The sequence below is a fragment of the Carcharodon carcharias genome, chromosome 18 (assembly GCF_017639515.1).
Source record: "Carcharodon carcharias isolate sCarCar2 chromosome 18, sCarCar2.pri, whole genome shotgun sequence".
In the NCBI taxonomy this organism is placed as follows: Eukaryota; Metazoa; Chordata; class Chondrichthyes; order Lamniformes; family Lamnidae; genus Carcharodon; species Carcharodon carcharias.
This window is the reverse complement of record NC_054484.1, coordinates 84,418,734-84,562,912: the sequence shown is the minus strand read 5'-3', so window position 1 is coordinate 84,562,912 and position 144,179 is coordinate 84,418,734. Positions and strand designations below refer to the sequence as shown.

General features: G+C 43.2%; 2 protein-coding genes across 4 annotated transcripts; one reads left to right on the top strand and one right to left on the bottom strand.

The window, feature by feature from the left end:
* The first annotated feature begins 48,058 nt into the window (after positions 1-48,058).
* zrsr2 (zinc finger (CCCH type), RNA-binding motif and serine/arginine rich 2) lies at positions 48,059-87,014 on the top strand. 2 transcript variants are annotated; one of them, XM_041210767.1, is made up of 12 exons: positions 48,059-48,146; positions 48,367-48,446; positions 57,999-58,071; positions 58,840-58,948; positions 60,409-60,495; positions 62,783-62,821; positions 69,965-70,080; positions 72,943-73,156; positions 75,335-75,390; positions 76,177-76,286; positions 83,516-84,437; positions 86,792-87,014. In XM_041210767.1, the coding sequence occupies exons 1-11, from the start codon at positions 48,109-48,111 to the stop codon at positions 84,433-84,435; spliced, it is 1,842 nt and encodes a 613-aa protein (XP_041066701.1). In that variant the 5' UTR covers positions 48,059-48,108; the 3' UTR covers positions 84,436-84,437; positions 86,792-87,014. The 2 variants fall into 2 exon arrangements, with proteins under 2 accessions (XP_041066701.1, XP_041066700.1); XM_041210766.1 differs by having other exon boundaries at positions 69,962-70,080.
* A 2,672-nt stretch (positions 87,015-89,686) lies between these two features.
* Positions 89,687-139,106, bottom strand: LOC121290376 (AP-1 complex subunit sigma-2). Of its 2 annotated transcripts, XR_005945789.1 has the most exons (6): positions 139,026-139,106; positions 130,662-130,840; positions 124,839-124,947; positions 121,856-121,993; positions 110,561-110,661; positions 89,687-91,128 (listed from the first exon to the last, which is right to left on the bottom strand). XR_005945789.1 is itself a non-coding variant. In XM_041210768.1 (5 exons), exons 1-5 carry the CDS (start codon positions 139,083-139,085, stop codon positions 91,081-91,083), a joined length of 534 nt encoding a protein of 177 aa, XP_041066702.1. In that variant the 5' UTR covers positions 139,086-139,099; the 3' UTR covers positions 89,687-91,080. The 2 variants fall into 2 exon arrangements, 1 of the variants encoding a protein (XP_041066702.1); XM_041210768.1 differs by lacking the exon at positions 110,561-110,661 and having other exon boundaries at positions 139,026-139,099.
* Positions 139,107-144,179: the final 5,073 nt, after the last annotated feature.

Below are 144,179 nucleotides of genomic sequence, written 5' to 3'. Positions count from 1 at the left end.
TCAAAAGATGTCACAGACAAAAGAACAAAGAGGTGTTGAAGGTGGTGATATTATCTAAACAAATGTGCTAATTAAGAATGGATGGCAGGACACTCAAGGTACAGCTCTAGTGGGGATGGGGTGGAAAGGCTAACAGGGCATAAAAGATATAGATTTAAAAATAATGGAAATAGGTGGGAAAAGAAGAATCTATATAAATTATTGGAAAAAACAAAAGGACGGGGGAAGAAACGGAAAGGGGGTGGGGATGGAGGAGGGAGTTCAAGATCTAAAGTTGTTGAATTCAATATTCAGTCTGGAAGGCTGTAAAATGCCTAGTTGGAAGATGAGGTGCTATTCCTCCAGTTTGCGTTGGGCTTCACTGGAACAATGCAGCAAGCTAAGGACAGACATGTGGACAAGAGAGCAGGGTGGAGTGTGAAAATGGCAAGCAACAGGGAGGTTTGGGTCTTTCTTGCGGACAGACCGCAGGTGTTCTGCAAAGCGGTCGCCCAGTTTACGTTTGGTCTCTCCAATGTAGAGGAGACCGCATTGGGAGCAATGAATGCAGTAGACTAAGTTAGGGGAAATGCAAATGAAATGCTGCTTCACTTGAAAGGAGTGTTTGGGCCCTTGGACGGTGAGGAGAGAGGAAGTGAGGGGCAGGTGTTGCATCTTTTGCGTGGGCATGGGGAGGTGCCATAGGTGGAGGTTGAGGAGTAGGGGGTGATGGAGGAATGGACAAGGGTGTCCCGGAGGGAACGATCCCTACGGAATGTCACCAGACAGGGTGAAGGGAAGATTTGTTTGGTGGTGGCATCATGCTGGAGTTGGCGGAAATGGCGGAGGATGATGCTTTGAATGCGGAGGCTGGTGGGGTGATAAGTGAGGACAAGGGGGACCCTATCCTGTTTCTGGGAGGGAGGAGAAGGCGTGAGGGTGGATGCGCGGGAGATGGGCCGGACATGGTTGAGGGCCCTGTCAACGACCGTGGGTGGAAAACCTCGGTTAAAGAAGAACAGCACCTCATCTTCCGACTAGGCACTTTATATCCTTCCGGACTGAATATTGAATTCAACAACTTTAGATCTTGAACTCCCTCCTCCATCCCCACCCCCTTTCCTTTTCTTCCCCCTTCCTTTTGTTTTTTCCAATAATTTATATAGATTTTTCTTTTCCCACCCATTTCCATTATTTTTAAATCTATATCTTTTATGTCCTGTTAGTCTTTCCACCCCACCCCCACTAGAGCTGTACCTTGAGTGTCCTGCCATCCATTCTTAATTAGCACATTTGTTTAGATAATATCATCACCTTCAACACCTCTTTGTTCTTTTGTCTGTGACATCTTTTGATTTTCTGCTCCTATCACTGCTTGCTTGTCCCTACAACCACACACCACCACCCCCCCCCCCGACTTCTCTCACCCCACTCCCCCCACCTTAAACCAGTTTATATTTCACCTCTCTCCTAATACTCACTCAGTCCTGTTGAAAGGTCATGAGGACTCAAAACATCAACTCTTTTCTTCTCCGCTGATGCTGTCAGACCTGCTGAGTTTTTCCAGGTAATTCTGTTTCTGTTTTGGATTTCCAGCATCTGCAGTTTTTTGTTTTTATAATGATGTTAAGTAGTTATTTTGCACATTTGCAGCAACAGGAGGAGACCATTCCACATTTCAAGCCTCTTCTGCAATTCAGCTAGATTATGGGGGGATCTTTCTCCCCATCTGGGGAGGTTGTGCGGGGGTGGGTATGGATTCGATCAATGCCCCTGATCAGCCGGGCACCACCATTTTCCTTGGGAGGGCCAATTAAGGCCCACCCAGCGTGACGTGCACCTGGAAGCACTGGACAAGGGTGTCCCGGAGGGAACGATCCCTACGGAATGTCACCAGACAGGGTGTGGGCGGGGGGTGGGTTGCCTGAGTCGGGAAAGAGCGCAGAAATCTCCCTGAGGCATGGAGGTGCCTCAGGGAGATTTGTTTTAAGGTTAAACAGTCTAATAAAGTGTTGTAAAAATTTTTATAATATGTCCCCTCATGTGAAACTGTCACATCAGCTGGGACATGTGCATTAATTTTAATTAAAAAATTTCTGAAACTTTTAAATCATTCATGAAACCTCATGCTGCCCATGGATGAGGTTCCATGAAAAATGCAAAGGCCGCCTGGGCTCAGCTGATTGCCTTAATTGCTTCTTAATAGGTCTTAATAGGCCTTTGACAGTTCGGCGAGAACGCAGCCAACTCGTCTGTGCACCCACCACACTGAAAATCTAAGTGATGTCCGGTGACATCAGGATGCATGCCCAATGTCACCCTGTGTCATTTTACGCCTCGGCGAGCGAGCCCCACCCCCATTTGCCGAGCCAAAGATTCAGCCCTAAAGCTAATTTGTATATTACAAATATATTGACACTATACCACTTGGTTCCTTACTCCTTAACGCCTTACCTAACATAAACCTATCAATAATTTTCACAATCTTCAATTGACATTGCAAAGTAACAACTGTTCCTGTTGGGTAGACGTAAGACAGGAGTTAAACTGGCACTATTTGCCTGGATAATGGAGGTGACAATGTTTGCCAAATGTTGGGATGGTGTATAGTTTGATTTTAAAAATTGCAGATGCACAAATCACCAAAAGTAGCAACACAGGTTAATAAAGTCATAAAAAAGCAAAGTACTGAGTTCCATTTCTAGAAGAATGGACTTGAAAAGTAGAACATTTATGTTAAACTTCTACAGAACCTTGGTTTGGCCACACTTAGAGTGACTCTTAAAATGTCCACTAAACAAAGGCAATTGGGGATGGACAATAAATGCTGGCCTAACCAGTGACGCCTGCATCCCATGAACAAATAAAAAAAAGGAAAGTTAGACAGACTAGGCTTGTATTCACTGGAGTTTAGAAGAGTAAGAGGCGACTTGATTGAAATATATAAGATCCTGAGGGGTCTTGACAGGGCAGATGTGGAGAGGATGTCCCCTCTTGTGGGAGAATCTAGAACTAGGGGTCACTGTTTAAAAATAATGAGTCGCCCTTTTAAAACAGAGGTGAAATTTTTTCACTCAGAGGGTCCTGAGTCTTTGGAACTCTCTTCCTGAAAAGGTGGTGGAAGCAGAGTCTTTGAATATTTTTAAGGCAGAGGTGGATAGATTCTTAATAAGCGAGGGGATGATAGGTCATCAGAGGTAGGTGGGATGCAGATTTAAGATTACTATCAGATCAGCCATCATCTTATTAAATGGAGCAGGCTCGAGGAGCTGTTACGTCTCCTTGACCATGTGTCCGTATAAAGGAACAGTATTTGCCTGGAAAGTGCAAGTGACATTACTTCCTGAACGTTGGGTGGCACACAGTTTAGTAGAAACATTGCACTGGATTGTACCAATGAGAAAAAAGTGACAGAAAAGGATGCTGGACAGGAACAGCGAGGATTGGTTAATAAATTGAAAGGAAAGCTACTGCCAGTTTTGGAATGCAGCAGTGTTAATGGAAGCTTGTTTGATATTTGTTTCTGGGCCAAAATCTGCCCCACCCCAGATGGAACTCAAACCCACAATCCCTGGCTTAGGAGGCCAGTGCCTTATCCATTAGGCCACTGGGGCTGTGAAAAGTAGAAGCTTGGAGCTTTCAACATGTCTGTTTGTCTCTGTGGAATCAGTGTCAAATTTAATGTCTTTTGTGGATTGACCCTTCCTTTTCACACACAACTGCATTGTGTCAATTCCAAAGGTCCCAGTAATGACATGACAGGATCTGACTCGCTGTTGTCTCTCAGCAATGAGGACAGTTGATTACTGGGGAAAATGTTGATTGTATAAAACCCGAGTGTCTTCACACAGGTTTCCTTGCATGCTCTGGCTCAAAGTTTCAAAACAGCACCCTGAATGAAGCTATTCGATTTCTGTATATTTCAGCAATGAGGACAACGAGCATGGTTTTCACAGAACGCAGATTATTTGAAACCAAGTTCATCTCAGATGGGACTTAAACCCACAATCATTGATCCCAGAAACGAATCTGTTAGATCACTGCAACCACATGACTGTGTTATCGGACTTGATGTACTTGGTCATTGCTCTACATTCTCACTGAATTCCACCTGACATTGTGGCTACACACTTTACAATTTTACCCATTCCACATACTTTAACAATGATTGGTAACAGTTATGAACACAGCTGATTTCCTGGAGCTCCATACTGAATGATATATTTTAGCTTCTTCGAAATGTCACTGTCTCTCACTAGAAAGGAAGTTAACAAAGCTTTCCTTACATGCTGCCTGTCACTTTGAAAACCACCACCATATTTTTTAGGTTTTTCTTGCTGGATATGTGCTATAATTTATAATGGGCTGTAATCTAGAGCAACAAGTGTTAGCCGGCTTGGGACTGCATCAGAGATTCGTCAGCATTCATGAGGGAGCAAAAACACAGGGTAATGGTGCCAGTCACCATTAAATACATCCTTGTGTCTCTACCATGTCACTAGATGAAATCATGCAATGCACAAAGAGGGCCTCAAGAAGTCTAAATTATTTCAGGGACACAGTACTCAATAGGCTTGCCTAATACTGACCCTCAGACACCACTCAGTACATCTCCCATCACTGACTCTCAGACACTCCATTCAGTACATCTAACATTGACCCTCAGACAGTCTGCTCAGTACCTCTCCTAACACCGATCTCTGGATCTGCCCACGTACAGTAACACTGACTCTGAGACACTCCATTCAGTTCATCTCCTAACATTGATCCCTGGATCTGCTCACCAGCACCTCTCCTAATACTGACCCTCAGACACTCCACTCAGTAGATCTTGTAACATTGACCCTCAGACACTCCATGAGTACATCTCCTCACACTGACCCTCAGCCACTCCACTCAATACATCTCCTCACACTGACCCTCAGACACTCTCCAGCTCTATCTCTACACTAATTACTAGAGGTGGCCCTGCTACTCTCCTATTGGTTACTCTAGATAATGTGACCTTCCTTAACATGTATTATTCTTAAAGGTATATTACACATGAAATAAAACAGTAATTACTACAACATCCTAACAATGATCCTCAGACACTCCATCAGTACACCTCCTAATGCTGACCCTCAGACAGTCTTATCAGTCTATATCCTAACACTGATCCTCAGACATTCCATCAGTACATCTCTTAACACTGACCCTCAGACACTCCTAACTGTACATCGCCTAACCCAAACCCTCAGACACTCTACTCAGTAGATCTCGCAACACTGCCCCTCAGCCACTCCACTCAATACATCTCCTCACACTGACCCTCAGACACTCTCCAGCTCTATCTCTACACTAACTACTAGAGGTGGCCCTGCTACTCTCCTATTGGTTACTCCAGATAATGTGACCTTCCTTAACATGTATTATTCTTAAAGGTATACTACACATGAAATAAAACAGTAATTACTACAATATCCTATCATTGACCCTCAGACACTCCATCAGTACACCTGCTAATGCTGACCCTCAGACACTCTTATCAGTCTATATCCTAACACTGATCCTCAGACATTCCATCAGTACATCTCCTAACATTGGCCCTCAGACATTCCACTCACTACATCTCTTAATACTTACTCTCAGACACTCCACTCAGTACATATATGTTGTAAAGGTGGCCGGTTTGCTACTATTGCTGATAGAGTTGATCTGCAGACACTTCTTGGTGGAAAGATTAAGTTTATTTACAATGTACTCAGCAGCAACTAGACATGTGCTTTCAACTCCAACTCTATTTCTACACAAACTGCTAGAGGTTGCCTGCGCTACTCTCCTATCGGTTTCTACAGATCATGTGATCTTCCTTAAGCTATTTTGTTCTTAAAGGTATATTACACACTAAATAAAACCATAATTATTACATTCCTTCCTCTATATCTAGGCATTACATATTATATATACAAGTACACATTTTTCAAGTGGTTTTCTGGTACATGTGGAACGTCGCAGCTCCACAACTTCAGATTCTTTGTCAGGAACCTCTTTTTCCGGAGTTGCCTGAACATCAGGTGCTTCAGTGGGAACTTGCAGTTCTGTATCCTCAACTCTCACAGGAACATCAGACATCTCAAACCTAGGTTGTCTGCTCTCAAAGGAAACGCAGACCTGGTCATGATCACTGGTGGAACCAAATCTTGTCGGTGCAGACTCGATGGGCTGAAGGGCCTCTTCTGCACTATGTGATTCTGTGATTCTGTAATTCTGGTGATTAGTATCACTCTTCCTTAAATGGTCCACGTGTTTCCCGAAGATCAGACCTTCCATCTCCAAGTGATATGTTAGAGGTCCAGTCACCGCCCTATTTCACCCGGTAACCACTTTGGTCCTTCTCTGAAGTTCTTCATGTATACCGGCTCTCACACAGTAAATTTCCTCTCGTGATGATGTCAGTCATGCCTAGTTTTCTGGCTTCCCTGACTCTTTTCCACCTTCCCCTCTAAATTCAGCATTATTAAGCTCAATCTCGTCCTGAGACAGTGTTTCAACAATAACTCCACAGATGTGACACCTGTTGTTGTGTGAGGGGTAGTCCTATAATGAAAAAGAAAGCGTGCTAGCTTGGTTGCCAAGGAATTGCAAGTTAGATTTTTCATGCCTGCCTTGAATGTTTGAACAGCCCTTTTGGCCAGTCTATTTGAGGAAGGGTGGTACGGTGCACTTTTCACATGAATGATACCGTTGAGGCTAATAAAGCATTGAAACTCAGCACTCGTAAATGCCATGCCATTGTTGGACTATTCCTGGCAGTCCGTGAATGGCAAAACTTTGATGTAGTTTCTCAATTGTAGCAACGACGTTGATGACTTCACCTCATATATGTCCAATCATTTCGAATGGACATCAACAGTGAACAGAAACATTGTTCCCAGGAAAGGTCCAACGTAGTCAATGTGTAACTGCACCCAGGGTCTATCCTGGGCAACTGCAGGGAGCCCATTTGGTGCTGGAAGAGTTAATGAGAAGTTGATTGTATGCCTCGGCTTAAGAGAAAAATACTATAACTTTGAGAAGAATACAGACTTACCTGACCACAGTTGCAGGAACAGCCTTGAGGCATTCCATTTTGTTTTTCTCAGGCCGAATGTAATCAGGGTTGTGATAAGCAACTGCGTAACCAAACATCTGTTGTGAGGAAAATGGAAAGTTACTGGAACATGGATCGGTTAGTTAAGTTATGCAAATAAACTTTTGCAAAACTTACTGATTGGCTGTAAAAATGCTTTTAACAAGTCTGCGTGTATTCTGCTACGAGACTGTACAGTAGCTCTCATTGTGCTGTCTCCCTTGTGCGCAAGTAATAAATGGGCTTTCTACATACGAAATGATGCCTCGGTGTGATTAATCTCCGACAATATGTGTCCAATCATTTCGAATGGACATCAACAATGAACAGAAACATTGTTCCCAGGAAAGATCCAACGTAGTCAGTGTGTAACCGCACCTAGGGTCTACCTGGCCACTCCCATGGGTGTAATGGAGCTGTCACTGGAAACTTTTGCAATTGTACACATTGCACACAGTGCTTTACTAAACTCTCTATTTCGCCATCCATCCCATGCTCCCATAAATTGCAACATGCTATGGTCTTCATTTGGGAAATTCCTGGGTGGGCACTGTGTTGTTCAATTAAAAGTGGTTCCCTTCCTTTTGGAGGAGCTATCATTCGTGCTCCCCACAATAAGATGCCATCCTGGCTGGTTATTTCATGTCTTCTGTTGAAGTACAGTTTCACTTCATTAGAAATGGGCTCCTGTGACCAACCGTGCAGCACTTGTTCTCATACCTGAGATAGGACTGGGTCCTGACTTGTCCAGTCTCTGATCTGTCGAGCACATATTGTAAAGCAAGTTCCTGTGGAACTGGGATGGGCTCATCATTCTCTTGTAAAGGCAAACAAAGGGCATCAGTGTTTGCAATTTGATTTCCAGGCCTATGTATGAAAGTGTATTGGTATGCTGCCAGAATTAAAGCCCTATTAGTATTTCTGTATCTTCTTTCTACTTGCCTTCTACTTTCTAGCACAGACTTTAATCTTGGCCTTCTTGTTGACTTCACTGTTGGCCAGACTTGTCTCAGATGCCAGCTCAACTTGTCTGAGCTCAGTGGTTGAGTCTCCCAAAATTTCATTGCCTGTCTGCTTATTGGAAAATTCTGTGACTTTTGCTTCCAAAGCCTCTTTGGCTTCATTTAGCTGATTCTTCAGCTCTTCCATGTCTTTTTTGTATTTGTTTGCTGCCTCCTGGAAAATTGAACATTGTTATGTTTTCTGTGCCAATTCATTCAGTTTGATCAAAGAAGTGCTGAATTCTCTATTTCTCTTCATACTTTTCCAGAGGTACAAACTTCAACCTGAGGGAATTTGCAGTGTGTGAAGGTCTTTCAACAGGTTTTCTTTTTCCCTGCAAAGGCTGTTCACCTCGTCTTGAACTCTGTCACCTAGCATGGTCTCTTTGAGTTTCTTCTGCTGTTCTTCCAGGTTTTGGCTTAAGAGAGCCTGCATTTCTTCAGGTTGTTGTGTCTTTACACATTCCTTTTTTAAAGCAGGAATGCTTCCAGTTTCCTTTTGGAATCTCTGTGGCCAATCAAGATTGATTTCCCTTACCCAATTTTGCCCTAGAAGGCTTGGTTCTCTGTCTCCCAATACCAACACTGGTAGCATTGCCGATTGGCTTCCATAACAGTTTTTCTGCTTATGCCTTTTACTTGAATGTCTTCACCCATATATGTTTTGAGCTTGGCACCTATTTTTGTGGCATCCGCAAACTTGGTGATGGTAATTCACTTCCCTCATCCAAGTCATTAATATATATAGTAAATAATTGTGGCTCCAGCACTAGTTACAGGTTGCCATCCTGAAATGCCCCCCTTATCCCAACTCTCTGTCTTCTATTAGTTAGCCAATCCTCTATCCATGCTAATACATTACCCCCAACACCAAGGGCTCTTATCTTATCAAGTAGCCTCATATGCTGTGCCTTATCGAATGCCTTTTGTAAATCCAAATATATTACATCTACTGGTTCCCCTTTATCTATCCTGCTTTTTACCTCCTCAAAGAATTCTGATAAATTTGTCAGGCATGATTTCCCCTTCATGAAGCCATGCTGACTCTGCTTGATTAGATTATGTATTTCTAAAAGTTCTGCTATTACATCCTTTATAATAGACTCCAATATTTTCCCAATGACAGATGTTAAGCTAACTGACCTATAGTTACCTGTTTTTTGTCTCCCTCCCTTTTTGAATTAGGGTTTTACATTGGCAGTTTTCCAATCCAGAATGGAAGGATTCTTGGAAGATTACCGCCAATGCATCCACTATCTCTGTAGCTACTTCCTTTAATATCCTAGGATGCAACCCATCAGGTCCAGGTGACTTACTGGCCTTTAGCCCCATTAGTTTCCCTAGTACTTTTTCTCTCGTAATAGTTATTGTATTTATTTCCTCCCCCACTTTTGCCCCTTGATTATTTGGTATTTTTGGAATGCTATTAGTGTCCTCTAATGTGAAGACTGATGCAAAGTATTTATTCAGCTCCTCTGTCATTTCATGGTTCCTCATTATTATTTCCCCAGCCTCATTCTCTAAGGGGCCTATGTTCACTTTGGCCTTTCTCTTTCTTTATATGTATTTAAAGAAGCTCTTTATTGTCTGTTTTTATATTACTTGCTAATTTACCCTGAAAGTTTATTTTCTCCCTATTTTTGGTCATCTTTTGTTAAAACTATCCAAATTCTCTGGCTTACCACTAATCTTGCCACATTGTATGTTTTTTTCTGTCAATTTGATACAATCTTTAACTTTCTTGATTAGCCATGGTTGCTTTATCCCCTTCCTAGAATCCTTTTTCCTCACTGTGATATATCTTTGCTGTGAGTCATGAACTATTTTCTCAAATGCTTGCCATTGTTCATCAAATTTCTTTTCTGCTAAACTCCTTTTGCAGTCCACTCCAGCCAACTCTGCCCTCATTCCTTTGCAATTTAAGTTTAGCACAGTTGTTTCTGACTCTAGTTTCTCACTCTCAAACAGAATGCTAAAGTCTACCATGTTATGGTTGCTGTTTTCTAGCAGATCTTTTACTCTGAGATCATTTATTAAGCTGCCACGTTACACATTACCAGATCCAAAACAGCCTGGTCTCTCTTTGGATCCACAACATATTGTTCTAGGAAACTGTCCCGCATACCCACTAAGAATTCTTGCTCGTGGCTATCTCTGCCAATTTGATTTTCCCAATCTACATGAAGATTAAAGTCACCCATGATTAATGTACTGCCTTTTTTACATGCACTTATTATCTCCTCATTTATTCTCCATCCTACAGTATAGCTACTGTTAGGGAGCCTGTAGACTACTCCACCAGTGTCTTCTTCCCCTTGTTATTTCTTACCTCCACTTATATGGATTTTACATCTTCCGATCCAAGATCATTTCTTGCTGTTGTACTTATTTCATCTCGTACTAACAAAGCTACCCCACCACCCTTTCCTTCCTGCCTATTCTTTCGAAAAGTCACATACCCTTAAATATCCCAGCTTTGATCTGCCATTAATTCATTTATTTTGTTCGGAATACGATGTGCATTTAAGCAAAGAGCCAATAATTTTGCCTTTTTAAACCATGTTTTTCCCCTTCTGACCCTATTTGCTGTTTTTTTTTATGTTTGTACACTCTGTCCCTTCCTGTCACACAATCCAGGTTTCATTACCTAAATAGCTACCCAACAATGCTGCCATATCCTTTTGCTTTGTAAATCTATGTATCCCCTTTCCAGAACTCTTGCCACTCCCCCCCCCCCACCCCCCCTTTACCTTTACACACATTCACCTCTCTCATACACAGAGCTCTGAAGAAGTCATACGGATTCAAAATGTTAACTTTGTATCTCTCACTACAGATACAGTCAGATCTGATGAGTTCTTCCAGCATTTTCTATCTTATATTCTATTATTCTACAACTTACTGAGCAAAAAAAAGCCACAACAATAAATTGATAATTTTTAAAAATGAGTTTTTAATAAATAAAGATGACCATTAGAGTGTAAAAGTGTAAGAATGTGTGTCCAGCTCACTCCCAGGCTCAGGAAGCTCATTTACTCACCTCACCCACTATGAGAGTGGGTGAGTGTGCATGTCAGTGTGAGGGGGTGAGGGTGAATGTGAACCCTGAGACTGGAGTGAGACAGATACACACTCTCCCCTCCCTCTCGCACCCACCTGCCCCCTCCCCCCTCCCCCCTGCCTCCACATACATATACATACCTTCGCGCGCACACACACACTCACATCCACATGCGCGCGCACACACACCCCTGTCACTCACACTCACCCTTCTCACTCATACTCACTCCTATCACTCACACACACTCCCCTCTCTCTCTAACACACACACTCCCCTCTCTCTCACACACACACTCCCCTCTCTCTCTCACACACACACTCCCCTCTCTCTCTTTCACACACACACTCCCCTCTCTCTCTCACACACACTCCCCTCTCTCTCTCACAGACACACACACACACCACTCTAACACACACACTCCCCTCTCTCTCTCACAGACACACACACAGACACACTCCCCTCTCTCTCTCACAGGCACACTCTCCTCTCTCTTACACACACACACACTCCCCTCTCTCTCTCTCAGACACACACACACTCCCCTCTCTCACACACACACTCACCCCTGTCACTCTCACACACACACATACACACACACACTCACTCCCCTCTCTCTCTCACACACAACTCTCCTCTCTCTCTCACACACATACTCCCCTCTCTCTGTCTCACTCACACACTCCCCTCCTTCTCACACACACATTCCCCTCTCTCTCACACACACACTCCCCTCTCTCTCACACACACACACTCCCCTCTCTCTCTCTCACACACACACTCACCCCTGTCACTCTCACACACACACATACACACATACACACACACACTCCCCTCTCTCTCTCACACAACTCCCCTCTCTCTCTCTCTCACACACACACTCCCCTCTCTCTCACAGACACACACACACTCACCACTCTCTCTAACACACACACTCCCCTCTCTCTCTCACACACACACACACACACACACACACACTCCCCTCTCTCTCACACACACACTCCCCTCTCTCTCTCACACACACACATTCCCCTCTCTCTCTCACACACACACACACTCCCCTCTCTCTCATAGGCACACACACATACTCCCCTCTCTATCTCACACACACACTCCCCTCTATCTCACACACACACTACCTTCTCTCTCTCTCACACACACACTCCCCTCTCTCTCTCACACACAACTCTCCTCTCTCTCTCTCTCACACACTCCCCTCTCTCGCACAGACACACACTCACCACGCTCTCTAATACACACACTCCCCTCTCTCTCTCACAGACACATACACTCAACACTCTCTCTAATACACACACTCCTCTCTCTCTCTCTCACACACACACTCCCCCTCTCTCTCACACACACAACTCTCCTCTCTCACTCTCTCACACACACTCCCTTCTCTGTCACACACACACACACTCACACCTATCACTCAGACACACACTCCCTTCTCTTTCTCACACACACCCCTCTCTCTCACAGACAGACACACACCACTCTCTCTAATACACACACTCCCCTCTCTCTCTCATACACACACACTCCCCCCTCTCTCTCAAACACACACTCCCCTCTCACACGCACACAGTCTCCTCTCTCTCTAACACACACACTCCCCTCTCTCTCACAGACACACACACACTCCCCTCTCTCTCATAGGCACACACACATACTCCCCTCTCTCTCTCACACACACACTCCCCTCTCTCTCACACACACACTACCTTCTCTCTCTCTCACACACACACTCCCCTCTCTCTCTCTCTCATGCACACACACCCCTCTCTCACACACACACTGCCTTCTCTCTCTCTCACACACACACTCCCCTCTCCCTCTCTCATACACACACACTCCCCTCTCTCTCTCACACACACTCCCCCCTCTCTCTCACACACACACACACACACTCCTCTCTCTCTCTAACACACACACTCCCCTCTCTCTCTCACACAACTCCCCTCTCTCTCACAGACACACATACACACACACACTCCCCTCTCTGTCACACACACACACTCCCCTCTCTCTCACACACGCACACACTCCCCTCTCTCTCTCACACACAACTCTCCTCTCTCTCTCTCTCACACACTCCCCTCTCTCTCACAGACACACACACTCACCACTCTCTCTAATACACACACTCCTCTCTCTCTCACACACACAACTCTCCTCTCTCACTCTCTCACACACACTCCCTTCTCTGTCACACACACACACTCACACCTATCACTCAGACACACACTCCCTTCTCTTTCTCACACACACCCCTCTCTCTCACAGACAGACACACACCACTCTCTCTAATACACACACTCCCCTCTCTCTCTCACACACACACACTCCCCCCTCTCTCTCAAACACACACTCCCCTCTCACACACACACAGTCTCCTCTCTCTCTAACACACACACTCCCCTCTCTCTCACAGACACACACACTCACCACTCTCTCTAATACACACACTCCCCTCTCTCTCTCACACAAACACACTCCCCTCTCTCTCTCTCACACACACACTCCCCTCTCTCTCTCTAACACACACACTCCCCTCTCTCTCACAGACACACACACACTCATCACTCTCTCTAACACACACACTCCCCTCTCTCTCTCATAGACACACACACACACACACACACACATACTCCCCTCTCTCTCATACACACACACTCCCCTCTCTCACACACACACTCCCTTCTCTCTCTCACACACACACACTCCCCTCTCTCTCTCACACACACACACTCCCCTCTCTCTCTAACACACACACTCCCCTCTCTCTCACAGACACACACACACTCACCACTCTCTCTAACACACACACTCCCCTCTCTCTCTCATAGACACACACACACCCACACACATACTCCCCTCTCTCTGTCACACACACACTCCCCTCTCTCTCACAGACACACACACACTCACCACTCTCTCTAACACACACACTCCTCTCTCTCTCTCTCATAGACACACACACACACACATTCTCCCCTCTCTCTCACACACACACTCCCCTCTCTCTCTCACACACACAACTCTCCTCTCTCTCTCTCACACACACTCCCCTCTCTCTCACACACACACACACTCACCACTCTCTCTAATACACACACTCCCCTCTCTCTCTCTCACACGCACACACTCCCCCTCTCTCTCACACACACACTCCCCTCTCTCTCACACACACACAATCCCCTCTCTCTCTAACACACACACTCCCCTCTCTCTCACAGACACACACACACTCACCACTCTCTCTAACACACACACTCCTCTCTCTCTCTCATAGACACACACACACACACATTCTCCCCTCTCTCTCACACACACACTCCCGTCTCTCTCTCACACACACAACTCTCCTCTCTCTCTCTCACACACACTCCCCTCTCTCACACACACACACACACTCACCACTCTCTCTAATACACACACTCCTCTCTCTCTCTCATACACACACACTCCCCTCTCTCTCTCTCACACACACTCCCCTCTCTCTCTCACACACACACACACACACTCCTCTCTCTCACACACACACACTCCCCTCTCTCTCTCACACACACAACTCTACTCTCTCTCTCTCTCACACACACTACCCTCTCTCTCACAGACACACACACGCTCACCACTCTCTCTAATACACACACTCCCCTCTCTCTCTCACACACACACACTCACCCCTGTCACTCACCCATCCATCTTCACTCACTCACTAAATCGGGGGAAGGGTAGTTACGATGAGAGTGGAAGAGAGGCCTGGAGCGAGGACTGAGGCCTATCCACACCCAAATGTGGGTCCCTGACAAGGGGAGCACCATGAGACAGTGGAAAGCACCGCAAACTGGGGCAAGTATCGAGAGCTGTGGGAAAGGAGTAGGAGATAGGGGAAAGTGGCTGGAGCCAGGGGAAAGTGGCCGGAGGGGGATGGTGGTGTTTGGGAATGGTAGGGGGGAAAGTAGCAGGAGGTCGGGAGTGGGGGAAGTGGCTGGAGCCGGGGGAAAGTGGCCAGAGCTGGACGGGGGGGTGTTGAATGCGGTGAGAGCTGGGGGAAAGCAGCCGGGGGGATGGTGGGGAGGGTGGGGGGGGGGAAGTGCTGTGGCCAGAGCCTGGGGGAGGACGGTGAGAGCAGCAGGAAAGTGTGGAAAATGGAGGCTGCACGCCCCAGAGTCTCTCTCACTATCTCCACATACTCGCAGTTGTCGGTGTTAGTTGCTCCTCCAATCACAGCCTGTTTCTCTCCCATGTTTGCAGCTGATAGTCTCACCCAATTTTCAACCCCACTGACAATCATTCTGGGGGCCACAATCCGACCCGTGGGTTGTGGGTTGGCCAACCCTGCTTTAACGGGATGCTGTGTTAGTATAAGAGAGAGAAGGACATGTCCTCCCAGCTCCGCATCCCCCACAGCCTCTGCTATCTGCCTGCCCAGAATGGTGAGGGCATCCTACAAACACTGAGGGAAATTCCTCTCATTAAGAACAACTTTTTGATACAAGAGTGTAAACTAACTTAAAACTAGCTGGCTTACATGACATTTTCATACATGTATCTGGCAGCAAGCAAGATAGTAATGGACTGAGATTTATTGCAAAAATCCTAGGATATTTTGTGTATCCATTCATAGACAGTTACAAGGGAAAATGATATTGAAGCGAAGAAAAGGGGTGTGGATAATTTGGCAGCACCAGCTGTGCACTATTGGATAACCTACTAATTACCTGCGATCCTATCCATGGCATCAAAGACTTGCCAGCAAGGAACTGTTTCAATTTGCTGCAGCACTTTAAATGCAGCAGCAAAACTAATATTAAATAATAATTTACATCTAATTAAAACAAAAACATTTTACAAAAAGAAACTCTGTGCGATGTAAAACATGTGAACTAGGATTGGTGAGGCTGTTGTATTGAGTTGGATCAGTGCAAGATCCTGAAAAAGCAGAGATTCTTCATCCACGTTCTCCTTTGGGAAGATTTCTGTGAAAGGACGGCTGATAAGAAAACCTCATTTTCACAGAGACCTGGCCCCAAGTGGCACATGTGCCACTTATATATGAGTCAACCCTCCTGGGGAAATCTATGATTAGTTGTGAGGAAGTGATGTTGAAGAAGTTCTCATAATTCAGGCTGCCTTCCTGGGAATACTCTTCAATTGTTGCACGAAGATTCAGTGAGCCCATATACGGGACCACCGAGTGCAATGTTAAGGAACAGGACCTGCGGATATCCTCACTCTGTGAGGCGTCAAAACAAACTGACCAGGCTCAGTCAGACCTCTTCTGTAAAGGAAGCCCTCGAAGGTCCATTGGTCCACATTTGACCATATTACCAAACATGGCAAATGCAGCAGCACGAACCTGAGCAGATTTCATTTCAAATAAAGATCTGATTCCTTATGATATATCAGTACAATAGGATTTAACAGCATTGGCACAGAGCTGGTCCAAGAGCTTTCAGGGGGCTAATGTTACCTCAATCATAAGGACCTCTGCGTGGTATTCCTCGCCCTGCAGTCATTGCAGTTGTTACGGACAGGGGAGAGATGTGGAATAATTTCCCCTTTTTCCCACTTCTCTAATGACCACAACAGGGTATATTTCTGAGAAGGAGTGTTTTAACCTCTCCATTGTTGCAACTTTTAAGAACAAACACAAAACAGGTTTTCTTGTAAATTTAAAACCAAAAGAAAGGATAAACATTTATTTATCACAAAGACTGAAAATATAAACATGGAACAAACACCAACTCCCCAAACACACAGATACACACACACATACACACACACATACACACACACATATACACACACACACACACACACACACACACACACACACACACACACACACACACAGAGGAAAAGAAGATTTCTAGAGATATAACATGCACTTAGATTACTGGAAGGATAAAGCAAAAGCAGGTTACTTCATTTCAGTCCTTGAGAAGATGTTTGAAAATGTTACAGGCCTGAAGGTTCCTTGAAGGCAAATGCAGGTTGAAATTTTCTGGTTTTTCAATCTAAATTGTGATTGAGTTTCTGTAATGAAGAAATTGCTTACAGGTATAATAAATTAGTCCCTTTTCACTGCCTGAAATGACTTCTGTACAGAGTCCTTCCCTTTTCTGGACCAGGATCTCTTCTCTCGGGTCTTCTTAGTTTCAATTAACTGACCTCTTGCCGTTCAAAAAAAAAATGTCAGTTATAGAATGTTTTAAAAAATGTCAGTTATAAAACATCTTTCATCACAAACTGTCTCCCTGTCATGTGACCATGTTGCCAGTTTTCCATTGTCCACACATCCACATTCTGGCCATGAATTTCATATGATGTGATCATAACAGTTAACAGGTCCGAAGAATGTTACTCTGTCACACTAACTGGAATATTGACAAGGCCTCTAACACACAGCACCTGACAGCCAGATTTGAATCAAATAATCAGCTGATGTGTTGTTGCATGTATGTCAGTAGATGTTAGCAACATCCAGGTTGTTGATAATTGAACATCGTATACATTCAGTGAAGAGTGCAGCCACAGTGGCTCTCTGAACATCCTGTGCAGTTAACAGGACAGCTCCGTGATTCCCCACAATTTCAATGAGCTGAACTGAATAAGCCCATCAGTTCAGCCAGCAGAACAAGCCCCTTGTGCTAGGAGTTTGGGTCCAGCATCAGATCCCAACTTCCCTTCTCATGGATGAAATTTACAATCTCCTTGCTGTGCACTCGATTCAGCATGTCCCTCAGGGTGTTCACAGAGGACAGGCAAACATCTTGGTGTTTTCACGCTGGTGTCTGTGATTGCTTTTCTGACTGTTTTAATTCACTGGAAGGACTAAAATCATGAAGCAAGTTTACATAGACACAGGGACTCAGATCACTTAGAGCAGAGAGCAAGTCAGAATATAAAGCGGTCACAGACTCTGCAGATTCCGGCCTAAGACGATCTCATATAGAGCACACAAAATAGCCAAGGTTCAGAACTTTCAGCCTCTCACTGAATGGCTCCTTTCATTCATTGACACTGATGCTCTCAAGTGCTGGATGAATAGTTTCAAGGTGGAAATAGCCAGTTGAGTCTTCTTCGCTACTGATTTCCAGATGATGCTGGTGGATTCATCCACAGGTACAGGGAACCTGAGGAGACAATGCACAAAGGCTTGGCAGCTGCTGGGAAGTGAGGAGAGTGAAGGTTTCTGCAACTACATGTGTCCCTTCCCTTTGTTTGACTGTCTGCATTTGCAGTGCCTTGGGGTCTCTGAGAGCTGATACTCCAGTACAGGGCCATGTCACTGAGCAAATACCTCGCATGGTCATAACAGCTGCATGGGAACATCTGGGTTGGTTGTCAACTAGGCCTCTGATAAACATTAGGAACACCTTTTCTAGCTGGTCACTGGGCAAGAGTTGTGTGAGTTCAGAGCATCCTTGAAAGAGGATGGAGCTGCCAGTGCTCGCCAATTGTTGGCTGATTTCTTTCACAGTTTCTCCCTGCTCACTTTGCCCTTGAACACTCAAATCCTCATCACATGCCCTCTTCTTTATTAGTATAAACTGTCCATGGCCTCCTGCTGTACAGGAATAACGGGATCAGAGCATTGTGTCAGCAGCTGACCAACTGAATACCCCAACACAACTGGGGCACCATATTTCCAGCATTGAGCTCCTGCCAGCAGAATTTCAACAGCTGAATGGTGGTGAATTGCAATTTGGATTGGAGTCTGCAACAGGCATGTTGGCTTAGCTTTGATGAGTTGTTGCATGTACTTCAATAGGTCCCTCCTCTGTCTGGAATTCAAGGGCAAACTCTAACTACTTGACTGCATTGCTCTGGCTGTCAGTGTCTAGCTTTTTACTAGGCCCGGTGTCAGAGTCGGGTCTGGAATTCTTCCTTTAGTCTCTGTCCGAATGATTGGTCACTTAAAATGGGCAGAATGTGCTATTCTGGATGAAACATGTTTTGGTGGGGCATTGAATGCCAGATACCCAATGCAAAGAATCAGTGTGCTCCTGGCATTGTCCGTCTGATGATCACATTCATCCTCAGGAAAATGGGGCAACCTCTGGTCTTTTAAAAGATGTTACAAGCAGGTGAACTGATTCCTCTTTTTGCCCCATTCCTGGGTTAGTTATAACAGAGTTTGAATTTAAAAAGGTGATATTGCAAATTCAATATATATATTTAACTTTGTGTAGCTCTGTCTAAGAAATAAATCAGCCAGGTTTCTCAAGTTAAAAAGTAAGGGCTAGTTTTATTGAAAAGACTCACTCAGGCAAAGATGCAAAAATTATTAACAAAATGATTAAAATGTACAAATATGTCCCATTACCCACTAATGTAAAAACACAACACACGCTCCAACCCCAAGTGGGCATTGAAGAAAAAAAACTCTACAAAGTATCAGATCCTAAAACTCTGCTAAGTAAAAATCAAAGTCAGGAAATAATAGCCATGGATTGTCTGGATGCTTGTCACTTTCCACAGCAGCTGCTGGAACTTGGGTTTCTCATTGCAGCAGTTGTGGCTTTTTTATTCTCTTTCTCATGGAGACACTGGTGTTGATTTGGAATCCTCCATTTTAGGAATTCTCAGTTTACAGCAATGGGGTCTTCTGGTGGGTTTTCAAATCAGCTCAGCTTGATAAGAGAGGTTTCAGAGAAAGAGAGTTGGATTGAGGCTATTGGCCCTGTCACAGTATGTCTGACTGTTAGTTCAAAAACAGCATATTTTACACTCAAGAGCTAGATCACCTGACCTGTCTCTGAGTGCTCTGTAGACCATGTCTCCATAAAGCAGTTTGCATCCTTTGCAAATGCAACAACGTAGCTGCTGTTAGCTAGTGTCCTTTCCTTAGCAAAAGTATTCTTTTCAAAAAGTTCAATATATCTAGCCGATGATATTATGAATATTTTATTTCACATATCTTGGGTTTAGAGGGGATGTGAGGAAGATTATTTTCACCCAGAGGGTGGTGGGAATCTGGAACTCACTGCCTGAAAGGGTGGTAGAGGCAGAAACCCTCATAACATTTAAGAAGTATTTGGATGTGCCCTTGCAATGACATCGCATACAAGGCTATGCGCCTAATGCTGGAAAATGGGATTAGAATAGTTAGGTACTTGTTTGACTGGGCTGAAGGGCCTTTTTCTCTGCTGTAGACCTCTATGACTTTATGACTCTCTCCTCATGACACCTCCATCACACAGACTTGTAGACACATTTCAATACAAGATGTTAAAAAAAATTATTTAAAGAAAAAACACATGCACATGCATCAACTCTTTAAGTCTGGCAGCATCGGCGGAGAAGAAAAAAGTTGACGTTTCGGGTCCTCATGAACCTTCAACAGAACTGAGTAAAATTAGGAGAGGCATCCGCCCTCACGACTTCTTCTCCCTTCCAGAAACATGATAGGGTCCCCCTTGTCCTCACTTATCACCCCACCAGCCTCCACATTCAAAGGATTATCCTCCGCCATTTCGGCCAACTCCAGCATGATGCCACCACCAAACACATCTTTCCTTCACCCCCCCTAGCGGCATTCCATAGGGATCATTCCCTCCGGGACACTCTGGTCCAATCCTCCATCATTCCCTACTCCTCAACCCCCACCTACGGCACCTCCCCATGCATACGCAAAAGATGCAACACCTGCCCCTTTACTTCCTCTCTCCTCACCATCCAAGGGCCCAAACACTCCTTTCAAGTGAAGCACTTGCATTTCCCCCAACTTAGTCTACTGCATTCGTTGCTCCCAATGCGGTCTCCTCTACATTGGAGAGACCAAACGCAAACTGGGCAATGGCTTTGCAGAACACCTGCGGTCTGTCTGCAAGAATGACCCAAACCTCCCTGTCACTTGCCATTTTAACACTTCACCCTGCCCTCTTGCCCACATGTCTGTCCTTGGCTTGCTGCATTGTTCCAGTGAAGCCCATCGCAAACTAAAGGAACAGCACCTCATCTTCCGACGAGGCACTTTACAGCCTTCCAGACTGAATATTGAATTCAACAACTTTAGATCTTGAACTATCTCCTCCATCCCCACCCCCTTTCCGTTTCTTCCCCCTCCCTTTTGTTTTTTCCAATAATTTATATAGATTTATCTTTTCCCACCTATTTCCATTATTTTTAAATCTTTACATTTTTAAATCTATACCTTTTATGCCCTGTTAGTCTTATTCCACCCCACTCCCACTAGAGCTGTACCTTGAGTGCCCTGCCCTCCATTCTCAACTAGCACATTTGTTTAGATAATATCACCACCTTCAACACCTCTTTGTTCTTTTGTCTGTGACATCTTTTGATTATCTGCTCCTATCACTGCTTGCTTGTCCCTACAACCACCCACCCCCCCCCAACTACTCTCCACCGCCACCTTAAATCAGCTTATATTTCACCCCTCTCCTAATTTTACTCAGTTCTGTTGAAGGGTCATGAGGACTCGAAACGTCAACTTTTTTCTTCTCCGCCGATGGTGCCAGACCTGCTGAGTTTTTCCAGATAATTCTGTTTTTGTTTTGGATTTCCAGCGACTGCAGTTTTTTGTTTTTAACTGTTTAAGTCTAACTGATACAGCTATGCTCTTTAACGATCTTGGTACCCAAGCAATTCTGAGTGTTAAATTCTGGACAAAATATCAGCTATCATTGTTTCTTTCTCCAATGTAGGTAATCCTTAAATGAATAGGGCTGTATAGAAAACTCCACCAAAATAGCTTGGCATTTTGTGTTTTGACTGTTTCCACAAAGGTTAGGGAGTAGTGGTCAGTATATACTAAGGTCTCCCTGTATCCGTGGCAGACATATACTTCAAAGTGTTTAAGAGCCAATAATAGTCCCAGGGTTTCCTTATCCACTGTGTAATACCTTGGTGTTGTTTTAATTTTTGGAGACCCCACTGGCATCTTTGTGCCTAACTCATCTTGGTGAAGGACAACATCTACCCTGAGTCACTAGCATCAATAGCTACCATGGAAGTCTTATTGAAGTTTGGGGTGGCCAGCACCAGTTTGTTGTTTAGATGGCTTTCAGTCTCTCAAAAGCTGATTGGCACTCCCCTGACCACACAATTTAGCAGACTGCTTTGTCCTGGGTGATGTCAACCTTCTCAAGTGTTGTTGGAGCTGCACTAATCCAGGCAAGTGCAGAGTATTCCATCACACTCCTGACTTGTGCCTTGTAGATGGCTTTGGGGATTTAGGAGATGGGTTACTTTCTGTAGAATTCCCAGCCTCTGACCTATTTTTCTAGTCACAGTATTTATAAGGCTAGTCCAGTTCAGTTTCTGGTCAAGAATAACCCCCGGGCTGTTAATAGTAGGGGATTCAGTGATGGTAATGCCACTGAATGTTATGGTGAGATGGTTGGCTTCTCTCTTGTTAGAGTTGGTAATTGCCTGGCACTTGTGTGGCACGAATGGTATTTGCCACTTATCAGCCCAAGCCTGGAAGTTGTCCAGGTCTTGCTGCATTTGGGCACGGACTGCTTCAATATCTGACGAGTCACGAATGGTGCTGAACATTGTGCAATCATCTGACCTTATGATGGAGAGAAGGTCATTGATGAAGCAGCTGAAAATGGTTGGGCCTAGGATACTACCCTGAGGAGTACCTACAGTGATGACCTGGGACTGAGATGATTGACCTCCATATACCACAACCATCTTCTTTTGTGCTAGGTATGACTCCAACCAGTGAGAGATTTTCCCAGTTTCCCCTTGACCTCTGTTTTTCTAGGGCTCCTTGATGCCACTCTCAGTCAAATGCTGCCTTGATGGCAAGTGCCTCTGGAGATCAGCTGTTTTGACCATATTTGAATCAAGCTGGAATGAGGTCAAGAGCTGAGTGGACTTAGTGGAACCCAAACTGAGCGTCAGTGAGCAGGTTATTTCTGAGTAAGTGCAGTCTGATAGCATTATTGATGACCTCTTCCATCACTTTGCTGATGATCAGGAATAGACTGATGGGGTGGTAATTGGTTGGGTTGTATTTGTCCTGCTTTTCATGGGCAGGACATGCCTGGCAATTTTCACATTGCTGGGTAGATGCCAGTGTTGTAGATGTATTGGAATAGGTTGGTTAAGGGCACAGCTAATTTTGGAGCACAAGTCTTCAGTACTATTGCCGGAATATTGTCAGGGTCCATAGCCTTTGCAGTATCCAGTGCCTTCAGCTGTTTCTTGATATCATGTGGAGTGAATCAAATTGGCTAAAAACTGTTATCTGGTGATGCTGGGGACCTCTGAATGAGGCTGAGATGGATCACCCACTCAGCACTCCTGGCTGAAGATTGTTGCAAAAGATTCAGCCTTATCTGTTGCACTGATGTGCTGGGCTCCCCCATCATTGAGGATGGGGATATTTGTGGAGCCTCCTCCTCCAGTGAATTCATTGCCCACCACCAGTCACAACTGGATTTGGCAGGACTGCAGAGCTTAGAACTGATCTGTTTGTTGTGGGATTGCTTAGCTCTGTCTATCACTTGCTGCTTATGCTGTTTGGCATGCAAGTAGTCCTGTGTTATAGCTTCAGCAGGTTGACACCTCATTTTTAGGTATGCCTGATGCTGCTTTTGGCATGCCCTCCTGCACTCTTCATTGAACTAGGGTTGATCCCCTGGCTTAGTGGCAATGGTAGGGTGGGGGAAAATACTGGACCATGAGATTACAAATTGTGGTTGTATATAATTCTACAGCTGCTGATGGCCAACAGCGCCTCATGGATGCCCAGTTTTCAGTGCTAGATATGTTTGAAATCTATTCCATTTAGCATGGTGGTACAACATGATGGAGGGTATCCTCAATGTGAAGACGGGACTTCGTCTCCACAAGGACTGTGCAATGGTCACCCTTACCGATACTGTTATGGACAGATGCATCTATGATATGTAGATTGGTGAGGGAGAGGTCAAGTATGTTTTTCCCTCTTGTTGGTTCCCTCACCACCTGTCGCGGACCCAGATTAGCAACCCAGTCACTCTTGGTAATGGACATTGAAGTCCCCCGCCCAGAGTATATTCTGTGCCCTTGTCGTTCTCAGTGCTTTCTCCAAGTGATTTTCAACATGGAGAAGTACCAATTTATCAGCTGGGGGGTTGGGTGGGGGGAGTAGTGCAGCACATGGTGATCACCAGGAGGTTTCCTTGCCCATGTTTGACCTGATGTCATGAGACTTCATGGAGTCCAGAGAAAATGTTGAAAACTCCCAGAGCAACTCCCTCTTGATTGTATACTGCTGTGCCGCCACCTCAGCTGGGTCTGTCCTGTCAGTGGGATGGTGATGATTGTGTCTGGGACATTATCTGTAAGGTATGACTCTGTGTGTATGACTATGTCAGGCTGTTGCTTGGCTAGTCTGTGAATAGCTTTCTCAATTGTGACACAAACTCCCAGATGTCCCTAAGGAGGACTTTTCATGGTCAACAGGGCTGGGTTTGCCATTGTCATTTTCGGTGCTTCAGTTGGTACCAGGTAATCTGTTTGGTTTCCTTCCTTTTGGTAGACTTTGTGGTGGTTTAATATTACTGAGTGGCTTGCTAGGCCATTTGAGTCAACCATATTGCTGTTTATCTGGAATGACATGTAGGCCAGGCCAGGTAAGGACAGCAGATTTCCTTCCCAGATGGGTTTTTATGACAATCCATTCATAGTCACTATTAGCTAGGCGATCTTATAATTCCAGATTTTTTTCATTAATAGAATTTAAATTTTACCAGATACCATGGTGCAGTTTGAATCCATGTCCCCAGAGCACTAGCCTGGACCTCTGGATTACTAGTCTGGAGACATTACCACCAGGCTACGACCTCCCCCTGACTCACTACATGCCATAGTTAAGTTATTTGTGATTTTGCAAACTCGTTCTTTGCAAGGTTTATCACTAAATCAGCTGACTGCAATCTTCTAAAAAGACTTTCAGCTGTTCCAAGTGTACACACCATGCATTATTGTTCACTAGCAGGTCATCAAGGTACACTACACAGAGGCTTGGCATAAATAGCCAAGTGGTTATGGTACTAGGTTTATAACCCCAAGATCAAGAGTTCAAATCTCACAATGGCAAACTATGAAACAATGTAACTTCATCTGAAACAGGTGGAAATGTGTTTGTACTCAAAAGAGTTACAAAATGTACAGACTTTACTCAAAAGAGTTACACTATGCAGTTCATTAGTCTTTGGAGTGTGGCCAGAGCATTTCCTAGCCTGAACAGCATAACTCAGCATTGGAAAAAGCTGGGGTGACAAAGGCCAAGATTTCTTTAGCCCGCGGTGTTAAGGGGACATGCCAAGATCTCTTCAGCAGATCAATTTTTGTTATAAACATGGCACTTCCTAGCCTGTCAGTACAGTCCTCCAAGTGAGGGATTGGGTAGGAGTCCACCCTGGTCACTACAATAACTGTTTTGGAGTCAATGCGGAGAACTAGCATGACTGGAACTCCAGCTATTTTGACTGGGTTCAATCAGGTTGTCTTCCAACATGCACTGAATTTCTGCTTTCACCTGTGCCTAGAAACCTAGGTGATAATGGATCTATTTTATGGGAAAGGTCTCCCCTACATCTACGCTATGTATGGTGAGGGTTGTGTGCCTTTGTTTGTCCCTATAGACTCCTTCAAATGTGGTTAGGAGCCCTGTCTAGTCTCCTATCTGTTCTGTGTTTAAATAGGAGAGCACAGTGTCTAATCTCCCTAATAGTTTGGTATTAGCTAACCAGACAGTAAGGGCTTTCAGCGGTTCACCTTGTAAGGGTACTAACACGAACAAGGTACCCTGGCTAAAATGTTCATGTCTTGACATGCTTGTCTGCCTGTCTTTTCATGACTGGCTGTAAAGTTTTGCGGTGCTCCTGGGACACATTACAGGCACTTCCGGAACACAGGTAAGTAATCAAACGTAGAAGATTCATCTCTTGCTCTAAGAACTTTTCCTTGACTAATTTCTTATCTCGTGTTCATACACTAATTCAAAGGGACTAAAGCCAGTGGACTCATTGGGTGAATTCCGGATGGCAAACAGGAGAAATCCCAGCTCTTTGTCCCAGTTATGGGAGGTATTCATTTCAGCATGCTCTGGTCATCATCTTGAGGGTCTGATGGTACTGTTCTAAAGCCCTTTGTGACTGTGGGTGGTAGGCTGAGGACTTCAGCTGTGTGATACCCAGATTACTCATGCCTTTCTGGAAAATTTTGGACATAAAGTTGGTGCTCTGATCTGACTGGATCTTAGCTAGTAATCTTTGAGAACTCCATAAATTGTGTCTCCATAAAACAGCTTGTGTCCTTTGCAATTGTAACATGGTAGCTGCTTTAAGCCAGTGTGCTTTGCTTAGCAAAAGTGTTCCTTTCAAAGACTTCAAGTATATATATATATATATATATATATATGTGTCCAGCCAATAACATTATAAATTAACATTTTGTATAACGCATTTTCATAACAAAGAGGTTGAAATTTCTGTAATCCACCTTGCTATTAAAGGGGCTTCAAAGTTAGTAATCAAATGGAAACCAATTCCAACAGTCAAACCATCTCTCATAAATATCTTTTTATTCTGAGCACTCTGTACCATTTGTTGAATCTCATTCTTTATACCTACACTCTCTGATTGATGTAGCACCATCCCAAGACGTTTGTATAGAAACCTCTTCTGTTGCCAATAACTGTGGGAGATTGTCATTTGTCACAATTCACTGGGACATAGAGCTCTTCATTCAAGGTCCTCAGTGGACCCTCCAACTGTGTTCTCAAACTTTGACTCCCCATATGGATGGCAGTAACAAGAATAAGACACAAACTCTGAATGAGCAAATTGTTCAGATTGAACTTGATACAGAGCCAGGATTCCAGCAATTAATCTTGGCAGATCTTCCTCTAGGTTGTCTTTGGTCATCAGAGAGGACGTGTAGCCCAGAGCTTCCTCTATTTTGATATTTAATGGAGGCTCCTCTTTCTCAAGCCAGTTGTTGAAGAGCAGGTCAGAGGTTCACTCTGTCTGGTTCTAATCTGGTGAATTTAAAAAGTAAATTATGTAAACAAACAGTTTCTGCATCTCCACAGATTCAGATCAATTTATAAAATGATTTTGCGAACCAAATGGTTTAGATACCCACAGATCCTGAAAGGTTTATAAACTGAGTGGTGTTAATAAATGATTTGGATCTTTACAGATGTTGAAGACATTGGTAAGATTTAAACAAACTTGTCCCTTATTTGTTGAGAGCTTTTCAGAATCTGGACTTCATTTACTGGTGATAAGAACTTCCCTCAGGGTTGCCATGGTTTTCGCTGTGATGTAATGTGACATACCCTCCTCCATTATCATGTGGAGGGATGGTGTAGCTCCTGGGTTGAGATCCATATAAGGACTGCAAGCTGTTTGAAACCTGAGATACATTAGGTGCAATTTTAATCTAAACTGCCCATCAGGAAATTGACGGGATCTGGTATATTGTTTTACACCCCAACCCAATCTCACTCTCCATTTAAGTCATCATCTAGAGCATAAACACTGACATAGACCCAGTGGGCCAAACAACCCATTTCTATGCCTTAGGTTCTGTGTAATTCTATTTAAAATGGTAATTCATTTTCACACATACTGGACACTGAGGTGATCCATTTTATAAAAATAATGAAATGGAGGAAAGAATGGTGAACTGTGAACACAAAGCTAACTAAAGGGGCAGTAAGCTGATAGGGTTATGCAATGTTGACTTAATAGCACGGTTCTAAAGAGTGCACAGGGACAGAGAGACCGGAGGGTTCATGTGCATAAATCTTTGAAGGTGGCAAGACATTTGAGAGGCAGCAGGAAAAATTATAGTCTCTTGGTCCTCATAAATAGAGACATTGAGTAAAAAAGCAGGGAAATTATGCTGACACTTTACAAATCTCTGGTTAGGTCACAACTAGATTATTTTGGTCAGTCCTGGTCACCACACTTTCAGAAAGATGATAAGGTCCTTAAGAGGAGATTTGCAAGATTGCTTCCATGGTTGAGGGATCTTAACTATAAGGTAAAGTTGAGAAGCTGGGATTGTTTTCCTCGGAGCAAAAGAGATTGATGAAAGATTTAACAGAGGTGTACAAGATTATTAAACATTTAGATATGTTGCAAAACAAAAACAAAAGTACTCAGCAGGTCTGACAGCATCTGCGGAGAGGAACACAGTTAACGTTTTGAGTCCGTATGACTCTTCAACAGAACTAAGGAAAAATAGAAAAGAGGTGAAATATAAGCTGGTTTGGGGGGGTGGGATGGGACAAGTAGAGCTGGATAGAGGACCAGTGATAGGTGGAGATAACCAAAAGATGTCACAGACAAAAGGACAAAGAGGTGTTGAAGGTGGTGATATTATCTAAGGAATGTGCTAATTAAGTGTAGAAAGCAGGACAAGCAAAGTACAGATGGCTCTAGTGGGGGTGGGGTGGGGGGGAGCAATCGAAATAGGCTAAAAGGTAGAGATAAAACAATGGATGGAAATACATTTAAAAATAATGGAAATAGGTGGGAAAAGAAAAATCTATATAAATTATTGGAAAAAAGAGGGATTGGAAAGGGGTGGGGATAGAGGAGAGAGTTCATGATCTAAAATTGTTGAACTTGATATTCTCCGGAAGGCTGTAAAGTGCCTAGTCGGAAGATGAGGTGCTGCTCCTCCAGTTTGCGTTGAGCTTCACTGGAACAATGCAGCAGGCCAAGGACAGACATGTGGGCATGAGAACAAGGTGGAGTGTTGAAATGGCAAGCAACAGGGAGGTCTGGGTCATGCTTGCGGACAGACCGAAGGTGTTCCGCAAAGCAGTCACCCAGTCTGTGTTTGGTCTCTCCAATGTAGAGGAAACTGCATTGGGAGCAGCAAATACAGTAGACTAAATTGAGGGAAGTGCAAGTGAAATGCTGCTTCACTTGAAAGGAGTGTTTGGGCCCTTGGACAGTGAGGAGAGGGGAAGTAAAGGGGCAGGTGTTGCACCTTCTGCGGTTGCATGGGAAGGTGCCGTGGGAGGGGGTTGAGGTGTATGGGGTGCTGCAGGAGTGGACCAGGGTGTCCTGGAGGGAACGATCCCTGCGGAATGCCGCCACTGGGGGGGGCGGGGTTGTGGGGTGAAGGGAAGATCTGTATGGCAGTGGCATCATGCTGGAGTTGGTGGAAATGGCGGAGGATGATCCTTTGAATGCGAAGGCTGGTGGAGTGATAAGTGAGGACAAGGGGGACCCTATCATGTTTCTGGGAGGGAGGAGAAGGCGTGAGGGCGGATGCGCGGGGGATGGGCCGGACACGGTTGAGGGCCCTGTCAACCACTGTGGGTGGAAAACCTGGGTCAAGGAAGAAGGAAGGCATGTCAAGGGAACTGTTTTTGAAAATGGCATCATCAGAACAGATGCGACGGAGGCGAAGAAACTGAGAGAATGGGATGGAGTCCTTACAGGAAACAGGGTGTGAGGAGCTGTAGTCGAGGTAGCTGTGGGAGTCTGTGGGCTTGTAATGAATATTGGTGGACAGTCTATCATCAGAAATTGAGACAAAGAGGTCAAGGAAGGGAAGGGAAGTGTCAGAGATGGACCATGTGAAAATGATGGAAGGGTGGAAATTGGAAGCAAAATTAATAAATTTTTCCAGGTCCAGACGAGAGCTTGAAGCAGCACCGAAGCAATAATCGATGTACCGGAGAAAGAGTTGTGGGAGGGGGCCAGATTAGGACTGGAACAAGGAATGTTCCACATACCCCATAAAGAGACAGGCATAACTGGGGCCCATGCGGGTACCCATAGCTACAACTTGTTGGACTGTTCCCATTAGCTGATTGTATAAGGACTTGGGGACACAGTTTTAAGGATGGCTAGAGATGCAGGGGGACAGTGAGGAAGAATTCTTTTAGGCTGCACATTGTTATGACCTGGAACTTGCTGCCTACCAGGGTGTTGGAAATGGAGACAATAATTTGAAAATCGATGGATACTTTAAGGAAATAAGCATGTAGGACTACAGGGAAAGAGCAGAAAATGAGACTGGATTACTCAAAAGAGAGCCAGCATGGAGTCAATGGGCTAAATGGCATTCTCTGTACTGTAATGACACTGTGATGCTGTGACTCTATGAGGAAATATTTTTCTATGCAGTGATTGGTTAGTATCTGGAATGCAATGCCAAAGAGTGTGGTCAAGGCAGATTCTATCATGCCTTTCAAAAGAGATTTGCATAAGCACCTGAAGTGAAAAATATTGCTTCGCTGTAAGAATATTGCAGAGCTACTTTGAAAAGGGGTGGAGTGCGACTAGCTATAGTGTTCCTGCAGCAAATCAGCATGACTCAACAGGCCCCAAGTGCTCCTCTTGTGCTGTAACTATTCTATCATTCTATAATTACCATAAGATCTTGCCATCCTTTTCAGTTTCTGACAGTAGCAAGTGTTATGTGGAATGCAGGTAATGACAACTTCAGCGAAAATTCAAAGGAATCCATTGTGTTAATGGCAGGTGATCATATATACTCTCCAGGCAGAAACTGATGAGATTGGATGGGGTACCACAGATTCTGGAGAAGTCGGGTCGAGATTGACAGTGAGTGAGGAATGGCATGTGGTGAGTAGGGAATGGGTTGTGGAGAATGGCTTGTATTGAGTCAGGAATGGGCTGTAGTGATAGGGAGATGGGTTGTGATGAGTCAGGAATGGGTTGTGGTGAGCAGGGAATGTGTTGTGGCGAGTGGGAAATAGGTTGTGGTGAGTGGCAAATGTGTGGTGGTGAGTGGGGAATGGGCTGTGTGAGCAGCGAATGTGTGGTGGTGAGCGATGACTTGTTTGGGGTGAGCGAGGAATGGGCTGTGGTTAGTGAGGAATGGGTTCTGGTGATTGGGGAATGGGAAATGGTGAATGGGTTGTGGTGAGTGGGGAATGGGTTGTGGTGAGTGGGGAATGGGATGTGGTGAGTGGGGAATGGGATGTGGTGAGTGAGGAATGGGATTTGGTGAGTGGGGAATGGGATGTGGTGAGTGGGGAATGGGATGTGGTGAGTGGGAAATGGGTAGTGGTGAGTGAAGAATGGGATTTGGTGAGTGGGGAATGGGATGTGGTGAGTGAAGAATGGGTTGTGGCGAGTGAAGAATGGGTTGTGGCGAGTGGAGAATGGGTTGTTGTGACTGGGGATTAGGATGTGTTGAGTGGGGAATGGGATGTGGTGAGTTGGGAATGGGATGTAGTGAATGGGGAATAGGTAATGGTGAGTGGGAAATTGGATGTGGTGAGTGGAGAATGGGTTGTGGTGAATGAGGAATGGGTCTTGGTGTGTGGAGACTGGGTTGTTGTGAGTGGGGAATGGGCTTTGGTGAGTGGGGAATGGGTTGCAGCAAGTGGGGAATGGGTTATGGTGAATGGGAAATGAGACGCGGTGAAAGGGAAATTGGTTTGAGTGAGTGAGGAATGTGTTGTGGTGAGTGCCGAATCATTGGGGGTGAGTGGGGAATGGGTTGCAGTGAGTGAGGAATGGGCCTTGGTGAGCGAGGAATGGGATGTGGCGAGTGGCGAATGCGATGCTGTGGGAGGGAATGGGGTTGTGATGAGTCAGGAATGGGATGTGGTGCATGGGAAATGGGTTGTCATGAGTGAGAAATCGGTAATGGTGAGTGAAGAATGGTTGTGGCATGTGGGATTGGGTTGCAGTGATGAGGAATCATTTGTGGTGAGTGGGGAATGTGTTCTGGTGAGTGAGGAATTGGTTGTGGTGAGTGGGGAATGGGTTGTGGTAAGTGGGGAAAGGGTTATTGTTAGTGAGGAATCAGATCTGGTGAGTGGGGAATAGGCTGTGGCGAGTGGGGAATGAGCTTTGATGAGTGGAGAATAGGTTGTGGTAAGTGGGGAATGCGTTAAGGCAAATGAGGAATGGGTTGTGATGAGTAGGAAACGGGGTGCTGTGAATGGGGAATGGGTTTGGGTGAGTGAGGAGTGTGTTGTGGTGAGTTGGGAATCATTTGTGGTGAGTGGGGAATGTGTTGTGGTAATTAGAGAATTGGCTGTGGTGAATGGGCTGTAGTGAGAGGGAAATGGGTTGTGCTGAGTCAGGAATGGGTAGTGGTGAGTTGGGTATGGGTTGTGGTGAGTCGGGAATGGGATGCGGTGAGTGGGGAATGAGTTGTGGTGAGCGGAAAATGTGTTGTGGTGGTTGGGAATGGGTTATGTTCAGTGAGGAATGGGCTGCGCTGAGTGGGGACTGGATTGTGGCGAGTGGCGGATGGGTTGTCGTGAGCGGGGGATGGGTCGGGATGAGTGGGGGATGGGTTGGGGCGAGCGGGGGATGCGTTGTGGGAAATGGAGGAACGTATTCAGTTGAGTGAGGATTCGGTTGTGAGTGGGGCATGGGTTTTGGTGAGCAGGGAATGGGTTGCGTTGAGTGGGGAATAGTTTGTGGTCAATGTGGAATGGGATATGGCGAGTTGGGAATGGGATGTGGTGGGTAGGGAATGGCTTGTTGCTACTGAGAAAGTGGTTGTGGCAAGTGGGGATTTGATTGTGGTGAGTGGGGATTGGATTGTGGTGAGCGGGGAATGGGCTGTTGTTAGTCAGGAAAGTGGTTGTGGCAAGTAGGGATTTGGTTGTGATGAGTGGGGAATGGGTTGTGGCAAGTGGGGAATGGGTTGTGGGAAATGGAGGAATGTATTCAGTTGAGTGAGGATTCGGTTGTGGCGAGCGGAGAATGGGTTTTGGTGAGCGAGGAACAGGTTGTGGTCAGTTGGGAATGAGTTCTGGTGAGTGGGGAATGGGATGTGGTGAGTGAGAAATTGGTTGTGGTCATTGTGTAATGTGTTGGGGTGAATGGGGAATGGGATACAGTGAGTGGGGAATGGGAAGTGGTGAATGGAGATTGGGTTGTGGTTAATGGAGATTGGGTTGTGGCAAGTCGGGAATAGGTAGTGAGTGAGGAATGTGTTGCCGTGAGTGGAGAATGCATTGTGGCAATTGGGGAATGGGATACGGCGAGTGGGGAATGGGTTGTGGAGAGTGGGGAATGCATTGTGGCAATTGGGGAATGGGATACGGCGAGTGGGGAATGGGTTGTGGAGAGTGGGGAATGCATTGTGGCAATTGGGGAATGGTATAAAGCGAGCGGAGAATGGGTTGTGGAGAGTGGGGAATGGGATATGGCGAGTGGGGAATGGGTTGTGGCGAGTGGGGACTGGGTGGTGAGTAGCCAGCCCGTTAAGTGCACGTTGTACCAATGAGCAGTTTTGCTCCTACTTGCTTTAGTAATACACCTGTCAGTCAGTTACAAAACATTCCTTTGGCCCTACATCACGTTAATTTCCACCCTAAACTGCTTTCTCATACTCTCCGAGAGTTGGAGTGGGGAAGGGATTTTATCTGCCAAGAATGATTGGATCTGGCCAGATAAGAATCAAAGAAAATTGATGCTTGACCAAAACCTGGCTCCAATGTGCCCACTTCTGAGTTTCACTGAGACCCACGTGAATAATTTGCCCCCAGAGTCATTAGGACAAGGAGGCCAACGATTAACATAAGAACATGAGAAATAGAATCAGGAGTTGGCCGTTTGTCCCCTCAAGCCTGCTTCACCATTCAGTAAGATCATGGCCGCTCTTCCATCTCCCTTATCACACTATTCCCATACCCTTGGGTTCCACTTTGTATCCAAAAAAGTATTGGCCACAGTCTTGAACATACTCAATGGCTGAGCATCTACAGCTGTCTGAGGCAGAGAATTCCAAAGATCCACCACCCTGTGAGTGAAGAATTTTCTGCTCAACTCAGTTCTAAATGGCTGACCCTTTATTCTGAGACAGTAACCCCTAGCTCTAGACTAGCATTTAACATGATAATTACATAGAAATGAGGGAATTTTACATTCATTTTAACACTCCTCTATAGTGAAATGAAGGTGAGATTGAGCTGTACAACATGGGACCTATCAAATTCAGGTAACCCAAACTCACTGAATACTCAGTGCTTACTGCTTGGCAGTTCCCTCTGCCAAACACCTTGCAGAGATTTTGGGTTGATTTTTAACATTGAGACTCGCTCACAGTGGGGAGAGACCGGCAGTAGATCGTGAGCCCAAAAGACCTGAGTATGCTTTGCTGTAGATTTTTAACTCAGCCACAGCATTATCATCCTATCTCCATGACTCCTGAGTGGTTGAGTGTGATGATGAGCAACACATGACTGTCAAAGAATTTCTATTTAAAGTGACCCTGGCAGGGGTTACAATTCATCCATTCTCTAACCATCAGCAACACAGACAGCAACTTTCGTACTGGAAAACTGACGTGGGATGGTTGCAGCCCCTTGGTTCTTGGACACATTTCTCGAGGTAATGCAGCAGGTAATAAGGACCCGCAGGGATGCATCATTCCAGGCGGATGGGAGCAAGAAGTCAGCATCTCAGTAAACAGGCATGTCTGGAAATCACAAAGGTGATAGCGGGGATGTGGTCTCATTATCCTGGATACAATGCTGAAAGAACTCTGATGAAGTGTCATTGACCTGAAACATTAACGCTGTTTCTCTCTCCACAGATGCTGCCTAACCTGATGATCATTTCAGCATTTTCTGTTTTTATTTCAAATTTCCAACATCTGCAGTAATTTGTATCGCACAGTTCAAAGTAAAACATTTCACTGACGGTTTTTTCCAAATGAGGTTAAGTAGCAAACATCAGAAATCGAAAACAAAAACAAAATTACCTGGAAAAACTCAGCAGGTGTGGTAGCATCGGCAGAGAAGAAAAGAGTTGACGTTTTGAGTCCTCATGACACTTCGACAGAACTAGGTGAATAAGGAAGGGGTGAAGTATAAGCTGATTTAAGGTTGGGCGGTGGGGGGGGTGGGTTGGGTGGAGGGAGAGAAGTGGAGGGGGGTGGTGTGGTTGAAGGGACAAACAAGCAGTGATAGAAGCAGATTATCAAAAGATGTCACAAACAACAGAACAAAAGAACACATAGGTGATAAAGTTGGTGATATTATCGAAACGAATGTGCTAATTAAGAATGGATGGTAGGGCACTCAAGGTATAGCTCTAGTGGGGGTGGGGGGAGCATAAAAGATTTAAAAATATTTAAAAATAATGGAAATAGGTGGGAAAAGAAAAATCTATATAATTTATTGGAAAAAACAAAAGGAAGGGGGAAACAGAAAGGGGGTGGGGATGGAGGAGGGAGGTCAAGACCTAAAGTTGTTAAATCCAATATTCAGTCTGGAAGGCTGTAAAGTGCCTAGTCGGAAGATGAGGTGTTGTTCCTCCAGTTTGCGTTGGGCTTCACTGGAACAATGCAGCAAGCCAAGGACATGTGGGCAAGAGAGCAGGGTGGAGTGTTAAAATGGCAAGCGAAAGGGAGGTTTGGGTCATTCTTGCGGACAGACCGCTGGTGTTCTGCAAAGCGGTCGCCCAGTTTACGTTTGGTTTCTCCAATGTAGAGGAGACAGCATTGGGAGCAACGAATGCAGTAGACTAAGTTGGGGGAAATGCAAGTGAAATGCTGCTTCACTTGAAAGGAGTGTTTGGGCCCTTGGACGGTGAGGAGAGAGGAAGTGAAGGGGCAGGTGTTGCATCTTTTGCGTGGGCATGGGGTGGTGCCATGGGAGGGGGTTGAGGAGTAGGGGGTGATGGAGGAGCGGACCAGGGTATCCCAGAGGGAACGATCCCTACGGAATGCCGATAGGGGGGTTGAAGGGAAAATGTGTTTGGTAGTGGCATCATACTGGAGTTGGCGGAAATGGTGGAGGATGATCCTTTGAATGCGGAGGCTGGTGGGGTGATAAGTGAGGACAAGGGGGACCCTATCATGTTTCTGGGAGGGAGGAGAAGTCGTGAGGGCAGATGCGCGGGGGATGGGCCGGACACGGTTGAGGGCCATGTCAACGACCGTGGGAGGAAAACCTCAGTTAAGGAAGAAGGAGGACATGTCAGAGGAACTGTTTTTGAAGGTAGCATCATCGGAACAGATGCGACGGAGGCGAAGGAACTGAGAGAATGGGATGGAGTCCTTACAGGAAGCGGGGTGTGAGGAGCTGTAGTCGAGGTAGCTGTGGGAGTCGGTAGGCTTGTAATGGATATTGGTGGACAGTCTATCAGTGATAGAAGAAGATCATCAAAAGATGTCACAGACAACAGAACAAAAGAACACATAGGTGTCGAAGTTGGTGATATTATCGAAACGAATGTGCTAATTAAGAATGGATGGTAGGGCACTCAAGGTATAGCTCTAGTGGGGTTGGAGGGAGCATAAAAGATTTAAAAATATTTAAAAATAATGGAAATAGGTGGGAAAAGAAAAATCCATATAATTTATTGGAAAAAAAAACAAAAGGAAGGGGGAAGAAACAGAAAGGGGGTGGGGATGGAGGAGGGAGGTCAAGACTTAAGTTGTTGAATCCAATATTCAGTCCGGAAGGCTGTAAAGTGCCTAGTCGGAAGATGAGGTGTTGTTCCTCCAGTTTGCGTTGGGCTTCACTGGAACAATGCAGCAAGCTAAGGACAGACATGTGGGCAAGAGAGCAGGGTGGAGTGTTGAAATGGCAAGTGACAGGGAGGTTTGGGTCATTCTTGCGGACAGACCGCAGGTGTTCTGCAAAGCGGTCGCCCAGTTTACGTTTGGTCTCTCCAATGTAGAGGAGACCGCATTGGGAGCAACGAATGCAGTAGACTAAGTTGGGGGAAATGCAAGTGAAATGCTGCTTCACTTGAAAGGAGTGTTTGGGCCCTTGGACGGTGAGGAGAGAGGAAGTGAAGGGGCAGGTGTTACATCTTTTGCGTGGGCATGGGGTGGTGCCATAGGTGGGGGTTGAGGAGTAGGGGGTGATGGAGGAGTGGACCAGGGTGTCCCGGAGGGAGCGATCCCTACGGAATGCCGATGGGGGGGTGAAGGGAAGATGTGTTTGGTGGTGGCATCATGCTGGAGTTGGCGGAAATGGCGGAGGATGATCCTTTGAATGCGGAGGCTGGTGGAGTGATAAGTGAGGACGAGGAGGACCCTATCATGTTTCTGGGAGGGAGGAGAAGGCGTGAGGGCGGATGCGCGGGAGATGGGCCGGACACGGTTGAGGGCCCTGTCAACGACCATGGGTGGAAAACCTCAGTTAAGGAAGAAGGAGGACATGTCAGAGGAATTGTTTTTGAAGGTAGCATCATTGGAACAGATGCGACGGAGGCGAAGGAACTGAGAGAATGGGATGGAGTCCTTACAGGAAGCGGGGTGTGAGGAGCTGTAGTCAAGGTAGCTGTGGGAGTCGGTAGGTTTGTAATGGATATTGGTGGACAGTCTATCACCAGAGATTGAGACAGCGAGGTCAAGGAAGGGAAGGGAAGTGTCAGAGATGGACCACGTGAAAATGATGGAGGGGTGGAGATTGGACGCAAAATTAATAAATTTTTCCAAGTCCCGATGAGAGCAAGAAGCAGCACCGAAGTAATCATCGATGTACCGGAGAAAGGGTTGTGGAAGGGGGCCGGAGTAGGACTGGAACAAGGAATGTTCCACATACCCCATAAAGAGACAGGCATAGCTGGGGCCCATGTGGGTACCCATAGCCACACCTTTTATTTGGAGGAAGTGAGAGGAGTTGAAGGAGAAATTGTTCAGTGTGAGAACAAGTTCAGCCAGACGGAGGAGAGTAGTGGTGGATGGGGATTGTTCGGGCCTCTGTTCGAGGAAGAAGCTAAGGGCCCTCAGAACATCCTGGTGGGGGATGGAGGTGTAGAGGGATTGGATGTCCATGGTGAAGAGGAAGCGGTTGGGGCCAGGGAACTGGAAATTGTTGATGTGACATAAGGTGTCAGAGGAATCATGGATGTAGGTGGGAAGGGACTGGACAAGGGGAGAGAGAAGGGAGTCAAGATAACAAGAAATGAGTTCCGTGGGGCAGGAGCAAGCTGACACGATCGGTCTACCGGGACAGTTCTGTTTGTGGATTTTGGGTAGGAGGTAGAAGCGGGCCGTCCGAGGTTGGGCGACTATCAGGTTGGAAGCTGTGGGAGGAAGATCCCCAGAGGAGATGAGGTCAGTGACAGTCCTGGAAACAATGGCTTGATGTTCAGTGGTGGGGTCATGGTCCAGGGAGAGGTAGGAGGAAGTGTCTGCGAGTTGACGCTCAGCCTCCACGATGTAGAGGTCAGTGCGCCAGACAACAATAGCACCACCCTTGTCAGCGGGTTTGATGACGATGTCAGGGTTGGACCTGAGAGAATGGAGTGCAGTAAGTTCAGCGAGAGAGAGATTAGAATGGGTGAGAGGAGCAGAGAAATTGAGACGACTAATGTTGCGCCGACAGTTCTCAATGAAAAGATCAAGAGAAGGTAAGAATCCAGAGGGAGGGGTCCAGGTGGAGGGAGAATATTGGAGGTGGGTGAAAGAATCCGTTGAACGGGGAGAGGACTCCTGCCCAAAGAAGTGAGCCTGGAGACGAAGACGGCGGAAGAAGAGTTCAGCATCGTGCCGAGCCCGAAATTCATTAAGGTGAGGGCGTAGGGGTATGAAAATAAGTCCTTTGCTGAGCACTGAACGTTCAGCATCAGAAAGGGGAAGGTCAGGGGGTATAGTGAATACACGGCTGGGGCTGGGATTGGAAGATGGGGTGGGATACGGAGGGACAGGCAGGGGTGGAGGGTCTTAGATGGGTGTTGGTGTCGATGAGTTGTTGGAGCTTGCGTTCCTTAGCACTTGAGAGAAAGAGAAAAAGGTTCTTGTTGAGGCGTCGGATGAGACGAAGAATAAAATGAAACTGGGGGCACGCGCAGCTTTGAAAAAGGGTACGGCGGTGCTGCTGGAGGGAGAGGTCGAGTGTGTTCATATGGCGGCGCATGGCACTGAGTGTGGATCTCAGGATGCGACAGGAACAGCAGTCCGAGTAACGTTTTATGTCCCGGAAATACCTGTAATCCTGGGTGGGTTCGAAACATGAGGGGTGGAATTTCAGTTGAAATCCACGTGGGGTAATTCGGAGATGGAGATAGTCACTGAGAAAGGAGATATGACTGTGAAAGTGGGTTTTAGTAAACACCTTGTCAAGCACCAGGAGAGAAATGGAAAGCAATGAAGGTGAACAAGGCAAAAGATAAATACGGAAATCTTGTCGCAGAGACGAACAGAACTTCTTCAAGGAGGTAGGCAATTCTTGAAGTGCAGTGGCAGTCAATTAAACACAGAGATAAAAACAAAAAACTGCGGATGCTGGAAATCCAAAAAAAACCAGAATTACCTGGAAAAACTCAGCAGGTGTGGCAGCATCGGTGGAGAAGAAAAGAGTTGACGTTTCGAGTCCTCATGACCCTTCGACAGAACTAGGTGAATAAGGAAGGGGTGAAATATAAGCTGGTTTAAGGTTGGGCGGTGGGGGGGCTGGGTTGGGTGGAGGGAGAGAAGTGGAGGGGGGTGGTGTGGTTGAAGGGACAAACAAGCAGTGATAGAAGCAGATCATCAAAAGATGTCACAGACAACAGAACAAAAGAACACATAGGTGTCGAAGTTGGTGATATTATCGAAACGAATGTGCTAATTAAGAATGGATGGTAGGGCACTCAAGGTATAGCTCTAGTGGGGGTGGGGGGAGCATAAAAGATTTAAAAATATTTAAAAATAATGGAAATAGGTTGGAAAAGAAAAATCTATATAATTTATTGGAAAAAAACAAAAGGAAGGGGGAAGAAACAGAAAGGGGGTGGGGATGGAGGAGGGAGGTCAAGACCTAAAGTTGTTGAATTCAATATTCAGTCTGGAAGGTTGTAAAGTGCCTAGTCGGAAAATGAAGTGTTGTTCCCCCAGTTTGCATTGGGCTTCACTGGAACAATGCAGCAAGCTAAGGACAGACATGTGGGCAAGAGGGCAGGGTGGAGTGTTGAAATGGCAAGCGACTCCATCCCATTCTCTCAGTTCCTTCGCCTCCGTCGCATCTGTTCCAATGATGCTACCTTCAAAAACAGTTCCTCTGACATGTCCTCCTTCTTCCTTAACTGAGGTTTTTCACCCATGGTCGTTGACAGGGCCCTCAACCGTGTCTGGTCCATCTCCCGCGCATTTGCTCTCACGCCATCTCCTCCCTCCCAGAAACATGATAGGGTCCCTCTTGTCCTCACTTATCACCCCACCAGCCTCTGCATTCAAAGGATCATCCTCCGCCATTTCCGCCAACTCCAGCATGATGCCACCACCAAACACATCTTCCCTTCACCCCCACTGTTGGCATTCCGTAGGGATCGTTTCCTCCGGGACACCCTGGTCCACTCCTCCATCACCCCCTACTCCTCAACCCCCACCCATGGCACCACCCCATGCCCACGCAAAAGATGTAACACCTGCCCCTTCACATCCTCTCTCCTCAACGTCCAAGGGCCCAAACACTCCTTTCAAGTGAAGCAGCATTTCACTTGCATTTCCCCCAACTTAGTCTACTGCATTCGTTGCTCCCAATGCTGTCTCCTCTACATTGGAGAGACCAAACGCAAACTGGGCGACCGCTTTGCAGAACACCTGCGGTCTGTCCGCAAGAATGACCCAAACCTCCCTTTCGCTTGCCATTTCAACACTCCACCCTGCTCTCTTGCCCACATGTCCTTGGCTTGCTGCATTGTTCCAGTGAAGCCCAACGCAAACTGGAGGAACAACACCTCATCTTCCGACTAGGCACTTTACAGCCTTCCGGACTGAATATTGAATTCAACAACTTTAGGTCTTGACCTCCCTCCTCCATCCCCACCCCCTTTCTGTTTCTTCCCCCTTCCTTTTGTTTTTTTCCAATAAATTATATAGATTTTTCTTTTCCCACCTATTTCCATTATTTTTAAATATTCCTAAATCTTTTATGCTCCCCCCACCCCCACTAGAGCTATACCTTGAATGCCCTACCATCCATTCTTAATTAGCATATTCGGTTAGATAATATCACCAACTTCGACACCTATGTGTTCTTTTGTTCTGTTGCCTGTGACATCTTTTGATGATCTGCTTCTATCACTGCTTGTTTGTCCCTACAACCACACCAACCCCCTCCACTTCTCTCCCCCCACCCAACCCACGCCCCCCCCCCCCCACCACCTTAAACCAGCTTATATTTCACCCCTTCCTTATTCACCTAGTTCTGTCCAAGGGTCATGAGGACTCGAAATGTCAACTCTTTTCTTCTCCGCCGATGCTGCCAGACCTGCTGAGTTTTTCCAGGTAATTCTGTTTTTGTTTTGGATTTCCAGCATCTGCAGTTTTTTGTTTTTATCAGAAATTGAAAGTTGCTTTAAGGGAAAAAGGATAAGGAAAGGGGATATTGAAAGAATCTTTCCCTTTCCTGATGTTAAAAGACTGCAATGTTGTAGTGCTTTCTCTTTAAGAAGCTGGTGTCAATAAGAGCTCAAAAGCTGTGGGAAGCTCCACCCTCCAGCTCTTTTTGTTATATGAATGTTGAATGTATTGTTTGACTGTGAAAGCTAAAGTTTACTTTAGTTCTACTTTGCTCCAGTTTTACTACAGTCATTTGGGAAGCTGGCTGAAGAAAGAGCAGCAAAAAAACAATCAAATTTTTTCTCTTCTATGAACATATGAAATAAGAGCAGAAGTAGGCTATTTGGGCCCTTGAGCCTGCTCTGCCATTCAATACGATCATGGCTGATCTGTTTGTGTTTCAAGTTCTCCATTCCCATCTACCCCGATAACCTTTGATTCCCTTGCCTAACAAGAATCTAAATGCTTCTGCCTTAAAAATATTCGGTGACCCCACTTCCACTGCCTTCTGAGGCAGAGAGCTCCAAGGTCGCACAACCCTCAGAGAAAATTTCTCACCTCTGTCCTTTAAGGGTGACCTCTAATTTTAAAACAGTGCCCCCTTGTTCTGGACTCACCTACAAGAGGAAACACCCTTTCTACGTCCACCTTGTCAAGACCATTCAAGATCTTGTATACTTTAATCAAGTCACCCTTCACTCTTCTAAACTCCAGTGGAGAAAAGCCCAGCTTGTCCAACCAATCCTAATAAGACAACCCGCTCATTCCAAGTATCAATCCAGTAAACCTCTTCTGAACTGCCTCTAACACATTTACATCCTTCCTTAAATAAGGAGACTAAAATTGCACACAGTATTCAAGGTGTGGTCTCACCAATGTCATGTATAACTAAAGCATAACATACTTACTTTTATGTTCAATTCCTTGCATAATAAAGGAAAACATTCCATTAGCCTTCTTGATTACTTGCTAAACCTGCATACTAACCTGTACTAGAACACCTAGATCCCTTTGCAGCTCGGAATTCTGCAGCTGTTCTCCGTTTAAGAACTGCTCTGCTTTTTTATTCTTCCTGCCAAAGTGAACAACTTCACATTTTCCCACATTATACTCCATCTGCCAGATTTTTGCCCACTTACTCAACCTATGTCCATTTGCAAACTCCCTTTGTCTTCTTTACAACATACTTTCCTACAAATTTTGCGACCATGTCTTCACTCCCCTCATCAAAGCCATTGATGTAAATTGTAAAACGTTGAGGACCCTGTTGGACTCTACTCGTCACATACTGCCAATCAGACAAAGACTCATTTATGCGTACTCTCTGTTTTTTGCTAGCCAGCCAATCTTCTATCTATGCTAATACATTACCCCATACACCATGAGCTTTTATTTCTGCAATAACCTTTGATTTGGCACCTTATCAAATGCCTTCTGGAAATCCAAGTACAGTATGTCTACAGGGTCCCCTTTATTCACAGTGCATGTTAATCCTTCAAAATACTCCAATAAATTGATTAAACAGTGCCCAGTTATAACCTCTTTAATGATCTATTCTAGCACCTTCCCCACAATAGATGTCAAACTAACTGGTCCATAGTTTCTTGTTTTCTGCTTCCCTTCCTTCTTGAGTAGAGGGGTTATATTTGCCACTTTCCAGTCTGATGGAAGCGTTCCAGAATCTACAGAATTTTGGAAAATTATCACCAATGCATCTACTACCTCATTAGCCACCTCTTTTAAGACCCTAGGATGAAGTCCATCTCAACCTGAAAACTTATCAGCCCACAGCTCCATCAGATTGTTCAGTACCACTTCCTGAGTGATGGTCATTTCACCAAGTTCCTCTCTCCCTTCCACCTCCTGATTTACAGCTATTACCGGAATGTTTTTTGTATCCTTTATAATGAAGACAGAAGCAAAATAAATGTTCATTTCATCCACCTTTTCCTTATTATCTGCTATTAACTCCCCATTCTCACTCTCTAGAGGACCAATACTCACTTTCTTTATTCTTTCTCTTTTTAAATACCTTGTAGAAACTCTTGCTATCCATTTTCACATTTCTAGCTAGCTTCCTCTCATACTCTAAGTTCTTTCCCCTGATTAACCTTTGAGCCAGTCTTTGCTTTTCTTTATATTCTGACCAATCATCTGACCTGCCACTCAACTTTGTGCAGTTATATGCTTTTTCCTTAAATTTGACGCTTTCCCTAACTTCTTGGTTAACCACGGATGATATGTCCTCCCTTTAGAATTTTTCCTCAAGGTGAACTTATTCTGAATATTCTGAAATATCCCCTTAAATGTTTGCCACTGCTTCTCTATTGATCTATCCCCTAGCCTAGTATCCCAGTTCACGTCAGCTAGTTCAGCTTTCATGCCCACATAATTTCCCTTATTTAAGTTTAAAATAGTACCTTAGTCTTTGTCTAATGTCTTAGACCCAATCTTCTCCCTTTCAAACTGGATGTAAAATTCAATCATGTTGTGGTTGCTGCTACCTAGGGGTGCCTTCATTCTGAAGTCATTAATTAATCCTGTCACATTACACAATACCAAGTCTAATATAACCTGCTCTTTGGTTGTTTCCAGAACGTGCTGCTCTAAGAGACCATTTCAAAGGCATTCAATGAACTCCTCAGCCAGGCTACTACTACCAATCTGATTTTTCCAGTTCATATGTAGATTAAAATTGCCCATGATTATTGTCGTCCCTTTATCACAAGCATCCAATATTTCTTCTTGTATATTTTGTTCTACATTGTGGTTAGTTATGGGGCCTGTAGATCACTCCCACTAGTGACTCTTTCCCCTACTACTCCTCATCTCTAACTCTTGCACAAATGCCATCCTTGATTAACAATGCTAACCCTCCACCTTTACCTACTTCTTATTCTTCTTGAATGTCATATACCCCTCAATATTAAGGAACTAATCCTTGTCATCCTGCAAACATGACTCCATAATGGCTATCAGGTCATATTTATTTACTTCAATGTGCACTATCAATCTGTTTACTTTGTTATGAATGCTATGCGCATTCAGAAACAAAGAGCCTTTAGTTTTGTCTTTTTGTTATCTTTATAACATCTAATCTTGATTGTTGGTGCATTCTTAGGTTTTTTCTCCCTAGCCTATCCTGCCATTCTCTGACCCTCATCTCCCACATTAATATTTTCCTCTCCTACATTGTCCCTACTCTTTGATATACTACATCTTTCCACATTTGATCCATTGCCCCCACTATTTAGTTTAAAACCCTCTCTACTTCCCTAGTTATGCGGTTCGAAAGAACACTGGTCCCAGCATAGTTCAGGCGGAGACCGTCCCAATGGTACAGCTCGCACTTTCCCAAGTATTGGTGCCAGTGCCCCATAAACCGGAATCGACTTCTTACACACAGACTTTGAGCCACTTAATCATCTCTCTAATTTTATGTACACTATGCACATGCATAATGCAGAAAATTTTTCCTAATTTTACCAATGTTGCATGGACAACGACAACTGGATCCTCCCCCTCCCATTGCAGGTTCCTCTCCAGCCCTGCGCAAATGTCCCGAACCCTGGCACCGGGCAGGCAACACAGCTGTCTGGACTCTTGCTCTTTGTTCTAGAGAACGATGTCAAACCCCCCACTATACTGTGCCTTACTACCACTACATTCTTTTTTGCCCTTCCCACTTGATTGGCTTCCTGTACCACAGTGCCATGGTCAGTTTGTTCATCCATCCTGCAGCCCCTACTCTCATCCAAACAAGCTGAGAGAACTTCAAGTCTATCGAACAATTGCAGAGGCTGTCACTCCTGCTCCCTGAGTCCCCTGATCTTGCTCACTCGCAGTCACACTCTGCTGTCTCTAGCCACTGACCAAATCAGAAGCCCCTATCGTAACTGGTGTGACTGCCTCCTGGTGCAAAGCATCCAGGTAACTTTTCCCCTCCCTGATGTGTCGCAATGTCTGCAGCTCAGCCTCCAGCTCAATAGCTCTGAAGCAAAGTTCCTCGAGCCACAAACACTTAATGCAGATGTGTTTACCATGGATCACAATGGTATCCAGGAGCTCCTACATGCTGCAGCCTTGACAATTCATTTGTCTGCCATCCTTAATGTGTTTTAATTAATTATATTATTCACTTATTTATCATCTCCATTTTCTTGGGCCCTGGAAGACTAACTCATATGTCATTTAATCTTTCTTGTCTTCCATCCTATGACAGGCCTTCTCTTTTGATCTTTTTTCACCCTCCCCCATTTCAATTGTTTCAAACTGTTACATTTCTAACTTTTCCCAGTTCTGATGAAAGGTCATTGGCCTTAAATGTTAACTGTTTCTCCCTGCACAGATGCTGCATGACTTGTTGAGTATTTCCAGCATTTTCTGTTTTTTTTATTTCAGATTTCCAGCATCCTGCTTTTTGTTTCAGGAAAAATATGTTACTCTAAAAATCAAGAACAAACTAGGCGATAATGAAAAATGATGGGCGAATATAGAGGTAAGAGTAGAACTGAACTTAAAGGTAAAGGCAAATTCTAAATACATAGACCATAAATGAGAGGATGAAAAATCGAATGGAGAAGTCATAAAAACAGTTAGGAAGGCAAAGGAACTACTTACTGAATTAAACTATCAAGAAATATTTAACAAAAATCACAGAATTGTTACCATGCAGAAGGAGGCCATTTGGCTCATGATTTCTGCACTGGCTCTCTGAATGAACCATTCTTCTGCCTTCTCCCTATAACCCTGCACATTCTTATTTTTCAGAAAACAGTCTAATTCTCTTTTGAATGCTTCGATTGAACTTGCCTCCACCTCACTCTCATGCAGTGTGTTCCAGACCTTAACCACATGCGATATGAAAAAGTTTTTCCTCATATTGTTTGTGTTTCTTTTGCCAATTAGCTTAAATCTGTGCCCTCTCATTCTTGATTCTTTTACGGTGTGAAGTTTCTCCCTATTTACTCTTTCAGACCCCTCATAGTTTTGAATACCTCAATCAAATCTTCTCTCAGCTTTCTCTTCTCCAAGGAAAACAGTCCCAAGCTCTCCATTCGATCTTCGTAACAGAAGTTCCTTGTCCCTGGAATCAATTTTGTGAATCTGTTCTGCAATTTCTAAAGTGCAGCACCCAGAATTGGATACAATACTCCAGCAGAGGCTGAACTAGTGTCATATACAAGTTCAACATAACCTGCTTGCTCTTGTCCTTTATGCCCCTATAATAAAGCCCAAGATACAGTATGCTTTATTAACTGCTCTCTCAATCTGACCTGCCACCTTCCATAACTTATGCACATATACACCCTCTGGACCCCCTTCAGAATTGTATTCTTTATTTTATATTGTCTATGTTCTTTCTATCAAAATTAATCACTTCACATTTCTCCACATTGAACTTCATCTGCCACCTGTCCGCCCATTCCATCAATTTGTCTATGTCCTTTTGAAGTTCTACATTATCCTCCTCACCGTTCACAATGCTTCCAATTTTAGTATCATTTGCAAATTTTGAAACTGTGCCTTGTACACCAAGGTCTAGGTTATTAATATATATCAGGAAAAGCAAGGGTCCCAACATTGACCCCTGTGGAACTCCACTACAAACCTTCCTCCAACCCGTAAAAGATCCATTAACCCCGACTCTCTGTTTCCTGTCACTCGGCCAATTTCGCATCCATATTGTTATTGTCCCTTTCATTCCAAGAGTTCTAAGTTTTCTCACAAGTCTGTTGTGCACTGTATCAAATGCCTTTTGGAAATTTATGTATACCACATTCACCACATTGCCCAAATCAACCCTCTCTGATACTTCTTCAAAAATCTCCAGCGAGTTAGTTCAACATGACTTTCCCTTAAGAAATTCATGCTGGTTGACCCTAATTAACCCTCATTTGTCCATGTTTCTATTAATTTTGGCCCGAATTATTCTTTTTAGAAGTTTCCCCACAACTGGAGTTAAACTGACTGGTTTGCAATTGCTGAGCTTATCTTTACACCTTTTTTTGAACAGGGTGTAAGGTTTGCAATTCTCCAGTCCTCTGGCATCAGCCCTGAGTTGAAGGAAGACTTAAAAATTATGGCCAGTGCTTCCACAATTTCCACACTCACTTCCCTCAGTGTCTTGAAATGCATCTCATCTGGTCCCGATGCCTTGTTCACTTTAAGTACAGACAGCCTCCCCAATTCCACTTCCTTATCAATTTTAAACCCCTCGAGTGACTGAATTTCTTCCTCTTTCACCAGGACCTGGGTAGCATCTTCTTTCTCGTTAAAGACTGAGGCAAAGTATTCATCAATACGTCAGTCGTGCCCCCTGCTTCCACGTGTAAATAACACCCTGTTGGGTCCTCCATTGGCTCCACTCTTCCCTTTACCACCGAAATAGTGAAGTAATCTGTAGCCACATAAAATAGGCAGTATGGGGTCACACAGGATAAACTTACTGCTAATAACAGGGGAACTATTAAATAGTCGCTTAGGCCAGTTTTTTTAAATCAGACTAACATAGTGGAAGTGAGAATACAACAGTCAGTAAGACACTCAGTGTGAATTGTTCTCAGACATCCTGAGAGAGCTTGTAGAAGATGCTATAGAAATACAACTCTCTGCAAAAACCCGCCTGGCGCAGGCGCACAGCCCGCGTGACATCACCACGCACCACGTGACCCAGAACAGGTGACGTCACTACGTGTTTTGGCCATGTGATCCGCCAGGCGGTGGGGAAAATGGCGATGGTTGTAGCTGTAGAGTCCCAGAAGTTGAGGTGTGTGTTTGTGGGGTCAGCGCTGGGAATAAAGCCCAGCTCCATTCTCTGAGTTGTGCCATATCTATAGGTGGTGGAAGTGGAGCTCGGGGAGGTTAAGGCCTGGGCTTGTGTGTGTCTGGGGTTCCAGGCCGGCGGCTCCGGCCGGGGGGGCGGGGCTGTGCGGTGTGTCTGTATCTCTCGGGTTTCACTCTCTCTCTCTCTCTCTCTGTCTCCGCAGCCACAGGAAATTGCGGGCGCAACTGAAGAAGGAGAAGCGGAGGAAAAGGAGGCAGGAAGAGGCCAGACAGCGGCAGGCAGGTGGGAACTGGGGCCAGGAGTGGGTATTAGGGCAGGGCCTCTGAATGTTTGGGTGCTGCTGGCGAGAATGTGAGTGGGCACAGGGTGTGGATGGCCACAGTGTTGCAGGTGGGCATGGTGCTTTGGGTGGGGGTGGGTGCAGGGAGTGGGGTACTGTGGGTGGGTGCAGGGGGTGTGGGTACTGTGGGTGGGTGCAGGGGGTGTGGGTACTGTGGGTGGGTGCAGGGGGTGTGGGTACTGTGGGTGGGTGCAGGGTGTGTGGGTACTGTGGGTGGGTGCAGGGTGTTGGTGCTGCAGAATATAGAAACATAGGAGTAAACTGTTCATCATGCTGAATCTGCCCCGTCACTCAATACGAGTTTGGCTAATCGTTGGCCTCAACACCTTCTTGCCCGCTCCCCAGATCCCTTGATTCCCCAAGGGAATTCTGTCTATCCCATCCTTACGTTTATTCAATGGAATATCCACAATCCTCTGGGGTAGAGAATTCCAAGGATTCACAAAGCTTTGAGTGAAATAATTTCTCCTCATCTCAGTCCTGAACGATTGACCCCTTATCTTGATACTGGCCCCTGTGTTTTAGATGCTCAGCCAGGGGGAAACAACCTCTGTCCCTACCCTGTCAAGCCCCCTCAGAGTCTTGTATGTTTCAATGAGGTCCCTTCATTCTTCTAAATTTTAGAGAATTTCGATCCAATTTACTCAGCCTCTCATCATGGGACAGCCTTCTCATCCAAGGAACCAATCTAGCAAACCTTTGCCGTATGGCCTCCAATGCAAGTATCTTTTCTTCAACACGGAAACCAAAACTACACATTGTATTCCAGGAGTAGTCTCACCAAAGCCCTGTACAATTGTAGCAAGACTTCACTCTTCTTGTACATCAATCCCCTTGCACTAAAGGCCAACATGCCATTTGTCTTCTAATTGCTTGTTTTTCTATTCTTACTAAGTGAATAACCTCACTTGCATATCTTATACTCCATCTGCCAGCTTGTTGTCCACTCACTTAATCTGTCAATAATTGTTGCAGCCCCTTTGCATCCTCCTCACTGCTTACATTCCCACCTAGCTTTGTATCATCAGCAAACTTAGATATGTTACTCTGTCTCAGTTGTTTCACACTGCCACACACACTGGCTACATGAGTGGCATTTTCCAGTAACAGGAGGCTGCTGTCATTCCAAAAAGACATTCTGTCGACCACATAATTGAGCAATGTTGTGTATGAATTTCAGTGCCAGTTCGATGGCAGGTATGTAGGCCATACATCCAAGAGATTGGCTGATTGAGTACGGTCTGTATTTTGTTGATTACGAACAACTGAAGGAGCATCATCTTTGACTCAGTCAGCCTGTGCTTACAAAACCCAAAACAAAATGTCTACGTTAGGTGTGATTTTGTGATTGGGCAACACTTGTTGAACAATCCTGAATGCACTAATAGCAACAATAACAACCAATTTAAGATAATCAGCCAAGCTCATAGTGTGGCTCATTCACGTTTGCTACAAGTGACATGCATTCATATGCAGGAACCCGTTCTCTGCAAACAAAAGGAATATGTTCGATCCTTGTGCCTTTTTTGAATTACCTGAGAGATTGGGGAGCCTATAGTTCCACATTGGCCAGGGTGTTGCCGTGGAGAAAGCAATCAGTTAAGTTGCTAAACAGTCAGCATCCCTTTCTTCTCTAGTGTAAATTGTTGTTTGTTTGAAATCTGGCATTCTTGCATTTGTCCTGATGAGTGTAAGACGATAGGTTTCACCAACATCTCTTTTCAGCACCACACTCTGCTTGCCTAAATCATTGATATAGACTGTAAATGGCTGAGGTTTCAGCCTCAGCTTTGTAGGACTCCACTAGTCACAGCCTGCCAACTTGAAAATGTCCTATTTATCCTTACTCTTTGCCTCCTGTCCATTAACCAATCCTCTTTCCATGCTAATATATTATCCCCAGCTCTATAGTCCCTTATCTTGTTGTAACCTTTGGCGCAGCACCTTATCTAATACCTTTTGGAAGTTCAGGTATATCACATCTGCCGGTTTCTCTTTATCAACCCTATTTACGGACTTAAAAAACCCCATAAATTTATTAAACATGATTTCCCTTTTAAAATCATGTTGCCTTTGATCACGCTATGATTTTCTAAATGCATTTTTAAGACTTCCTTAACAATAGATTCCAGCATTTTCCTGATGACAAATGTGAGACTAACTGACCTGTACTTGTAAAAGCTTTTATAATTGTCTCTATTCCTAGCCAGTTTAACCTCAAATTCTATTTTTACCCTTTTGCCACCAAAACACTCCTAAACCTCAGGTTTAGTGCTATTCTTTGCCACATTATAGACCTCCAATTAGACAGCAGGTTATATTAGACTTGGGACTGTGTAATGTGATAGGATTAATTAATGATCTCAGAGTAAAGGCAGAGTAGGTAGCAGTGACCACAATATGATTGAATTTTACATCCAGTATGAAAGGGAGAAGAGTGGGTCTAAGAGTAGTATTTTAAACTTAAAGGCAACTTTGGTGGGCATGAAAGCTGAGCTTGCTGAAGGTAACTGGGATATGAGGCTAGGGTTAGATCAATAGAGAAGCGGTGGCAGACATTTAAGGGGATTTTTCAGAATAAGTATATTCCTACTATAAAGCAAAGTTCAAAAGAGAGGACCCACCATCCATGGTTAACTGAAGAAGTTGTATAAAGCATCAAACTTAAGGAAAAAGCATGTAACTGCATAAAGATGAGTGACAGGTCAGAATATAATGAACTGCAGAGAATGACTAAAAGATTAATCAGGAGAAAGAATTTAGAGTATGAGAGGAAGCCAGCTAGAAAAGTAAAAACTGATAGCAAGAGTTTCTACAGGTTTTTAAACAGGAAAAGAGTAGGCAAAGTGAGTGCTGTTGCTCTAGAGAGTGAAAATGGGGAGTTAATAGCAGATAATAAGGAAATGGCAGATGAAATGAACAAGTATTTTGCTTCACTGTAGGCATTTGATAAGGTGCCAAGTCAAAGGTTATTGTGGAAAATAAAAGCTCATGGGTAGGGGGTAACATTACCATGGATAGAAGATTGGCTGGATGGCAGAAAACAGTATGTATAAACCGGTCTTTGAGTGGCAGGATGTGACATGTATAGTCTTACAAGGGTCTGTACTGGGGGCTCAACTTTTGACAATTTACATCAATGACTTAGATGAGGGGAGCGAAGGTGTGGTAGTTAAATTTGCAGATGATACAAAGACAGGTAGGAAAGTATATTGAGAGGAAGACATCGGGAATTTGAGACGGACATTGGTTGAGAGAGTGGGCAAGGATCTGGCAGATGGTGTATAACGTAAATGGAGAAAGACTGCAGAATTCAGAGGTGTGGAGGGTTAAAGAACAAAGAAAAGTACATCACAGGAATGGGCCCTTCGGCCCTCCAAGCCTGCGCCAATCATATTGCCTGTCAAAATAAAACATTTTGCACTTCTGGGGTCCGCATCCCTCTATTCCCATCCTATTCATGTATTTGTCAAGCTGCCTCTTAAACACCACTATCGTACCTGCTTCCACCACTACCTCTGGCAGCGAATTCCAGATACTCATCACCCTCTGCGTAAAAAAACTTGCCCCGCACATCTCCTCTAAAGTTTCCTCCTCTCACCATAAATCTATGTCCCCTAGTAATTGACTCTTCTACCCTGGGAAAAAGCTTCTGACTATCTACTCTGTCCACGCCACTCATAATTTTGTAAACTCCTATCCAGTCGCCCCTCAATCTCTGTCGCTCTAGTGAGAACAATCCGAGTTTCTCCAACCTCTCCTCATAGCTAATAACCTCCAGACCAGGCAGCATTCTGGTAAACCTCCACTGCACCCTCTCCAACGCCTCCATATCCTTCTGGTAATGTGGCGACCAGAATTGCACACAATATTCCAAGTGTGGCCTAACCATGGCTCTATACAGCTGTAGCATGACTTCCCAGCTTTTATACTCAATACCCCTGCCAATGAAGGCAAGCATGCCATATGCCTTCCTGACTACCTTATTTACCTGCGTTGCTACTTTCAGTGACCTGTGGACCTGTACACCCAGATCCCTCTGCCCGTCGATGCACTTAAGGGTTCTGCTATTTACTGTATAATTCCTACCTGTATTAGACCTTCCAAAATGCATTACCTCACGTTTGTCTGGATTAAACTCCATCTGCCATTTCTCTGCCCAAGCCTCCAACCGATCTATATCTCGTTGTATCCTTTGACAGTCCTCTTCACTAACTGCAACTCCTCCAACCTTAGTGTCATCTGCAAACTTACTAATTAGCCCAGTTACATTTTCCTCCAAATCATTTATGTATACTACAAACAGCAAAGGTCCCAGCACTGATCCCTGCGGAACTCCACTAGTCACAGCTCTCCATTCAGAAAAGCACCCTTCTGCTGCTACCCTCTGTCTTCTATGACCAAGCCAATTCTGTATCCGTCTTGCCAGTCACCTCTGATCCCGTGCAACTTTACCTTCTGTACCAGTCTGCTATGAGGGACCTTGTCAAAGGCCTTACTGAAATCCATGTAGATAACATCCACTGCCCTTCCATCGTCGATCATCTTTGTCACTTCCTCTAAAAACTCGATCAAGTTAGTGAGACACGACCTCCCCTTCACAAAACCATGCTGCCTTTCACTAATACACCCATTTGCTTCCAAATGTTTGTAAATCCTGTCACGAAGAATTTCCTCCAATAATTTCCCTACCACTGATGTAAGGCTCTTTCCTGGTTATCCTTGCTACCCTTCTTAAACAATGGAACAACATTGGCCATTCTCCAGTCCTTTGGGACCTCACCCGTAGCCAGTGAGGATACACAGATTTCTGTCAAGGCTCCTCCCTTGCCTCCCTCAGTACTCTGGGGTAGATCCCATCTGGCCTTGGGGACTTATCCACCTTACTATTCTTCAAGATGCCTAACACCTCTTTTTTGATCTCAACATGATCCAGGCTATCTACATACTCTTCCCTAGACAAATCGACCACTAAGTCCTTCTCTTTGGTGAATACTGATGAGAAGTACTCACTTAGTATCTCTCGCATTTCTTCTGGCTCCACACACACATTCCCACCTCTGTCCCTGAGTAAGCCTACCCTTTCCCTGGCTACCCTCTTGCTTTTTGCATATGTATAAAAGGCCTTGGGATTTTCCTTAATCCTGGTTGCAAATGACTTTTCGTGACCCCTCTTAGCCCTCCTGACTTCTTGCTTAAGTTTCTTCCTACTTTCTTCATATTCTCCATGGGCTTCATCTGTTCCTAACCTTCTAGCCCTTACGAATCTAGGTGTTCTAGTGCATGACTCACAAAAAGTTAGTATGCAGGTACAGGGTGTCATCAAGAAGGCCATTAGAATGCTATCCTTTATTACGAGCGGAATTGAATACAACAGTAAGGATGTTATGCTTCAGTTATATAGGGAATTGGTGAGACTGCATCTCAAATACTGTGTGTCATTTTGGTCTCCTTATTTAAGGAAGGATGTAAATGCATTGGTGGCGGTTCAAAGGAGGTTTACTAGATTGATACCTGGAATTATTGGGTTGTCTTATGAGGAAAGGTTGGACTGACTAGGTTTGTTTCCACTGGAGTTTAGAAGAGTGAGGGGTGATTTGATTGAAGTATACAAGATCCTGAACGGCCTTGACAAGGTGGATGTGGAAAGGATGTTTCCTCTTGTGGGTGAGTCCAGAACTAGAGGGCACTGTTTTAAAATTAGGACAGAGATGAGGAGAAATTTTTTCAGGGTTGTGGGAGTTTGGAACTTTCTGGGTCACTGAATATTTTTAACGCAGTGGTAGATAGACTTTTGTTAGGCAAGGGAATCAAAAATTATTGGGGTTTGATGGGAAGCTAGAACTTGAAACACAAACACATCAGCCATGATCTTACTGAATGTCAGAGCAGGCTTGAGGGGCCAAATGACCTACTTCTACTTTGTATGTTCTTTTTAACACTATCCTTAATTTTCTTAGTAACCCACATGAATCTTTCTTGCTAAGTTTTACTTTTCAATGGAATGTGTTTTTGATGAACTTTTGAAGTCTTTATTTGAATAATTCTCACTTTAATTACCATTTTTTAGTCTATTTAATCGGTATTAGTGAGCTTGCTGTCATCTATGTAATTGGCTTTGTTTAATTTAATATTCATGTTTGGGATTAGAGCATGTCGCTTGATGTGGCATTTAATTGTATTATCATTAATTTCTCCCAGCGAGTCTTTTCCTATGAGATTACTAATTAACTCTGCCTCATTGTACAATGCCAAATCTAAAATGGCTTCATCCCTAGCTGGTTCCACAACACACTGTTCTGGGAAATTGTCAGGAAATTCAGTGATGGTAATGCCATTGAATGTCAAGGGAAGACGGTTAGATTCCCTCTTGTTGGAGATGGTCGTTGCCTGGTACTTGTGTGGTGCGAGTGTTACTTGCCACTTTGCACATGCCCTAACCATAATCTTCAAATGTTCTCACCTACATCCTTTAAAACTTGTAAGATGTAACCACCTGGCCTGGGGATTTGTCACTCTTTAGTGCCATTATTTCCATTGCTGTCATTTTGCCAATGTTAATTTTGTTGAGTCCCTGTTCCTGGTTCAGTATTAGTTTCCTTGGGTTGTCTGGCATGCTGACCTCTTCCTCTGTTCCTATTTGTTTAGCTTGTCCACTGTTTCCTTATTTTCATGGACAATATCACCACTATTGGTTTTCAAGGGGCCCACACTGCTCCTGAATACACACTTCCCAATATAATTGAAAAATAGTTTTTGTTGATGTTGATATCTCTTGTAAGTTTCTTTTCCATGCTCTCTTTTAGCAGTTCTTACTGTTTTGTCACTCTTCATTCTCATTCACCAGGATCTTTGCTATTTTTTTACATTCCTGTATGATTTTCTTTGTCCCCCTCCTCATTAGTTGTCCATGACAAGTCACTGCTCTTTAGGGGTGTAAACTGGTTCTGAAACATGTTCACTTTTTTTAAATACCTTCCACTGATCTTGCCCAGCTTACTGTGGACAATCCGTACCTCCATGAAGTCAGCCTTACACAATCTAGAATCTTCTTGTGAATAGCATAATGTAAATATTTCAGTGATCCATTTCAATGATTGGTTTCAATCTTTATTTTCATTTGTAATATTTTGAAATAATTTAATATAACAAATTGGCATGGTCATGTAGAATAACAGATACTTAGTGCTGCTGTTGGTACCAATGGACAATTTGCAATTCTACAACATTCTTTTTACATTGAGTGCAAAAACAGTGGGTACTAATCAGGAGGGGGAAATTTAAAAAGATAGATTGGGAATGAAAGGCACAACAGAAGAAAAGTTTGTATTTTTTTTTGAAAGAGTAGAGTGGGTGAGAGAAGTGAATATAGAGGGTTGGACTATAGAGGCAAAATGAGGTGCCATCAGTAGCTGAGATACGAAAAACAGTAAGACGTTAATGGAGCGGAAGGGGGCATACAGGAATTGAAGAGGTAACAGCTACCAGTGAGTGAATTTAAGACTAATACAGACTTTGGCTCATGAAGTCATTTATACTTTGACAGTCATAGTCATAGTATGAATTAAATCACTCAGCCAATAAGTTTGATCAATTTCTTGTTCATGCAAATTGGGTGTACATGTGTGCAGTGGTTATAATGCTGGAGTAGTAATTCAGAGACCTGGACTAATAATCCAGGCTGTGCGAGTTTAAATCCTAGAATGGCAATGAGAATTTAAAGTTAGTTGTCAAAATCTGGAATCCTTTAAAGTGATCATGATTATTGTAAAAACCCAGTTGGTTCACTGATGTGCTTTAGGGAAAGAAACCTACCTCTGTCATTGATTTTGAACACCCTCTCATCTCCCAATCACAATCAACCTACAGGAACAATTCAGTTCTTATGATGATGGTAATGACAAGTGTTCCGCTTTGCCATAATGTCATGATAGCTAGATCACTGATTTGAACTTAGCAGAAATGATCTGATTCTCACATTTAAATCACTTGCTTTCCTAATATCTGGTTGTTCTAACTGCCTTTTATTTAACACATACAAACCTGAATTGTGGAGGGGGAAGGAAAGCTATTTTAAATTGCAGATGTTGAGCACTTTTTGGATAGTCAGCATATTTGCTACAATACACTGCCTAAGAAGAGGAGAAATGGTTGAAGCCCCAGTACTGACCCCTGCAGCACTCCACTAGTTAGAATTTTCCAATGTGAGAAAGACCCATTTATTCCAACTCCATTTCTTGTTAGTTAGCCAGTCATCTATCCATGCTAATATATTATCCCCATTGCCATGAGCTCTTATCTTGTGTGGTAACCTTTTATGTGGCACCTATTGATTGCCTTTTGGAAACCCAAATACACTACATCTATTGGTTCCCCTTTATTTATCCTGCTTGTTAGATTCTCAAAGAACTCTAATAAGTTCTTCAAACATGATTTCCCCTTTCACAAAACCAAGTTGACTCTGCCGGATTGATATGATTTTCTAAATGTTTTGCTACCAGCTCCTGAATAATGGAGTCTAGCATTTTGTCAATAACATGTTAGGTTAACTAGCCTATAGTTTGCTGCTCTGTCTCCTTCCTTTCTTGAATAGAGCTGTTACATTTTCCAGTCTGCTGGGACCTTTCCAGAATCTAGGGAATTTTGGAAGATTACAACCAATGCATCCATCATCTCTGCAGCCACTTCTTTTAAAACCCCAGGAAGCAGGCCACCAGGTCCGGGGACATTGCAGCTCCACCACACCTCCCCCCACCCGTCCCCGGCCACCATGACCCGGGCCGTGTGCTATTGCCACAGCTCGCCCAGTGATCTGGGCTGTGTGCTGTCAACATCCTGGGGCTAACTTTTTTTATATATTTTTTTATTTTCACACCTATTGATGCAGCTTTTGATTTCTGTATGCTTCTTCAGCTGTATTGTTCATAAAGTTCAACATAAGGGGAAATTTGCGGTGCTATGGACAAAAGTGAAAATGAGTGGGACTGATTGGGTAGCTATTTGAAAGAACTGGCACAGGCACGATGGGCTAAAAGGCCACCTTCTATGCTACGTAATTCAATGATTTAGGCTGTAATAAATTAAACTTTATTTTCTACTGAAAAACTAAAAGAAGCATTTGTGGAAAAAAAAATATTTATTATACATTTCAGGCTATGTGTTGTTTCGAATGATTGTGATGGGGTGTGTATCAAAATCTGTGTCTGATTATCTGTTACTTATTTTTCTGAAAGTCCCATGTCTTAATGTAGTTACAGAATAGAATGATGGAAAGTGTTGAGATTGTAGGCTTATCAGTAACTCTGCTCTCTTCAGACTGTCCTTGGAGTGAAGATTAGGGGAAATGTGATGATTCACTTTGAAAAATATATTGGCTATTCTTTGATTTAATACATGCCACATTAAAAATGATGCATATTAATGCACTTGGATTTTATACACACCAGTTCTGTTTGTGACAGGTACAATACAAAATCATTTTCATTAACTTACAGAATTAGCTAACGAAGGGGAAGTAGAAGAGGCAGACGATCTAGAAGAAGAAGAAAGAGAGTTGGAGGCTGAAAGGTCAGTGACCCTTTGTGACCAGTAGGATCCCTTTTGTTTTTAATAGAAGAAGCAGATCACAAATTGCATTCAAAGAGAAGTCAGATTCAGCAACTACTGGTTAAAGCACTTGAAGTGAGCTATGATATTTTAAAATGATCTGTCTTCCACCTTGCCCCCACCTCTTTTTGATAAAAATGGAAATGTTCTGATGGCCTGGAATGTCGTGCTATGGATTGCTTTAGTTTCGTATGGCTAAACAGAAAAATAATTAAACTGGAGTGATTTGGATTTTGTTGCTTTTACTGAACTGTAATGTTAATTTTTGTGCACCTTTTTAAATGACGTTTTGGACATGGAGACCTGGATGCATATCCTGTATCTCTCTCTACAGCTGTTGACATTCTTGTTTTATATTGCTATCAGTAAATTCTGCAGTAAAATAGAAACTGCTGTCTTCATTTCTCTTAGGCTTCCTAAAAGCCAAGAAAAAGTGCCTAGCATCAGTTTTTAATGTCTACTTATCAATGTATTTTTTTGTTTTCTATGTCCCTTCATTGGCTATCTGACAGTGCTACATTTTATTTACCATATATAAAATGATTTTCTTTTTCAGGGTGAGCTGCAGCATCTTGCTAAAAATGTACATTGAATGAGAAAGTGAGATGTACCAAAATTGAAATGAGTCCTACAGCAGATCCAAGAAGAGCACTATTGCTCGAATCTTTGTGAAACTTGTCCATTCCTGTAGTAAAGGGTAATAATAACTCTCTCGCTGTCTTCCTTTAGGCAACGTCTGCATGTAGAATGGTTGGAAAAAGAGCAGCAGGCACAGGAGGAGTTCCAGCTGAAAAAGGAGAAGGAAGAAGCAGCACGGAAAAAGCAGGAAGAGGAAGAGGTAAACAATACGATTGACTAATTCATCTTCCTTTAATCTCACACTTCTGTGGCAGAGCAATGGGATAGCGAATATGGCCCGTTTACCCCTAGTTTTATCGAACTAATCTGGAGCTGGTGAGGCTTGATGTATTTCTAAAATCTCAATGGTTTCAACACGAGAGGCCATTTGGCCCATCGTGTCTGCACCAATTCTCTGAATGAGCAATTCACTTAGTGCCATTCTCTCCTCTTTCCCCGTAACCCTGCACATTTTTTCTTTTCAGATAACAATCTAATTCCCTTTTGAATGCTTCGATTGAATCTGCCTCCACTACACTATCAGGCAGTGCATTCCAGTTTTCTCTCATATCACTTTTTTTGCTTCTTTTGCCAATCACTTTAAATCTGTGCCCTCTTGTTCTCAACCATTTCACAAGTGGGAACAGTTTCTCCCTATCTACTCTTCCAGACCCCTTGTGGTTTTGAATACCTCTATCAAATCTCCTCTTGGCCTTCTCCAAGGAAAACAGTCCTAACTCCTCCAACCTGTCTTCATAACCAAAGTTCCTTATCCCTGGAGCCATTCTTCTGAATTTTTTCTGTGCACTCTCCAATGCCTTCACATCTTTCCTAAAGTGCGGTGCTTAGAACTGGATGCCGTATTCCAGCTGAGGTCTAACTAGTGATAGGATGTGCATTTAATAACTGAAATATCATTTGGTTTATAATTTAACCTTGATAAGTGTTGTTGCAAGTGTTGTAATGAATATAATTAATTCAACTTTTCCTGAGCTTTTACGTTGTGAGAAATTGGTAGTGTGAAAGAGCTTCAAGAAAGCTATCTCAATAAATCACAATTTGTACCGGTTGCTGTTTTACCTAGTAAAGCAGCAAAAAGCCACAGCATTGTAATGAGTTAAGAATTCAGCAACTTGCTTTTTGAAGCACCAAACCAAATTCACCTTGAGCTCTTAAAGTTCACAAAACAACTGATTTCCCTGGGAGGAGATGGAATCTCATGAATATGAAGGAATCTTGTAATGTTAAACTGCAGTAGAAGAGAATGCAGCTTGTATTAAAGTGCAGAAAGTGTTTCTGTTCTTGGAGGCAAGTCAGATCAAAGTGGTTTATCTTTAGCGATTGGTCTCTGACTCTACTGCAGGAAGTCTCTTTGGAACTGTCAAATCAGTTCAAGTGTTGATCAACTTGTAGGTGAGAATCTTTTAGAATGGTTTGAATTGAGAACTAATAGTACTATTTTCATCAGAGGACAAAATATATCAGAAGTTGTTTATATCTCATACACTAAAATATTGTTTGGTGTGCTTCGTCCAGTCAGACTGAAAATTCATAATTTTTAACTTCAGAACTGAATCCTGAAAAGTGAGATCAACCTTAAACCTGAGGTAGTTTCAATGTTGACATAAGTTTGTACAATAAGATTTGACTGGTGTGACCCCGTTCTTTTTGTGTTCCCAGAAAAGAATCCGAGAAGAATGGGAACAGCAGCAGTTGAAGGAAAAAGAGGAAGTAGAACACAAACGCCAGGAGAGGAGAGAACGAGAGGTGATTCCAGCTCTAGGAGGATAAATTCACAACATATATCCTCTTTAAAAAGCATATCATATCTTAATTGTGCATTTGTGCTTGAAGTGGGACAGTTGATTGGAGAATTTAATGCAAAAGAATAATGGAACTAAATGAAAAAGACTTGATAACTTTTTGTGTTCATTTATCAAGCTGAAGCTTGATCAAGCTTGGGAGTGGAATACTCTCTATTGCAGGCACCTAAAGTCAGCATCAAGTACTCCCCAGTCAGTTAGAGCACATTACAAGCAGAATAAATCTCCAAATCCTGCAAATGTCGGTTTGGCAGCTTTTCACCTTTCCCCTCCCACCTTAAGTCCTGTCTGAGTGAGATTGCCAGTGTAGGAGCAGTTTTATACCATGGGTCTGCAGACATGATTTCAGCAGATGACCACATGCCATCAGTCTGAACTGAATTTCAATGTAGTTGAGGGAAGTAAAAAGCCACGTTGAATGCACTGACCTATTTGGCTCCCAGCCATTTTATTCTTAAGTGGCATGGTTCAAAAAGTGCTTCAAATGTGTCCATTTTGCTAAGGTACATTCCCTGATTGCCATGTTTTTTGGAAGGCACACCATTATAGTGCTTTCACAAAGATCTGTTGGTGTAGTAAACTGTTAGAACACGTTGTACATCAAAACATACCAAAGGAGGTAGTGCCAAACTAGCCATAAAGGTTAACTTGATCATGTCATAGGTAGCAGTGGTAGGAATACAGTTAAAATCAGTGGTTCTCAAAGTGACCCAGATATTTGAGAGAATTGGTTGAAGACTATGGATTGATATGATTTGGGCCACAGTCTCAGATATATAACAGCTATATATGCATTATTAAGAAATACTTTTCTCTATTATTGGTTCATTACTGTTTGTAATGTTCAAATTTTAAGTCAGGTAGCTTATTTGCAATAAAATATAATGAAATCCTATTTAATTCGTGTTTCCTCACTGAATAGCTCATTTCTTTTTGTGTGAAGTTGGGGAATTGATAATCTGTTAGGAGCAAGTTCAAGCTCTATAATTAATTAAAATTTGCTCCCTGAATATTTATCTAAGTATGGTATGTAGAAATGCTTTAGTAGCCTGAAGTTTTGCTCAAACAGCATGTGCTCGATCAAGAGTTTAAATATTTTGCTCAGGTACAGTCCTATAGATTATTTGGGAGTATATTGAAAGGTACAAAGGATCCAATAATGTGCTAAGAAAGCTCATCCAGATTAAGCTAGCCTAGAACAGAAAGTAAGAGAATTCAACAAGCAATTAATCTTACAAACTTGAGGAATCATATAGGAATTCTTTTTAATGCATTCTTCCTTTTCTTGGTTATGTAATGGTTTATGTTGTAACAGCATTGTATTTACATAATGTATTCATGAAAATTATCTGGACCTACACAAGTGATATTCCTTAACAGTCCTGCACTAAAGAGTTTCCACCGCTCGTCTTTACTGACTAATACATCAAGATGTATCTTTTTCATAATACTTAGCAAGCGTGATTTGAATTATCAGTCTTTTGGTTCGATATCCCTCCATCCTGTGTAAGACGTAGAGATTTACAAATAGAATCATCTTTGTTTCATAGCCTTTGATGTTAAACCTCCCAAAACTTAAGTACAATTAGTTTATCCAAGTCCATTAATGTCAGTCTTGCAAACAGTTCAAACACTGCTGTGCAAACTGACCTGATATCTTTTCAGCTAGTGCTGTTGTCATTTGTATGTATTACAAAGAAAATCCCTACCCATTTTGTGTGTATTCAGCTACTTTGTAAATTAATTTGTATATCTTGGATATCCAGCATATAGGGACTGAGCTAGTCATGTCCCAGATGCTGATACTTATACGACTGTGTACATTATGATTTAAAAAGTTATGATTACTACTTTAATTTTTTGGATTGACTGATTGTTGGGAGAGAACATGAGGTATGGGGAAGGAAAGAGAAATTCTGCCTTAAACCCAAATGAATGAGCAATATTTTGATTTGCGATAAAATCGTAAGCTATTTTTCACTATGCTGGATTGTAGTATTTTTCCAATAAATATATACATTTTTATGTATTTCAAGTATTTGCAACTGAGTTTTTAATGTAGCTCATATATTTTATTTTGAAGTTAATTGATTTTAAGTAACTTTTTAAATAATTTAAGCCCCTGTCATGAATCCACTTTCTAAAACACTCATTCTTAACAAGTAGAATCAGATATATACCAGATATGTACTGCAGGGTTTTTACCAGTCCTATGTTTACACCATTTGTAGGAAGCTGTTCAGAAAATGCTGGATCAGGCAGAAAATCAGGTACTGTATGGTCTTTGAATCCTTTGAATAATTTAATTTGAGTTATACTTAATGTAAAGTATACTTAATAAAATTTTGTTCGATATTGAACAAATATAGCAGTGTCAGCACAGCATTGAGTCATTGAATTCCAGGGAATGTTCTCATTTTATAGGGCTCAAACCATTATGTAATAGGGAGGGAGGAGAATTCATTTATCTAGTTATGATTCCACTTCTTGCTATTTGATAAGAGGGACCATTAGATTGAAGTTCTTTCATATCTTCCCTGAAGAAGATGGTATAATGGCAAGTGGTGATGTTTGCAATAACAATACAAGTGGAGGGCTGAGGATTAGTTTCAACATCAGAGAAAACTAACAGGTACCCACTGAAGCTTGTTTGGAAGAATGGCAAAAGGAGAATTATGTTGGTTTTGTTGACATGTTTAATGTAATTATTCAAAATCTATGTCAATCATAAGGAATTTAGATTGTTCTTTAACTTTGAGGGAGTCTGGAGCTAGAGGATACCATTTAAAAATAAGGGGCCTCCCATTTAAGACAGAGATGCCAATTTTTTTTCTCAAGGGTTGTTAGTCTGTGGAATTCTCTTCCCCAGTGAGCAGTGGAGGTTGGGTAATTGAATCATGTCCAAGGCTGAGTTAGATTTTTGATCGACATGGGAGTCTAGGGTTATAGGGGGCAGATAGGAAAGTGGAATTGAGGCTATAATCAGATCAGTCATGATCTTATTGAATGGCAGAGCAGGCTTGATGTGTCGAATGGCCTATTCCTCCTACTTCTTGTATGTGTGGTACATCTGTGCCTGTGATCCCCATGCATGCCCTTATTGGAAAGGTTTGGAAGAAAAACCCAATTTCCACATCCTACCTTACAGCAAGTCCCACTCGCTGCCATCTCTGTCCACCTCACTGACCTACTTTGACTTCTAGTCTCCCAATACTACAAACTTAAAATTCTCACCCTCCTCTATTATATTACCCCTCTGTATCTCTCTAACCTCCTCTAGCCCTACAACTCTTTCCTAAATTTTCATCCCTCTGATTGGCCCAATTTGCATCTAGCTCTTTGAGGAAATTTTTTGGTCAGCCTTCTTCTTTGGCTTGGCTTCTGTTTTGACCAAGCAAGCCTCTCAAGTGCTTGGGGCCATTTTCCACATATACAGGAACCATGTAAACGTAAGTTTTATTGTTGCTATCATGCTGGATGCTCTTGCATACCACATCTCACTACTTTGGGTAAAGAAGTTTCCCCTTAAATTCTTTATTGAATTTATTTGTGGCTATCTTATGTTTATGGCTCTGAGTTCTGATCCCCTCTTAAATACATTCAAGCTATCAAACCCTTAAATAATTTTAAACACCTTGTGAGCTTACCCCTCAGTCTCTTTCCTGGAAAAAAGAACCCCAGTCTGTTCAATCTTTCCTGTAGGTGAAACATTTAAATTTTGGTATCATCCAAGTAAATCCTCTTTGTTAGCCATAGCTCTCTCTCACCTGTGAGAGAGGTAATCGTGGGCTCAAGTTCTACTCCAGAGACTAGAGCACAAAACATCAGCTGGCATTTCAGTGAAGAAGTGCTGCACTGCCAGAAGTGCTGCCTTCCACATGAGACAATAAATGGAGGCCTGGCCTGCCCTGAGGTGATGAAGTCACCCACAAATAATATCACTAAAAAGCAGATTACCTATATATCATTTAAGTTTGTGGATCATGCTCTGTGCAAATTAGCTGTCAAATTTTTTACACTTAAATTACCCAATTGGTTGTAAAGCGTCTTGAAGTACCCTGAAAGGTGCTATATTGACTTCAGTCTTACCACGGCTCCTAGATGCCACATGCAGTCCGATGTTGCCTTAATGTCAAGAGCAGTCATTCTTACCTCTTGAGTTCAGCTCTTTTGTGCCATTTTGAAGCAAGGTTGTAATGAGGTCTGGAACTAAGTGCCCTGGCAGAACCTAAACTGAGCATTAGTGAACAAGTTACAACTAGGTTAAGTGTTGCTTGATAGCAGTGTTGATGACCCAACTCTTCACTTTGATGATTGAGAGCAGACTGATGGGGCAGTAGCTGGCCAGATCAGATTTGTCCTGCTTTTTATGGACGGGACATAGCTGGGAAATTTTCCATTTTCTGGGGTAGATGCCACTGTTCTAGCTCTACTGGAACAGCTTTACAGGTGTGGCTAGTTCTGGAGAGCAAGTCTTCAGTACTACTGTGAGGATGTTGTCAGGGCCCATAACCTTTGCTGTATCCAGTGCCTTCAGTCATTTCTTGATATCACGTGGAGTGGATCAAATTGGCTGAAGGTTGGGCATTTCAGGAGGAAGTCGAGATGGATAATAGGCTCAGCCCTTCTGGCTGAAGATGGTTGCAAATGCTTCGGCCTTGTCTTTCGCACTGACATACTTGGCTCCTCCATCATTGAGGATGGGTCTTTGTGAAATCCTCTTCTCTTTGATTACTTAATTGTCCACCATCATTCACAATTGGATATGGGAGGACCGCAGAACTTTAATTTGACCTGTTATTTGTTGGATCTCTTGGCTCATCTTTAGCATGCTGCCTCCGCTGTTTAGCATGCATTGGTCCTGTGATATAGTTTCATCAGGTTAGCACCTCAATTTTAGGTATAAAAAGAGAAAGTGCAGAAACAGTTAATGTTTTGAGTTGATTATGACTCTTTAGAACTGAAGGAAGATAGAAATGTGATGGGTTAAATGCTGTTGAAAGGCGGGAGTGGGTGGGAAGAACAAAAAGGAAGGTCTGAGATCGGGTAGGGGTGGGGGAAATTAAATGATGGAGATGTCTTGGAACAAAAGGCAGAAGGAGTGTGATAATGATTGTAGGTAAAGAAACAACACCTTGGTCCTGAGAGAATGTGGATAGCAGAATAATGAACAGTTGTATCTGAAAGCAAAAACATGAAAGCCAGATACAGACTGGCACTTAGCAAAAAAAAAAGAACAAAAATGGGGGACAGAGTTCAGTCTGAAATTGTTGGAACTCCGTGTTCAGTCTAGAGGCTGTAAAATGCCTAATCTGAAGATGAGGTGCTGTTCTTCTGATCCTTTGAATGTGGAGGCTGGTGGGTGGAAAATTAGGACAAGGGGAGCCTTATTATTGTTTTGGAGGGAGGGGAAAAGTTGAGGACAGAAGTGTGGAAAATGGGTTGGACACAAATGAGGGCCCTGTCAACCACAGTGGGGATGGGAAGTCCTCGGTTGAGGAAAAAGGATAACAAATCAGCACTGTTCTGGAAGGTCACACCATCAGAACAAATGCAACAGAGAAACTGGGAGAATGGAATGGAGTCCTTACAGGAGGCAGGGTGTGAGGAAGTGTAGCTGAGGTAGCAGTGGGAGTTGGTGGGTGGGCTTATAATAAATGACAGCCTATCCCCAAAAATGGAGAGACAAGTTGAGGGACAGAAGTGTCGGAGATGGACCATGTGAGAGTGAGAGAAGGGTAGAAAGTGGAAACAAAGTTGATGAATTTTTCCAGTTTCGGCCAAGAGCAGGAAGTGGTACCATTACAGTCATCAGTGTACCGGAAAGAGAGTTGGGGGTGGGAGCCTGCGTGGGACTGGAACATTGAATGTTCCACATACCTAGGACCCATGCAGTTATCATAGGAATCCCTTAAATTTGGAATCGAAACAACTCAGGAGAATCGGTTCAATGAGAAAACAGGTTCAGCCAGGGAACTGGTTGGTCTTCTGTTCAAGAAAGAAGTCGTGAGCCCTCAGACCGCCCTGATGGGGAATGGAGGTGTAGAGACATTGGACGTCCATAGTGAAGAGGAGGCAGTTAGGGCCAGGAAACTGGAAATTGTTAAAATGATGTCAGCACCAAAAGAGTCACAAATGTAGATAGGAAGAAAGTAGACTCAGGATAGAGAGAAATTAGTTCAGTGGGCCAGGAACAGGCTGAAATGATGGGTCTACCAGGACAGTCCTGTTTGTGGATTTTGGGAAGGAGGTAAAAGTGGGCTGTGCGGGGCTGGGGGACTGAGGTGGGAATCTGTGGAGGAAAGATCACCAGAGAAGATGAGCTCAGTGACAGTCCTGGAAACAATGGCTTGATGTTTGGTGGGTCATGGTCCAGGGGGAGGTAGGAGGAAGTGTCTGAGAGTTGATGCTCAGCCTCTGCGAGGTAGAGGTTGTTACGCCAGACACCAACAGCATCACCCTTGTCAGCAGGTTTGATAACAAAGTCAGGGTTCAACTTGAGAGAATGGAGGAGCAAGTTCAGAAGGAGACAGGTTAGAGTGAGTGAGGAGAGCAGAGGAATTAAGATAGCCGATGTCACATCGACAGTTCTCAATTAAAAGATCAAAAGCAAGGGAGGGGTCCGGGTGGAGAGAGAATATTGGAGACGGGTTCACGGGGAGGATTCCTGGCCAAAGAAGTGAGCAAGAAAGCAAAGTCAACGGAAGAATAGTTCAAAGTCATGCCGGGCTCAATTCATTGAGGTTGGGGCATAGTGGATAAAATTGAGTCATTTACTAAGTACAGATCATTAACCATTAGAGAGGGGAAGGTCAGAGGGTATTGTGAACGCATGGCAAGAGGAAATAAAGGGGAAGAAAGACCTGGAGGGATGTTGGGATCCATGTGTTGTTGAAGCTTGTGTTCTGTAACGGTTTATTTACCTTAGCCATTTATTTGTGTTTTCAATTTAGTATACTGGATTAGTTGCTCTCAATATGGTGGTTCTGCACTGGGGAGACCAAACACAAATTGGGCAACTGTTCTATGGAACATCCCCGCTCACTCCGCAAGCATGTCCCGCAGCCTCTCAGTTGCTTGTCACTTAATTCACCTTGCACTCAGGCCCACATTCATCCTTAGCCTGCTGCACTGTTCCAGCGAAACCCAACGCAAACTGGAGGAACAGCATCTCATATTCAGATTAGGCACTTTACAGCCTTCTGGACTGAACATTGAGTTCAACAACTTCGGACCATGAACTCTGTCTTCCATTTTGATTGTTTTTTTTTTGCCAAGTGCCAGTCTGTATCTTGTTTTTTATGTTTCTGTTTTCAGACAGAGCTGTTCATTATTCTGTCATTTACACTCACTCTGGACCAATGCTTTGTTTCTTTACTACAACCATTACCACTCCCTTTGTCTTTTGTTTCATGACATATTTGTCATTTAATCTCTCCTGCCCTGTGCCCAATCCAGACCTTCCCTTTTGTCCTTTCTTCCCCCCCCCCACCCCCTTTCAACAGCAAAAAACCCAACACATTTCTACTTTCCTTCAGTTATGAAGAAGTCATAATTGACTCAACATTTTAACTGTTTCTCACACGTGGATGCTGTCAGACCTGCTGAGCTTTGCAAGCATTTTCTGTTTTTATTTCAGATTTCCAGCATTTGCAGTATTTTGTGTCCATTTTAGATGTGTCTGGTGCTATTCCTGGCATGCTCTCCCATACTCCTTTGTTGAACCAGGATTGGTTCCTTGGCTTGATGGTAATGGTAGAATGAGGTATATACCAGACTACAAGATTGTAGATTGTTTTGAATAAGATTAATGTAACTTCCCTGGTTTTTAATTGTATCCCTTAATTTTTTATGGCCTTATTCATCTTGTCACTAATTTTAATGATGTTTGTGGAAACCCCAAGATCCCTCTACTCCGCTACCCCATTTAGACAGTTGTAAGGTGAATGGAACCCCTTTATTATTTCTACTAAAATGCACAATCTCACACTTATCTGTATTGAAGTATTTTTGCCAATTAATCACCCATTCTGTAAGTTTATTAATGTCTTCCTGTATTTTGTCATAGTCCTTCTAATTATCTGTACCTCCCAATTTGGTGCTATCCTCAGATTTTGAAATTGTGCTTCTGATTGCCGATTACCAAATCATTTACATCAATTGTGAACGACTGTGGTTGCAGCACTGTTCCCTGTGGAACTCCACACCCCACTATTTGGATATCATGTTAACTGTATTGCTGGTGAGCAGGAGCTTGAAATATGTGACTTGCTTTCCCTGCTGCCTATGTCAAGCACTGAGATCAATCAGAGCTTCTTATTGCTGCCCAGCAGAGACTGGGAATTAAACCTGGCAACTTCCCACTCTGTTTGACTCAGGTACTTACTGGCTAAACTTGGTGCTTTGATTGATGTAGGTGTCGTCTCTGATGGAAGAATTCCTGAATGTGGATTCCGAAATTGGTGTATTGAGCTATAGGAAGTCAGTGCAGGCTGCCAAGGACAGGAGCAATGTGGGATAGGATACAGTTGACAAATGGTGAAAGGTTGCAATTTGTCATGGGTAAAACGCAGTCAGCAAAGAGGGTGCTGCAATCTGGCCCAAAGGGGAAAATGGCATAAATGATGGTAATGGGACAGAGACCGGACTGTGTTGCAACAATAGAATTGGTTTTGATGGTGGTCAAGGTTTAGAATCAGACAAGACCTGAGGTTGCACCCCATCGGGCTCTCTGAGCCAGCAGGAAGGACGAGCTGGAGGCTAATGCACACTTCTTGCCCAGAATTGGTTACAGCACTCCACCTGGAGCTGAACTAGCATTTTTATATTGGTTTAACTTAACATTCTGACTTCTGTACACTCTGCCTCTTATTTATAAAGCCCAGGATCTGATATACTGGTTAATCTGCCAATCACCTTGGATCTCTGTTCTCACACACCCTTAAAAGTTTCCCAGTTGGCATATTTTGTCTCATTCCTCATACTAAAATGTATCTACTCTCACATCTCTGCATTGAATTTCATATGCCATGTGTCCACCTTTTCCATCTGTCTGTCTACTTCCTCTTGAAGTCCTTTGCTATCATTCTCTGTTTGCTATGCTTCCAAAGTTTCATATCACCAAGTTTTGAAATTGTGCCCTGTACTCCCAACTCATTAACGTTTATCCGTAACAACAGTGGTGCTAGTACTGAATCAATGGGAATTCCTTTTGAGTATGTAGTAACTAAGAGCAGTTCGACTTTTTATGAATCACCACTCAGCATAACTTTCAACTCTGAAAAACTGTCCTTCAACTATTTCTCTATACATCTGACCACATTATTTATTCTTCATTCCATTCAGCATTATCTGAGTGGGTTTTTGTTGAAAATCGATAATTCTGTTATAATTGTGATTTATTTTGTCAGCAGTTGGAAAATGGTAACACTTGGCATAATCCAGAAGCACCAGAAGATTATGGGACTGAAAAGGATAAATCGTATTGTCCGTTCTTTCTGAAGACTGGATCCTGCAGGTTTGGTGATAGGTGAGTAAAATATTTTGAATACATGCTAAAATAGGAGTGTAACTGGACAAAATACAACTTTCAATTGTGACCTTTGTTCAGAATACCCCCACTGCCTCTTATATACTTGTTAAAGAAATGATTTGCCATCCAGGTGAAGAGTTGGCTTTCTTTCGTGACCATTCTGCTGATATCACTGACAGGCCTGAAGTGATATTACTCGTTTTGATTGGAGTCTGGATCAACCTGGAAATTGATCTGAAGCTGGTCCACTCTGGTGGGGATTCTTATTGCTGATCTTACTGGTACTGTTTGCCAAAGGTCATGTGGCTCCAGATTAACCAGTTTAAGTGATAACAACAACTTGTTTTGTTAATGTCCCTGTTAATGGCGACCACTGAGAGACTAAACCCTGGAAACAGCAGAATTTCTCTTTCTGTTAAGAAGTGGTTTTAATTTTATAGCTGCATCTGTATTTTCACATATCAGCGTTGGGGACGGCATAAGTCAAAATGCCTCCTGCCCCCACCCCCACCACCTGAGAATTTCTTTCCCATTGTTGTACAAGTGCTACAGAAAGCTGGTATAACATGATTTGTAGGTTTTGGATGCTGTGACATAATCTTAGCCCATATGTTGCTGATTTTGCAGAGGTTGCTGAGAAGTTACAGTGCTGAATAAAAAAAAAAATTGGTTGTTTTAGATGCCAGCAAATAATAAGTGTTAAATTTGAATGTGACTTAGGTTGATGTTACACTCAGTAACTTGTGGTGTTTTGGAAACTCAACAAGTGGTGTATGTGACTTAAGGTATAAATTTTTTTGCACCTGCTCCCTTCTTTCTTGAATAATCACACTATCAATGACTTGTCTCTTGAGCTTGTTTTGATGCTGTTAATATTGGAACTTCTTTGAAGCTGAATTAATCTCAGTAAAGATTCTGTCAAGGCTGATGCCTTAGAGGAATTACTGATTCCTTGGATTCAGGTTTCTACTTCTCGTTGTGGAAAATAATGAGACCTGGGATAGGTAAATCTCCAGGGCTGAATGGCTTTCACCCTAGGTTCTCGGGAGGAACAGGTGGGGAGGTTGCAGATATCTTTGTAGTAATTTTTGAATGCTCCCTATATTTGGGCCTTGACAAGAATTGATGCTGGAAGAATGTTCCTCTCTGGCAGAAATCTGGAACTAGCAACTACAGTTTCAGAATTAGGGGTGTCACGTTTAAGACTGAGATGAGGAAGAATTTCTTCTGAGTTTTTAATCTTTGGAATTCTCTACCCACAGAACAATGGAAACTGAGTCATTGAATATATTCAAGGCTGAGTTAGACACATTCTTGATCTATAAGGGAGCCAAGGGTTATGGGGGTAGGCAGAAAGGTAGAATTGAGGCCACAATCAGATCAGCCATGATCTTATTGAATGGCAGATCAGACTCGAGAGGTCGAATCGTCTACTCTTATTTCTTATGACAATTGTTTCCTTGAATTTGGAAATTGCAATTGTCATTCCTTTGTTTAAGACAGCAGAGAGGGGGAAACCGGAAACTACAGACTGGTCAATTGTAGGAAATTTGTTGGACTCTATTAGTTCACTTATCTCGGCAACACACTTGTTGATGACAAATATATAAGAATTATCAGAGCAAGTGCAGCCTCCAACAGACTTCACACATCAGTCTAGGAACGAAGAGGAGTAAGTCCACCTACCAAACTGAAAGTCTGTAGAGTAATAGTCCGGCCCACTCTGTAAGACTTGATCTATGCCAGTGTCATGCCAAGAAGCTCAACCATTTTCACTTGAAACTTCTGAAGATCAGATGCCAGGACAAAGTACCAGACACTAAGGTCCTCACCCGAGCTAGCATTCTAATCATTTACACCAGACTGAGACAATGACAGATGAGGTGGGCTAGTCATGTAGCCAGAATGCCTGACATCCACTTACCAAAGCAAATCTTCTATGGTGAGCTCACAAGGGGGTCAGAGGAAGCACTACAAGGATGCTCTGAAGGCTTCACTTAGGAGTTTTGATATTGACTTTGAGTCCTAGGAGAAACTCGCCCAGGATCTTTGGACCTGGCGCAACCGAATAAAATGGTGTGGACTCCTTCGAAAACATGTCACAGGCAGAGAGAAAATGCAAGGAGGGGAAACCCTGAGCCAGCAATTCATCCAAACCTCCATCATCTGTGGTATCCTGTCTTGTTTGCAGCAGAACCTTCCAGGCACAGATTGGCCTTAGCATTCACCTATGTATCCACCCAAACCCTACCAATCACTCCAGATGATGAACATGGTCACCTTCGTCTTGAAGAATGAGCTGGATGATAAAAGGATTAGATAGAGAGGATATATAGACACTATTTGTTCTGGGAGAGGGAATCTAAAACATGGCATAATCTTAAAAGGAGAGATCGACCATTCAGGAGTGAAATCACAACACACTTTCTCAAATATAGTGGCAATCTGGAATTTCCTCCCCAAAAGAGCTGTGGATTTTTGGGTCAATTGAAACCTTCAAGGCTAGGATTACTGATTATGCGGTAAGGGAACCGGGGCATACAGAACAAAGGTCACTCATTATATGATGAAAAGTCTCGAATGTGGATGAATTCCTGTTGCTATGTATGTTTTGAGTATATTCTGTAGTCTAGATTTCTGGACCTTTCACAAAGGTGCTGCCTTATAAAATGCCCGTAAAGGTTCAGTTGCTTAATCAATATACAAACCGATTCATCACGTGATGTTAACTGTCATTTTAAGATGGTAGACAGTTGGATCAGACACAGTTAGTTTGAAAGTAAAAATTCTCTTGTAATTACTGCTGTCTTTGAGAGCTATGTATGTAAAACAGAATGGTTGCAAATTTCTTTCATACAGGTGTTCTCGTAAACATGTTTACCCAGCATCAAGTCAAACTCTTCTTATCCGAGCCATGTTTATTACCTTTGGGATGGAGGAAAGTAGGCGAGATGACTATGATACAGATTCTGGGCTGGAGCACAGTGAAGAAGACATTTACCAGCAGTTTGTGGAATTTTATGAGGATGTACTACCTGAATTTAAGAGCATTGGAAAAGTTGTACAATTTAAGGTATTTTATACATTCATTTAATTGATCATATTACATAGAATTTACAGACTAAAAAAGGGCCATTCAGCTGCATCTACTCCTAACAAACCTCCTTCCCACCCTCTCTACTTCATTTAACCCTATCAGCATAACCTCTATTTCTTCTCCCTCATGTTAATTTAGCTTCTCCTCAAAAGCATCTGTGCTGTTTGCTTCAACTATTCCCTGTGGTAGTAAGTTGAACTACTTCTTGGATTTATTAGTGACAATCTTATTTAATGGCTCCTGGTTTCGAACTCCCCACAACCAGTGGAAACATCATCTCCACATGTAACCTACTGAGCCCCTTCATAATTTTGAAGACCTTTTTTAGCTCACTTGTCAGTCTTTTCTGGCAAAAAGAGTCCCAGCCTGTTCAGTCTTTCCTGATCGTTATAACCCCTCAGTTCTGGCATCATTCTTGTAAATGATTTTTGCACTTTATAATGTTAAAATCTTTTGAGTAATGTTGAAACTAGAACTGTGTGACTAGAACATGAGTGTGGTCCGACCAAGGGGCTAATGTATGTTTGACATGACTTTGAGTCATGGACATTACTACTCAGGAAGCCCATGGCTCTACAGAGAGCTAGTTTGGATTCAATCGAGTCGTTCCCATTCCCTGGCTCTGTCCCTGTAGCCCTTTAACAAATTAACATTTGTCATTTTTCACTGGTGTATGGGTCAATAATGCTGGGGTTTCTGGCAACTAATTCAGTAATTGACCTACTTTGCTTGTCCAGAGGATAACTGTGCATTGATGGAGGAGCATGCAAATCAAGGTCAATAATAGTGATATTTTTCACTACTGAACCTGATCAATAAATTTGTCCCTGTAACTTCAAATGTAACTTTTTCTCTACAGTATGTACACACAACCTTTGGGAAGTTATGCAGTAGTTCAAATCTCTTTAGCTGACTTGGAGTTGCACTCACCAAAAAATGGGTTGACCCAGCTCATATTCAACATTTGATGCTGCTGGAGAGGGACAGATAATAAGCTACTCTGTTTCATTTAACGATAGCCCTATAGTGCTTAACGAGGAGGTACCAATTGTTGAATTGCCTATCACATTAAGTTGTAAGGCATTTGAACAACTCGTGTTTCCTGTAACTTGTTACAGGTTTGTAAGTATTCTTCCCAGATTTATGATGTTAACTATTGTAATGAATCCCCCTAGAGACCAATAATTTTTAAAAAGGGATTAATTGCCCAGCAGCCAATTAAAAATAACCAAAGGGTAAGATTTCATGTTTTAAGACTTTTGCAGTAACAAACCAACTAAAATCAACATAGATCAAACATCACTTAACAGACAATTAATACACTTAACTAAAGAAAAGGTACTTTCACACTAACTAATGTACGATACATCTTACAACTCCTTTTGTTGTGCAGATATATAACGTTACAGGAGCAGTCCGTCTCTGACTCCCACCACCAGCTTTGCTTTTCCTTGCCACCCTAGATCGAAACTTCCACTGACCTCCAGAAATTGTTCCACTCAGCCTTTACTTTCCATATCTGATTTTCATCAACAAGGCCCACCCCAAGAACTCCTCATTCCTTAAAGCTTCAAAAGTCCTGTCTGTTCTGTTCCCTTCTTTTCACACAGAAAACAAACTCCCAAGCATCATCTTGATTGTTAACACAAAACAGTCCTTCTGTTTCTCCACAGCAGTTGCTGCCCTCTGTTTCTGTCTTAAAAAGTAGCTGTCACTTTTCTGAGTTACTGTGTAAAGGTGTGAAAACTCACTTTATATTTCAATATGTTTCTGTTTCTCTCCCTATGACAATCAGATCATATAGGCATGTCTCCTAGCTGGGGTTCTTCCAGATTTCCCAATTCTGCCAAAGTTAAAGGGATGTTTTAAAACATAACCATCTTGTAAAGTCCAGCTTCATAACACTGTAGATGTTTCCATTGCCACGACATGATACACACCTTTCAAACAATACTGGCTTGAAGAACACATCTTGTTCTGGGCTATCCTTTAAAAAGGATTGTCTTCCACATGGTCATTAGCTTTGAGTTCTAAGACTAAGATTGAACAGAGTAAAAAATTCTTGAAAAGCCAAATTCTTGCACCTAATATGGTGCAATGCCAGATTTTAAATGCACAAAACTGCAATATTAATTCTCAGTATTAATTTTCCAGGTTAGTTGCAATTATGAGCCACACCTCAGAGGAAATGTGTACGTCCAATATCAAAAGTAAGTCTGTATTTTCTACACTGCTCTTCATTGATGGATTTATTTAGTATTTTTTACATCGTCAAGACATCCCAAAACACTTCACAGCCAGCAACTTATTTTGCAATATAGTCACCATTAGATAAGCAATTTGTGTACAGCAAAGGCTTTAGACAATATTGAGATAAATCATCAATTAGTTGAGTGATAAATTTTGGTTAGGAGGCTGGAACCAAATGATCTTTTACGTCCATGTGAGCAAGCAGGTAGGGCCCCAGTTTAATGTCTTGTCCAAAGCAGGTCACTTCAGACCAGCACTTTCTTAATACTGCACTGGGAGTAAGTTTCAGCTGGGGTTTGGTTCTGTGGTACCTGGAGTGGGGCTTCAACAGTGACATTTTGACTTGGGGCAGGAACCAAGTGGAGAAACTGCAGCTTGAAAACATTTTCTAAGTTTTTGTTAATTGTCTGTATATCTCTTTTTTGTCATGTCCCACTCCTTCGTTTTGCTCTCCACACCTCAGCCTTTTTCAGTACTTCTCAGCGATTGGCTGCAGGTTTGTTCCCCACTGTGACTCTCCCTGATTCCTCCCTGCCTTCAGTGTCTGCCCCTGCCCTACCAAAACACATCAGATCAGTTACATACCTTGGGGATATGAAGCTTCATATTCTGTGGCTCTGTGGTCTGTTCCCAAGACTCTGCTGGAGTGTAACCTGCACTGTAAAGTACCTGTGTAGATCTCTTAGGAAATTAGTCATCTTTTGATGCTTCTTTGTTAACAGCTGATTGCTTATGGTTTACTGTAGGGAGGAGGAATGTCAACAGGCCTTTGCACTTTTCAATGGGCGTTGGTATGCAGGGAAGCAGTTGCAATGTGAATTTTCACCTGTGACTCGATGGAAAACTGCAATATGTGGTTTGTTCTCTATGTATTTTTCATTTTGTACTTTCATTATGTTAACACATTTATTAATTTAATCTGGTTATTTGGTAATTGCAAATTTGTAATGATCAGTCAAATCTTCATGAAAATTAGGTTTGGCTATCTAGCCTCCACTATAGTCCCTATAGTATAGTCTACTGTACTGTACAGTATATTAATACAGGCTGGGACCAATGCGGGCAGTTTTCCAGTGCTCATAGACAGGGTTTAAACTAACTTGACTGCATGATGAGAACCAAGATGAAGAATAAACAGGTGCAAAAACTTACAGTAAGGTTTAAGTGCATGTAGGTAAATTTTGTTTTCATTCATTCATGGGATGTGGGCTTCGCTGGCTGAGCCAGCATTTATTGCCCATTCCTAGTTGCCCTTGGGAAGGTGGTGGTGACAACTGAGTGACTTTCTGAGGGCATTTTTAATAGTCAACCACATTACCGTGGGTCTGGAGCAACATGTAGGCTGGACCAAGTAAGGGCAGCAGATTTCCTTCCCTAAAGGACCAGGTGGGTTTTGTACAACAATTGACATTGGCTTCACGGCTATCATTAGACTTTTAATTCCAAATTTTTATTCAATTCAGATTTCACCATCTGCCATGGTGGGATTTGAACTGAGATCCTCAGAGCATTACTAGTCCAGCGATAATACCACAATGCCATCACCTCCCCTTAAATACATGGAGTTTGGTAAATAAGGTTGGTGAGCTGCAGGTGTGAATAGCTACATGGGAATATGATGTTGTGGCAGTAATGGAGACTAGGTTCAAAAAAGGGGAAGAACTTAGTAGTAAATATCCCTTGATAAAAGGTGTTCAGGAAAGAAAGGAGGAAGGGTGACAGTATCGATTAAGAAAATCGTTGCAGTGCTGGAGAAAGAAGGAATGTCGGGTCAAGGACATAATCTATTGGTTAGAGTTAAGAAACGATAGAGGTACTATTACATTACTGGATGTATTCTGTAGGCCACTAAATAGTAGGAAAAAGATAGAGGAGCAAATTTGCAAGAAAATTAGAGGGATTCAAGAACTATAGAGTAGTGATCATAGAGGACTTGAATTATCCTAATATAGACTAAGAACATAAGACGTAGGAACTGGAGAAGGTCATTCAGCCTGTTGAGCCTGTTCCACCATTCAGTACGATCATGACTGATCGAACACTTCAATGCCTTTTATCCACACTATCCCCATAACTCTTTTACATTATTGTTAATCAGAAATCTATCAATCTCTACCTTAAACATTACTCAATGACTGAGCTTCCACAGCCCTCTAGGGTAGAGTTCCAAAGATTCACAACCCTCTGAGTAAAGAAATTTCTCCTCATCTCGGTCCTAAGTGGCTTCCCCCTTATCTTGAAATTGTGTCCCCTGATTCTAGACTCTCCAAACAGGAGAAACATCTTACCTGTATCTATCCTGTCTCTTCCTTTAATATTTTGTAGGTTTCAATGAGATCACCTCTCATCTTAGAAACTCTAGAGAATACAGGCCTAGTTTCCCCAATCTCTCTTCATAAGACAGTCCCACCATCCCCCGGAACAAGTCTGGTGAACCTTCATTGCACTCCCTCTATGGCAGTAATATCCTTTCTGAGGTAAGGGGACCAAAACTGCACACAGTACTCCAGGTGCAGTCTAACCAAGCTTCTATACAACTGAAAAAAGACTTCACTATTCCTGTACTCAAATCCTCTTGCAATAAATACTAGCATTCCATCAGCCTCCCTACTTGCCTGCTGCACCTGCATGTTAGCTTTCAGTGACTTATGGACAAGCATAAGGCCCAGGTCCCTTTGTACATCTACACTTACTAATCCCTTACCATTTAGGAAATACTCTGCACAACTGTTTCTTCTACCAAAGTGGATAACCTCTCATTTTGCCAAATTATATTCCATCTGCCATGTTTTTGCCCATTCATTGAGTCTGTCCAAATCCTCCTGTAGCCACTTTACATCTTCTTCACAACATTCTTTCCGCCTAGTTTTGTATCATCCGTGAGCTTGGAAATATTACATTTGGTCCCCACATCCAAATCATTGATATATGTTGTGAATAGCTGGGGCCCAAGTACTGATCCTTATGGTACCCCACTAATCACAGCCTGCCAACGTGAGAATGACCTGTTTATTCCTACTCTGTTTTCTGCCTGTTAGCCAATCCTTAATCAATGCCAGTATATTGCCTCCGATCCCACGAGCTTTTATTTTGCTAATCAACCTCCTGTGGGGGACTTTATCAAAAGCCTTCTAAAAATCTGATTATCTAAATCCATCGACTCTCCTTTATATATTTTGTTAGTAACATTTTCAAAAAACTCCCAAATTCGTCAAACGTGATTTCCCATTTGCAAATCCATGCTGACTATGTCCAGTCAAATTATGATTATCCAAATATCCATTTATCACCCCCTTTAAAATTTTCTCTACAACTGATGTAAGGCTAATAGTCTATAGTTGCACTAATAAAAAGGGATGTATCTCCCTCCCTTCTTAAACAATGGGGCGACATTTGCTACCTTCCAGTTTTCAGGAACCATTCCAGAATCTATGGAATTTTGGAAAATGATCACCGATGCATCCACTATCTCTGTAGCAACCTCTTTCAACACTCTGGGATGCAGAATATCAGGTCCAACTTAGCGACTTTCAGTCCCATTAATTTCTCCAATACAACCTTCACACTTATACTAATCTCCTTAAACTGCTCATTCTCCCTGGTCCTTTGGATTTCTAAATCTGGGAGATTTCCTGTATCTTCCTCAATAAAAACAGACACAAAGTAATCATTAACTTTGCTGGAAGTTCTCTATTCCCCATTATGAATTCTCCTGTCTCTGCCGGTAATGGGTCCACCTTTGTCTTAGCCAAATGCTTCTTTTTTACATACCTCTAGAAGCTTTTACAGTCCGTTTTTGTTTTTTAACAAATTGCATTCATATTCTATTCTCCCTTTCTTTACCAAGTTCTTGTTTTCTTTTGCTATATTATAAAAAAACCTCCCAATCCTCAAGTTTACTACTACTTCTGGCAACTTTATAAGCCTTTTCTTTTAATCTTATACAATCCTTAACTTCCTTTGTCAGCTACGGTTGACTGACTTTTTTTGGGTTTTTGCACCTTAAAGGAATGTACAAATACTGTAAGCTACGTAATAATTCTTTGAGGACTATTCATTGCCTATATAGTCATACCTTTTAATGCATTTTCCCAATCCACCTCAACCAATTTGTCCCTCATGCCTTCATAATTTCCTTTTTTCAATTTTAACATCCTTGCTTCAGAGTGAACTGCTTTACTTTCAAACATAAAGGCAAATTCTATCATACTGTGGTCACTCATCCCTAAAGGTTCTTTTACAACAAGCTTATTAATTAGCCCTTTTTCATTACATAATACTAGATCTAAAATATCCTGTCCTCTATTTGGCTCCTCAACATACTGCTCCAGAAAACCATTCCTAACACACTCCAGAAACTCTTCCACAGCATTAGTGCTCAATTGGTTTACCCAGTCTATATGCAGATCGAAGTCACCATGATTTCTGTATTGCCCATGCTACATGCTTCTCTCATCTCCTGATTAATACCATGACCCACATTACCACTACTGTTTGGTGGCCTGTAAATAATTCCAACCAATGTCTGCTGCCCTTTGCTGTTTCTTAGCTCCATCCAAACAGATTTTACACATCATTCTTCTGATCTGAGATCATCCCTTAGCAATGCACTGATCCATCCCTTATTATCAGTGCAGCTTCACCTCCTTTCCCTTGTCTGTCCTTAATGCATCACATGTCCTTGAATATTCAGTTCCCAGTCATGGTCACCATGCAGCCACGTTTCCGTAATGGCAATTGTATCATACCCATTTACCCTTATTTGTACCTTTAAATTATCTACCTTATTGTGAATGCTGTGCGCATTCAGGTAGAGTGTCCTTAACTTTTATCTTTTTGACATCATTCCGCATTCAAAGCATACTCAATGCTCTGTTTTGTTTCTCCTGCCTTCTAGTCTCACTACTACTTCCTGTTACCAACTTTACTTTCTTCCAATTTGGGCCACCCCTCAGGTTTCCATCCCCCTGACAAGCTAGCTTAAACCTACTCCAACAGCACTAGCAAATCTCCCTGCAAGTACATTGGTCCCAGTCCTGTTAAGATGTAACCTGTACAGGTCTCACCTGTCCAGATCTGGTTCCAATGCCTCAGAAATCTGATGCCCGCCCTCCTACACCAGTTCCCCAGCCACTTATTTAATCGATCAATCCCCCTATTCCTATGCTTACTAGCACATGGCACTGGGAGTAATTCTGAGATTATTGCTCTTGAGGTCCTGCTTTTTAATTTCCTTCCTAGCTCCCTGAAATTTGCTTGCAGGACCTCATCTCTCTTCCTATCTATGTCGTTGGTACCAATGTGGACCCCAACTTCTGACAGATTCCACCCCCCCCCCCCCCGCCCAAAGGATGTCCTGCAGTCGTCCCGTGACGTCCTTGACACTGGCACCAGGAAGGCAACGCTCCATCCTGGAGTCACATTTACTGCCGCAGAAATGCTTGTCTGATCCCCTGACAATGGTATCCCCCCATCGCTATTGGCCTTCCATTCTTCTTCCTCCCCCTCTGTAGCTTAGCAAATGTGTAGAAGACAGAGAGGAAGAAGGGTTTCTGAAGTGTGTTCAGGAGAATTTTCTTGAGTACATTTCTAACCCAACAAGAAAGGAGGTATTGCTGGATCCAGTTCTGTTATACCCTTGTTCAAAAAAAGGAGTAAAGACAAGTCAATAACTACAGGCCAGTCAGTTTAACTTCAGTGGTGGGGAAGCTTTCAGAAATGATAATCCAGGACAAAATTAGCCATCACTTGGGCAATTGCAGATTAATCATGGATATCCTGTATGGAGAATGGGGTTTGTCAGGTGGATCAGGCATCCATAGAGTAAAATTTAGGAGCAGTGATCATATTATCAGGAGGTTTAGATTGGCTTTGGAAAAAGACCAGGAGCAACCCAGAATAAAAAATACCTCATTGGAGGAGGGCTAATTTCAGTGGATTGCGAATGGACCTGTCCTGGGTAAATTGAAATGAAAAATAGGCAAGCATAGCTGTAATGGAGCAATGGGCTGACTTCAAAGAGGAGGTAGTTCAATACAGTTGAGGTACATTCCCATTACGGGGAAGGGTAGGGCAACCAAAACCAGAGCTCCCTTGATGACGACAGAAATTAAGATGAAGCCGTGAAAGGGTGCATATAAAATTGTTAGGTTGATAATAGTAAGAATCAGGATGAATGTGTAAAGTTCAGAGAGCAAATGGAAAGGAAATAGAGGGGTAAAGACACAGAGTCTGAGAAGAGACTGACAGCTAACATAAAAGGTAATCCAAAGGTCTTCTGTAGGCACATAAATAGTAAGAGAAAGGATGGGGCCAATTAAGAGCCAAAAAGGGAATCTACACATGGAAGCAGAGGCCATGGCTGAGGTACTAAATGAGTACTTTGCAATGACTTTAGCAAGAAAGAAAGTGCTGTCAGTCATAGTGAAAGAGGAGGTAGTTGAGACATTGGATAAGCTAAAATTTATGGAGGAGGTATTAGAAAGGCTGACCAGGATCAGATGGGATGCATCAGAGAATGCTGAGGGAATTAAAATTGCGGATGCACTGACCAAATTCTACCAATCTTGTTTAGACTTGAGGGTGGTGCTAGAGGACTGGAGAATTTGAAATGTTATACCCTTGTTCAAAAAAAGGAGTAAAGACAAGTCAATAACTACAGGCCAGTCAGTTTAACTTCAGTGGTGGGGAAGCTTTTAGAAATGATAATCCAGGACAAAATTAGCCATCACTTGGGCAATTGCAGATTAATCATGGATATCCTGTATGGATTTAAGCATTAAGGTTAAATTGTGTCTAACTAACTTGCCTGAGGTTTTTGGTGATGTGACAGGTGATGAGGGTAATGCGGTTGGTGTGGTTTATATGGATTTTCAAAGTTTGACAAAGTGCCACATAACAGGCTTGTCAGGAAAGTTGAGGCCCATGGAATAAAATGGACAATGGCAGCATGGCTGAGTGACAGGAAGCAATAATGGTAAATTTCTGTTTTCCAGCCTGGGATAAAGTATTGGTGTTAGCACTACTGTTTTTCTTGATTATATGTTAATAACTTCGACTTGGTTATACTGAGTATAGTTCCAAAATTTGCTGTTGAAACGGGTGGACATGTGACAGATGAAGCTTAATTCAGAGAAATGTAAAGTAATGCATTTTGGTACAAAGTAGAAGCAGGGGCAATATAAAATAAAGGATGCATTTCTAAAGGGAGTGCAGATCTGGGGATATATTTATACAAATCATTGAAGGTGGCGGGGCAGATTGAGAAAGTGGTTAATAGAGCATACATCTAAATCTAGACTTCATAAATAGAGGCACAGAGTAGAAAAACAAGAGAGTTATGGTGAACCTTTATAAAACACTGATTCAGCCTCAACTGTAGTATTGCATCCAATTCCGGGCACCACACTTTCAGAAAGATGTGAAAGGTTTAGAGAGGACCCAAAAAAGGATGGTTCCAGGAATGATGAATTTCATGGTTAGATTGGAGAAGTTTGGGCTGTTCCTAGAGAAGAGAAAACTGAGAGGAGATTTGATAGAATATTTTAAAATCATGAGTGGTCTGGACAGAGTAGATAATAGATAGCTGTTCCCATTGGTGGAAGGATCAAGAATCAGAGGGCATAGATTTAAGGTAGTTGACAAAAGAAGCAATGGAGACATGAGGAAAATTATTTTTATGCAGTGAATGGTTAGGACCTGGAATGCGCAGCCTGAGAGTGTGTTGGAGGCAGGGTCAATTGTGGCTTTCAAAAGGGAATTGGATAAGCAACCAAATAAATATGGGGAAAGGGCAGGGGAGTGGGACCCGCTGAGTTGCTGTTACACAGGCGCGGCATGGACCCCAGGCTAAATGTCTGCCTTTTTATACATTTCTGTGGTTCTATAATCGAAATTTGCTTCATTGAATCTGACAGTCCATCTGGCTGGATGAGTTCATGGGCATTTGTTTCTAGTGTGTTTTTAGATTTCAATGTCACATGTTCACATTAGGCTGTCAAATTGTAGAATCATTTGATTATTGCTAGTTGAATGTTATCGGGAGCCAGTGACATTTTGTAAAGATTTTATTAATTTGCTCAACAGGACTTTATGAAAGACGCAAATGCCCCAGAGGAAAACACTGCAACTTCCTTCATGTCTTCAGGAATCCTAATAGCGAGTTCTGGGAGGCTGACCGAGACCTTTACATCTCACCAGACAGAACAAAATCCTATTCTAATAAATACCATGAGAGACGTGAAAGAGCAAGCTATCGTCATGATTACCACAGTCGATCTAGGAGGCGGTATAGCTGTAGTCCAGACAAAATACAGAGGAGATCCGGAGAGTCTGAAAGGAAAAGGAAGAGAAGCAGAAGCAGAGATAGGAGACGGTTACAGAGGTCCAGGAGTAGGAGTCAGGACAGGAAAAGGTCACGAAGCAGAGAGAGGTATCGCAGAAGCCGGAGTAAAGAAATACGCAGATCACAGAGGTCTCGAAGCAGAAGTGAAGATCGAAGGAGATCGAGAAGCAGAGATGGGAGTAGATGTAGGTCAAGAAGCAGAAGTGAAGAACGATCGCGGAGCAGAAGTAAATCTAGATCCAGGAGCAGGAGTAAAGGGAGAAGCAGAGACCGGTCTGGCAGCAAGGGATTAGGGACAGAGAGATCACGAAGCAGAAGTAAAAGTAAGCCACGATCCAGAAGTAGAAGTCCTCATGGGTGGAACAGGAAAAGGAAGAGAGAGTCTGAAAACAAGGACAGAAGAAGCAAAAAGAAAGCGAAGCGAGAGAAGAAAGCCAAGAGCAAGTCTGAAAACAAATCGAAAGATTCCAAAACAAAAAGATCAGAAAGTGAGCCCAGAAATTCTCCAGCTAGTTCAATAGAGAAGGACACACAGGTCCCCATGGGTAATCCTGAAGCAAGAAGCCCTTCCACTTCTCCAAGTACAAAGAGCTCAGCAAGTGATTCAACAGTGCCTGTCAAACTGGAAGACATGACTGAAACAGAAGTTGTAGATGAGTGAAGGTGAGTATTCCTTACAAACATTGTTAGGCAAAATGCTGCAGTATTTTCAAATTGGGGGGGGAGTGGGAGGAAGAGTCAGGAGACCGGAGCTCTGGCTAGGGAGACAGAATGTTCAGGAAACTAGGACAGAGATCTAGGGATTCAGGTGATGATACTGGGTATTGAGGGTTACCAGCTTGGGTTGGGAACTACAGCGTTGGTGGATTAAGGGCTTCAATGGGGATGGCAGAGGACCAGCATCAGCAAGATTGTGTGGCAGCCAGTAAAGGTGAGAATGGGAGAGAGACAGAAGAGCCGAGAGTAATGGGGAGAGTGGGAGAAACGGGAGCAGAGAGTAAAGGGGAGAGTGGGGGTGACACACAAGCAGAGAGTAAAAGGGAGGAGGGAGCAGAGAGTAACAGGGAGAGTGGGAGAGACAGAGGAGCAGAGAGTAAAGGGTAGAGTGGGACCTTGTGGGTAAACAATGAAAAATTGTTGCCACTGGTGGGCAGGTTAAACCCAAGAATACTGGTCCGAGGTATTGTGTATGTGATTTTACACCAACAAATTCCAACAGTTCACACTAGGGTGTGCGAGGAGGGAAGCATTCCTCAGGACCCCTCTGGGCTGCCCAGAAAGAATCCCAACCCCACCTATCCATCCTTGCTCAGGATCCCAGCCAGAGCCCAGCTTTTAATCGGAAGCAAGACTGAACAATGGGATTTAAGGAGGATCCTAGACCGAATATCCTGAGTGTCAGAATCATTTTTTGAACAGAATCTCATTCCTCCATGAATACTTTCATTTTTAAAAGTTGGAGCAATAAGAACTTTTTCAAAACATAATTTGAATGGATTTTTTGCATAGCCTGTCTGGAAAATCCATCAGTTTTGATTGTACATTTTGTTTGTTGGTTGCAGTTGGTTTTTAGCAAAAATAAAGATGGGCGATAGAGCTGAATTCCACAATTCATAGTGGTAGTGGTGTCACACTGCACTCAGTCCTTCCCTTTTCTTTAATGGGGGAGGAAAAGACCATTGGAAACAGACTGAGCTAAATGAAATTGAGTCTGGTCTTTGAAATACAATCCAGAATTTCAATGTTTACAGTGCAGAGTGCAGGAGGTGGCCATTCGGCCCATCGAGTCTACACTGGCTCTCTGAAAGAGCATTCTACCTAGTACCCCCCTCCCCTGCCTTATCCTCGCAACGTTGCACATTCTTTTCAGATAGCCATCCTATTCCTTTTTAAAGGAAGGAGATAGCTATCTTCCACCCTGAGAGGGGTGGAAGGAGAAACCTCAATTAATAATTGTTCCCTGTCGCTCTTTGAGACAGCTCACCCAGCACCGTGTTCCATCTTAAAGTCATACCAAGTGGAGTGCTGGAAAATGCGGCAGCGTTATGAAGTTTATAGATGATATAAAACTTGGCAATGTAGTATATAATAGTGAGGATAGTTATAAGCTTCAGAATAACTGACAGGATGGTGAAATGGCCAGAAGCTTGGAGTTCAGTATGATGTGTGAAGTGACGCACTTTGGGAGGATTAATATAGAAAGACAGTGCACCATAAATGGCAGGATATTGAAAAATGTAGATGAGCAGAAAGACCTTGTTGTCCATTTACAAAAATCCTTAAAGGTGACAGCAAGTTGATGAGGTGGTTAAAAGTAAAGGATTATTTGGGTTCATAAATAGAGGCACAGAATATAAAAGCAGACAGATCATACTAAACTTTCTAAATCACTGGTTAGACCTCAGCTGGAGTATTGTGGACACCACACTTCAGAAAAGGTATGGTTGTGGTGGAAAAGGTACAGAGGTGGTTTACCAGGAATGAGGGACTTCAGTTATGTAGAAAGGTTAGAAAAGCTAGGACTGTTCCTCTTGGAACACAGAAGGTTAAGAGATGACCTAATAGAGGCTTTCGAGATGAGTGATTTGATAGAGATTGAGAAAAACTACTCTAATGAGTGGGTCAATAACCAGTGATGATAGATTTAAAATCATTATCAAAAAAGCCATAGGGAAGATGGGAATAAGTGTTTTCACTCGAGTGGTTGGACTCTAGGATGCGCCATCTGCAAAGGAAGGTGTTGAAAGCTGATTCCACAAATAATTTTAAAAAAGAGTTGACGAAGAGGAACTTACAGGGTAAAACAGGATTAAGCATGGCCGCTCTTTCAACAGACTGAATTGCTGCTCCCTGCTGATTGTGAATAAGATTTTAAATTTTGAAAAAGCAAGTTAAAAATTTCTGAATCATCACCTGGCACAGCCCTGTTGATTGTCCTGTCAAATCTTGGTACTTTTGGGAAATAAAATCAAGACTACTGTGGTATGTGACAGGTAATTTTTTTGTATATATTTCAGAGTTGTGATTTGTCATAATCTAAAAGCTTATGAAAAATGAAACTACGTAGATCAACTGCAGAATCAAGAAAACGACTGAGGACAATGCACAAACTCCATTTTTAATAAACTCATCCTTTATGTACATTTTGTTTTATATTTGTTTTGATAAGTGTTAAACAATCATCAATCGATATTCTAGACATGTATTTAAAGTCTTGGATTAAAGTTCATTATGGCCTGGTTCCTGATGTAGTCAAACAGTATTTTAAATTATATGTCGACTGCAAATTAATCAGGATAATTGTATACTGTATAATATTTGCATTATGCATCCTATCCAACATGAGACCTTTGCTAATATACTGTATATGTCTACTTTTGTAAAACCAGAATACAGAATGAGAATTCTTTTGTAAGAATTTTTATTAATTTTGCAAATTCCATTGTACTTGACCCTCACTTATCACAAAAGGGCATGGTGTATTACATTAATCTGGTTGTTCAAAACTAAGTTTTATTTAGTTTTCCATTGAATGTGAATGTTGCTGACAAGGTCACATTTATCCCTAATTGCAGTCCATGTGGTGTAGGTACACCCACATTTGTTACCAAGGGAGTTCCAGGATTTTCATCAATGATAGTATTTCCAAATCAGATGGGAACTCCACCATCTCCTACTCGCATACCATGTGCCAATCAAGTGGATTGCTTTGTCCTGGATGATGTCAAGCTTCCTGATTGTGGGAGCTGCACGCATCCAGGCAAGTGGGGAGAATTCCATCACACTCCTGACTTGTGACAGGCTTTGAGGAGTCAGGATGTGAGTTACTCTGCAGAATTCCCAGCTTCTGAACTACACCCAGACACTTTTCACTACCTTAGTTACCACTTCAAAAAAAAATCATTTGTTAGGCATGACCTACCCTTTACAAATCCATGCTGACTGATGAGTGGAAAACTTTTGTTCAGTCATCCTATTCTTCTAGACTCTAGTAATTTCCTGCAACAGATATTTTCCAAGTTTCCTTTTCTCATCATTCTGAAATAGCCAAGTGATGTGCAATTTTCTAATGTAAATGAACAGTTTGCAAATCAGAACTTTGGAAGATTATAGTTGGAGAATAGTGTTCTTATCTACGTCCTTTAAAACCCTGGAATGGAAACCATTTGGTCTTGGATGTCTGTCATTCTTTAAGGCCATTATTTTCTTGCTGGTTGCTACCTTACTGTCAGCTGTTGTGTTAGCATGTTCTTATTAACATTTGGCTTTCCTCTCCTGGGACTCAATGTTCCACAACAGCAGTGCTGGTGAAGGAATGGTCTATCACCACTCACACCTTGTACATCTCTGGGTTGGGAGGCTGAACTAGCAGCCTAGCAACTCTAGGCCCAATCACCACCACAGTGTTCAAGATCTCCTGCAGCTCACTGAGGTGCTCAATGGCCTCCACTCCCACCACCTGAAGAACAGTACTGGCTGTGCAGGAAGGAGAGGGCTGAAGCAGAGAAGCTGTCCAGTAATGTGACAAGCATCTATGACCAGGGTTGATCTTGGCTCATCATAGAGCAATCAAAAAAACACCTGTTCTTGTAGATTTATTTTCATTGTATTTTGTTTACCTTACTACCTATGTTGTGGGATTTCCTTTGGTCTTTTGTTACCAGTATCTATATATTACAAAAGCAAGTCCAGGTGACTATCTTGAGAATGCAACATGGACTTAGTTGTTTTGGAAGAGGTTAATATTGTGGTAGTGTCTACAAGAGGAAGCAAAACAATGACATTAAATGCACTCATTGTTAATTCACTGATAGCTCATTTTGTGTAACAATGCTATTTGGGAACAAATTTGTATTTATATAGTGCTTTTCAAAACTATCAGACATCCCAAAATACAGCCAACAAAGGCTGTTGAAACATGGGAAATGTGGCAGCCAATTTTCACACAGCAATGCAATAATAACCAGATAACGTTTTTGTAGTGTTGAGGGATAAATATTGACCAGGCCACCAGGGAAAATCTCTCTGCTCTTCTATAAAGTGCTTTGATTTCATGTCTCATAACTGTGGAATGTCAGCTGAGATTTTTGTGCTTGAATCTGGGAGTAGAACCTTGTGACAAGAGGCAGGAATGCTACCACCTGACACTGAAAGGGAGGTCTCTGCAGTGCAGTTAATTTTTACTTAGACTGCATAGCATACAATTTGCTGGGTATGTACTCCACTCTAGTCTCCTCCTGTTTTATCTATATCTTGAGCTTTTTGATTCCCTTTTCTCCCATGTACTTAGAATGCTTTCTAAAGGAAAACTAGATGGAGAAATGGAAAGCCACGCATCCAAGTTTGCTGAGGAAAAAATTATTTCTTTGACTTGGGCTGGGTTCCAATTGAATCAGCATTGGTACCCTAATCAAAAAGGCAGGGTGTCACTGCAAATAATGAGCTATTGATAAACTCCTGACATTCAGTCATCCTTGTTACTCATTACAGTCCCCTTTGAAGAAGTGATCTTTCCCATGATTGTTACCAGAATTGCGTACTACTCAAAATAAGGGTCTGGACAACAGTCATTTTGCTACTGAATCCAATTGACTTCGATTCTTTTTATATCTCAAAAAATCTGTTCTCACAAGTATCAAGCCAGAAAGACATTGTAAATGACAGTAAACCAGAAGAATGTCTTTGAACCCTATTCTGACAAAGGGGAAACAGTAAATACCTGAAACATCTACAAATCACCCATAACTATACCCGGGCATCAGGCAGACTATGTAAAATCACTGAGGCAGTTAAAAGGTATTTTCTGTATTTATTATAGTGAAATGCACTTCAATTATAAATCAGCTGTATTGATTCTTTAGTGAATTTACTTTAAAAATGAGTCGATGTCTCCAAAATGTACACCAGACATATTTTATATTACAAATCACATTTATTATTTTGTCTCTTGTACATGTATGTTGTAATACTTTCACTGTGTTCATGAAAAATGAAGACATTAAACCGCTGGATGACCACACAGCTTTACGCCAGCATTGGCTAGTCAGCAGCATTTAAACAGATACACGCTTGCTACGTTTTTGCAGAACACAAATTAGTTAAGCTATTGACTAATTGACCGAAAATGAATTTAAACACCTGTAAACCAAGTTGAACGGCATGATTTGGCTTGAGGAACAAGATTATTTTTGAAACAACATTGAATAAATCATCACCATAAGACCAAGCTCAGTTGAAAAGCGTACAAAAATGTTTCGGAGAAACAATCGAAATTACTCACCACTATTGAAAACTATAATCATTTGTTTTGTAAACTGACAATACTTTGATTTCTTTTTACATATTTGGAATAGCAAAACTATATACTGTATTCATAACTGATTCAAACCTTTTTAAAATGTAAACTGATTAGTGTCAAATGAAGCTTCAGCAATCTGTTTCTTCTGATGAGGGGCAATAGTGCCAGATATCAGAAGTGAAGCTCAGACCTCAGAAGAACTGCAGGTACCACACTGGTATCAAACGTTACTCTACATAATTGAAAATTGATTTTTTTTTACATGATTACAGCACACTACTGAACTAAATCCCTTTCCTTATCCCTCTTAAATTGTATCACGTTCCACTGATATGAGTGACCCTTTTAAAGACACATCTGATTTTGAGATTATTAAAAATACAAACTGAACCAAGCCCATGGATGTAGGCTGCAAAAATGCATTTAAAAAATAAATTAGTTTTCAAAACACAAAAATAGTTGTCAACACTGGTTGCTTTGGTATATTGTGAACTTTTGATTTTAAGCATAAACTGAGGCTGGAACATATACGTGATACAAATGAAAAATATGGCACCTTGCCACTCTGAAGAAGGATTTTCACTTTAGCAAAAAAGAGGGCAACTTGCATTTAACAATAATTGATAACAAACATCATGTCCGATTCCTCGAGCCAACTAAACAGTATCAACATGGGGAGGTCGGTTTGTATAGACCCGCTAGTTTGCAGCTCATGTCACATACTGCAAATAGTCGCACTGCTCATAAATATTCATTTTCATTGCATTTTGGAAAAAAGGAAACATTGTCAACCTTATGAATTTAAGCCAAGCCTCCATTTAACTCAAATTTTGAACTCAAAAATATCCCTTTTTTTAACATAATGAAAAATGTTGGAAGTTCAACTTCTCTAACCAAAACACCAAAAAAAATAAAAAGACAGCATCCTGCAATAGTAGCCAACATTACAATTAAAGCAGTGAAATCTAGATTGAAATATTTGGGGTAAGATTCACTTTAACGAAAGACTTATGTGAGTCCAATTTCTTCCAGCACGCTACGGGGGGTCTCAGCTTCCTGTGGAGGCAAAATTAAACATTTTGGTAATCAAATTTAAACAATGAATTGGTGTCGGAGTCAAATTATGTGCACAAAAAGTGTAAAAAATATAAAAATGGGAAAATGAGGATAATCACTAGAAAAAGATGGTGTGTTTGGGGGTGCCATGTATAGAACGGTTTTAAAAAACCTGCCTTCCTTTTCCAATTTCAACGTTTATTTTCTCCAGTCCCTCCTTTAATGCAGTACTACACCGATGCCCAGTAAAGGGAGTTATTTTTATATCTGGAACTAGGTACTCAGGAGAAATGAAAGAGCAGCCTGCAGTGACATGACCTATTAACTTCCCTCCACTGAGACAGGATCTGGCTTTTACTTTATATTCTCCCCACCCATAAACTGACTAAGATCAATCCCTCCAACAGGGAACTGCAAGTTCAAATCCAGATGGCACAATTCCAACCAATGGGGCACTAGTGCACTACTTTGTATAAATGAGGGTGGGAAGACACCAGAAGTTTCAAAAGCAGTTAACACTTTACAAGTAGAGTGAGTGGGTATTATTCAGAGGGGTAACAAGTTTGGAATTCACAGGCGATGCAATATTACAACTTACTTTGGCATCCTAATTAGGGGTGTGGCAAAAGGACAAGAAAGAAAAAGTATAAGCATGCTGAAGAAAGATGGAAAGTATTGTTATCCAGTTACTTATACTGATTAACATCTCACTGGTGCAATCATTTACATCACGCCCACAATTTGAGAGGGGAAGGCAAACAAAGGAAGACTGGGGGTGGGGGAAGAGAGGGGGTTCAATCACAAAAATAATTTTGCACTTCACAAGATATTACGATACTGTTTTTGCTAACTCAAATAAATCCTACACTTCCCTTTGAACCTCTGAGCCTAATGAAACAACTTAATAACTTCAAAGAAAATTATAATTAAAATGGAGAGTAATCAGTCTCATAAATAATCCCAAGGAAGAAAGCTTCAGAATAGTGATCCAATTTGTGTGTAAAATAATGAGGTCAGTGACTAGGAATGACACTAAACTATCAACGTCTTCCATTTATGATTGCTAAAAGCATACTAAAGCTATCCAATGAAACAACACAACAGTATTTAAGCATGCACAGAAAACATTGAGAGCATGAGCTGGTAGGTTAACATACTAGTGTGTCACAACTAGAGGGAAAGGACATGAGCTCATTGCTGATAATCCATAGTGAGTGCCCAACCTCAGCTAGGTTACCCGTGACGAGGTATCAAACAGCTGCTACAGAGGACAGAGGGAAGAGTTACCGTAGGCTGCTCTCGCATGCCTCCAAGTAGAAAGGTTTGCCAGACAGTAAACTGCTCATTTACCCAGTTAATAAATGGTGTACACAGCTGAAATTAGAACATTTTACTTCAAGGTTACTTCCTGTACCTTCAATTTGGCTGATTCTTCTCTGTGGTGACATGAACCATGAATATGAAAACTTGGAAGTCAGATTTAAAGATGGGAGTGAAGGAGCTGCAAATAAAATCTGAAGTGCTGAGTAGTTCAAGGTACATCCAATGCTGGGCACCATTCTGAATAAACACTCAGTGAAAAGCACCAGAAATGTTTGAAGCATGAACAAATCCACGATGACATTAATGGATATAAACCGTGTCAGAATCTCCTTGACAAGTGAACTGTCCCAAGATCTTTAGCAAGTTTAAATTGAAATAATCAACTCAGCAGCAGCAAAAGTTGAAGAAAATTAAATATCCCATGAACAAGGATCTACTTTAGGAGTAGGTTAAATCAGCTATTTACAAATGCTTCCCATATTAATTTTGAATAGAATTTTTTGATAAATAATTCTGAGATACAAGCTCAGCTAATGTTCCTATAATCTGAACACAGGATCTAAACTGGAATAGGAGATAGCTGATTATGATTTTGTCAGGTTCCAGGTGCCAAACTCTTGCATAATTCTATGTGACCCCCTGCCGGTGAGAAGCAAGCAGAATGAGCTATGAGGTTATTCATTTTAAAATGTTTGGGGAACTTCTAAATGTCATTAATCAGTTCCAAGGTAAGAGTCAAGAAATGTTTAAAGTTAGCCAATTAGATCAAAGGACTTGCCTTTTAACATGGCTATAAAGTGCGACTGGACCCATTCTGTGTAGGAGATTGAATTTACTCACGTGCTGTCATACCTAGCCCAGCAAGAATCAGCACAATGCATCTGTATCACGTAACTTACTTCGATACAATTTTTCATCACAATCTCAAAGCTGTTGTTTACTAATTTTGGACTCAAGTTTGGGAACTCATGCACACTTCATTGTGTCTTTCTAAAATAAATTGATGATTAGTGTTATCGGATGTGTTGTGCTTTGGATCTGTGGTCACAAAGTGAGCTTGCCATTGGTGCATTTGACCCTACAATTTCTGAGCGACTAATCAGATTCACAAAAATTGTCTTTTTTAAAAATAGGCTGAAGAAGTAAACATGCAGAGCTCCCAGCACAAACTATAACCTTATTCCCTTCAACAGTACCTTCCAAACATGCAACCATGGCCACTGAGAAGAAAAACAGCAGCTGCACAGAAACACCATGTGCAAGTTCCCCTCCAAGTCACACACCTTCCTGACTTGGAAATATATCACCGTTCCTTCAACGGGTCAAAATCCTGGAACTCCCTTCCTAACAGCACTCTGGTGTACCCACACCACATGGACTGCAGCAATTCAATAAGGCAGCTCACCACCACCTCCTCAAGGGCAACGAATGCTGGCATTACAAGTGACGCTCACATCCCATGAAAGAATAAAAAAGTAGACACACTGGACATGAGATTTGCACAAAGCCTAACCTAACTAAGCAGACCCTGCATTCAGCTGCGTATGAAGATACCCATCTGAACTTCAGGAAAAACAGACCATAAGAACAATAACCCATTTAACAGCTAGAATTCAAGACATGAAAAAGCTTTATCATAATTTTAAATGGGCTGACAGGCTAATAATTTGACAACTTTTAATAAAAAGGCAAAATCAGGTTATTAATAAATAAAAACTGCTTTGGAAAGGATTATCCCTGTGATTAATGTAACCTCCCAGTTTAGTTTGGGCAAAAGCATGCGACCTCAAGGTCTCATATCTTTGAATTGTCTGAATGTATTCTAATCGATGAGACGACAACACTCTGGCATGTGTTTCATACTCCAACAACAACACTTATAAAAGGATTATACAGTAAAAGAAAACAATTCCTATTAAATTAGGTGACAGTATTTAAAACCAAGACACAAAATTGTTTGCAAACACCAAGCAAATGCTTCATAGCAAACCTCACTTTTTCGGTACAGAAAAAAATTGGTTAAAAGATGATGGTGGTATCCAGAATCAAAAGAGAAGTTTTAAAACCTGCCTCCCAGAAAAACATTGTTTAATTGCTGATGATTAGTTTAATTGGGGCAGTAATACTCAAACATCTCAGATATTAAAGCCTAAGCTTGGATGGCCGTGAACTTGCAGGAGGGAAGCAGAAACTATGGAAATTGGTAAGTGAGTAGCTAAAACAAGGTTATGTTTCTTGTTCATAGACCTTTCAAGGCAGGTGCTGACGCTGTTCATCATGACCGTACTCATTCAGCAATGTCACCATTTCTAATCAGTATAACACCTTAAATACACAACAGATTAGCAATTAGAAGCTTAGATGCATATAAAACATAGCCACAGAAAACAGCATCTGATGCATGCAGGAAGGTTTTTATTTATAACATGCCAGAAGCATGCGCTTTAGAGAACATAAGCTTAAAGCAAGCTGTTACTTACAATTACTAAAAAAAGCCATGAACAATTTCAGTCAGCTCAATGCACAGCAACAAAGGCCAAAAACAATCAGAGCAGAACTTAGAAGCAAACATCAGTTAGTGTAAAATATACACTTTTTAAAAAGCTGGAACTGTGAAAGCAGACTTGATCCCTGAAATGTATCTTTGTACATGGGGACTGCATTATTACCTTGGATAAGGTAACTCTTCCTCTTCTTCCCCCCACTCCCCTGTCCCCCAACAAAATGAAGAGCTCTACTTGGGTCACAAATAAAACTGCATCAATCCAAGGCTGATAATGCAGAAACATACTGTTAAATTAATTCATAGTGCTACAAAGATGAGTTAAAACAAAAATATACCGGGAATAATCACAGTATTTGACAACAAGAGAGCCTTCAGATAGTCTGTGATGATTAACAGGCTTACAACTACATCAACTCATTATCTGATATGGTTTATAACATCTATCAGTGAAAACTGAAGCAGTGCCATCTGCAGTGTCCACATTCACTTCATGGTTCATATTTCAAACCATCAATGTGAAGGTAAACCAAGAGGCTGTTCCACAAATCTATACTTCAGGCTCATGGTAAACTGATTTAGAAGGAAGTTGAAGCATTCAGTGTAACTCCCTGGGTATGCTCATCTGTAATCATCTATGTTACAGAAAAGAATACAGCATACTTGCAGGGTAAAAAGCTGAGCAGTTTTAAACTCTCAGCTTACAGGGGTTGATATAATAACTTGCCTGAGAAGGCAGCCTATGAAAGGCAGGCAAATATTTGTTGATGCATATCCCAGAAGGGAAAGCAGTATTGTAGACCAATTGCTTACCACTAGGATGGGAGCAAATCCTTTCTCTTGTGACACAAAAACAGAATTACCTGGAAAAACTCAGCAGGTCTGGCAGCATCGGCGGAGAAGAAAAGAGTTGACGTTTCGAATCCTCATAACCCTTCAACAGAACTGAGTGAATATTAGGAGAGGGGTGAAATATAAGCTGGTTTAAGGTGGGGGGGGGGGGTTATAGGGTCAAGCAAGCAGTGATAGGAGCAGATAATCAAAAGATGTCACAGACAGAAGGACAAAGAGGTGTTGAAGGTGGTGATATTATCTAAACGAATGTGCTAATTAAGAATGGATGGCAGGACACTCAAGGTACAGCTCTAGGGAGGGGGGGTGGGGTGGAAAGACCAACGGCATAAAAGATATAGATTTAAAAATAATGGAAATAGGTGGAAAAAGAAAAATCTATATAAATTAATATAAATTAATTTTCTTTTCCCACCTATTTCCATTATTTTTAAATCTATATCTTTTATGCCCTGTTAGCCTTTTCACCCCACCCCCACTAGAGCTGTACCTTGAGTGTCCTGCCATCCATTCTTAATTAGCACATTCGTTTAGATAATATCACCACCTTCAACACCTCTTTGTCCTTCTGTCTGTGACATCTTTTGATTATCTGCTCCTATCACGGCTTGCTTGTCCCTACAACCACACTACCCCCCCCAAAGTTCTCTCCCCCCCACCTTAAACCAGCTTATATTTCACCCCTCTCCTAATATTCACTCAGTTCTGTTGAAGAGTCATGAGGACTCGAAACGTCAACTCTTTTCTTCTCCGCCGATGCTGCCAGACCTGCACCAGAATTTCCAGGTAATTCTGTTTTTGTTTTGGATTTCCAGCATCCGCAGTTTTTTGTTTTTATCTTTCTCTTGTGAGGCTGGTGGGAGCAGGGGGAAGAACCTGCCTCAGGCACTATTTGAAAGGTAAATGTCTCTTGAATTGGCAACAGACTTAATTCACTTGGGGCTAGAAACTCCAGATGATTTCTACTCTGGATATCAACTTCAGAGAGATGCATGTAGGTTTGATTTGTTCAATGGACATTGCAGCTTCCAGTAAAGAAGGTAGTGTTAAGTTTATAGCATGAGAATGAGACGCTTTTACTTCGTAACTCCCAAAAGGAAAATGAAATGCAATAAAACTTGGTTAATAGAAAAATCAAGGCTGCAAAGAATATTGTTGTATACCGAAGATATTAATTAATATGTCTATAAAACAGAAGCAGATATACACATTAGGCCATTGTAATGTAACCTATTGCTCATACAGTGAGTGCTATTTCTGGGAAATTTGGAGTCAATACTTTTTCCCTGATCAGGTCCAAATTAATGGCATTTTGCACAAAGAAACACACAAGCTTTTTTATGGAGGAGGATAGAAGATAGATCTCATCTTCTAACTCACTGCTTCAACAGGATCCTTCGTTACAAACTTGTTTCACAAGTAGAAAGGGTCAACGTTGGTACACAGTTTTATTCAAAAGAGACAGGGAAAGAGTACGCCCCTAGCTATGCCACTGACATGTTCTCACCAGTCCACACCACTGCAGCTCTAGCACTGGTCCCTCTGCTGCTTTACAATTTGCATTTATGACTCAGATGCCAGTACTTTGTGCTTGCTCATTTATCCACATTGCTAATGCTTTATTCACACCACCTTGTGACCAAATCTCCCTAGAGCCACTCACTGATTGCATTCTCTGCCATTTTCATTTTGCACCCACTTTCTTTGCTGACCATAATGATAATGTGGGGAATGTAAAGGAGAAAATATATATAAAATTGACCAGGAACAAAGAAAAACATGAATAAAACAAACTGTAAAATTACACTGGACACTAAGACACAGTAAAATATACCAATCCCTCCATTCAAACAAAATATTCTGCCCAACTCCATGCATGATCCAATAACCATATCAAATTGCTATCGTTATAAAAGGCAGCTTCACAGCATCAGGTTACATTATTAAAACTCAAAATTATGTAACCTTATTGGAATAATAGGACATAGCAAGGAAAACTCCTCCAAACTGATCTCATTCCAGCAGCATTTCCTCAGTCTGAGGCCAGCATACCTTCACCATTAACTCTGCTGGGTGAAGTGCGGCACATGGATAATTCCTGTTTTCTCTAACTCAGAACACTACTATATACATGGAGGCCTAATACACACACACCATGGCAGTCAAGAGTTTGAAGAAACTAGATTATCACTAAATATCAAACCACATTGCCAGCTGTTTCAAAAATCTAATACTGTAATGATGATAATACACACAGTTTGGTGTCACAGTTAACACGTGAAGCACTGAACAAAAACACTTGGCATTGGTACAGAAGGTATGAAGCTACCTTGCACATATTGGACAGCAGAGGGAAGAACAGACAAATTGAACATCTCTTTGGTAAAGCTACGATGGCACTAGAGTAAAAAAGACAAAATAAAAATGCCATGCTTCTTCTGGGGAAGACACAGTTAGGTGGTAAAAGTATTTTTCCCTCCCCCTTGATATTCTGAACCTACCCTCAGGAAGCAGTTCAGCATGGCATGCATTAACTCTTTCAAAGCTTCTGAGCATCACCCTCTGATATCCAGAGGGGGAAAGAGGCAAAGGGCCAAGGCACAATACAGTATAAATGACATACCCACTACAAACCACTAAAGGAGCTTTACTGAGAGCTAGCGAGCTTTCAACATATAACCCTATAGAGGCCAGAAACTATGGCCATGAAAGAATGTCAGTCAAAAGTTTACAGTTAAACTGAATATTTCAGCTTACTGTAGTTTGACAGTAAAATGGATTTAAATCTACATTTTATGAGTTAATTTTCTTCAGCTAGCAAATTAAGCTAAACCCAGAAAGGGGAGAGAGGACAATTGATTGACCAAAATTGCCTATATTAACACCAAAGTGGCAAATAGTTACTTTTCTGTGTTCTAAGTCATCAATCAGTTCCAATCCTGTCTTACCCATTAGCTATATCCCTGAAGACTGAAGCTGATTCTAGACTTGTTTCGCTGATTATCACATTCTGCAGGCTGCTAGTACAAATATCATCTCATCAAAAAGGTGCAGCATCCATCAATAACCATTCATAAGGACTTCTTGTTTGAAAAGTTAGTGAAAATTCAGTTACATTAACCATAGACGTCGCATGAAACAAAGCTTGAGGATCGTCAGAGGAGGCTAAACATAGGGGTAGCAAACCTGCTTGTTGCATATTAAAATGGCAGTGAACCCAAACGAAACAGGCCCAGTGCCAGTAAATCTAACATAATTAACGTTGCAGCTTTATGATTAGAACAAAGATTACAAAGAACAAGATTGCAATGAACAGAGCACAGACATAAATTGCATATAAAAGAAAGACTTGCATATATGTGGCGTCTTTCAAAACCTATGCACACTAGACTGCTAGAACACAACAAAGAGCAAAGCATTGATGTTCTTGTTACATTTAATTATTTGCGTTATGTTCAATTGAACAGCTTCAAACAGCCCAGGACAGCATTCCAGCAACAGCAAAGCAGCCATCGTCATCTCCTCCAAATCACCACCGGGCAAGATGAGCCAAGGCATTAGTACACAGGAACATTAAAATATTCATGGCGCGGCTACAGGGGAACAAAAGAAATAAAATGCCAACATTGTCTTGTGTAAAGAGCATGCAGATCATATTAACACTTTAACAACTGTGGGGTGAAATTCAGGGTCAGTACAAAAAGATAACATGTACAGATGTTAAACTCCTGGTCCGCCCATGCAGAATGAATTCCTAAGTGCTGAAGCCTGTCACCATGATATCAAATCAGAAAGCAAAACGCAGAAGGTTAACAAGAGGCAGCACATACAGCATGCTGAAACAAGGATGCTGCTTCATTAAAAAGGCAACTTTTAAAAATATATTCTACAGACACATTACATTGATTAACGAATAGCAAATCACCAACAGCTAGGATTGCTTAAGCAGTTAATGGCTACATTCACATATCAAAAACATTGATGAAAAAGTACAATGTGTTTGAATGGCAAAAGGAAGACTGAGGAAGGGGGAACGATATCTTAACATCCTTTAGCATAGCAGGACCGCATCATTACCACTTACAAATAGTCTTACCTCAAATCGCTTGTCAATTCAAGATGAGATAAAGACGAGAAACTCCATACTTACCTCCCAGAGACAAAGAAAATCAATCTAACAAACAGAGAACACCTCAAATAGAAAGCTGCTCTGTTAGAATAGCTGAAGAGAAGAGATGGGCTTTGGGTTTATAGATTCTCCCTTAAGTCAACACAAAGTGTTAACCCATCTATTCTCTTCACACACAAAGGGAACAATCTGGAAACACACAAAATACACACAGATCTACCGGGAACTATGGAGAAAAATGACCTGTACAGTTGAATACAAATACTAACCTGTCTTCCCCCTCTATAAATGCATGTGTATTGCCAGCATGTCCTGTTTTTGCATTAGCCCTCCAGATCAGTTATAGTAAACAGATAGCTACACACAAAGGCCCAATTTCAAATACACAAAAGCTTTAAGTTATGGAAAAAGAACAAAAATGAGAAATGAGTTTTGGCATTCCGTATGGATTTTTGAAATATACATGTTATACTGGTTACAGTTTCCTTAAAGCCTCTGTCTCAACTTTTAAAGGTAAAATTATACTAATTTTTAAAGAAAGTTCCCAACCAGATTTCCATCCTTCAATATATCCATTTCGATGGATGTAGTCGATATGGATTTTAAGGAAGTGCTTGACACATAGAAAGCTGGTTAATTGAGGATCATGAAATAGGAAGGTTTGTGATAGCTTAGATAATGGCTGAAGGACAGAAAACAGCAAATCATGGTAAATGATTGTCTTTCAGGCTGGATAGTAGTCAGTGGTGTTTCCCCAATGGTCAGTGCTAAAACCACAGCTTTTTTTTATATAAATGACTTGGATACTGAAATTCAGGAAAAAATTGCAAAATTTGCTGATGATACCAAACTTGGAGTTGTGGCAATCAGTGAGGGTGATACATATACAGGCTAGCAGAATAGGCAGGCAAGTGGCAGATGGAATTTAATACAAAGAAATGTGTATGTATTTTGGCAAAAGGGATGGGGAGAGACAATGTAGATTCAATGGTACAGTTCTAAAGACTGTACACGAACAGGCACCTGGGGGTGCGTGTGCATCGATCTTTGAAGGTGGTATGACATAGTGAGCAAGTAGTTAAAAAAGCAGAGGGATCTTGGGCTTCATTAATAGAGGCATTGAATACAAAAGCAGGGAAGTTATGCTGAACCTGTGTAAAGCTCTGGTTACGTTACAATTAGAGTAGTGTGTCCAAGTCTGGTCACCACACTTTAGCAAGGAGGCTAGGGTGCTTAAGAGGGTGCAGAGCAGGTGTACCAGAATGGATCCGGGGAAGGCCGAGAGAAAGGGTGTGGAAGGGAGGGAGAGATAGTAGCCCAAAGAGGGGGCGGGCAAGCGAGCAAGAAATATAAAGCTTTGAAAGGTTCTTTGAATATTTATACATACATAGAATCAGAGAAAGCTTACGACACAGAGGCGCCACTCGGCCCATCATGTCTGTACCAGTGGAGAAACAAGTCACCCAGCCTAATCCCACTTTCTAGCATTTGGTCTGTAGCCCTCCAGGTTACAGCACGAGGTACATATCCAGACACCTTTTAAATGAGTTGAGGGTTTCGGGCAGTGAGTTCCTGCCCTCTACCACCCTCTGGGTGAAAAAGTCTTTCCTCATCTCCTCTCTAATCCTTTTACCAATCACTTTAAATCCATGCCCCTTAGAAATTGATCCCTCTGCTCAAGTAAATAGGCCCTTCCCATCCACTGTATCCAGGTCCTCCACAATTTTGTACATCTTAATCATTGCTTGGTTAAAAATGCTATTGATGCAACTTCATTAAAAGTGCATTTCCTTTTATTAATGTACAATATTCCTGATATATATTTCAATAGTCCTGGAACACCCTCCCTAACAGCACTGTGGGTGTACCTACATCACAGACTGCAGCGGTTCAAGAAAGTGGCTCACCACCACCTTCTGAAGAGCAATTAGGGTTGGGCAATAAATGCTGGCCTAGCCAGCAATGCCCACATCCCATAAAATGTTGGGATAAGGGTTTCAAGTTGCAGATGTATTGGTGGCTGTATAAATGGCTATTGTTCAATGTGTGTTTCTCTGTTGGAGGCCTGTGTCTGTGCTGTTTTAAAATAATCTGTTTCACAGATTAATGATCCAAAACAGAACAATCAGCCACTGTCTACTGCATCACACCTTTGTCTGGCTCAGTGAAAAAATTATTCACAAGCTTCAGTTTTCACTTGTAAAGTGCTGCAGAACTAGAAACATTAAAAAAGACTTGCATTTATATAGTACCTTTGCATACTGACTGGACATCCCAAAGCATTTTACAGCTAACAAAGTGCTTTTGTTGTGTTGTCACTGTTGTAAAATAGGATTAGCAACACTTACCACACCAAAGTTTTCACAGACAATTTTTTAAGCATGAATATCAGCACCATTACTGATCAAAGACACACTGCAATTCCTTTTCATTTAAGAATAGCCTCTACTCTCAAAGTTTCCTTAAAGGTGCTGGACCTCAGAATTCGATTTTGCTATTCTAAGATGTCACTTTAAATCAGCTGCATTCTGATTTTCCCTTCTGCTCCAGCGCTGAAATGGCGTTTGAAACTGGAACCTTGTGATTCAGAGGCATCAGTGCTACTCACTGAGTCACACCTGACACTTACTGTGGAAAAGGGTTTAGAAATTATTCACAGGAGATTGAATTAATGTGAAGCTACGATTAACCAATTTGATCAAGTCATGGGATTGATTGAGAAGGCTCTGGTCTATAATTGAGGTTAAGGTAGGCTCTCATTAACTCTGGTCTAAAACTGAGGTTAAGGCAGGCTCTGTCAACTCTGGTCTATAACTGAGGCAGGCTCTGTCTTTAACTCCACACTATTCATTGGTAAGGCAATATGTGCAATACTATTTTGATTGTCATGCCTCCAAAAGAACGTCACAGCATCGACAGGTGGCATAGTCAACACGAACGATTGCAACAAAATAAAATAGGACATTATTAAACTTACAGAATGTTGTGGAAGACGCAAACGTATTTCACTAGAAACAAGTGAGAAGGGGTGCATTTTCATAGGAGTAATAGAGAGGCCACAAATTCTTAAACACTAAGAACTTAAATGGAAGCTGCTGTTGACGAACTGGGCCCATCAATTTCCTCTTTACCTCTCTTGACTGTCATAGAACAAAGAGCAAAGAACAAAGAAAAGTACAGCACAGGAAGAGGCCCTTCGGCCCTCCAAACCTGCACTGATCATATTGCCCGTCAACTAAAACATTTTGCACTTCCAGGGTCCGTATCCCTCTATTCCCATCCCATTCATGTCAAGCTGCCTCTTAAACATCACTTTCGTACTTGCTTCCACCACCTCCTCTGGCAGCGAATTCCAGACACTCACTACCCTCTGCGTAAAAAACTTGCCCCCCACATCTCCTCTATAGTTTTCTCCTCTCACCTTAAATCTATGTCCCCTCGTAATTGATTCTTCCACCCTGGGAAAAAGCTTCTATCTACTCTGTCCACGCCACTCAGAATTTTGTAAACTTCTATCAAGTCGCCCTCCCAATCTCTGTCGTTCTAGTGAGAACAATCCGAGTTTCTCCAACCTCTCCTCATAGCTAATAACCTCCAGACCAGGCAGCATCCTGGTAAACCTCCACTGCACCCTCTCCAACGCCTCCATATCCTTCTGGTAACGTGGCGACCAGAATTGCATGCAATATTCCAAGTGTGGCCTAACCAAGGTTCTATATAGCTGCAGCATGACTTCCCAGCTTTTATACTCAATACCCCTGTCAAGGAAAGCAAGCATGCCATATGACTACCTGATCCATCTGCGTTGCCACTTTCAGTGACCTGTGGACCTGTACACCCACATCCCTCTGCCTGTCAATGCACTTAAGGGTTCTGCCATTTACTGTATAACTCCTGCCTGTATTAGACCTTCCAAAATGCATTACCTCGCATTTGTCCGGATTAAACTCCATCTGTCATTTCTCCACCGAAGTCTCCAACTGATCTATATCCCGTTGTATCCTCTAACAATCCTCTTAACTATCTGCAACTCCTCCAACTTAAGTGTCGTCTGCAAACTTACTAATTAGCCCCGTTACATTTTCCTCTAAATCATTTACGTATACTACAAACAGCAAAGGTCCCAGCACTGATCCCTGCGGAACACCACTAGTCACAGCTCTCCATTCAGAAAAGCACCCTTCCACTGCTACCCTCTGTCTTCTATGACCAAGCCAATTCTGTATCCATCCTGCCAGCTCACTTCTGATCCCATGCGACTTTACCTTTTGTGCCAGTTTGCCATGAGGGACCTTGTCAAAGGCCTTACTGAAATCCATGTATATAACATCCACTGCCCTGCCATCGTCAATCATCTTTGTCACTTCCTCGAAAAACTTGATCAAGTTAGTGAGACACGACCTCCGCTTCACAAAACCATGCTGCCTATCACTAATACGCCCATTTGCTTCCAAATGGTAGTAAATCCTGTCACGAAGAATCTTCTCCAATAATTTCCTTACCACTGACGTAAGGCTCACTGGCCTGTAATTTCCTGGATTATCCCTGCTACCCTTCTTAAACAATGGAACAACATTGGCCATTCTCCAGTCCTCTGGGACCTCACCCAGTGAGGATACAAAGATTTCTGTCAAGGCCCCAGCAATCTCCTCCCTTGCCTCCCTCAGTGCTCTGGGGTAGATCCCATCTGGCCCTGGGGACTTTTCCACCTTAATATTCTTCAAAATGCCTAACACCTCTTTTTTGATCTCAACATGATCCAGGCTATCTACACACTCTTCCCTAGACAAATCGACCACTAAGTCCTCTTTGGTGAATACTGATGAGAAGTACTCATTCAGTATCTCTCCCATTTCTTCTGGCTCCACACACACATTCCCACCTCTGTCTCTGAGTGGGCCTACCCTTTCCCTGGCTACCCTCTTGCTTTTTACATATGTATAAAAGACCTTGGGATTTTCCTTAATCCTAGTTGCTAGTGACTTTTCATGATCCCTTTTAGCCCTCTTGACTCCTTGCTTAAGTTTCTTCCTACTTTCTGTATTCTCCACGGGCTTCATCTGTTCCCAGCCTTCTAGCCCTTATGAATGCTTCCCTTTTCTTTTTGACTAATCTCACAATATCCTTCGTTATCCAAGGTTCCTGAAACTTGCCATGCTTATTCTTCACCCTAGCAGGTCCTGAATTCTTATCAACTGACGTTTGAAAGCCGCCCACATGTCAGTTGTTGATTTGCCCTCAAAACATCCGCCTCCAGTCGATTCCTCAGTTCCTGCCTAATATTGTTATAATTAGCCTTCCCCCAATTAAGCACCTTAACCTGAGGACTCCTGTTATCCTTATCCACCAGTACCTTGAAACTTACTGAATTATGGTCACTTTTCCCAAAATACTCCCCTACTGAAACTTCGACCACCTGGTCGGGTTCATTCCCTAATACCAGGTCCAGTATTGCCCTTTCCCTAGTTGGACTATCCAGATATTGTCTCAGGAAGCACTCCTGGATGCACCTTACAAATTCTGCACCATCCAAACCCCTAGCACTAAGTGATTTCCAGTCAATATAGAGAAAGTTAAAATCACCCACCACAACAACACTACTGCTTTTACATCATTCCAAAATCTGCCTACATAACTGTTCCTCAATCTCCCGCTGGCAATTGGGAGGCCTATAGTAAACCCCCAACATTGTGACTGCACCCTTCCTATTCCGGAGCTCTATCCATATTGCCTAGCTGCATGAGCCCACCGAGATGTCCTCCTGTCGTACAGCTGTGATAGTCTCCTTAACCAGCAGTGCAACTCCCCCACCTCTTCTACATCCCTCTCTATCCCGCCTGAAACATCTAAATCCTAGAACGTTTATCTGCCAATCCTGTCCATCCTTCAACTAAGTCTCTGTTATAGCAATAACATCACAGTCCCAAGTACTAATTCAAGTTCTAAGCTCATCTTCCTTGTCTGTTATACTTCTCGCATTGAAACAAATGCATTTCAGACGCCAGTCCCACTGTGTTTAGTAATTTCTCCCTGCCTGCCCTTCCTCTTAGTCCTACTAGCCATATTCACTAGTTCCCAGTCATTTATTTCACCTGCTGACCTATTGCTCTGGTTCCCACCTCCCTGCCATACTAGATTAAACCCTCCCGAGTGACACTAGCAAACCTCACAGCCAGCATATTGGTGCCCCTCCAGTTTAGATGCAACTCGTCCTTCTTGTACAGGTCCCATCTGCCCCGGAAGAGATCCCAATGATCCAGATATCGGAAACCCTCCCTCCTACACCATCTGTTCAGCTGCACTATCTTCCTATTTCTAGCCTCACTGGCATGTGGTACAGGAGTAATCCTGAGATTACAACCCTAGAGGTCCTGTTTTCTTTAACTTACTGCCTAACTCCCTGAACTCCCACTGCAGGACCTCGTCAGTCTTCCTGCCTTTGTCGTTAGTACCAATTTGTACCACGACGTCTGACTGTTCTCCCTCCCCCTTCAGAATGTCCCGTACCCTATCAGAGACATCCTGGACCCTGGCACCAGGGAGGCAACATACCATCTCTGCCCCCCCCCCCCCACCAGCTGAACAACAGATAGCCGTGGTGCCACTGCTCTAGCTACTCCTGTTGTTTTCCCCTGATAGGCCATCCCCCCCAACAGTATCCAAAACGGTATACCTGTTAAAGAGGGGAACAGCCACAGGGGATTTCTGCACTGACTGCCTGCCCTTTCTAGCGGTCACCCAACTATCTGTCTGTACCTTGGGTGTGACCACGTCTCCAAAACTCCTGTCAATGACTCTTTCTGCCACCTGAATGCTCCTAAGTGCATCCAGCTGCTGCTCCAACCGATCCATGTGGTCTATGAGGAGCTGCAATTGGGTACCCTCTTTTCATTTCTGCCCTCAAATGCCTACCTCAATCTCCCTGCTCTCTTACAGCCATTCCAGGCTTGACTCCCTCTTAGATAAGTCTAAGCTTCCCTCTGTGCCTCTCTTGGCATCCACCAAAGAGCTCATCAAAGCACTTGGCACTGCTTCCCTAAGGGCAGTAAGCCCAACTAACCCATCCCACACTCTCATCAACCTTCCCCTCCAGGCCCCCACTGGAGGCTAACTTTGCCAATTTTCTTTCTATTCAACTTGTCCCTCCCACTGCTGACCCTGTGGACTCTGCCAGCAGATCACTCCCACTACCCCTCTTCACATCTCTCTCCAGAATTTATCCACATTTCTCCTTAATGAAGTTTCCCTGCCTGGCTATATCCTCCACCATTTACCTTTGGTCTCTTCCTTAATCTTCTGGCACTTCCACCTCTTTTGAGCATCTCACCTTGTTCCATCCCCCTCACCTCTCATTTAAATCATCATTCACTACCAGCATTCCAAATAAGCTAAAAGTATTCTCACTGAGGTACTGTCACTGCTTTCCTCCCTCAGCCTCTGCGCACTGAACGACATCACATCCTCAGTGATCTAAAACTCCATCACAACTGGTTATGCTCTCTTTCCTCTCTGAGTTCATTGCCCTCTTCTTCTCTTCCTCCATGTAAACTCCCTAACTCGTATTCACGGTCACTCCTTGACTCTCAGATGGCCTTGCTACTCCTGTTGTGCCAATCACAGGTAAACCCGTTTCTAATATTTTTTTGTATTGCTGTGCACCCACTCTTATCCGTCCCCCTCCCAACCCTACTTCCTTCTGTAACTACGCCTAGTAAAATCTCTCTCCCAATTCACTCAACTGTACTTCAAATATCTAGCCTTTGGCCCTCCATTCTCTACATTTCTGCAGCTAATCTTCACTTCTGATGCCCTAATCCCAATTAAAAACAGAACTCTCTCTCTCACCTGGGCCATTGCCTCCCACATCAGATATTATCAGGAGCTGCTCCTGTCTGTTAAAACTGACTCACTATTTCAGGATCATCCTGGAATGCAAAGATAACTCCTGGCTTCTTTATTAAAATCTGTCTCTTAAACGCCTCTCCCCATCTTCCCCTCCCCTCTCACCTTTCTCTTCATCACTAAGACTGAGACCATCGAATCAGCAGCCTGTCACTTTTCTCCCTTCCACTAGCCCACCAGGACAAACTTCTTCTCCAGCTCCCCTGAACATATATTGTTTTCTACTCTCATATCTCCCCTCACGCCTCCTCCAAACTCATCATGTCTAGCTAGGAGATCTGTCCTCTTAACCATATTCCCACTAAACTGTTGACCATCCAACATCCCCTACTGGCTCCCATGTTAGCTGAAAATGTTAACAGTTCTCTCCTCCTGTGCTGTCCCCACCCCTTCAAACCGGCTGTCATCAACATTCTCCTCAAAAAAAACCTTTGATTCCACCATCCTTGCAAACTCCCAACCCATCTCCAACCCCCCTTTCCTCGCCAAAGTCCTTGAAGGTGTAGTCACCTACCAAATCCGTGCCCATTTTTCCATAGCTTCCATGTTTGAATCACTCCAATCAGGTTTCCGCCTTGTCACAGGACTGAAACAGCTCGTATCAAAGTAACAAACAACATCACCTGTGATTGTGACAGGGTAAACTTCCCCTCCTCGTCCTGTTTGCAGCCTTTGAAACAGTTGGCCACACCATCCTCATCCAACCCCTGTCCTCTGTCGTCCATCTGGGTGGGACTGCTCTCACCTGGTTCCATTCAGAGAATTACCTGCAATAGTCTCACCTACTGCTGCCACACTCTTAGCTTGGATGAACCAGGCTGTTTGCAACCTTGGTATCATGTTTACACCCGAGATGAGATCCCTACCACTTATCATACCAGCACTAAGACCACTGATTACCACCTCCTTTTCATTCTCCGACTTCACCCTGCCACAGCTCATCTGCAGCTGAAACCCTTGTCCATGCTTTTGTTCCCTCAACACTTGACTATTTTGACACTCCCCTGGCCAGCCTCCCATGTTCTACCCTCAGTAAATTTGAAGTCCTTGTCCTAACTTGCACCAGATCCCACTCACCCATTACCTCTGTGCTCACTAATCTACACTGGCTCCCAGTCAAGCAAACTTCAACTTTTAAATTTTTTCCCACCCTTGATTTTAGGTCACTCCACAGTCTCACCGTCTCGATCTCTGCACTCTCCTCCTGCCCCACAACCCTCGGAGGTATCTCCGTTCATCTTATTCTGGCCTCTTGAGCATCCTTGATTTTCATCGCTCCACCACTGGTGGCCGTGGCTTCAGCTGATGGGTCCAAAACCTGGAACTCTCCCCCATAAACCTCTCCACTTCGCTTTCCTCATTTAAGACACAGCTTAAAACCTGCCTCTTTGACCAAGCTTTTGCCATCAGTCCTAATATCTCCTTATGTGGCTCGATGTCAAGTTTTGCTCTATAATGTTCTTGTAAAATGCATTGGCCAATTTTCACTAAAAGCAATAACAAAGGTTAACAAGGTCATAAAAAGGGCAAAAAAACATGGGTTCATATCTAAAGGAATAGAATTAGAAAGTTAAACTGGCACAGAGTCTTACGTTAGACCACATTTGAATAACTGTACACAATTCTGGTCTTGATCTTACAGAAAGGATATAGCGACACCGTGGAAGGTGCAATAAAGATCTACAAGAATTATGCTAGAAATGCCTGTTACATGAGTACCAGAAGAATCAGACTTTGCCTTAATGGGTTTTTTTTTTTTAGGTTTTCTGCCTTCTAGTGGCCCATCAAGCTACAGCTGAACACAAATTAAGTAGATGATTCATTGGGATAGCAGAATTCCACCACATTTGCCCCAACCACACCTATTTCTACTGCACAAAGCCAAAGCATCCCCCTGTAACCTCAACTTCAAAAGGTTATTTTTAGACCAGCTCATTAACAAAGCCGACATCTTAGCACAGTGATGACGGGATATCCTCTTCAGCACACTCGTAAGGCGGCGACTGAACATTTGAAATAATTAAACAGTAAAGTATGGGAAAAGTTTGTAAATCATTTTAAATATATACTCTGCCTACTCGTCTTGTGTACATTTTAATAAAAGAGAGAAAACCAAAGGTCTCTTTATAAAGAAGGAAGAAATATCCTAGAAAATTATTTATCTCCTATCATCAGTAATATCACAAACCTACGGAGTTGGATCTCACTTCCCAACTCTTCATTTTGATGATGTATTTTTTCCTCAACACTTGGACGAAATACCAAATGGTTTAAATTATATTTTAATCACAACTGCACAGCCTCACCTTAAGCACCAACATTCAAAGAGATGACAGGTCTTCTCAAATATCTAGAGTTGTGTGTAGCAGTTTCAGATCCTTGATTTTGATGCACCAATGTTACTTTATCATAATGTTAAACAGAAGATAGAATAGAGTTGTAAAAAAAAAGCCTGCTGCAAGTTAAGCTTTGCCTTTTCACAATGTTAGCTTCAAACAACAGGAGCAGCCACAAGGCACCAAGTCATTGCAATCATGCAAATTCCAATTAGGACCAACACCATCACCAACCTATTTTGCTTCAATGTGTGTTTTTATTTGCCCCCAATCTCTTCCTACCACATCAGGCAATTTAGCAATTAATGCCATGGAAATTCTGCAAACGTGCATCATTCATTATGCTCCCAAATTATACCCATGCCACTCAAATGGGAAAATAGTTACCAATGGTCTGGATGGGAAGCCAAAACAGGCCAATAGCCTAAGATTTCTTTCAATCATAAGATATCGTCAGCTGACAAACTTCCCCAGTCTTCGTTTTGGTTCTAAAACAAAAAATTAAGCAGCATGTGAGAATTATTGGTTTTCCTCCAGTGTTTCTCCGGAACAGGAGCATCGTTATCAACATGATAGGACAAAGGCACACAATTAAACATCATGCAGCACATTGAATCTTTACTTGCACAGTGGTCACAAACAGAAGCTGCTATTTCAAGTTAGTGCAAGGAGTACAGCAAGGACATGAAGTTGGGGAACGCAGCAATATAACAGCTGAAGTTCTACTGTATAAAGCCCTTAAGCAATTGCTTTATTCAAAGTTAAAATCTTGCACTATAATTGAAAATGACTGAATACAGTAATGTGCATTTATTTTGATATGGTGCATATAGCTTTGAAATTGTTAGTTCACTGAAGTTAGATTCTTATTTCATCATCTGTGTATGCTACAGGAATAATCTGAATCAAAATCTGGGCTCGAAAAAATTGCATCTCAACTCTGAGCACAAATAATTCTCAAATCAATAACTATTTGTGGACAGTCCCAAGTCAAGCATACAAATGACTGATGCATGATTGGGACAGGATCCATTACCGGGCACATTCAACCCTGCCAGCTAGAACTCTAGACCAAAAAAGTCACAAGGATTAAAATGGAATGTGGAGACTAACTTCTCTGTTTCATCAACTTGCTCTTACGCAGGCAGTAATCACCACATAATCAGAAAGTGCGAATTCATAGCTATTAAAATTATGAAAAGATTGGTCAATAATGTACAGATCCTTCTATGGAATTGGCAATAATGAAAATAAAAACTATTAGACTGGAGTTAACACAAGGTGAAAGTTATGCTGCTAAATATTTAATCTAAACCATGCAGAAGATCAGAAACTAACATTTTTGATATTGTACATTTCATTGCATTAAAAAAGAGGAAACACACATACAATAGGCTCATATGTATTGCATGCATCTGGCAAACATTACTAGAAGTATCAGCTTAATCATCTCTTACAATTAATCAATAGGATAATGGCACTTCATTACGATGTTAGTAGAATGCTCTCCAGGCAATATCAGTCTATAAATTGTACTAGCTCTAGCTTTTTGCAAGTCGTATTACAAGATAAAACATTAGCAAGAATCTATGACAGCTCCTCATCTCAGAGATGGAATCCGCCAACTCACAGGGAAATCAAACAGAAAAGCAACCAAACAGCTGAAACTCTTGAAAGAAAAGAATGACCTCTTACAGCTGAGAAATTGGTAGGTTCTATCAGGCAGCACAAACTGGATGTGGGAAGTAGAAAAAGTAGTAGTGCCATTCTGACATTGAAACTAAGGTGCAGAGATTCACTCTTCATCTAACTTCAAACAGTAGGGTCTATCCTTTTGGAGTAGGGAACTGGATTAAAAATAGGATTAAAAATTATAAAGCTAAAAATCCACACACCATACAACAGGATTCTTTCACACTCACCCCATTTTCCCCAAGACTGTACCTTTTGAATGTTTTTTCTGCCCTGCTATCCCTTTCCTTCCTTGGTGACCTGCCCTGGAACATCACTCATTCCCTGCTGCCTGTAAGCTGTCCACTTGTGCTACTGGAGCTGGAGAAGCCACTTCTGCCATTTTAACTTTTTGGGGGGTATTTCCTAATGATTCAAAAAGACTGATACTTAATAGGTCTAACTGAACCAATCAGAAAGCAGCCTGTACTACATATCTAGGCCTGGGCAGATTGAAGAGCCAAGGGTTCCTGGCACAGAAGTTCCCAATGTTACTCCGAAACTCAAAGGAAACAAGGCGACTCGAGCCAGGCAGTTGCAAACAATCACCACTCGATGTGGGCAATTGATCTGATTGCATATATTGGACCCTGCGGACTGCATCTTCTATGCTCTAGATAATAGCAAGAGGCGGATGCTCTTCAACTGCAGAATCATAGATACAATGGTTACAGAGAACAAGCACAGGCACAATGGGCCAATTAGCCTCCGCCTGTACCATAACCATTCTATGATTCTACAGCATGGCTATTAAAAATGTTTTTTTTTAAAAAATTAAGTTATTTTGTAAGTATGCAGAGAGAGGAAAATCAAACATTTTGCTAAAATGTAGCACCATTTTCAGAAAGTATCACAATTAATATACATTAGTTCTGCTCCACCAGTAAGTTGAATAGGACAAAATGTGAAAGCATACAATTAAAAAAAATCAATGCTGAAATTAATGTAATTCTGCTGGTGATTATGTCTTGGCAGCTCTTAGTACACTTTGAATAAAAAAGGCAGTTAATTTAACCAGAATAAACATTCAATGCAATGGTTCACACGTGCATGTTAGTATAAAAATAGATTGATAGGTATGATGGCAATTCTACAGAATTAAGATCATTAACTGGAATTCAAATATCTAAGTTAGGTTTTTCAAAATTACTACGCAAGAAAATGATGGAAATCTATTGTTAATCATTAGTATTACACCACTTGAAGCAAGTTAGACAACCCTCATCATAAAACTTTGCTCTTTGTGAACAACAAAAGCAGTTACTGTTTTAGGGGTATAGTCTGAATTTAGTTTTGTATACATCCCCTCAGCCTTATATCACAACAATGCTCCATCATGTTCCCTGGGGTAGTGATGAGATGCAGTCTGGCAGCTGTAAATCTCCATGTTGTGAATCACTGTTATCAACTGCACTGTTATAGGAAGTTACTGGAAGGGAGGTGAGTGGCTTACAACAAAGCCAGTGGGGGTTGGCTAGAGGCCTGTATCTGTAAAAGTGAGGAGGGATTCTCTCAGCTCAATCTCAGGGCAAGCCAGGAAAAAGGTAGTGAGAGAAAGAATTGCATCGAATCTCATGCTCTTCTTCCCTTTCTCTTTCTTTTCTTGCCTTCTCTCTCTCTAAATTTAATCACAGCCCAAAGACTATGCACACACTGTTTGTATGCTCATACTCTCAGTGAATGGATTTGTGGTACCACAGTACTTGATGCAGCTCACCTCAACTTATCCCTCTTAAAAACATACAGGAATCAATGTGCGTAGAGCATAGCTTGGAGAAAATTGACTTTATATGGTCACTGACTGCACCAGTTCAAGTTAATTAAAAACTATAATTGGTTCAGAAGCCAGGCAACGAGACCGAGAAGAGGTGACCTGTAAACCTCATTGTTGCCCAAGACAAGGACCAACCATTGACCTTCTTGGTGTATCACACACTGCAACACCAGGGCAGTGTGTTTATTCACCAAGTTGTTCTTCAACACATCGAATTTGGTCTTATCTTTTGTTTCTTTCATCATTTCTCTCACCTCTGAGCTGCCCTTGGAATTATTGACAGTGGTTGAAATGTCAACTGAAGCATATTGATTGATAGCCAGCTAACAAACTTCTGCCTTGAGTTTATTCCAAGTCAGACCACAAGATGGCAGTTATTATAAAACTATCCACTGCATCGGTCCTGATGCACGTGCACACAAGCTTTCAGTTCATTGAGATTGATATCTGTGATTACATTTTTTCGAGCCCTGTAATTTACAGTAAACAGTAAATGCAATTAGGCTTGCGTTAAAAGCACTGGTTATTCATCTATTCTAGGGATTGTGTTTGTTAAGGAATATGAGAGATAAGAAACTACATATTAAGTTTATCTGTTAGGACAGGACAGGACAGTTCGACATATTGAAGCCCACAATTGTTTTTTGGTTAGATAACAGATTCTGAAACTCAAGGGAATTCATTACATTTGATCCACTGATCTAGTCCAGTCAAATGAACCCAGTGCTAATGCAAATGGTGACAGGATAAGATACCTCAAATTAAAATGACAATGTTCACTTTACTGCCTAAACTCTTCCCCCCATACATTAATTCCTTCAACTTCTCACATCATAATTCCTATAAAAACAGATAAATGTTCCTATATTTGGGCAGCTACAGTGCAATATGCCCATTATCACTTCACGCTCACCTGTGTGTAACCTATACATCTGATTTTTATACACTACATCAATAATTGGCAGTTTGGGATTGTTGGATTGAGAGCTTGTACATACATTCTGGTTTTCCCACCTGTATAAAAACTAGGATCAAACTGGAGGCTTATATACTTTCAAAGTACACCATACATTTCTGGAAATTACCTTACTGTTAAAAAAACAAATTCACAAATTTAAAAATAATCACTTTAAATGGGAATATTTATAACATGAAGTGGTTCTTATAATAGAAATCTGAAAATAAATAGTTGTGTGGATGAAGTACTTACCAGCCACAGTGAACGAGTAAGACTCTTATTTTGATGCAAGACACATGCATATTAAAACGTCCAAAGTATTGTCAAAACTTATCACATCTGGTAAAGCGGGGGAGGTATGCCAGTGTACAGATACAGTGTGCACTGAGTGACAATCCAGGTACCCTACACAGCAGCTTCCTCGGCTTGGGTTAAGACAGCAGATGAAGTAACCTACATAGGCAAAGGCCACTCTTATGCACATCCAGCACACTGACTAGAGGCACATGAATAGGCCACCTTATGAATAATGGCATGTTAGCATACATGTATGTGTGCATGAAGGCAGGAGAAATGCAGGGAGAGAAGAGAAAGAAAAAAGGGATATGGGAACTATTTCAATGATACAGGAACATCAAAATAGTAAACTGTCATTTTGTTTCTAACTATGCAGTACCCTAACATACGGCAATAGGCAGCAGAGATGATAATGGGTGGAGCATGGATCAGACTCTCCAGAAGTGATTACCAGACTTACATTAAAATATTCTATCACAGAAGGCATTCAACATGAAACATTACAGATTTCAAATGCCTATTCAGAATAAATTCCAGTTAAAATGCTCAGGACAAGCCACAGAAATGGCACACACAGTTTAATATGCAAGATAACAATTGTGCAGAAAAAATTCGATGAACTTCTGGTACAGAAAGCTGTTCCATGCAACCTCGGTAGTCAAGTATCTTTGCATTACCAAAGTGCAGAGTGTCAGGAAAGGGAAAAGCCAAGAGGGGTTTCCAACAGAAGACCTTAAAAGAAGCTTTTTTAAAATTCTTTCATGATAAGTGGGCGCTATTGACAAGACCAACATTTATTGCCCATCCTTAATTGCCCTTGAGAAGGTGGCGGTGAACCACTTTCTTGAACCACTGCTACCTTTGTGGTGGTGGTACACCCACAGTGTTGTTCGAAAGGAAAACAGTTCAGTCTCTGGTCAATGGTAACCCCCAGGATGTTGATGGTGGGGGATTCAGTGATGGTAATGCTATTGAATGTCAAGGAGCAATGATTGGATTCTCTCTTGCTGGAGATGGTCATTGCCTGGCACTTGTGTGGTGCGAATGTTACTTGCCTCCTGTCAGCCCAAGCCTGGATATTGTCCAGGTCTTGCTGCATTTGGACATGGACTGCTTCAGTATCTGAGGAGTCATGAATGGTGCTGAACATTGTGCAATCATCAGCAAACATCCCCACTTCTGACCATATGATGGAAGGGAGGTCAGTGATGAAGCAACTACAGACTGTTGGGAGCTTGGCCCAAATAGCCAAGTGGTTATGGTACTGGGTTTGTAACCCCAAGATCAAGAGTTCAAATCTCACAATGGCAAAAACTATGAAACTATGTAACTTCATCTGTATAAACAGATGGAAACGGGTTTGTACTCGAAAGAGTTACAGACTATTGGGCCTAGGATACTAACCTGAGGAACTCTTGCGTGATGTCCTGGAACAACCGCAACCATCTTCCTTTGCACCAGGTATGACTCCAACCAGCAGAGTGTTTTCCCTCTTATTCCCATTGACTTCAGTTTTGCTAGGCTCCTTGAAGCCACACTCGATCAAGTGCTACCTTGATGTCAAGGGCAGTCACTCTCACCTCATCTCTTGAATTCAGCTCGTTTGTCCATGTTTGAACCAAGGCTGTAATGAGGTCAGAAGCTGAGTGGCCTTGGTGGAACCCAAACTGAGTGCCAGTGAGCAGGTTATTTGCTAAGCAAGTGCCGCTTGATAGCACTGTTGATGACCTCTCCCATTACTTCACTGTTATCGAGAGAAGACTGATGGGACGGTAATTGACTGGGTTGCATTTGTCCTGCTTTGTGTGTGCAGGACATACCTGGGCAATTTTTCCACATTGCCGGATAGATGCCAGTGCTGTAGCTGTACTGGAACAGCTTGGCTAGGGGCACGGCAAGTTCTTGAGCACAAGTGTTCAGTACTATTGCCGGAATATTTTGTCAGGGCCCATAGCCTTTGCAATATCCAGTGCCACTTTTTTGCTATCACGTGGAGTGAATCGAATTGGCTGAAGACTGTATTTGGACATGGACTGCTTCAGTATCTAAGGAATCATGAATGGTATTGAACATTGAACTAGAGAAAGAGAAGCTAAACTAATTTCTATTATTAGGCACTACTTGTCCCATGAAAGGCTACCAATTATCACATTTTGTGGATACAGGTAGTGTTTTGCACACTCTCAGGACATCCCAAAGCACTTTACAGCCAATTAAACACCTCCTGAAGGGCATTCACTGTTGTAACGTAGGAAAGGTGACAGCCAATTTTGTGCACTACAAGCTCCCACAAATTGCAATGTGATAATGCCCATTTAATCTATTCTTCTTGGTGCTGTTGGCTGAGGGATAAATACTGCCCAGGACAGTGGGGAAACTCCTCTGCTCTTCTTCCAAGTAGTGACATGGGGTCTTCTATGTCCACCTGAGATGAGGCATTGGCTTAATATCTCATCCAAAAAGGCAACATTTCCAACAGTACAGCGTTCCATCAGTACTGCACTGTCAGCCTAGGTATTCCCTCGAGTGGGAATAAGGTATGGAGACTGCGTTATAAACAGAGTGAACAATATCATTATTGATATGCATCAAGCCAATGAAGACATGTTACTAAGTTGGCAGCTGTCTGAAGGATCCCAGGAAGATGCTGCAGTTGTAAGGAACAGGAATACCAATTTATCATGACCTCGTGTGCGCATGCTCCGAGGAAGCTGTATATCTATTTCAGCACTTGCTAATAAGAGGTCTGCTTCTTAATGAGGTAGCAATGCCAACACCTTGATAATAGCTTTAGATGTCTTGATGGCAGTTAGCAGAAGATTGAGAATGTTACAAGGAAGCTAACATGCTTTGAAGCCAAATGAACAAATGGATAACAGTTTGCTGTGATTGGTATAGTGGAGCAATACCCAATCATGATGGTTTCCATAAGCTTCTGCAAGTCTACTTGTTAGAATATTAGTGTGTAGATAATAATCTGACTTGGATCTGACTGATGACCAAGGAAACGGCTTATTCCTTGGATAGAAGTTTACCAACCTGATCTCTATGGATCAGTGGAAACAAAAGGGTTGGCATTTCTATAGCACCTTTCACATCCTCTGGACATCCTTTACAGCCTATTTTTCCCAGCAAGGTCCCACAAACAGTACTGTGATCCATGATCAGTTATATTTTTAACATAAAGGGATGGTGATTGAGGGATAAGTATTGGTCAGGAGCCTGGGAGATCTCTACTTTGCTTCTTTGAATAACATAACAGAACCTTCGCAACCGTTGGAGAAGATCAGAGATCCAAAAAAGATCAATAAGGACAATGGGCAGAGGGCTGGATAGGATGGGATAGGATACCATCTGCAGAGCTTTGAGCAAGTTAGACATTACATAGTGTAGAAACCGGGAAGCAAGTAAGAAGATTTGGGGAAAAGTTAACAAAACTAAAATAGGAGATGAAGGTTTCACTTGTGCTAAGGTAGTGGTATAAACATAAAAAGTTGTAGAGGTAGAATAAATTATGGCCATGGAGTTTGAAGCTCAGGCCAGGGTGAAACAGGACACAGATTGTGCACCATCAAGTTCAGTCTGAAAAAGCAGACACTGAGGAGCGATGAGACATTTTCATCCATTCATCTTCACATCGCTTCTCCTGGTGAGTGTCGTGGTGGCTGACTAGGCTTCCCTTTCCTCAGCCAGAGATTCCAGCTCCTCTTGGGGGATTCCCAGGCCAGCCGAGAGATGTATTCCCTCCAGCGTGTCGTGGGTCGGCCTCGAGGTCTCTGACCAGTGGGCCGTGCCTGGTACAACTCCAGCAGGAGCCTACCGGAGGGCATCCTTATCAGATGCCCAACCCACTTCTCAACTGGCCCCTCTCGATCCGGAGGAGCAGTGACTCTATTCTGAAGCTCTCCGGGATTGCCGACCTCTTCACCCTGTCCCAAAGAGTATGCTCAGCAACCCTGCGGAGAAATCTCATTTCCGTCACTTGTACCCACATCTTATCCTTACGGTCATCACCCACAGGCCGTGACCATAGGTGAAGATGGGGATGTGGATCAACCTGTAAACCGAGAGCTTCATCCTAAAACTCAGCTCCCGCTTCACCACCACAGACCTGTAGAGCGCTCACACAACTGCAGCCGCCACACATATCCATTGGTCAATCATCTGCTAACCCCTGCCTTCACTCGCGTTCAAGATCCCGAGATACTTGAACTCCTCCACTAAGGGAAGCTGCTCCCCCCTACCTGGGGAGAATAACCCACTCTTTTCGGGAGAGAACCAGGACCTTAGGACTGGAGGTGCTGAGCTGCATCCCAGCCGCATCACCCTCAGCAATGAAACATTCCAGTGCGCGCTGGAGATCACAGTCGGATGAAGCAAGAAGCACAACATCATCTGCAAACAGCAGCGAAGCCACCCTCAAACCGGATACTCTCCGTACCTCAGTTGTGCCTTGATATCCTGTCCATGAAAATCATGAACAGGAATGAAGACGAGATGCACCATTGGCAGAGTCCAACACCCACCTTGAATGAATTTGACTTAACGCCGAGAATACGGACACAACTCTCACTCCGCCAACAGAGGGGCCTGACAGAACAGAGAAGTAGTACCAGCACCTCATATTCCCACAGCATCTCCAACAAAATATCCCAAGGAACGTGCTCGCATGCCTTCTCCAGGTCTACAAAACAGAGGTGGGCCAGACTAGCAAACTCCCATGAATCCGCAAATATCCGTGAGAGGGCAAAGAGCTGATCCACTGTTCCACGGCAAGAGTGGAATCCACATTGTTCCTCCCGAATCTGAGGTTTGATTGACGGACTAAGTCTCCTCTCCAGCACTCTGGCATTGGCTTTCCCAGGGAAGTTGAGGAGTGTGATCCCTCTATAATTGTAACACACCCTCTGGTCCCCTTTCTTAAAGATGGGGACCAACACCACAGTTTGCCAATCCAGCGGTACTGTCCCCGCCTTCCATGCAACACTGAAGAAGCTGTTGACCACAACACCCCAGCACTGTCCAGCACCTTCAATATCACTATGATGCCATCTGATAATCAGTCTCCATGGCCTTCTCCAAACTCCTCCCAAGCCGGAGCTTCAACAGCCGCTGCTGTAGCCATCCTGGCCAGCCAGTACCTCTCAACCAAATGAGGAGACCAATTTACGAGAATTGCCCAGAAAGCCTCCTTCTTTGATTTGACAGCCTCCCTCACCACTGTTGTCCACCAACAGGTCCTAGGATTGCCGCCATGACAGGCACCGGCCACCTTCAAGCCATAGCTTTTCATGGCCACCTCAATGATTGAAGTCTTGAACGTGGACCATTCAGACTCGATGTCCTTAACCTCACCCAGGATACAAGAGGAATTCTTCCGGAGATGGGAGTTGAAATCACTTTGTGCAGAAATGTCCACCAGACATTCCCAGGTGACCCTCACAGCTCATTTGAGCCTCCCATGACTGTCCAGCCCACGTCCCGTGTGCCGAATCCAACTCACCACCAAATGGTGATCAGTTGACAGCTCTGTCCCTCTTTTCACCCAAGTGTCCAAAACATATGGCCTCAGGTCCAATGACACAACTATAAAGTCAATCACCGACCTTCGACCCAAGGTGCTCTGGTACCAGGTACACTTATGAGCATCGTGTTCGCACCTGGTGTTTGTTATGGACAATCCATGACTAGCACAGAAGTCCAATAACAACTCACCACTCGGGTTCAGATCGGGGAGGCTGTTCCTCCCAGTCACCCCTCTCCAGGTATCCCCCTTTGTTGCCTGCGTAAGCATTGAAGTCACTCAGTGAGACAACAGAGTCGCTTGGTGGCACCCTATCGAGCACCAAGCCACCATCTCGAAGAAGGTGAGCACTCCGAGCTGCTGTTTGCTGCATAAACGCAAACAACAAGCTTTCCTCTCTGAGGCCCAAAGCCTGACTGAGGTGACCTTCTCATCCACTGAGACAAATTGCAAACGTGTGGCACCCAGCCAGGGACTTGCAAGCATGCCCACACCCACCTGGGGCCTCTCAGGGGGGCCATTCTGGAGTAGGAGAGAGACCACCCTCAATTGAGAAGTTTGGTTCCAGAGCCAATTCTACGTGTGGCAGTATGGCAGCGAGCGAGACACTTTAATCCTAATGTTTTCATGCAAATACCTCCTGGTAATAATTAGGTATAATGAGATACAACAGTTCAGAAGAGTCTGTAGTGTAATTATTCTGAGAAAGGTACATAGTGATGCTTAACCACTAAGTTATCCCAGCATGCTGCTTGTTCTATTAAATTTTGCACAATACTGTGCATTTGGCTCTATGTAATAACATTCAAACTATACCTGAAAAGTATGATAAAAATGAGTCAAGCTTTTATGTTTCAGCAATGGGACAGTAAAGAAGCACAGGTAAGTAACAAGGGGGACGCTAAACTAATACGGCTGTAACTAGAACTTGTGTCAAACCTGAATGAGAAACCGAGCTCTCTAGACAAAGGAGAATTTATGGAGGAAGAGGGAGAAGAGGGAGACAATAGCACAATATAGAACAAAAGGTAAACTGGAGAGTTTTAAAAAGGCAGAAATTATCGTGTCTGAGGAATCATGGCTGTCTTAAGTGACCAAGCCTAAGTAAACGTGGGACAAAAAAATGCAGTTTTTTTTGAATCCAGAAAAAAAAATTTAAGACATGCACACCTTTACATCTATGCAAACAATTTTAACAACAAATTTGACTTCTGTCACAAGACAATGCATCTGCACACTACACACAACATACCGCAAACACAAAGGAAGGAAATTGCAGAAATGGTGCTTTGCAATCGAAGCAGGAGTTTTCAGTTAAAATTAGCACAAGGATGATAATTCCTCCTGCCATAACAGAAACATGCTCATGCTCTGGCAAGTACATTCCTCAACTCATACCTCCTGCAGCAGATCAGCTTGTTCGATTGCTTTCAGTACATTCTTCTTTGAAGTCTCCTGCACTTCTCCTCCTAACAAGAACTCATCCAAGATAAAATAAGCCTTCTCAAAGTTAAAGATAATGTCAAGTTCGCAGACCTTCAAAAGGAGGGAAACAAAAGTATGGTGATTACACAGCACACTTGGTTTAGATCTCACCCAATATTAACACAGACAATATTTTATAACTTGAGTAACTATAATTTTTTTTATAAATTGTGCCAAATAAGTTTCTAATCTGCAAATACCAGGCATGCAGGATTCCCAATCCTCAAGGCAATTCAGCCAAGTTGAGTGAGTGGGCAAATATATGGCAGATGCTGTATAAAGTGGATAACTGAAGTTATCCACTTCGGGTAGGAAAAACAGAATGGCAGAGTATTATTTAAATGGTGATAGATGGGAAATGTTGATGTACAAAGGGACCTACCTCGGTGCTCTTGTACACCAATCACTGAAAGCAAACACACAGGTGCAGCAAGCAGTTAAGAAGGCAAATGATCTGTATTCACTGGAGTTCAGAGAACGAGAGGGGATCTCATTGAAATGTATAAAATTCTGACAGGGCTAGACAAATTGGATGCAGGGATGACACTTCCTCTGGCTGGGGGGGGTCTAGAACAAGGGGTCACAGTCTCAGGATACGGGGTAGATCATTTAGGACTGAGATGAGGAGAAAATTCTTCACTCAGAGGGTGGTGAACCTGTGGAATTCTCTACCACAGAAGGTTGCGGAGGCCAAGTCACTGAATATATTTAAGAAGGAAATTTAAATATTTCTGAACTCTAAAGGCGTCAAGGGGTATGGGGAGAGAGCAGGAGCATGCTGTTGAGATAGAGGATCAGCCATGATCATATTGAATGGCAGTGCAGGCTCGAAGGGCCAAATGACCTCCTACTGCTCTTATTTTCTATGTTTCTAATCAAGGGAAGTGAGTAGCTTTATGTCAGCAATACTAATGTATTTGTCTTCACAAACAGATATAACATTTAGGAAGTGCAAGTTATGTATTTAATCACCATACCATTGACAGATGGTGCTACAAAAATACACTGTGACATGGAACTTCACAAGTTTGGAGTATTAACTAATTATACAAGATTCTGATTTGCTGCTGTATGGTCCATATTAAAGCTTACATTTACATAATAGTTACTGCAGGTTATATTTTGATTCACTTCCCTCATCATTTATGTCCTTTTTGCCAATCCCAATACCCATAACTGTACACTTCCAAATTCAGGTCTGCAATAGAGGGGAATTAAGGTTAAGTGCTACATGGCAATAATAATTCTAGCCTTTCAATTAATCTTGTAAAAAAATTGGGTTTAAATTCATAAAAGCCCCTTTTACAGAATATTGGTTCATGACATTATTCCAAATCCAATTCCAAGATCTCAAATCAATGATAAAATTTTGTTAAAGGAACATAAGAAATAGGAGCAAGAGGAGGCCATTCATCCTATCAAGCCTGCTCCACCATTCAATAAGGTCATGGCTACTCCAATTGTGACCTCAACTCCACTTTCCTGACTGACCCCATAATCCTTGACTTCCTTGTAGATCAAAAAATCTGTCTAACTCAGCCTTGAATATATTCAATGATCCAGCCTCCACTGCTCTCTGTGGAAGAGAATTCCAAAGACTAACAACCCTATGAGAAAAGAAATTCCTCCTCATCCCAGTTTTAAATGAGAGACCCCTTATTTTGAATCTGTGCCCCCTAGTTCTAGATTGCCCCACAAGGGAAAATATCCTCTTGGCTTCTACCTTGTCGAGTCCCCTCATCAGCTTATAAGTTTCAATAAATAAGATCATCTCTCATTCTTCTAAGCTCCAACGAAAGCTCAATCTTTCCTCATAAGACAATCCCTCCAGCCCAGAAATCAACCTAGTGAACCTTCTCTAAACTGCTTCCAATGCAAGTATATCTCTTGTTATTAAAAAAGGTTTCAAACTGAAATGCACCAGAGATGGCCATGTACATAATTCAGGTGGTCAACTTGAAAATTATACCCATAAATGTACATACCAATCCAATTAAATGTTCTGACCACTATGTGTGTGTCCATAGCAAAATGGATGGGTCAACCTCCTGGTTGCTATTAGTATAGCCTCTGATAGAATGTGCATCATTAGAATGAAATGAATGAAAGTTGCCATTGTCCCAGAGGACCACAGGCTACTCTCTCATTAGAGAGAGATGACTGGTGCTGAGTTTAACCTGAGGGTCACTACACCTCAGGTGAGGGGCGAGGTTGACCTCAGCTAGCACAGGAATTGAACCTGCACTGTTGGCATCACTATCACAAACCAACCATCCAGCCAACTGAGCTAACTGAGCACGCCTAATACTAAGCCATTGATGTCATACAACTCCTTAGGTTGGTTGTCAGCATTGTGGAATCAGACCCTGCTTCTTGACAATTGAAAGTGAGGGGGCAGCTTTGAATGAGAATATTTTGGAAGAGAAGATGATCCTGCTCTGAGGGCTTTTTCCTTTTTGGAAAGTTTTCATACCAGCAAGTCAAAAATTTAATCTCCAAAATTAAACAAAATAAGTAAATGACATGATTCACCTTGAAGGAAGAAAATGAACAGATAACTAAAATGTACTATGTCTTTGACAGCCATTAAACTTGTTCAATGCTCTGAATAATTAGTCAATTCCAATCTGGATTAAATTGGGCTTTTGATCTGAACCTTGAATAATGAGATTTCCCCTTTGTATATTTATCAGATAGTATACATCAGGATAAACAGCACTTAAGAAACTTACAAGCAGACAGATCTGTTCAATGGTGTATGAAAAGGACTGTCTGAGAGGCACATGACTTCATAATCTATCTTGCAGTCACACCTTCCAATTTTAAATATCAGTCACATTTGCCATGCACAAAGGCTGTTATTATATATAAAATGAATCAAAGGTTTTCAACTCACACTTCCAAAATACTTGTCTAGGAGTTCAACATAACGATGGATAATCTCAAGGGTTATGAGCTCATTGTCCTGGTCCTCAATAGCACAGCAGAAATAAAGACTTGCATACCTACACAAACATAATATTTCAGTCACATAAGTTATTAAAACCATTGCACCCTACCTGAAAGCATCAACCCAGAGGACTGACTACAGGAATTTTAAGGAAAATACTGTTTTACACTTCTAAAGTAAACCTCAAAATACATGTTAAATTAACATATGTTGAGCTCCAGTCTACATGCATCCAATATTAATAAGCATTTTTAGACATTTATTAAATCCATACCGAAATGAACAAATTAATGGCACTAAACTCATAACTAGTGGGGTTGAATTCACCCTCTATGGAAATAATATGGAAAAACTAAACATTTGCAGAGCATTTTTCACATTTTCAGGATGTCACAAAGCACTGAAAAAACAGAACTTTAAAATGCAGCATGACCAAATTCCACTCAGCTGAAAGTCAAGACAACTCCTCCAGCAAGCAGCTTTTGTTTATGTGCACAGCACAGGTACGATGAAAAAAAAACTAAATGTACAACCTGTCAGTCACTGCACAATCTAAAATACAGAAGTGATTTTAAAACACCAGAAATGACACTTCAATGTCAGGGCTGAACGAACGTAGGAGAAAACTTGCTGCAAGGGCTAAATAAAAGAGGGGTGGTGGAAAGACATTATTTGTCCAATTTTTAGCCCGAATGTAAAGGAGGTCAAATTACAATACAAGCCTTAAACTAACAGCGTATCGAAAAATCTATCTCCAACTCATCCTTCAATGTCTGCTGCTCTTGTACATTTTATTCCTGGTCTCTGTATTGAGAATCGTCCTGTCCTTGCATCAGGGCAAGGTGACAGGGAGCAGAATAAACATCAGGAGCTGAAGTTCAATAAAAAAAGGGCAAAAAGCACATGTTGTCACAGGCATGACTAGGGAGTCAGTTAGTGGCAGCAGCCACACAAAGATGCAGCTGACAAAGAGAAGAGGCTGTCTGACAAGTGGATAAAATATCCTTTTAATATGATCAAATCACTGACAGTGATCAGAGACACTGATCAGGATGAAAGTGTGTTTGAGACTTGGAGGAACAGAAGTAAAAAGGTCAAAGGTGTCATCTCAGAACAAGTCATAGAGTCATAGAGGTCTACAGCACAGAAAAAGACCATCGAGTCTGCGCCAGTCAAACAAGTATCTAACTATTCTTATCCCATTTTCCAGCACTAGGCCCATAGCCTTCTATGCGATGGCATCGCAAATGCACATCCAAATACTTCTTAAATGTTATGAGGGTTTCTGCCTCTACCACCCTTTCAGGCAGTGAGCTCCAGATTCCCACCACCCCCTGGGTGAAAAAATTCTTCCTCATATCCCCTCTAAATCTCCTGCCCCTTACCTTAAATCTATGCCCCCTGGTTATTGATCTCTCCACCAAGGGGAAAAGTTCTTTCCTGTCTACCCTATCTAAGCCCCTCAAAATTTTATACACCTCAATCATGTCCCTCCTCAATCTCCTCTGCTCCAGGGAAAATAACCCCAGTCTATCCAATCTCTCCACATAACTAAAACTCTCCAGCCCAGGCAACATCCTGGTAAATCTCCTCTGCAATCACATCCTTCCTATCATGCAGATTCCAGAACTGCACGCAATACTCTAGCTGTGGCCTAACTAGGATCTTATACAGTTCCAGCATAACCTCCCTGTTCTTATATTCTATGCATCAGCTAATAAAGGCAAGTATCCCATGTGCCTTCTTAGCCACCTTATCTACCTGTCCCACTACCTTAAGGGACCAGTGGACATGCATATCAAGGTCCTGCTGATCCTCAGTACTTCCCAGGGTCCTCCCATTCATCGTGTATTCCCGTGCCTTGTTTGTCTTGCCCAAGTGCATCACGTCACACTTATCCGGATTAAATTCCGTTTGCCATCGACCAGCTCATTTGACCAACCCGTCTATATCCTCCTGTAATCTAAGGCTATCCTCCTCACTATTTACCACCCCACCAATTTTTGCGTCATCCGCAAACTTACTGATCAACCCCCCTACATTCAAGTCTAAATCGTTTATATATACCACAAACAGCACGGGACCCAACACTGATCCCTGTGGAACCCCACTAGACACAGGCATCCAGTCACAAAAACACCCCTCGACCATCACCCTCTGCTTCCTGACACTCAGCCAATTCTGGATCCAATTTGCCAAATTGCCTTGGATCCCATGGGCTCTTACCTTCGTTATCAATCTCCCATGTGGGACCTTATCAAAAGCCTTGCAGAAGTCCAAGTAGACCACGTCACAGGCATTGCCCTCATCTACACACCTGGTCACCACTTCGAAAAATTCAATCAAATTGGTCAGACATGACCTCCGCTTAACAAAACCATGCTGACTGTCCTTGATCAATCCCTGCCTCTCCAAATGTAGATTAATTCTGTCCCTCAGAATTGCTTCCAATAGTTTCCCCACCACTGAGGTTAGATTGTATGGCCTGTAGTTGCCTGGTTTATCCCTTCTTCCCTTCTTGAATAATGGTACCACCAGTTATTCTGTCCTCCAGTCCTCTGGCACCTCTCCTGTGGCCAGAGAGGTATTGAAAATTATTGCCAGCACCCCTGCTATCTCCTCCCTTGCCTCACTCAACAGCCTGGGATACATTTCATCCCGGACTGGAGATTTATTTACTTTTAAGCCCGCCAGACCACTTAGAGCCTCCTCATTATCTATGCTAATTTCTTTAATTATATCACAGTCCTTCTGCCTGATTTCCATACCCACGTCGTCCCTCTCACTTGTGATCATCGACATAAGGTATTCATTTAGAACCCTATCTACGTCTTCCAGCTCCACACACAAATTGCTACTAGGGTCCTTACTCTTTCCCTAGTTATCCTCTTACTCTTAATGTATTTGTAAAATAACTTTGGATTTTCCTTTATTTTGCCTGCCAAAGTTTTTTCATGCCCCTTTTTGCTCTCCTAATTTCCTTTCTAAGTTCCCCTACACATTCTATACTCCGCTAGGGCCTCCACTGTTTTGAGCTCTCGGTATCTGCCATAAGCCTCCCTTTTTCTCTTTACCCAATCCCATATATCCCTCAACATCCAGGGTTCCCTGGATTTGTTGGTCCCACTCTTTGTCTGTACTGGAATATGTTGGCTCTGTACTCTCCCTATTTCCTTCTTGAATGAGTCCCACTGCTCTGACACAGATTTACCTAAAAGTAGCTGCTCCCAGTTCACTAGGCCAAATCATATCTGATATTATTAAAATCAGCCTTCCCCCAATTTAGGACTCTGATTTCTGGCCCATCCTTGTCCTTTTCCCTAACAACCTTGAATCTAATGGAGTTATGATCACTATGTGCAAAATGCTCCCCCGCTGATACCTCTAGCACTTGCCCAGCTTCATTCCCTAAAATTAATTCCAGGATCGACCCCACCCCTCTTGTAGGACCTGCTACGTACTGGCTTAAAAAGCTCTCCTGGACGCATTTTAAGAATTCCACTCCCTCTAAACCTATCACACTATGACTAACTCAGTTAATATTGGGGAAGTTGAAATCTCACTATTACTGCCCTATTATATTTATTCTTCTCTGAAATTTGCCTACATATCTCCTTTTCTATTTCTCTCTGACTGTTTGGGGGCCTATAGTACACTCCCAACAATGCAATTGCCCCTTTTTTGTTTTTCAGTTCTACCCATATGGCTTCATTTGAGGAGCCTTCTAAGAAGTCATCCCTCCTTACTGCTATAATTGATTCCTTGATCAATATTGCAACACCCTCTCCTCTTTTACCTCCTTCCCTGTCTCGCCTGAAGACCCTATGTCCTGGAATATTGAGCTGCCAATCCTGTCCCTCTCTCAACCATGTCTCTGTGACAGCAATGACATCATACTTCCATGTGTTAATCTGTGCCCTCAACTCTTCTGCTTTATTTATCAGACTCCTTGCATTAAAATACCATCCAACATTGCCAAACTCCCTTGTGCCTTAACTGGCCTATACTTTCTATTCCTTCCAGACTCACTTGCTCTCTCTTCTAACTTTGGCTGTGCATCTCCCCCTGCTGAACCTCCTCTCAGGATCCCATTCCCCTGCCAAGTTAGTTTAATCCCTCCCCAACAGCACTAGCAAATGTCCCTGCAAGGATGTTGGTCCCATACCGGTTCAGGTGCAACCTGTCCGCCTTGTACAGATCCCACCCCCAGAAAGGTCCCCAATGTCCCAGAAATCTAAAGCCCTCCCTCCTGCACTATCTCTCCAGCCACGCATTCATCTTGACTAACCTCCTATTTCTATACTTACTAGCATGTGGCACTGGAAGTAATCCAGAGATTACTACCTTTGAGGTCCTGTTTTTTAATCTGCTTCCTAGCTCCCTAAATTCCGCTTGCAGGACCTCATCCCTCTTTCTACCTATGTCGTTGGTACCAATATGTACCACAATCTCTGTTTGCCCTCCCTCTTTAGGATGTCCTGCAGCCGTTCAGTGACTTCCTTGACTCTGGCACCAGGGAGACAACATACCATGCTGAATCACATCTATGGCTGCAGAAACGCCTGTCTGTTTCTCTTACTTTTGAGTCTCTTCTCTTTCTTCTCCCCCCATGTGCAGCTGAGCCACTCTCAGTGCCATGAGCATAGCTGCATGCCCCAGAGGAACCGTCCCTCTCACTGTTTTCCAACACAGAAAAACGGGTTCTTGAGCGAGATGCACTGACTACCTGCCTGACACCTTTCTTCTGACTGATGGTCACCCATTCCCTCTCTGTCTGCACTTCCGTAAGCTGTGGGGTGACCAGGTCTAAAAACGTGCTATCCACGCAACTCTCAGCCTCGCGGATGCACCTCAGCGCCTCCAGCTGCCGCTCAAGCTCCAAAACTCGGAGCTCAAGTAGCTGCAGCTGGTGGCACTTCCTGCATACGTGGTCAGTCAGAGCGCAAAGAGCATCTAGGACTTCTCACATGTTGCAGGCAGTACATAACATCATCTACTATTTGTTGATGGTCTGAATCATTCTTCCTGAAAACATTTACAGCCGCTGTTCGCTCCCCACATGAAGAAATACTTTCTGGCACTGGATGCATAGAATGACAGAATACTCAGCACAGAACCAGACCATTCAGCCCAATCAGTCTATGGCTGTGTTTATGCTTCAATTGAGCATCCTCCCAACCCCATCTCATCTGACTGTATTAGCAAAAATCCTCCAGTGCCATTTTCCTCATACACCTGTATTTAAAGGGGAGGGTGTACATCGATAACTATTCATTTAAAACACTCCCTTTGGTAGTAACTTTGCTCTAAGTGAAAAATTCTGTTTACTATAATAAACATTTTCATAATTTTAAAGATCTCCATTAGGTCATCCACAGCCATCTGCTTTCAAGTTGACAGGGGGAGGATCACAGCAAGAAAACCAAACCAATGCACCATCGACACACTCCGGTGACTGTCAGCACACCCCGCACTGCCCACCGACACATGCCCAGCCCCCACCATACGCCCAGGCCCCACCCCCCCCCTCACGCGCCCAGACTCCAACCCCACCCTACCGACAAGCATCCAGAGCACCACCACCCTACCGACACACACCCAGCCCCCCCGACTCCACCAACCTGCACCCAGAGGCACCCTTCTCAGCTAACACACTTCACCAATATTCCTGCTACAGAATAGATAATTCTGAAGAAATGATAAAGCAGCTGACTATCCCAGTAATGATATATACACTCCAGAGCTAAAAGAGAATGTCTGAATTCCAACCTTTTATACACAATCTTCAGGTCTCTCCATTCCAGAAAGCTGCACATCTTGGGTTTGCGAGCCAAGACTGTCTGGACAAGCTCCCTTGTAATTTTTTTCTTTTCTTTATCTGACAGGGGAACATACCATTTTTGCAGTCGAAGTTTCCCTTGACGGCTAAAAAGCAGCATAAACTGCATCTGTTAAGAGAAGTTCAAGCATTAGCAGATAGCATTATTTTGATTCTTTTCACGATCATTAATGATATTTAATTTATGGCACAGAAACAGACCGTTTGCACCAACAGGTTTAAGCCAGTGTTTATCCTCGATACCAACCTCCTTCCACCTTATTCCATCTCTCTCTCTCAACCTCCTTCCACCTTATTCCATCTCTCTCTCTCAACCTCCTTCCACCTTATTCCATCTCTCTCTCTCAACCTCCTTCCACCTTATTCCATCTCTCTCTCTCAACCTCCTTCCACCTTATTCCATCTCTCTCTCAACCTCCTTCCACTTTATTCCATCTCACTCTCTTCACGAACTTGCTCTCGTGTGGATACACTAAAACATTAAATAATTCAGCATAAACTTTCCTCACATGTATGACTAGTTCCAGGCTGCACATAAGGCAAAAAACCATTGGACAAGTGACAAGCTAAATAGAAGAGTTTGCCAGCCCAAATACTTAAATAAACCAACAACAAAAACAATTTAAAAAACACAAGTAAGGAATCTCTTGGGGTAACACAGTTGGCAAGGGCATAACCCACATCATCCCCACATTTGTCAAAGCAGTACACCGACATAAGTTTTAATATTTGATAGATTTCTTATCTTTCCTCTATCCACTCCGTTTTATCCCAGGCTCTGTTATTAATCTCTATCATCTTCCAGTTCAAATGAAAGGACAGCAAATTGAAACACTATCTCTGCACAGATGCTACCTGGCTTCATATTTCAGATTTTCAGCACCCACATATTTTGCCTTAAAGGATGAATCCTTTGTTCTTTCAGTTTTTAATTTTTGTTTCTGGGTTAGTAACAAGGACACAGAATCTGAAAGCCAATGCACAAGGTGGCACCTAGATGGTAAGTACTCTTTTTCCCATCCGATAAGCCAAACAAAACACTAGCAAAGTACAACCCCAATTTATAAGTGGTTTCTCCACTTGACTGTAGATGCTGCGCTTGTCCAATTCCAAGAAGGTACTCCTTAACTCCATCATTAAAGAGCCAAATTGTCCAAACATGGACAAAAGAGCTGAACTCATGAGGTGAGGTGAGAGTGGCTGTCCTTGACATCAAGGCAGCATTTGACCGAGTGTGACCTCAAGGAACCTTGGCAAAATTGAAGTCAATGGGAATCGGGGGAAACTCTCCACCAGTTGGAATCTGGCATAAAAGAAGATGGTTGTGGCTGTTGAAGGTCAATCAGCTCAGCCCTGGGATATCGCTGCAGGAGTTCCTCAGTCCTAGGCCCAACCATCCTCAGCTGCTTCATCGATGACCTTCCTTCCATCATTAGGTCAGAAGTGGGGATGTTCACTGATAATTGCACCATTCGTAACTCCTCAGATGCCGAAGCAGTCCATGTCCAAAGGCAGCAAGACCTGGACAATATCCCAGGCTTGAGCAGACAAGTGGCAAGTAACATTCATGCCACGCAAAGACCATCTCCAACAAGAGAACATCTAACCATCTTTCCTTGATATTCAATGGCATTACTATCACTGAATCCCCCACTATTGATGTCCTGGGTGTTTACCATTAACCAGAAATTGAACTGGACCAGTCACATAAATAACATGGCTACAAAAGCATGTCAGAGGCTGGGAATTCTGCAGAGAGTAACTCACCTCCTGACTTCCCAAAGCCTGTCCACCACCTAGAAGTCTCAAGTCAGGAGTGTGATGGAATACACCCCACTTGGCCAAATGAGTGCAGCTCCAACAATACTCAGGAAGTTCGACACCATCCAGAATAAAGCAGTCTGCTTGATCAGCACCCCATCCACAAACTTAAATATCCACTCCCTCCACAGCACAGTGGTACCAGCGTGTACCATCTACAAGATGCACTGCAGCAACTCACCAAGCCTCCTTCAACAGCACCTTCCAAACCCATGATCTCTACCACCTAGAAGGACAAGGGCAGCAGACACATGGGAACACCACCACCTGGTAGTTCCCCTCTAAGCAACACACCATCCTGACTTAGTTCCTTCACTGTCACTGGGTCAAAATCCTAGAACTGCCCCCTAACAGCACTTTGGGTGTACCTATACCACATGGACTGCAGCAGTTCAAGGAGGCAGCTCAACACCACCTTCTCAAGGGCAATTAGGAATGAGCAATAAATGCTGGACTAGCCAGCAACGCCCACATACCATGAAAGAATAAACTAGTTAAAATGAATGCATTAAAATGTTCTTTGATCCTTCAGTCTCCAGCTAGCCTTCTAATGCTTACTGAACCATTTCATATTAAAGCTTCACTGCAGTGTAAGTGTATATTGAAAAAAGATAATATCAGTAGTTAGCAAATCTCTCATTAGTTCTTTCACTAGGTAGGAAATTATCAAACAGGACCTCAATAGTATTGTCCGAATTATCCCCGGCACCATATATGTCTGCATAGTCAGTATGAACAGCGTGGTACCAAATTAAGCAGAACTTCAAAGGTAATAATCTCTGGATTATTACCTGAGCCATGTTCAACTTGGCATAGGGCAAATAAGATTAGAGAGATGAATGCATGGCTCAAAGGCTGGTGTGGGGGAAGTGGGTTCAGATCTGACAGCCATTACGGAGACCTGACTGCAGGGTGACGATTGGGTCCTGAATATTGAGGGTATATGACATTGAAGAAGAAAAGGAAGCTAGAGGTAACACTATTGATCAAGGATGGCATTGATGCAATAGTTAGAGATGACCTTGGTTCAAGTGATCGGGATGTAGAATCGGTTTGGGTGGAGATGCGGAATAGTAGGGGAAATAAGTCACTATTGAGAGTGGTTTACAGGCCCCCTAACAGTAACCACAATGTAAGACAAAGTATACAAGAAATATTGGGTGTTTGCAATAAAGGGACAGCAATAACCATGGGTGATTTTAATCTACAAAAATCAGATTGGCAGTAGTAGCCTGGATGAGGAGTTCATAGAATGCTTTCAAGCAAGAGAGTCAAAGGTTATCGGGGTTGATGGAATTTGAAACACAAACAGATCAGCCATGATCTTAGTGAATGGTGGAGCAGACTCAAGGGGCCGAACGGCCTATTTCTGCTCCTATTTCGTATCTATGTTCATATGAAAGGATGCCCCAGAGGGGTCAAGGGCAAAACCTATTTGGCTAGAGTTAAGGAACAAAAAAGGTGCAATTACATTGCTTGGTGTAGTTAATAGACCAGCAACTAACATGAAAGATGTAGAGAAACAAATTTGCAAGGAAATTACAGAGAAGTGCAAGAATTATAGAGTAGTTATAATGGGGGACTTTAATTATCTGAATTCAAACCATATAGACTGGGATGATAGTAGCGTAAAGGACAGAGAGGGGCAAGAGTTTCTTGGACAATGCTAAGGAAAGAGCATAACAAACCCATTGTTAAGGATTTGCTAAGGGAAAATCGTGATTAACTAACCTACTTGAGTTTCTTGATCAAGTAGAGAGGGCTGATGAGGGTCATGCTGTTGATGTGATGTACATGGACTTGCAAAAGGCAACTGATAAAGTGCCACACAAACTTTTGAACAAGTTAGAGCTCGTGGAATAAAAGGCTCAGTGGCATCATCAATACAAAATTGGCTGAATGTTAGGAAACAAAGAGAAGTGGTTAATGATGGTTGTTTACCGAACTGCAGAAAAGTATATAGTGAAGTTCCTCAGGGGTTGTGTTATCTTCCTGATAATAATGACCTAGACCTTAGTGTACTAGGCACAATTTCAAATTTCACAGGTGATACAAAACTTGGAAGTAATGTGAACCACGAAGAGGTTAGTATTAAACTTGGAAAGGACATTAAATGGTTCTGGATTGGGCAAACAAATGACAGATGAAATTTAATGCAGAGGAGTGTAAAGTGATTCATTTTGGTAGGAAGAATGGAGAGAGACCATATAAAATAAAGGGTCCAATTCTAAAGAGGGTGCAGGAACAGAGGGATCAGGATGTACAAATTACTGAAGGTGACAGGAGAAGTTGAAAACACAGTTAACAATGCATACACTGGGCTTTATCAATAGGAGCACAGAGTACAAAAGCAAGGAAGTTATGTTAAACCTGTATAAAACACACACTTTGGCAAGGATGTGAAGCCAATAGAGAGATTACAGAAAAGATTCATGAGAATGGTTCTAGGGATGAGTCACTTCAGTTACGCAGATAGATAGGAGAAGTTGGGATTGTTCTCCCTGGAGAAGGTTAAGAGGAGATTTGATAGATGTATTCAAAATCATGAGGGGTCTGGAGAAAAAAAGGTAAGAAATTCTTTCCATTGGTGGAAGATGGCGAGCCAAAGGGCACAGATTTAAGGTTAAGCGGCGAAAGAAGCAATGGTGACATGAGGGAAAACTTCTCACAGTGAGTCGTTAGGATCTGGAATACACTGCATGAGTGTGTGATGGAGGCAAAGTCAATTGAGGCTTTCAAAAGGGAAATGAAGAGCCAGTAAAGATACAATGGCCCGGCGGTCCCTGTACTATAACCTCAAACCTGCTTTGCATTCAATAAGATCATGGCTGATCCGATTGTGGCCTTAGCTCCACTTTTCTGCTGCCCACCGCCCCCCCCACCCCACAACTCAAATAACCATCGACTCCCCTGTAATTAAAAATGTAACTCAGTCATGAATATATTGAATAACCCAGCCTCCACTGCTCTCTGAGGTAGAGAATTCCAAAAATTAATAACCCTCCCGAGAGAAGAAATTCCTCCTGATGTCCGTTTTAAATGGAAGACTACTGATCTTGAAGCTATGCCCTCTAGTTCTAGATTCCACAAAAGGGAACCATCCTCTCAGCATCCAACCTGTCGAATCAAGCCTTTCAGTTTTATATGTTTCGATAAGATCAGCTCTCATTCTTGTAAACTCCAATGAGCATAGGCCCAACATGCTCAACATTGGGGGTTTGTGCGCTCCCTCTGACACCTCTGCATATTCCAGAAGTCTCACGATGTGTTTTGTGTCTTCCTGAATAAACCTTCTCCATTTTGGTCGGCCACAAGCCAGAGTCTCCCATGAGTCAGCAGGTACGTTTGACCTCTTCAAGGATGCTTTGAGGACATCTCTAAAGCGTTTCAGCTGCCCTCCTAGGTTTCTCCTGCCGCAAACAAGTTCTGTTAAAGCAGTTGCTTCGGGAGTCTAGTGAGAGGCAGACGAATAACATGTCCCAACCAGAGAAGCTAGTTTTGAGTGATTTGCACTGCAATGTTGGGCCAATTGGCTTGGGAGAGGACGCTGTTGCTGAATCCGCTTTTTTGCCACCCAATTTGGAGGATCTTGCGAAGGCACTACTGGCTGTACTTCTCCAGTGCTTGTAGGTGCCTGCTGTAGGTTGTCAAAGTCTCCAAAGCATATAGCAGCATGGGGATCACAGCTGCCCAGTAAACCAAATACTCTTTTCCTCAATCAGCTGAGCTAGCATATTGGAGGCGATGATGGATTTTGTCATCTATATCTGCCTTTGTAGAGAGGAGGCTCCCAAGACACGGAAAGTGGTCCATATTTTCCAAGATCTCACCATAATGACTTTTGAAACCACCATGCACAATCCACACTGTCGACACAAGCCATTTTGCAGACTCAAGACCATTTCTAAACTTGGACTGATGGGAAAGGGGAACACAGCAAGTTTTTATTCTTCTCCCATTAGGCTTAACTCCAAATAATTGATCAATTCAAACTTATTCTTTACACAAAGGCACAGGCAGCCTGGGAACTGAAAGTCAAATTTCAAACTTGATCTAAATCTGAAAATACAGAATTACATTTGCTTTATTTTATTTTAATATAATCCCCAATATTGCTAGTATTTTGAAAGACCGCTGGCCAGATCCGGTCACAAGTTTCCACCCGTTTAGTGTTAAAACAAATCTTATAATCTGCCAACAACACCCCTGCAACCTTGGCAGCATATGAACAAGTCACAAGCTTTGAGCAAAACAGAAACATTAGAAAACAAACAGCTGAGGAAGATGAATAAATTTCATTAAATTATTTTTAGAATTCGCAGGAACTCCCAATAGTGAATGAAATGTGTGGAGAATGCAGCTTTAATTTTTTCTGATGACCATATTTTCCCAAGACAGAGTGCCTGAATGGACACAATAGAAGCATAGGAAAGTTACAGCAGAGAGGCCATTCAGCCCATCGTGTCTGCGCCAGCTGGAGAAGAAAAAACTAGCTGCCCATTCTAATCCCACCTTCCAGCACCTGGTCCATATCCTTGCAGATTCCAGCACTTTAGGTGCAGATCCAGGTGCCTTTTAAATGAGTTGAAGTTTTCTGCCTCCAGCACCAAACCAGGCAGCGAATTCCAAACACCCACCATCCTGAGTGAAGTTGCTTTTCCTCATGTCCCCTCTAATCCTTCTACCTATCACCTTAAATCTGTGCCTCCTGGTAACTGGCCTCTCCACTATGGGAAACGGCATCTCTGTCTACACTATCCAGGCTCCTCATAATCTTGTACACCTCAATCAGGTCCCTCAGTTCCAAGGAAAACAACTCCAACCTATCCAATCTTTCCTCATCGCTGCAATTTTCAAGCCCTGGAAATATTCCTGTAAATCTTCTCTGTACCCTCTCCAAAGCAACTGTATCCTTCCTGTAATGTGGTGACCAGAATTGTACACAAAATTCCAGCTGTGGCCAAACCAGAATTTTATACAGTTCCAGCATTACATCCTGCTTTTGTATTCTATACCTCGTCCAATAAAGGAAAGCATTCCATATGCTTTCTTTATCACCTTATCTGCCTGTCCTGCCACCTTCAGGGACCTACAGACATGCACACCAAGCTCTGTCACTTCCTCAACCCCTCTCATTATCCTCCTATTTATTGTGTATTCCCTAGCTTTGTTTGCTCTCCTCAAATACATTACCTCACGCTTCACTGGATTGAATTCCATCAGCCACTTTTCTGCCCACTTAAAACAAACCATTGATATCATTCTGGAGATAACAACTGTCCTCTTCACTATCAACCACACGGCCTATTTTTGTGTCATCTGCAAATTTCCCAATCATGCCTCCCACATTTAAGTCCAAATCATTAATATATACACAACAAACAGTAAGGGACCCAACACTGAGCCCCAACACAAGAAACCAATTTCTATTCACGAAAACATCCATCAACCATCACCTTTTGTTATCTGTCACTGAGCCAATTTTGAAACCAACTTGCCGCATTCCCTTGTATCCCATGTGCTCTTACTTTTCTGACCATTCTGCCATGTGGCAGCTTGTCCCTGCCTCCACAAACGCTGATCTGTGGAACACTGTTAGGCATTTGTAAAGATTTGCTATTGACAGTAACCCTCATACCCATTAAGGAACATTCAGATTAGAAATGATCTGTAGTTTGCACAAACAGGGAAGGATCTGGTTTATATTTTGTCAGTTAATTTAAAAAGTTCCACTGGTTTCCAGTATACTGGCAACACTCAGGAAAATCTCTCCCCCTGCTTGGTATGTTGGGGAGGATTGAGGGTTGTTCTCAGACCTGTGTACAGGTGGCCACTTGACTTACCTCCAGCTAATGTCACAGGGCCCTGGTTTACCACCATACTATCCCAAACAAGGGCCTTTTAACTTAGAAAAAATATATACTAAATCCTTCCCTGTTTGTGCGAACTACAGATCATTTCTAATCTGGAAGGCTCGATAATGAGTGTGAGGGCTAGTGCCAATAGCAAATCTTTACAAATAGCTAACGATGTTCCACAGATCAGGGTTTGCAGAGGCAGGGAAAGAGGGAGAACGGGGCACATGGGGGGGGGAGGGGGAACACGGGGCACTTGGGTGGGGGGGAGGGGACACTTGGGGGGGGAGGGGACACTTGGGGGGCAGGGGGAGAGGACACTTGAGGGGGCAGGGGGAGTGGACACTTGAGGGGGCAGGGGGAGTGGACACTTGAAGGGGAGGGGGAGGGTCACTTGGGGGAGGGGATTGGCTGTGGGTATCTCTCCCTCTTTCCCCCATACCCCGGGATCTCTCTCTCTCTCTCTCTCAGGCACAGGGCCCAGAACCCGGATCCGGCTGCAGTGGCTGTCATAAGCGACCCCCACTCCCCTTCCCCTCCACGCGACCCACGGCTCCAGGAGCTGGACTCCCCCCGCGAGAGCGGTCCTCTGCCCCTGCCTCACCCCCTCACCCTCACCGTGCTGTCCGGGTATCGGCGCCTCAGGACTGCCCGCTCTCCGTGCTCCTGACTCCGCATTAGCCCCGCCTCCTCACCCCTCAATGGACTATTAGCGGACAAAAGCCCGCCGTGTTCTGCACTCTGAGTGGTTCAATGGAATGGCCATCACTTTTCTATCCCGGACGAGCTGATGTTACTCATGGTGATTGGACAGGGTCTTTGTCCATCACGCAGATTGCGATCCCGCCCCTTTCCTGGGAAGGTGAATGGCAGTAAGCGACTGCAGCGATTGGCGAAGAAGCTGTCAATCACCTACTTGATCCGGGGCGGGGTTAGCGAGCAGGGGATACAACTGAATCTGTTTGAGGAGCAATGATTATCAAAACGGCCAAGAATTCCATCTAACCCCATCCCTAAACCATCATTCCCCGTCCCTCACACTCCCCATCCCTCACACTCCCCATCCCTCAACCCACTCCCCATCCCTCACACTCCCCATCCCTCACACACTCCATCCCTCACCCCACTCTCCATCCCTCACAGTCTCCATCCCTCACACTCCCCATCCCTCACACTCCCCATCCCTCACACTTACCAACCCTCACACACTCCATCCCTCACCCCACACTCCATCCCTCACACTCTCCATCCCTCACCCCACTCTCCATCCCTCACCCCACACTCCATCCCTCACACTCCCCATCCCTCACACACTCCATCCCTGACACTCCCCATCCCTCACACTCCCCATCCCTCACACTCTCCATCCCTCACACACTCCAACCCTCACCCCACTCCCCATCCCTCACACTCCATCCCTCACCCACCGCTCTATCCCTCAAACACACTCCATCCCTCACAATCCCCATCTCTCACACACTCCATCCCTCACACAATCCATCCCTCACCCCACTCTCCATCCCTCACACACTCCATCCCTCACCCCACTCTGCATCCCTCACCCCACTCCCATTCCTCACACTCTCCATCCCTCATCCCACTCTCTATCCCTCAAACACACTCCATCCCTCACACTCCCCATCCCTCACACACGCCATCCCTCACACATTCCATCCCTCACCCCACACTCCATCCCTCACACTCTTAATCCCTCACCCCACTCTCCAACCGTCACACACTCCATCCCTCACCCCACACTCCATCCCTCACACTCTCCATCACTCAGCCCACTCCCCATCCCTCACACTCTCCATCCCTCACCCCACTCTCCATCCCTCACAGTCTCCATCCCTCACAGTCTCCATCCCTCACCCCACTCTCCATCCGTCACACACTCCATCCCTCACACACTCCATCCCTCACACTCTCCATCCCTCACACACTCCATCCCTCACCCCACACTCCATCCCTCACACACTCCATCCCCCAACCCACTCTCCATCCCTCACAACCTCCATCCCTCACGCCACTCTCCATTCCTCACACTCACCCTCCCTCATACTCTCCATCCCTCACACCATCCATCCCTCACGCCACTCTCAATCCCACATAATCTACATTCCTCACACTCTCCAACCCTCACACTCTACATCCTTCACATTTTCCATCCCTCACCCCACACTCCATCCCTCACACACTCCATCCCCCAAACCACTCTCCAGCCCTCACAACCTCCATCCCTCATGCCACTCTCCATTCCTCACACTCACCCTCCCTCATACTCTCCTTCCCTCACACCATCCATCCCTCACGCCACTCTCCATCCCACATAATCTACATTCCTCACACTCACCAACCCTCACACTCTCCATCCTTCACATTTTCCATCCCTCACCACACTCTCCATCCCTCACACACTCCATCCCTCACACTGTCCATCCCCCACAGATTCCATCCCTCACACTCTCCATCCCTCACTCTCTCCATCCCCCACAGATTCCATTCCCCACACTCTCCATCGATCACACTCTCCATCGCACACTCTCTCCATCCCTCACCCCACTCTCCATCCCTTACCCTGCGCTCAATCCCTCAACCAACTCTCCAACCCTCACACTCTCCATCCCTCACCCAACTCTCCATCCCTTACCCCGCGCTCAATCCCTTAACAAACTCTCCAATCCTCACTCTCTCCATCCCTCACTCTCTCCATCCCTCACCCCACTCTCCAAGCCTCACCCCACGCTCAATCCCTCAGCAAACACTATAATCCTCACGCTCTCCATCCGTCACATTCTCCATCCCTCGGACACTCCATTCCTCACACTCTCCATCTCCCCCTCTCTCCAACCCTCACAAACTCCAGCCCCCACAATCTCCAACACTCACACACTCCATCCCTCACACTCTCCATCCCTCACATTCTCCATCCCTCACACACTCCATCCTCCACAGTCTCCAATTCTCACACTTTCCATCCCTCACACACTCCATCCCTCACTCCACTCTCCATCCCCCACACTCTCCATCCCTCACACTCTCCATCCCTCACACACTCCATCTTCACACTCTCCATCCCTCACCCCACTCTCTATCCCTCACACTCTCCATCACTCACACAATCCATCCCTCACCCCACTCCATCCCTCACCCCACACTCCATCCCTCACACTCTCCATCCCTCACATTCTCCATCCCTCACACTCTCCATCCCTCACTCTCTCCATCCCTCACCCCACTCTCCATTCCTCACACTCTCCATCCCTCAACCCACTCTCCATTCCTCACACTCACCATCCCCCCCACTCTCCATGGCTCACAAACTCCAGCCCCCACAATCTCCATCACTCACACACTCCATCCCTCACACTCTCCATCCCTCACACTCTCCATCCCTCACACTCTCCATCCTTCACACACTCCATCCTCCACAATCTCCATTCCTCACACTTTCCATCCTTCACACTCTCCATCCCTCACACTCTCCATCCCACACACACTCCATCTCCACACTCTCCATCCCTCACCCCACTCTCTATCCCTCACACTCTCCAGCCCCCACACTCTCCATCCCCCACACACTCCATCCCTCACCTCACTCCATCGCTCACCCCACACTCCAACCCTCACCCCACTCTCCATCCTTCACCACACTCTCCATCCCTCACTCCACTCTCTATCCCTCACACTCTCCATCCCTCACAATCTCCATCCCCAACAGTCTCCATCCCTCACCCCACTCTCCATTCCTCACCCCACTCTCCATCCCTCACCCCACTCTCCATCCCTCACCCCACTCTCCATTCCTCACCACACTCTCCATCCCTCACCCCACTCTCCATCCCTCACCCCACTCTCCATTCCTCACCACACTCTCCATCCCTCACCCCACTCTCCATCCTTCACCACACTCTCCATCCCTCACACTCTCCATCCCTCACATTCTCCATCCCTCACACTCTCCATCCCTCACTGTCTCCATCCCTCATCCCACTCTCCATCCCTCACTGTCTCCATCCCTCACATTCTCCATTCCTCACACTCACCATCCCCACAACTCTCCATCCCTCACAAACTCCAGCCCCCACAATATCCAGCACTCACACACTCCATCCCTCACACTCGCCATCCCTCACACTCTCCATCGCTCACACTCTCCATCCCTCACACACTCCATCCTCCAGTGTCTCCATTCCTCACACTTTCCATCCCTCACACTCCCCATCCCTCACACACTCCATCCCTCACACATTCCATCCCTCACCCCACACTCCATCCCTCGCACTCTCCATCCCTCACTCCACTCTCCATCCCTCACAGTCTCCATCCCTCACAGTCTCCATCCCTCACCCCACTCTCCTTCCGTCACACACTCCATCCGTCACACACTCCATCCCTCACACTCTCCATCCCTCACACACTCCATCCCTCACCCCACACTCCATCCCTCACACTCCATCCCTCACACTCCATCCCTCACACTCTCCATCCCTCATACACTCCATCCCTCACACACTCCATCCCCCAACCCACTCTCCATTCCTCACAACCTCCATCCCTCACGCCACTCTCCATTCCTCACACACTCCATCCCTCATACTCTCCATCCCTCACACCATCCATCCCTCACGCCACTCTCCATCCCACATAATCTACATTCCTCACACTCTCCAACCCTCACACTCTCCATCCCCCACACTCTCCATCCTTCACATTATCCATCCCTCACCACACTCTCCATCCCTCACAAACTCCATCCCTCACACTGTCCATCCCTCACCACCCTCTCCATCCCTCACACTCTCCATCCCTCACACTCTCCATCCTTCACATTATCCATCCCTCACCACACTCTCCATCCCTCACAAACTCCATCCCTCACACTGTCCATCCCTCACACTCTCCATCCCTCACACACTCCATCCCTCAGACTCTCCATCCCCCACAGATTCCATCCCCCACACTCTCCATCCCTCACTCTCTCCATCCCTCACCCCACTCTCCATCCCTTACCCCACGCTCAATCCCTCAACCAAGTCTCCAACCCTCACGCTCTCCATCCCTCACTCTCTCCATCCCTCACCCCACTCTCCATCCCTTACCCCGCGCTCAATCCTTCAACAAACTCTCCAATCCTCACTCTCTCCATCCCTCACTCTCTCCATCCCTCACCCCACTCTCCAAGCCTCAACCCGCGCTCAATCCCTCAACAAACACTCCAATCCTCACACTCTTCATCCGTCAGATTCTCCATCCCTTGCACAATCCATCCCTCACCCCACTCTCTATCCTTCACACTCTCCATCCCTCACACACTCCATCCCTTACCCCAATCCATCCCTCACCCCACACTCCATCCCTCACACTCTCCATCCCTCACATTCTCCATCCGTCACACTCTCCATCCCCCAATGTCTCCATCCCTCACCCCACTCTCCATCCCTCACTGTCTCCATCCCTCACATTCTCCATTCCTCACACTCACCATCCACCCCACTCTCCATCCCTCACTGTCTCCATCCCTCACATTCTCCATTCCTCACACTCACCATCCCCCCCACTCTCCATCCCTCACTGTCTCCATCCCTCACATTCTCCATTCCTCACACTCACCATCCCCCCCAATCTCCATCCCTCACAAACTCCAGCCCCCACAATCTCCATCACTCACACACTCCATCCCTCACACTCTCCATCCCTCACACTCTCCATCCCTCACAAACGCTAGCCCCCACAATCTCCAGCACTCACACACTCCATCCCTCACACTCT

What these genes read in the sequence shown, in the direction of transcription:
- zrsr2 (XM_041210766.1), top strand. Translation starts at nt 48,109, where the DNA reads ATGGCGATGGTTGTAGCTGTAGAGTCCCAGAAGTTGAG. An exon ending in GGCCAGACAGCGGCAGGCAG is followed by an intron (nt 48,447 to 57,998) that starts GTGGGAACTGGG and finishes ATTAACTTACAG; the next exon opens with AATTAGCTAACGAAGGGGAA. An exon ending in AAAAGCAGGAAGAGGAAGAG is followed by an intron (nt 58,949 to 60,408) that starts GTAAACAATACG and finishes TTGTGTTCCCAG; the next exon opens with AAAAGAATCCGAGAAGAATG.
- LOC121290376 (XM_041210768.1), bottom strand. Translation starts at nt 139,085, where the DNA reads ATGCGGAGTCAGGAGCACGGAGAGCGGGCAGTCCTGAGGCGCCGATAC. An exon ending in GCCGATACCCGGACAGCACG is followed by an intron (nt 130,841 to 139,025) that starts GTGAGGGTGAGG and finishes TTCTCTTAACAG; the next exon opens with ATGCAGTTTATGCTGCTTTT. An exon ending in AAGCTGATCTGCTGCAGGAG is followed by an intron (nt 91,129 to 121,855) that starts GTATGAGTTGAG and finishes TTGCCTCCACAG; the next exon opens with GAAGCTGAGACCCCCCGTAG.